Consider the following 137,752-nt stretch of genomic DNA (forward strand, 5'->3'; position numbering starts at 1 on the left):
AAGATCTGGGGGATGGAAGGGGTCATACGGGATGGAGCAGACATTGTCCTGATTTTCAGAAAGAAGGAGAAGGATCCATAGATGCATGGACTGGGGGTCCTGACCTGGGGAGAGGGTCTTGCCTAGATTCTGAAGAGAAGATGGTGAGCCCCAGGCCCCAGCCCAGCATCCCCTAAACAACTCAGGTCTAGACTTGTGCGGTTTCTTAGTTTTTAAATAGCAAAGCATGAGCAATCACACCTGACCAGGATCCAGGGAAGGCTGTGGAAATGGCATATCCTGATTTCATCTGCCAGTTGACATCTCCTAATGTGGAAAGTGGAATAAAAGTACTTTTAGGGAGATTTATAACCATTTAAACAGTTATGCCCAGAAATGACCAATTAAAGGAAAATTATCACTGAGAATATCCCAGAAACCTGTCAGCCCCCACCGGATAATAATATTAACCGTTAGCATGTATTGTGGATTTCTATTGTATTAATACTAGGAACCATTCTGAGCGCTTTCCATGGATTGTTTCATCTGATTCTCAAAACAATCCTATAAGATGAATACTTATTATCAGTTCTATTGAACAGATGGAGAATCTGAGGTCCAGGGAAATTAAGTCACTTGACAAAGTCACGCAGTTAGGATATCACAGAGTCGGGGCTGGCAACCCAGACTGCCTGCCTTCACCTTTATCACGGGGCCCTGTGGCCACAGAGAAGGCAATGCCCATGTTGTCATACCTGGGAAGAAGCATCTTGGCTCAGCTTGCATGAGAATGAAGCAGGCTTAGACATGGGCATGCATGCCTGCAACCCCTGTATGTGTCTGTCTGTGTTGTGTGAATCTGCATAATATTAACCTGATATTTGTGTGCCTGTGTGCTCTGAACCAGCAGGTTGTTGGGAAAAATCTGAGAGGAACGGGGCAGGGCACAGCAGTCCTGATCATACAGTGCCCAGGGTGCAGCGAAGCAGCAGGAAGTTGGTCAGTGGGTCAGGCAGCCGGTCACCCGAGCAGGAGGGTGACAGGTGGGCAGGGCTGTCGGGGGTGACTGGCCGGCTCCCACCTGCCAGGGCTGTCCATCAGCACCAATGCTGACAGTGCCCGAGGCCAGGACCCCCGCCAGGCCAGTCCCAGATGTGCACCCTTGCAGGGGACATCCCAAGGTGGCAGAGATCCCCTGCCCACAGCCAGTCCCAAGCCTTGGCCAAGCCCTAAGCACCCAGATTCCACCTTGTTCTCTCTTACTCATCCCCCATGCATTCATGCATCCTCAGTCGCTTAGTCGTGTCTGACTCTTTTGTGACCCCATGGACTGTAGCCCGCTAGGCTCCTCTGTCCATGGGATTTCCCAGGCAAGAATACTGGAGTGGGTTGTCATTTCCTCTTCCAGGGGATCATTCCCACCCAGGGATTGAACCCGTGACTCCTGTGTCTCCTGGCAGGCAGATTCTTTACCACTGAGCCACCTGGGAAGCCCACTCATCCCCATGCTTCTGCTGCTGCTGCTGCTAAGTCGCTTCAGTCGTGTCCGAGTCTGTGCGACCCCAGAGACGGCAGCCCACCAGGCTCCCCCATCCCTGGGATTCTCCAAGCAAGAACACTGGAGTGGGTTGCCATTTCCTTCTCCAATGCATGAAAGTGAAAAGTGAAAGTGAAGTCACTCAGTCGTGTCTGACTCTTAGCGACCCCATGGACTGCAACCTACCAGGCTCTTCCATCCATGGGATTTTCCAGGCAAGAGTACTGGAGAGGGGTGCCATTGCCTTCTCCGACTCATCCGCATACCAGAGGGTAAAAGTTGCCTTGGGCGACTCACACAGTGAAAGCTAAATAATGGGATGAGATGGGGTGGGAACACATGGCTAGTGGGTGCCCTTCCATATTCATCTGTCTTCAACATTCAGGTGACAGGAAGTACATGACCTTGCTAACATTATGGGATTGGAAAAGACAAAAGCTTCTCAGAGGTCATCTCAATCACACTTCTTTATTTTTCAGACAAGGAAAACTGAGATTCAAAGAGGCCACAGAATACCTCTGAAGGTCCTGGGATCCATCCCAAGGTCCAGCAAGAGTCAGAAATCTAGAACTGAAGTTCAGCTTCCCTGGGGGGAGATGACTTCTGCCTGGTAACAGGATGAGCAGTTGGAGGCTGGAAATATGTGTGGTGGGGGAAGAGCGGATCCTGGAACTTTACAAATCCAAGTAGGGGAGGGGGACCCCAGCTCTGGCCCGCACAAGGGGCAGGGCAGGTAAATGAGAGGGGTGAAGCGTGAGGAGGGTGGAGCCCAAGTCAAATCCGGTGGAGGAGTGGGCACGGAGCTGGCAGTGAGTGGCGCTGGGGCAGAGTAGGGCACCGCCGGTCTTGCAGTGGAGAGACTGGAATGGGGTCGGGGAGGTGCGGGGAGCTCTAACCAGCCGAGGACCCAGATGGAGGCTGTAGTGGGAGGAGCTGGGGGCGGGGCAGTGGGGCGCTAAGGGCTAGATGGGGTGGGAGCCCAAGGTCAGGGGCGGCGGAGGGAGCGCGAGGGTTGCCCGGGACTGGGGAGGTGAGAGTGGGGTGGAGGGTGGGGAAGGCCCCCGCGGTGGGCTGGGGCTGCGGTGATGGGCGGCGCGTGGCCGGCCGCCCCCAGCTGTGGCGTCGCTCAGGCCCGGCTTAGCGGGCCAGGGCCAGGGATTAGGGGCAGTGGCCGCACCTGGCGGGGCGGCCGCAGGGCTAATGCTGTGTGACCGCGCGGCCCCGCCCGACAACTGGCTCCCTCCCGCCGAGCAGGGCTGTGGGCTCGTTAGCCCGCGCCGGCGTGTGCGCGGGGGTGTGCGGCCGCGGCGGCGTGCGCACGTGTGCCACCGGGGCCCTGCGGCTGTCGCTGATGGCCGGAGGCTGCGCGGGTCTGAGAGGGTCTCGGCAGTGAGCTGCCGAGGGCACTGGCTTGAATGTGTGTCGGAACTTTGAGGGGCAAGTGGGGCATTGTGACAGCTGTCACCTTGTGATGGTGTCCCTCGGGTCCGATTCCCGGGGACTCTGACTGCGTGTGTCTCTCCGACATGACAGTTTCTATTATCACCCTATGCTGACTGTGTGCCACTGTCCAGGACCTTAAGGCTACTGTGAGACCCACAGACTCTACAGGGATGTCTCTGTGTCTTTAGTGTCAGGAAGAACGTCCACCTTCCCTGGGCCGGGGTGCCCACGTCCCCTGTGCAGAGGTAGCCTTTGCGGCAGTCACCTCCCTCAAGCTGTTTCCCCACAGCAGTGTCTCAACCATGTGTCTGCTGAGTGGGGCTCTCTAAATTCAGGCCTGCCCCCTCAAGCCCATCTGGAACCCAGCGCCTTAGCTCAGGGCCCCCAGACTTGCTTTCACATGGCCAAAATAACCAGATCTTGGCAAAGTCAGAATTGAAGATTCTTATCTAATGTCACAGATAAGCCTCTGAGCCCTTGCACCTGCGGTTCCCTAGGCTTCCCTGGTGGCTCAGACAGTAAAGCATCTGCCTGCAATGCAGGAGAGCCGGGTTCCATCCCTGGGTCAGGAAGATTCCCCTGGAGAAGGAAATGGCAATCCACTCCAGTATTCTTGCCTGGAGAATCCCATGGACAGAGGAGTCTGGTAGGCTACAGTCCACAGGGTTGCAGAGAGTCAGACGCAACAGAGCGACTTCACCTTCTTTCTTTTCTGCCTAGAAGAAGGCCCCTCCCTTTCCTAGAACGCAGGAGCCACCTCCACCAGGAAGCCCTTCCTGTAGCACCAGCCCAGCCCGCTCTTTTCTCTCCTTGAAGAACCTTGGATCACACCTGGCTTAGGCCACTCCAGTGTCATCTGCATCTCCTGGAGACAGTAGCTCCCTGAGAACAGAGGCAGGTCTAGACACATGATAACAGAGAATGCTCTCTGAGTGGAGACACTCGGCAGGCAGAGACATGGACCCTGCCCCTGTCCACCAACTAGACAGAGGCTGCTGGGGACTTCATTTCTAAGAGGCAGGAGAGTCTGGCTCACTCCTCCACATACACTCATGTCCTCTGTCCTTCCAGGGAGGCTCCAAGCTGCTGGAGCAGCCCTAGGCTCCCAGAAGTGAGGAGCTGGGCTGAGCTGTCCTCACCCGCCCTCCGGCCTCACCCTGGCCCTTCCCCGGTCCTGTCTGCAGAAGCCAGGCCCCACAGCAGGTGCCTGGACAGACTTGGGGCTGGAGAGCAGGGCTGGGTGCAGCGGGCCAGCCTCTAGCCAAGAACAAGACTCATAGAGAAACAAGTTCCCAAATCCTCCTCTTCCTCCTTCTTCCTGCCCCCTCCTTGAGTGCTAAGTTGCTTCAGTCGTGTCCAACTCTTGGCGACCCCATGAAGCCCACCAGGCTCCTCTGTCCATGGGATTTTCCAGACAAGAGTACAGGAGTGGGTTGTCAACATTGCAAGTAGCAGCCTTCAAGTTCCAGCTCTATCTTACCTGCTCTATGACCTTGGGACACTAATCCTCTGTCCCTGTTTCCTCATCTATAAAATGGAAGAGATAACCATCCACTAGTGTTAGGAGTGAAGTGAACTCAGAAGTAATTCCTGTCATACAGTAGGTAGTATATGTGTCAGATATTATTGTTGGTATTGTCTCCCACTAGCCTAGAAGTCACTTTACACTGGTAACCAACACAACATTTTAAATCTTTTCCAGATTCTTTTCTACTATGGGTTATTGCTGCTTAGTTGCTCAGTCACGTCCAACTCTCTGCAGCCACATGGACAGTAGCCCGCCAGGCTCCTCTGTCCATGGGATTCTCTAGGCAGGAATACTGTTGTGGGTTGCCATGTCCTCCTCTAGGGGATCTTCCTGACCCAGGGATTGAACCTGCATCTCTTGCGTCTCCTGCACTGGCAGATGAATTTTTTACCACTGGAGCCACCTGAGAAGCCCATAAGTTATTATATGCTATTGAATATAGTTTCCTGTGCTATACAACAGGACCTTGTTGTTTATTTTATATAAAGTAGTGTGGACACCCCATCTTTGGATCCAGGGTAGGGGCTACAACCAGCACAGTCCCCTGGCCCACATACCCTTCAGGTCCCAGGGCAGAGGGCAGACAGAGCCTCCTCCACTGTGTGGGAAACCCCCCAACACATCCTGGGACCAAGATGCCTCCTTCTCACCCTTCTCTGGGTCTTCCCTGGGTAACTGGCAGCTTAGGCTTTGGGAATGGTGTCAAGTGGATCAGAAGTCACCCAGGAGATATCCCAAGCCAAACTTCTTTAGAAACAGAATCCTACCTTCAGATCCATAAAGCAGATGTGGGCATGCCATTTTGTTGTTACAAGTTAATTTTCCCAGTTCAAATGTATAGTTCTTATTTCTTATAAGGAACACTGTTTTTCTCTATCAGCTACAACAGAGCCTGGCACAGGCTAGGCCCTCAATAAATAATTGTTGACTGAATGGATAGTCAATTGGTTGTGGGAAAATGAGATTATTTTGATAAATATGAATATGTGAGATGGGGGAAGGGGGTCACAAAGATAACTGAAGAATCCTACTGGGCTGAAATGCTCATCCAGCCTTTGTGGTAGCCCCGAGGCACTTCTGAATGGCCCAGGACTCCACTGAGCATAGTTTGAAAACAACTTGTCCAGCTCTCCTTTTAGTGAATGAGGACAGAGGGTCAGCAGCAAAGCTGGGCTGAACCCAGGCCTCCTGCTCCCTATCCCAGGGCTCCCTTTCATCCTCTCAAACCCTCACCATGATGCATTCTGGAGCCATGATGCAATGTAGTCCTTCCTGTTCATTTCGCCCTGGGTGCCAGCGGCCTACCATCCTGTTCCAGACATTTCCCACCAGCCTCTGACCCAGGCTGGAGCCAGGAGGGAGCCAGGCCCTTCCCAACTGACTCCAGTCCGGGCTCTGTTCCTAATGTGTGTCATCCGGTGAAGGAAGGCCCATGGCCCAAGACCCTTCTTGGAACCCTAAGTGGCAGGCATTCCCAGTGGGTTCCAGGTTAGGGTGGGTGAGGAGTGGGGGGATGGGTATAGCCACCGAGGGCCTCAGCAAGGGGGGGATCCAGAAGCGCCCCACATCATGGGCCCCACAGCAGTTGGGGGCATTTATGGGCCTTCCTATAAACTTCTGAGAGGGTAACTTTATCCTGCTTCTTTCGGCCAAGTATTCTCCTCCAGCAGCTGGTCACAAAGCTGGTTAATCTCCCAGAGTGCTCAGCCTAAAACCCGTGACTCACAGCACAGCCAGTGTGGGGGAGGGGGCAGCCGCCTCCAAAACGTGGCGCCCAGAGTCAGCTGTTCTGGGGGCCTTCTCAAGTTTCTCCAACTCAGGTCTGATATTCGGGGCCTTGCCTCCCCTCCCAGAGTCCTGCTCCTCACTGACCCCTAGATTCAAGCCATGAGATGTTGGGGCCCTGGGAGAAGGGCCAGCTCCATGCCTTGGCTTTGGCCAAGACCTCAGGCTGTCCCCAGGAATGACCAGCAGGCAGTGGCCTTCAAGGGAAGGGTAAGGTTTCAAGTGTAACTCTGGGAGTGAGCAGAGGAAGCCCTATAGTTGGGGGACCCTTACCTGTACAGACCTGGAAAAATTCCCTTCAACTATGACCCCCTCACTTCAGAGCTGCTGTCGCTTGTCAGGGTGTGACTTGAAGCCTATGGGTAATGGCTGAAGCAGGCTTGCAAAAAGTAACACAAATGTCAAGTAGCCTGACTTGGGCAGAATAAATACAAGAGCTTTAAGGGAGAAAAGTGAAGTAGTTAACAGTATTGGCCTTGGAGTTGTAGAGTCCCAACTCTGCCACTTGTTAGCTGAATGACTTCTCTGAGCCTCAGTTTCTTCATCTGTAAAATGGGCTGAGTAATAGTACTAACTTCAGTGAGTTAATGTGAGAATCAGATGGGACTCAGTTTTGCCTACTTAGTAGGTGGGAGCTATGAATTTTATTACCGATATCATCATCATCATCATTATTGCTCAGAAGGCAAAAGGCACATTTTTATTTGTCAGGGACTTGTGTCTGTGTCGTAGTAAGGAAGCTAATGGTTTGAAAGTCTTTCAGTGACTCCTCTCATTTGACAGGAATCTATGTAGACGAACAGGACACTGCAAATGATGAGTGAATGTCTGTCGACAAGTGACATTGTGCTCATCAAGGCTGAAGACCAAACTCGAGAAAGAGCCATGACGGGTACCTGAGGGAAGGCCTCTACCAAGTAAAGCATACATCTTGTGTCTCCCTTTGCTGCCGTATCTCTAGCAATTCTTGGTATCTTCTACTCTATCCCACTAGTCCTGGAAGCAGCCTAAGATTCCTGTGTGAGGAGGAACTAACCACTTTACAAGTTCCTTTCACGGGCCCCGCAGGCCTCTGTTAGATTCATATATCTGACCACATCTGATGTTCATGGGGAGGGCACACTATTGTCCCCACAGGTAAACTGATCACATTAGTGGACCTAGTTCCTCACGCCTAACGCTCATTGTCCCCATTGTCATGTGACTCTGCAGCTCTTCACATCAAGAGGCCTATTTCTTCATCCCTCTGTTCTCAGTTCAATCAGGTAACTCCCAAGGGGCTCCCAAGGGGCTTGAGCAGAGGTTTGAAAAAATGCTGTGTGCTTTGGCTTGCATTTTGCACCACTTCTCTCACCATGAAAATATGCCCAGACAGCCTGCTGGATGATGAGAGACCTGCAGACAAGAACTGAGTCACCCCAGTCAAGTCCAGCATGGAGCAGCCACAACAGGTGAGTGAGCCCAGCTGAGCCCACAACAGCCCTATCCACATAGCCCACCTGCAGATTCATAAACTAAATGCTTATTGTTTGAAGCCACTGAGTTGTGGAGTGGAAAGACATATAAGCATTATCATAGGAATAGATAATAGACACAGACCTTTTTCAAAAAATAGACTTTATTTTTTAGAGTAGTTTTCAGTTCAGTTCAGTCGCTCAGTCATGTTCAGCTCTTTGTGACCCCATGAATCGCAGCACACCAGGCCTCCCTGTCCATCACCAACTCCTGGAGTCCACTCAAACTAATGGCCATAGAGTCAGTGATGCCATCCAGCCATCTCATCCTCTGTCGTCCCCTTCTCCTCCTGCCCCCAATCCCTCCCAGCATCATGGTCTTTTCCAATGAGTCAACTCTTCGCATGAGGTGGCCAAAGTACTGGAGTTTCAGCTTTAGCATCAGTCCTTCCAAAGAATACCCAGGACTTCTCCTTTACAATGGACTGGTTGGATCTCCTTGCAGTCCAAGGGACTCTCAAGAGTCTTCTCCAACACCACACTTCAAAAGCATCAATTCTTCGGTGCTCAGCCTTCTTCACAGTCCAACTCTCCCATCCATACATGACCACTGGAAAAACCATAGCCTTGACTAGACGGACCTTTGTTGGCAAAGTAATGTCTCTGCTTTTCAATATGCTATCTAGGTTGGTCATAACTTTCCTTCCAAGGAGCAAGCGTCTTTTAATTTCATGGCTGCAATCACCATCTGCAGTGATTTTGGAGCTCCCCAAAATAAAGTCTGACACTGTTTCCACTGTTTCCCCATCTATTTGCCATGAAGTGATGGGGCCAGATGCCATGATCTTCGTTTCCTGAATGTTGAGCTTTAAGCCAACTTTTTCACTCTCCTCTTTCACTTTCATCAAGACACTTTTTATTTCCTCTTCACTTTCTGCTATAAGGGTTGTGTCATCTGCATATCTGAGGTTATTGATATTTCTCCCAGCAATCTTGATTCCAGCTTGTGCTTCTTCCAGCCCAGCATTTCTCATGATGTACTCTGCATATAAGTTAAATAAGCAGGGTGACAATATATGGCCTTGACGTACTCCTTTTCCTATTTGGAACCAGTCTGTTGTCCTATGTCCAGTTCTAACTGTTGCTTCCTGACCTATATAGAGGTTTCTCAAGAGGCAGGTCAGGTGGTCTGGTATTCCCATCTCTTTCAGAATTTTCCACAGTTTATTGTGATCCACACAGTCAAAGGCTTTGGCATAGTCAATAAAGCAGAAATAGATGTTTTTCTGGAACTCTTTTGCTTTTTCCATGATCCACCAGATGTTGGCAATTTGATCTCTGGTTCCTCTGCCTTTTCTAAAACCAGCTTGAACATCTGGAAGTTCACGGTTCACATATTGCTGAAGCCTGTCTTGGAGAATTTTGAGCATTACTTTACTAGCGTGTGAGATGGGTGCAATTGTGTGGTAGTTCGAGCATTCTTTGGCATTGCCTTTCTTTGGGATTGGAATGAAAACTGACCTTTTCCAGATTCACAGAAGAATTGAGTGGAAAGTAGAGAGGGTTGCCGTCTATCCCCCATCCCCCGAACACACACAATCTCCCCAGCTATCAGCATCCTGATACATTTGTCACCATCAATCAACCTTCATTGACACATCATAACCACCCAAAGGCCATAGTTTATATCAGGGTTCACTCTTGGTGTCTTACATCCCATGCTGTGCTGTGCTTAGTCTCTCAGTCGACTCTTTGCAACCCCCATGGACTGTAGCCCACCAGGCTTCTCTGTCCATGGGAATTCTCCAGGCAAGAATACTGGAGTGGGTTGCCATGCCCTTCTCCAGGAGATCTTCCCAACCCAGGGATTGAACACAGGTCTCGCGCATTTGCAGTGGATTCTTTATCATCTGAGCCATCAGGGAAGCCCCTTACACCCTATAAGTTTAGACAAATTTATTGTGACATGTATCTACCATTATAGTTTCAAAGAGAATAGTCTTACTGCCTTGAAACCCCTGTGCTCTGCCTATTCATGTATCCCTCCTGCCTGACCCTTGGCAATCATTGTTTTTTTGCCTTTTTTAGGATATCATATAGTTGGAATCATACAGTATGTAATGTTTTATTCCACTTAACAATATGCACTTACATTTTCTTCATGTCTTTTCATGGCTAGATAGCTCATTCCTTTCTAGTACTGAATAATAATTCACTGTTGGATGTACCACAGTTTATTTATCCATTGGCCTGCTGAAGGACATCTTGGTTGCTTTCTAGTTTTGATATGCCATTTTTAGGTGAGGAAACGGAAGCGCAAAGTGGTTAAGTAGCACATAGCCATAAGTGGCAGGTCTGGGATTCAAATTTAGGTTTCATTCCAGAAATCATAAACCGAGGTGGGTAGGATCTCTCTAACATTCAACAGGTGGACCCCCACCACTGAGTTGTGGACAGGTGCGACCTTAAACATAGCAGTTTATTGAGTCCTTACTACATTCCCAGCTCTGTGCTTTGGATCCACTTTTCATACCAGCTCTTATTTAATATCCACAACAGCACTTTGACAAATGTAAATTTACATCTCCACCTTTCATATGTGGAGAGTGAGGCTCAGAGAAATTAAAGAGCTTGCCAAAGTCACATAGTCAGTAGCAGAATCATCGTAGGCAGCTTGACTCCCAGAGCCCACAGTCTTAACCACACTATTGACATTACTTCCCTTCCTGTGGCTCTTATTTTTCATCTTCCTTAAAGGTTACTCCAGAATCTCTGCTTCCATCTCAGGGGCACACCATCTGTTAGCCTGGGGAACAGTCACCAACCTCTTGGCCATCTCTGCAAAATGAAGAAAACTATCTTTGCTTACCCAGCAGGAGTTTGCTGTTGCTGTTCAGTCCCTCAGTCGTGTCCAACTCTTTGCAACCCCATAGACTGCAGCACACCAACCTTCTCTGTCCTTCACCATCTCCTGGAGCTTGCTCAAACTCGTGTCCATTGAGTCAGTGATGCCATCCAACCATCTCATCCTCTGTTGTCCCCTTGTCCTCCTGCCTTCAGTCTTTCTCAGCATCAGGGTCTTTTCTAATGAGTTGACTCTTCCCATCAGGTGGACAGAGTATTGGAGCTTCAGCTTCAGCATCAGTCCCTCCAATGAATATTCAGGATTGATTTCCTTTAGGATTGATCAGCGTGATCTCCTTGCAGTCCAAGGGACTCTCAAGAGCCTTCTTCAATACCACAGTATTTCAAAAGCATCAGTCATTTGGTGCTCAGCCTTCTTTATATCCAACTCTCACATCTGTGCATGACTACTGGAAAAACCATAGATTTGACTTTATGGGCCTTTGTTGGCAAAGTGATGTCTCTGCTTTTTAGTATGCTGTCTAGGTTTGTCATAGATTTCTTCCAAGGAGCAGGCATCTTTTAATTTCATGGCTTCAGTCACCATCTGCAGTGATTTTGGAGACCCCCAAAATAAAGTCTGTCACTGTTTCCATTGTTTCCCCATCTATTTGCCATGAAGTGATGGGACCAGATGCCATGATCTTAGTTTTTTGAATGTTGAGTTTTAAGCCCACTTTTTCACTCTCCTCTTTCACCTTCATCAAGAGATTCTTTAATTCCTCTTCACTTTCTGCCATAAGGGTTGTGTCATCTGCATATCTGAGGTTATTGATATTTCTTCTGGCAATCCTGATTCCAGCTTGTGCTTCATCCAGCCCGGCATTTCACATGGCGTACTCTGCATATAAGTTAAATAATCAGGGTGACAATATACAGCCTTGACGTACTCCTTTCCCAATTTTGAACTAGTCCATTGTTCCATGTCTGGTTCTAATTGTTGCTTCTTGACCAGCATACAGGTTTCTCGGGAAGCAGATAAAATGGTCTGGTATTCCCATCTCTTTAAGAATTTTCCATGGTTTGTTGTGATCTACACAGTCAAAGGCTTTAGCATAGTCAATGAAGCAGAAGTACATATTTTTCTGGAAGTCTTTTGCTTCTATGATCCAACAGATGTTGGCAATTTGATTTCTGGTTCCTCTGCCTTTTCTCAATCCAGCTTGGACATCTGGAATTTCTCTGTTCACATACTGTTGAAGCCTATCTTGGAGAATTTTGAACTTTACTTTGCTAGTGTGTGAGATGAGTGCAATTGTGCAGTAGTTTGAACATTCTTTGGCATTGCCTTTCTTTGGGACTGAATGAAAACTGACCTTTTCCAGTCCTGTGAGTTTTCCAAATTTGCTGATATATTGAGTGCAGCACTTTCACAGCATCATCTTTTAGGATTTTAAATAACTCTGCTGAGTTTCCCCGGAGAAGGCAATGGCACCCCACTCCAGTACTCTTGCCTGGAAAATCCCATGGATGGAGGAGGCTGGTGGGCTGCAGTCCATGGGATCACGAAGAGTCAGACATGACTGAGCGACTTCACTTTCACTTTTCACTTTCATGCATTGGAGAAGGAAATGGCAACCCACTCCAGTGTTCTTGCCTGGAGAATCCCAGGGTCAGGGGAGCCTGATGGGCTGCCGTCTATGGGGTCACACAGAGTCGGACATGACTGAAGCAACCTAGCAGCAGCAGCAGCAGCTGAGTTTTCCAAATTTGCTGATATATTGAGTGCAGCACTTTCACAGCATCCTCTTTTAGGATTTTAAATAACTCAGCTGGAATTCCATCACCTCCACTAGCTCTGTTCATAGTGATGCTTCCTAAGGCCCACTTGACTTCACATTCCAAGATGTTTGGCTCTAGGTGAGTGATCACATCATTGTGGTTATCTAGGTCATTAAGATCTTTTAAAAAAGATATATAAATATAGTTCTTCTGTGTATTCTTGCCACGTCTTCTTAGTGTCATCTGCTTCTGTTAGGTCCATACCGTTTCTGTCCTTTATCGAGCCCATCTTTTCTTGAAACGTTCCCTTGGTATCTCTAATTTACTTGAAGAGATCTCTAGTCTTTCCCATTCTATTGTTTTCTTCTATTTCTTTGCATTGAACACTTAGGAAGGCTTTCTTTTCTCACCTTGCTGTTCTTTGGAACTCTGCATTCAGATGGGCCTATCTTTCCTTTTCTCCTTTGCTTTTCGCTTCTCTTCTTTTCTCAGCTATTTGTAAGGCCTCCTAAGACAACTATTTTGCCTTTCTGCATTTCTTTTTCTTGGAGAAAAAGCAGCAATTTAGTCCAGCAAAGATTTCTTGTCTCCTCTGTTTATGTCTGTGTAGTTTCCTGGATATGTCTCAGCCACCACACTTACCATGTGCATTATAGATTTTATTTCGTCAGGACCCATGTCATTTCCAGACAGGTAGTAGAGATGCATATAATTAGGATATAGGTTAAGCTGCTGTAACAACAAAGACGACTAAAAGTACAGTTTGTTTCTTTCTTACATAAAATTCCAAGGAGGGGCCAAAGATTTGTAGGGAAGCTTAACAATACTGGGGATCCAGGTTCTTTCTATCTTGTTGCTTTGTGATCTTTAGTAATTAACTTCCATCACATGATCTAAAATGGTTATATTAGTTTCCTATCACTGCTGAAACAAAGTGCCACAAACTTAGTCGTTTAAAATAACTAGAGGGGTGGGATGGCAGAGGACGGTGGGGTGAGAAGGTGGCTCAAGAGGGAGGGGATATATGTATACTTATGGCTGATTCACTTTGTCGTACAGTGAAACCAACACAACATTGTAAAGCAATTATCCTCCAATTAAAAAAAAAAAAACACGCACACCTAGAGCCAGACATCTTGGAGTGTGAAGTCAAGGGGGCCTTATAAAGCATTACTATGAACAAAGCTAGTAGAAGTGATAAAATTTCAGCTGAGCTATTTCAAATCCTGAAAGATGATGCTGTTAAAGTGCTGCACTCAGTATGTCAGCAAATTTGAAAAACTCAGCAGTGGCCACAGGACTGGAAAAGGTCAGTTTTCATTCCAATCCCAAAGAAAGGCAATGCCAAAGAATGTTCAAACTACCGCACAGTTGTGTTCATTTCACACGCTAGCAAAGTAAGGCTCAAAATTTTTCAAGCTAGACTTCAGCAGAACATGAACTGAGAACTTCCCAGTGTACAAACTGGATTTAGAAAAGGCAGAGGAACCAGACATCAAATTGCTAACATTTCTTGGATCATAGAATAAGCAAGAGAATTCCAGAAAGACATCTGCTTCATTGACTATGCTAAAGCCTTTGACTGTGTAGATCACAACAAACCATGGAAAATTCTTAGAGATGGGAATACCAGAACACCTGACCTGCCTATTGAGAAACCGGTATGCAGGTTGGAAAGTAAGTTAGAACTGGACATGGAACAATGGACTGGTTCAAAGTTAGGAAAGGAGTATGTCAAGGCTGTATATTGTCACCCTTATTATTTAACTTATATGCAGAGTACATCATACAAAATGCTGGGCTGGATGAAGCACAAGCTGGAATCAGGATTGCTGGCAGAAATACCAACAACCTCAGATATGCAGATGACACTACTCTAATGACAGAAAGTGACAAGGAACTAAAAAGGCTCTTGATGAAAGTAAAAGAGAAGAGTGAAAAATCTGGCTTAAAACTCAACATTTCAAAAAACTAAGATCATGGCACCCAGTCCTATCACTTTATGGCAAATAGATGGGAAAAAAGTGGAAACAGATTTTATTTTCTTGGGCTCCAAAATCAATGTGGATGGTGACGACAACCATGAAATTAAAAGACGCTTGCTCCTCAGAAGAAAAGTTATGACCAACCTTAGACAGCATATTAAAAAGCCGAGACATTACTTTGCCAACAAAGGTCCGTCTAGTCAAAGCTATGGTTTTTCCAGTAGTCATGCACAGATGTGAGAATTGGACCATAAAGAAGGCTGAGCACCGAATGACTGATGCTTTTGATCTGTGATGTTGGAGAAGACTCTTGAGAGTCCCTTGGACTGTAAGGAGATCAAGCCAGTCAATCCTAAAAGAAATCAACCCTGAATATTCATTGGAGGGACTGATGCTGAAGCTGAAGCTCCAATAGTTTGTCTACCTGATGTGAAGAACTGACTCATTGGAAAAGACCCTGATGCTGGGAAAGATTGAGGGTAGGAGGAGAAGGGGGGCAACAGAGGATGAGGTAGTTGGATAGCATCACCAGCTCAATGAACATGAGTTTTAGCAAACTTTGGAAGACAGTGAAGAACAAACAACACCACCATTATCTTACAAGTGGCCTTACAGAGCTAAGATTAAGGTGTTGGCAGAGCAGCATTCCTTTCCAAGGCTTTAGAGGGTAATTCTTTCCTTCCCTGTTCCAGCTTCTAGAAGCTATCTGTATTCTTTGGCTCATGGCCACATCACTCTGACTCGTGCTTCGGTAATCAGTTTTCTTCTCTGACTTTCCTGCATCTGCCTTTTTCTCTATGGACTCTTGTGATTACTTTGGGCTCACCTAGGTAATGCAGGATTATCTCCCTATCAAGATCTCTAAGTTAATCACACCTGCCAAGTCCTCTACACCATGTAATCCACAGGTTCTGGAGATTAGAAAATGGACATCTTTGGGGACCCATCAATCTAACACAGATGGCCACTCCAGCTCCTGTCATTCACCCCTATTCCAACCAATGGGGAGGAGGAAAGGAGAAGTCATAACCAAGAAGTTGCTTACAAATTCCTTCCATTCATACCCTATTGGTCAGAACTTACTTACATGGCCACAGATAGCTGCAAGAGAATCTGGAAAATGTAGTCTTCTGGTCATGTTTCAGTCTAAAAATTATATTAGTAAACAAAACAGTGACAAAACAAACAAACAAACATATGCCCTAGAAGTGCAATCAGGAAACTCCAGACTATAGGAGACTCTGCAGGACAAACAACCCAGCTTTTGTTTTGGCCACACCGAAAGGGTTGTGGGATCTTACTTCCCAATCAGGGATTGAACTGGGCCATGACAGTGAAATTGTCCAGTCCTAACCACTGGACCGCCAAAGAATTCCCTAAACAACCGAGTTTTTGTTTTTCAATTAATAAATTACAAAGGAAGAAAGACATTGAAGTTAGATTTACAGGGGCTTAAAAAGATGAGCCAATCACAATGTGTAAGCCCAATTTGGATCATGAGTCAAACAAACAAATGAACAAATAAAAACATATCTGAGATAATTGGAAACCTGATTATTGTTTGGATATTTGGTGGCAAAAGGAATTATTAACAATTTTTTAAGTAGCCTGATGGTATTGTGCTTATGACAATGAAAGTTCTGATCTTTTAGAAATACATAATCAAATATGCACAAGTGAAATGGTATAATGTCTGAAATTTGTTTCAAGACAACAGGAGGGGGAAAAGGGGACAATGCATAAACAGGTCAGCTTTGGATATGAGCTAATGGTTGTCAGAGCTGGTAGCCAGGCTCTTTATGCTGCTATGTCTCTTTCTATCTTTGAAGTTATTCATAATTTCAAAAAAACTGTAAAAAAAAAAAAAAAAGAAGAAGTTTTGGTTAGGGAGGGCGTAAGAGGCAGAGGAGGGGCTGAATGGACAGGGAGCATATTTGATGGGTCCAGCAAGACCCCAAGCCCAGACGTCTCTTTCTATGTTCTTCCCACCTCCCTGGCCTCTGGGACAAGCCACTGAGCCCCCAAGCCCAAACAGCTAGGGAGGGACAGTGAGACTAGAGACTTCTGAGCCTTGCGGATCAGAGGTCAGATGTCAGGGCAAAGGTGGCCACATCTTGACCACAGAGAAACTAAATCAGTGCCAGCCCCTGGTGACCTTACAATTGCCCATGCCCAGCATATGGGAGTGTCCCTGCTTGGAGGGCATGAAGTGGGGGCAAATTCATCCTTATCTATTCAGAGAATCCTGGGCATAAAGGGCCCTCAAGAAGCCATCAAATCCTTTCTCCCCGGTCTCTAAGATCTGGGCTTCCAAGAGCTTGCCAGATGTGTAGAGTCAAGAGACCAGAGTTCCCATCCCAGAGCCTCCATAGCTAAGCCTTCGTGAGCCCTGAACAAGTTGCCTAGAACCCTGGGCCTCAGATTTCTACACATTACAGCAGGGATGAATGTTGCTACTGGTGTTGGGGTGGGGCAGGGCCATGGCCACTGAGCTGGACACTCTGCTGGACCCCAGCCTTTTCCAGGGCTGCCTTCCACAGAGCTGCCTCCTCTGGCCTCTCCCAGCCCCTTCCCCCGGCCCTGCCCGCACCAGCCTTGCTGCATCTGTCATCAGCCTGCTCTGCTCCTCTCCCCGGGCCAGGCTTTGTTTGGGGGCGACTGGCAGGCTGCCCATGTGCACGGTGGAGGCGGCAACACCCACTGCGGCAGACAAGGCTTCAAGGCTATATGGTTCCCCACGTTTCCAGCAGCCTTGTGCCCGCCATGGCCCCTGGCTCCAAAAGGTTCAGAGCCCAGAATAACCAAGCCAGGCCCCACACTGCCCCATCCTCACCCCACCCACTGCTTAGTCAGAGTTTCCATCCAAAGGGAGAGCTCGCCAGGCAAAAATAATTCCCAAGCCCCTACTGAGCACTGTGAGATGGGCCTCACTCAAGGATACCACAAGCCTTGGCATATTGATCCCTTACAATCCTGAGAGATGGGCACTGGGAGTAGTCACGTTTTACAGCTAAGAAAGGTGAGACTCGGAGAAGGGAAGTGACTTCCCCCAAGGGAAGTGAGGGGCAGGGCCAGCATTTGACTCTGTCCGTTGGACCCTTAAGTCCAGTGGAGGTGCTAGGAGCACAGCCCCAGGCACCAGAGACCCAGTCTCTGTGTCAAGGAAGAGCAGCACCACATTCTCCAAGGCCACGTTCAGACAGGGCCTGAGAGAGGGTGTGCCACACCTTCAAGCAAAGTCGAAGATTGACATTCATGGCCCCCCAGTGCTCCTTGGAGTGGGGACCCTCACGTTAACTGCCTTTCCAGTCTGAGGAACAGACTTCCACAGCTATGCTGAGCATCCCCCTCACTCAGGGTTCCCTTTCACTCACCCCCGCCCCGCTGGGACAGGGAACAGATCAAAGAACAGGCCTCTGCTCTGCGTGCCAAGAAGGGAGGCCCAATAGGGAGGCAGGGAGACCAAGCAGTCAGGGACCCCTGGCCAGACCCCTCCCTGAATGGGAGTAGAGACAGGAGTCCAATGTCTCTCTCCTTGTCCAGAGAGTGAGCCCCAAGTAGGGGTGTGGAAGGATTCAGGGCCAGGCAACCCCAAGCACAGCAAACACTCTGGTTTGGGCTCCAGTCCAGCCTCTCTTTTCTGTACAAAGTCACTGTCCTCCTCCTGCAAGCCCTCCTTACACCACTCTCTGCCCATGACTGAACCCATTGTCCTACCTGGGAAACTAGTGGGCTTCACCTCAGAAGGGGGCCCAATTATCCTTCTGGGGGGGCTGAGACCACAAGTGTCAAATGACCAGAGGAACCCCAGGTAGTGTTGGCCACATGGGAACATCCTCTGGCCTGGCTTGGGCTGGTCTCTGAGCCTAGAATGCCTTTCCCTTCAGTAATCCTACTGGGCAACTCTGCTCACCCTCCAACACCTCAGGAAGAAGGACTTGGGGCAGTCCTTGCCCCTCCTTGGTGCAGTCTTCACAGCTATCCACAGGAGAGTTTCTCGCCCCTTTGAGGGATGTTTTGAGGATTCATTCATGAGTCTTCCTCTTCCCACTAGATGGAACTCCCAGAGACCCTGTCTGAATGAGCTTCAGATCTTGCTGCATCGCCCAGCTTGGAGCCTGCAACCAGAGTGGCTGCTTACGGAACACTTGAGGAATGGAGGGAGGGGTAGGCCGGTTGGGGCACCTGGGCCATAAATCTCTTGCCCAAACCAAAAGGAGACAGGAATCAAGGAGGCTTCACGGAGCAGGGCAGGATGTAGGGCGGAGGCAGATGACAGATGTCCAGGGCAGTCTGGGTACCAGTCATGAGGCTCTCTGCCGTCTGTCTCTCTGCCAGGAAACCCCTGTCCTGGGCGCCACTGGCCAAGGGTGGGCAGGTTTGGGGGAGAGAATCAGGCCTCCCCCAGGCGCCCGACCTCCCCTCAGATGCGTGTGGCTGGGGCAGCTGCTGGGGGCAGCAGCTGGTGTCTGTCCCCAGAGCCCAGCGGCTGTGTGTGCCTTAATCCTGGTTCCTTGGAGCCCCCAGGCTGGCAGGTGGGCTGATTAGGCAAAGAGGAGGCAACGGGAGGGGGTGGGGAGCTGAGGCCCCTTCCCAGACCCCACAGCTGCCCACTGGATCCTGCCACGTGTGTCAGCCCTATGGCAGGGCCCCCCATCACTAGCTCTCCCTTCGGCCCTGAGCTGCTCCTCCTTCAACCCTGACATGGAGGCCTGACCTTCTCTCAGCAGGAAGACTCAGTTTAAAAAGTTCAAAGTAGAAACTGCAAGAAAAAGATGGATACCACCTCCAATACGCCCACTTAGCATCTTTTTTTATGGGTGGAGCAGGGGACTTCCAGGCACATAGGCAGCTGCTGCTGCTGCTGCTGCTGCTAAGTCGCTTCAGTCGTGTCCGACTCTGTGCGACCCCAGAGACGGCAGCCCACCAGGCTCCCCAGTCCCTGGGATTCTCCAGGCAAGAACACTGGAGTGGGTTGCCATTTCCTTCTCCAAGGCATGAAAGTGAAAAGTGAAAGGGAAATCGCTCAGTCATGTCCGACTCTTCGCGACCCCATGGACTGCAGCCTACCAGGCTCCTCCGCCCATGGGATTTTCCAGGCAAGAGTACTGGAGTGGGGTGCCATTGCCTTAGACAAAGGCAACTCTTTGTGACCCTGTGGACTATGGCATGTCAGGCTTCTTTGGAGTCTTCTGGAGTTTGTTCAAGTTCATGTCCATTGAGTCAGTGATGCTATGCAACCTTAAGTCTGTGATGTATCTAAGGTATAGTTGTACCTGGCCTAGAATATAAGCCTGTGGGACACAGGAGTGTTCTGTAAGGTTGGTGTGCACAGTGTGTAAGGTATACATGTTTGCGAGGTATACACATTGAATGTGATGTGTAATGAGTGTGAGATGGACATGGTGTAAGAAGTATGCACAGTGTAGACGATACGTCCTCTATATAGGATACACAGATGTGTGAGGTGGGCATGGGGTGGAAAATACAGACAGAATATGAGTCGTACATGCTGTGTAAGATGTGCCCAGAGTGTGACTGAGATGTCCATGGAGTGTGAAGTACGCACAGTGTGACGGACGTCCTTGGTGTGTGTCCACAGACGCAGGGAGGGACGGCAGTGAGGCCAACGCCCCTTCCAGGGAAACGCTCCTGGCAGCTCTGTCCTGGGCCCACACGCCGGACCATTGGCACAGCCTCCTGTGGGTTGTCATAGGCAGAGGAGACAGACAGACATCTGGGTTTTCACAGATCCTATGTGCACAGAGTGGAGGGTGACTTGGAGAGGCCTCTTCCTCAACCTTCTGCAGCATCCACACCATCTTAGCTCAAGGACAATGCGCATACTTTGATAATATTATTTCTTGTGCCTGACTTAAATCTGTAATGCTTTAAGTTAAACTTGCATTTTAAAAACTATTTTTGAGAGTATATTCGGTGAGGATGGTGAACTCTCCTTTCATGAAGTTCTCCTCACCCCAGGAGCCTAAAGCACTCAGGCTGGAAGGCTAATTAGCACCTTCCAGAACCCTGCCTGCATTAGCACCTCTGGTCATTAAGCTCTTGTCACCTTATTTGTGCAGTTTAGTAAACTAGAGCAAGTTTGTACTTCAGACTTCAGGAACCTGGGTCCACGAAGACCTCTGTGCTCACCTCTGTGACTGAGAAAGGCTTTAATTACATAAAGGATAAGCTTGAAGGGCAAGAGGCTGTATGAGTGAAATCCTTAGGTCTTTCCAAAAGCCAAGCATCAGCAGTTCATAATCTGGGCCTCAGCTTTCCCTTCCTGGGAGGTATACCTAGAGACTGAGGTGTGCATGCAGCGAGGTGCGCTTGGCACCTGTGTGAGTTGGGGCAGGCAGGGTGAAAAGCTGTGCAGCCTGTGGGGGACTTGCCCTTCCCTTCCCTCAGTGCCAAGCTCTCTCCCAAGCCTTCCACCCACTCTGTCAACATGCAACGCCTGGTACATGTGTTTCTGTGTGAACAAAGCATCACATCCTCACCTCACCCTGTCATTATAAGTCACCCATCCAAGCCATCCCCAAGCCCCATCTCACGCCATCCTCTCACCCTTAGCCTGCCTACACGGCATCAGACATTCAGGCCAAGGGCTCCTAGAACAGTGGAAGCTACACCTGTCTCTTCCCCAATGAATCATCTTCTCCTGGCGGAGGCAGTTATCCTAGAGAAGATACTCAACGGTGATCTGTTCTCCCCACCCAGAACTTTCTTCCCCAGATGGGCATGAGGCTGGCTCCCAAGCCTCTTTTACCTCTTCGCTCAAATGTCACTGTGTCAACCTGACCCCTCTGTTTAATTCTGCCCTGGCGCCCCAAGTCCACTCACCCTGCTCTGCTTTTAATATCTCTGTGCCTCCTAACCTACTCCATGATTTATTTATTAGCATGTTTATTGTTTAGTCTACCTGTTAGATTGTCAGCTCCATAAGGGCAGGGAACATTGACTGTTTTGTTCTCTGCTTATACTTCCTGGCACAGAAGGTGCTGCATAAATATTTGCTGAATGAGTGAACGAATCACTGAGCGGATGGCCGGCACTGGGCGTACGCCCCACAGTGCACACACCACTCCATGAAGCCCCGCCCTGCACACGAGGGGGTGTGGGTTACACCTATCATTTGTGGTCTCCCTGCCCCCTTCCCTGTCCAGCTCCCAGTTGGACCCCTTTTCTCCAACTCCCAGTTCAGCTACTAGACTCCCAAGCCCTGTTTGTATGTGGGAGGCTGGGGAGTACTGTAAAGTGGGAAATACGGCCACCTGTGGAGGATCTCTGGGCCCCTGACCCTGAATCTAGGACCGCATCAATTACTGTCCTCATCAACCCAGACTGGCCTCAGTGCAGGACTAGGGGTCTCGTTGGCAGAGACAGAACAGGGTTATCGAGGTGGATCCAGGGGCAGGAAGGGGAAGCCGGGAGACAGAGAGGGGATCTGAGGCTGGCCGTCCCCAACCTGGCCCGTTCTGTGTTCACCGTCTGGCCCTGTGGCATGTCCCCTCCCCCAGCAGATACATGGCCTGTGCCAACCCCGGGGGAAGAGGCCACAGGTCCAGCCTGGGCAAGGGCAGGGTGCTTGAAGACCGGGGCAGGTGCAGGCTGGATTGGGTTTCCGGAGGCTATATATATATATAAAGGCTGCCGGGTGCCCTGGAGCTGGCCGCTCCCTGAGGGTGCAACTCTGGGGGGCCCAGCCAGGCATGCATTCCTGCCCAGAGGCTGGCTCTCCATTTATAGTCCCAGGCAGGCAGGCCAAGGGGAATTGAGGAGGGAGGGCTGGAAAGGGTGGAGAGAGAAGAGAGCCCTCCCTCCCTCCCTGCTGCCAAAGGAGCCCCTCATTGTAAAGGCCAGAAGCAAACTCGGGCAGGGTGAGGTGTGCCCTTGCTCCAGATCACACAGCCCACCACCCTGCTTAGCCTTGAGATGGAAGAAGAGGTGCTGGGGGAAGCCCCCTCCATAGGTCCCCCAGTCCATTGCTGTTGGCCTCTGCCAGGAGAAGTCCTTGACTAGACTCTACAATGTAAGAGCTTGGACTCTTTCTGCTTCCAAACTTGACATCTTTTCCCCTCTCTGCCCCCAAGCCAGCACTACAACTAAAGGGTCCCAGGTCCCTGGACAGACACACTTCTCCCTGATCTTTTGGCAACAGGGATGGGATGGTGGTGTTGGCAAACCTTTGCCAAAAGATGTGGTGGCATGTCCAAGAGAGTGACTCCAGGCAGGCATGGAGGTCAGCCCTGTAAAGGTCACCAAGTTCAGTATATCCCAAGCTCTTCAAGCAGCAGAAGACTTGCTGCAAACAAAATCCCACTTGGAAGTCTAATAGAAAAATGGCATCATACCCCCAGAATGCGTATGCATTTTAAAACCATGCTTTCTAATTTCCAGAGAAGACGAAGCTACAAATCAAGTTAAAAACTGTCGATGGAGTTTAGATTTCTAAGCCAAAAGAGATAAAATATTAAATGTGTTTGGTAAGTTTGAACATACAACATTTACTTATTGTAAAGGCACCTTGATGACAGCCCTGAGGTGGTTCTTATGAATGCAAAACACAAAAAGCAAAGTTGTGATCATTTAAGTTTCAGAATCCAATATATTTCTGTGTTTTCTTTGCTAGCTTGAGAAGAATCCAGATCTGCATGAATAAACGGCTTGAAGAGCTTTACCTGGAAATCTCAGGGCACCCTTCAATTAAAGAGTTTGATTCATTTATCCAAGAAACATTTATTGAGTGCCTACTGTGTGCCTGCCTTCCCAGGTGGTGCAGTGGTAAAGAATCTGCCTGCCAACGCAGGAGACGTGGGTTCAATCCTTGGGTTGGAAAGATCCCCTGGAGGAGGAAATGGCAACCCACCCTAGTATTCTTGCCTGGAAAATTCCGTGGACAAAGGGGCCTGGTGGGCTACAGTCTGTGGGGTTGCAAAGAGTCAGACACAACTGAGCACACACACATGTGTACACACACACACACACACACACACACACACACACACACACAATGTGCCAGGCATTCTGCGGAGGCTTGAACCAATGGGAAGAAATATTTATTTCAAACTAAATTACTAATATAACTATTCTCATTCCTCATTGTAAATGTAAGTCAAATTAAAAGACTCAAGTTTATTATAAGCACCAAATCTTCCTATAGGATTCTATGACAATATTGCAGCAGGCCATGCATATTTGATGAATTAAAAGATCATGCTTCAGGCAGATGGACCCGAGTCTTTCCTGGGAAGAGTGACCCAGCATGAACGTCTAATCATGTATGCAACTATCCTGTTCAGAAGAAATACAAGCAGCCTCATTAATGACACTTTTCAAGATGTTCAAATATATCCATAGAGAGTCAAGGCTAAGAGGCCACCCATTCAGTCATTTGACATTTATCAAGTTCCTGCTATGTGACAGCCACTCTGATGGTTTCAGAGAATACCATGGTGAACAAAGCATCCTTGACTTCTTGGGGCCACATCAATCAATGAATGAACCAACTAAGAAGTTAAGAGTGGCTGTGTTAGGAAGAAAATGAGCAGGGTGATGTGACTCAGCTACCATAGACAGGATGGTCAGAGACATCCCAAGGAGGCGAGTTTGAGCTGAGACCTGATGTATAAAAATCAGCCAGTCTGGGAAGGGCTTGGCAGAGAAGCAGCAAGTACGTAGCATCAAGGTAGGACTATGCTCAGAGTGTTGGCAGACAGGAAAGAAGGCCAGGCTAGCACTGAATGATCGAAGGGGATGATGGGTCCAGGCGCAACTGTAGAGATGGGCTAAGGCCAGTTCACATAGGGCCTGATAGCCCAGGTGAGGAGATGAGAGTTTATTTAAAATGCAATGGGAAGCTTTACAGAGTTTGAAGCAGGACAGAAATATAATCCCATGTACATGCTTAAAAGATTATTCAAGCTGCTGTGTAGTGAATGGAGCCTACTGAGACAAGAGTGGAAGTGAGAGGAGGAACCAGGAGGCTATGGTGGGCATCCAGGCCAGCAGTGTGGCAGTGTAGTCCAGGATGGTTACAGTGGAGATGCAGAGACTTGAGCTATGTCTTAGAGGTAGAGTGGTCAGGCTACCCATGGGCCTAGACCTCCCCTTTGACACTCCAACCTCATAAACCCCCTCCCTACTCAACCTTTCTAGCTGGATGTTGAAAATGCATTTCAAATTTTGTGCCATCCTGGACTCTGGGTCTGCCACTCACAGTCCTGCTCTTCTCCAATTCCATTCTTCCAGGAGCCATCCAAATTTCTCTTGCCTACATACAATTGCAAATAAATTGTGAAGATTCCATTCCAGTGATCAGCAACATGACCACCCAGATCTGAGCCACAATCACCACTCACTTGGATTTTTCAGTGGGCTCCTAGTTGGTCTCCTTGTTGTGCCTTTGCTCTCCATAGCCAGCTTGCTCCTGTTAATAAGTCAGATGGTAACATTCTTTGCTGCTCAACCTTTCCGTTGACTTTCTATCTCAGAATACAAATCCTTTGCTCCCTCTCTGACCCCATATCTTACCACTCTCACATTTGCTCATTCTGCTTCAGATATACCAGCCTCCTTCATGTACTTTAAAGCTGATAAACAGTCCTTTCCCAGGACCTTTGCACGTGCTCTTCCTTCTGATTCCAGATAGCTGCTTCTGCCCTCCCTTCATTCTGGTCTCTGCTCAAATGGAATCAAGCTAGAGAGGTCTTCCCTGACCACTCCACATAATGAAATAATTTCCATCACTTTTTCCCCAGTCTTGCTTTATTTTCCTTCATAGAACTTATAACCTCCTGACATCATACATTTCCTTGCTTATTTGTTTATTATCTGCCAACCAACCCTACAGTGTGAGCACCATGAGAGCAGAGCCTTGGTTTTGTTCATTGCTGTATCCTCAACACCTAGACCAGTATTTGGTACATAGTGGACACTCCATGAGGTGTGCTGAACGAATAAATGAAGATGGTGCTATGGAGTGAGAGGAGGTGAGCACTTCCTAAAGGGGGACCTTCGGCACTACTAGAGCCAGAGGTGTAGAAGTGGCAGAGAATTACAGAAGATAGGGCTCCAGAAGAGAAGGACTGACTTCTCAGAGCACAGAGGGCCAGTTTGGACAGCTTCCAGAAGTTAGTGGGAAAGGAACAAGGATCATTCTTGCTTATATCTTTGGGCTCCAGGAGGAGAGACCCAGTAGGGGTGTCTGGTCCAAGAGATCTCTAGCCCAGGTGTGGAGAGGAAGGTGTGGACTGAAGTTTCAGGAAGAGGCTGAGCCACCCTACAGGAGTGGAGAGCTTGTGAGAGAGCCAGAGTTCCACGAGTGGCTGCCTCCTCCTTCTATTACTAGTCTCTCCCGTGGTCCTGGCTGGGGAGAAATGCCCTGAGGCCTTCACAGGAGCCTAGCCCTAAGACTACCTTGGCCTCCGTCGTCGGAGCTCAGTGCCCCAGCTGACAGCAAAGAAGGCTATAAGAAGCACACCTTCCAGCTATCCAGCTGGTGTCAACGACAGAAGCAAGCCCTCTTGTTAGTATATCCTTGTACCTCGGACTGAGGGCTTCCACATCTTTGCTCTCTTTAGATTCTCACCACCACCACAATCACTCTGAGAGATCGCTATTAATGTCCTCAGATTTACAAAGTGGGGAAATTGAGGTTCAGAAGGAGATGTGATTTCCACAAAATCACACAGGGAACTGTGGGGTTCCGCTCATTGGTCTGCAAACTCCGCTCTCAAAGACTCCACCCTGAAGTCAGGTTCTCAGGTGGTCTCCTCATTCTAAGCCTTTGCACAATGAACTTTCCCTTTTTTCCCCAGCAGAAGAGACATTGCAACTGAGACCCACACTGGACATCTCCCTGTGGAAACGCGCAGATTGAATTGGGCAGAAGTTTGCCTCCTTCCCTCCAGACTGGGACAGGCCCTGAGTTTGGAGAGATTGGCACGAAGCTTTAGCAGCGATCATCAACTCCTGTGTAGATGCGGCTGGGTTTCCAAGCGAGCAGAGAAAATGGGCCCGCGACCCTCTGAGTGATTCCCTTGGCAGAAGCTGGCCAAGTGGCACGACCGCAACGTTCAGTCTCAGGTTCCCCCACTTGGACTGAGTCTCATCTCTCGTTGCTCATTTTCCTGCCTCTGACTCTAGCTTTCTGCTCTCTCAATGTCTCAGCCTCTTGGGTTTACCGCTCACCGTCTCACTAACTCAGCTTTGAGTGTACCTCTGCCTTATTGCCCTGTGTCTCTTTCCAAATCTCTCCCTGATTCGGTAGATCTGATTTCTACCCCTATCCTGCTCCTGGGTCCCCACAAATCAGTGGACTGAGGGGACCCCAAAGTCAGCCCAAAGGTAAGCGCGCGTTGCCAGCGTTTCCCGCGGAAACACGAGGAGTCCAGTGCTGGAGAAATTTGGAAAGAGTGTGCCCGGGAGCCAAGTGCAGTTGCGTTGGGCTGCCAGCCTCTGCCTTCCTCCCCGCCTGGGGAGGGGCCCGAGCGCTCGCGCGCGGGTGTCAAGGGGTAGGGGGCTGGCCAGTCTCGGGCCCCTGCTGCCACCCTGGGGATCCCAAGCTCCTCCCTGCTCTGTTCCTATTGGCCTCGGGCGCCCCCGCCTCTAGCCGCTAGCTCGGGCTCAGGGGCCCTTAGGCTACTACGGGATAAATAGCCCTGGGAGCCTGGTGTGAAGGTAGGGGTGGGGAGGCCCCAGGGCGCTGCCGCGGCTCTCCTCGCCGTCCGTCCCTCAGGCGGGACAGGACCGGGGAGGGTGGGGAACAGCTGGTTATACATTCAGACCCTCAGTGCTTTGCTATCTCACTGCTGGGGCTCCAGAACAGCAGCAAGTTTCTGGCAACCCCTGCCGCTGCCGCTGAGGCTGGGCAAAGCCAGGATCGCGCCGCCCCCCGCCGGGATATGGAGCTGCTGTCGCCGCCGCTCCGCGACGTAGACTTGACGGGCCCCGACGGCTCTCTCTGCAACTTTGCAACAGCGGACGACTTCTATGATGACCCGTGTTTCGACTCCCCGGACCTGCGCTTCTTCGAGGACCTGGATCCGCGCCTCGTGCACGTGGGCGCGCTCCTGAAGCCCGAGGAACACTCGCACTTCCCTGCAGCCGCGCACCCGGCCCCGGGCGCGCGCGAGGACGAGCATGTGCGCGCGCCCAGCGGGCACCACCAGGCGGGCCGCTGTTTATTGTGGGCCTGCAAGGCGTGCAAACGCAAGACGACTAACGCCGACCGCCGCAAGGCTGCTACCATGCGCGAGCGGCGCCGCCTGAGCAAAGTCAACGAGGCCTTCGAGACGCTCAAACGCTGCACGTCTAGCAACCCAAACCAGCGGCTGCCCAAGGTGGAGATCCTGCGCAACGCCATCCGCTATATCGAAGGCCTGCAGGCGCTGCTTCGCGACCAGGACGCCGCGCCTCCCGGCGCTGCCGCTGCCTTTTACGCGCCTGGCCCGTTGCCCCCCGGCCGCAGCGGCGAACACTATAGCGGCGACTCGGACGCTTCCAGTCCGCGCTCCAACTGTTCCGACGGCATGGTAAGGCCAGGACCCCGGGCTAGAGAAGTGCGGGCAGCTCTTGATATATCAGGAATGTGTTTACGAGAGGGCAAGGAGCTGGCCCTCTGGTTGGGAGGGTTGGGCGGGGAACCTTCCAAGGAGTGGACCCCCGGTGGAGTCCACTGCCACCCCCAGGCAGCTGTCACTGGGGTGGCCTAGGGCTTTGGGGATGCACAGGAAGGATTCGATCCATCCGATTGGGGGCACTGTTAGAACACTGCTGCGCCGACACGAAGATCTGCTTTTTCTCCTCTTATCCCTGTTGCCGAAATGCAGATTTGTGCTCCTGGGTGACTGTCTGCCCTCTCTTTGGCTCGGCATGCTGCAGACAGCTCCTGCCCACCCTTGCTCCCCATACCAGACAGATCCGGGCCCGGAACTCTCGTGGCTGAGATTTGGGGAGTTGGGGACTCGGGGAGGGGGCGGCTGCAGGGAACAGAGCTCCTGCCCTGCGCAGTTCCCAGGCCTGACTCGGTCGTCCTTTCCATTTGCAGATGGACTACAGCGGCCCCCCGAGTGGTGCCCGGCGGCGGAACTGCTACGACCGCACTTACTACAGCGAGGCGCCCAACGGTGCGTATTCGCGCCTCCTTCCCACATGCCCTTTTGAGTTTCCCTGGCTTCTCTTTATCTAGGACCTCCTTGCCCCCATCCTGGAAGACGGTACCGGGAATGAAATACTAAGCATGTAGTTCCCTCCTTTTTCATCCTGAAATTTCGTGGGATCCTCACGAATTCTGGCTGGCCCTCAGTTCCCCGTCTGCCCCAAAGCACTGAACTCGGAGGTGGGAGACTTGTGCACCCCTGCATACTAACCTACCCCTCCCCGCGCAGAACCCCGGCCCGGGAAGAGCGCTGCGGTGTCGAGCCTCGACTGCCTGTCCAGCATCGTGGAGCGCATCTCCACCGAGAGCCCCGCCGCGCCCGCGCTTCTGCTAGCCGACGCGCCGCCGGAGTCGTCTCCCGGCCCGCAGGAGGCGGCCGCCGGGAGCGAGGTGGAGCGCGGCACCCCCGCTCCTTCCCCCGACACTGTCCCTCAGGGCCTCGCGGGCGCGAACCCCAACCCGATTTACCAGGTGCTCTGAGGGGTTGTGCGGCCTCATCGGGGGGCGCCGCTGCCCACGGGCCCAAGGGATGGCGCCCTCAGGGTCCCTCGCGCCCAAAAGATTGCGCTTAAGTGCCAACCACTCTCCTCCCAACAGCGCTTTAAAAGCGACCCTCCCGAGGTAGGAGAGGCGAAGGAACTGCTGTGTTTCCGCCTCCCGCACCCCAGGGCAAGGACATGGTCCTTTTTTTCCCCCCTACTCAGCGCTCTTCCCTGAGACCCGCTGTGGTGGCCGTTTGATGTTACTCCGTGGGCCGGAGCTGACCCTTGAGGAGCCAGGCCCTTCCTCTTCCTCGCCCCCTCCCCCATGGGGGTGTGTGACCCACGCAGGCCTAAGCCCCGCCCCCAAGACCCCCGACCGCTTAAAGGGGCGTGCCCCTTCTTTCCGGAGCCCCCTGGGGACTTCAGCTGTTTCCCGCCGCTCCCTTCCCAAGTGTAACAGGTGTAATGGTAACCACTCCCACCCCCCAACCCCCACCCCCGGTTCAGGACCACTTTTTGTAATACTTTTGTAATCTATTCCTGTAAATAAGAGTTGCTTTGCCAGAGCAGGAGCCCCTCGGGCTGTATTTATCTCTGAGGCATGGTGTGCGGTGCGACAGGGACTTTGTATGTTTATACGGCAGGCAGGCGAGCCGCGGGCGCTCGCTCAGGTGTTCGAAATAAAGACGCTAATTTATACCGCGGTGGCTCCGGCTTTCGCTAGGGTTGGGGACTGGATTTTGACAGCGAGGGAAATCCGCAAACTGGGCCAGCTGTACCGCAGCGACCCCTGTAGGCGGCAGACGGACTACAAGAAGGAAGCTTGGGGCCTTTGGGAGGGAGGGGTGTGTATGTTTCCATTACGTGAGGAGGTTCTTCTGACCATAACAGCACGTCACAGCACACAGATCAGAAGTTTTCTTGTCAGGATGGATATTAGAGCGATCTGAGTAGTTAATAAAAGGTCCATGCGATTCTGATTTAAAGTATCTGCCACCTAGATACCACAGCCAGGTACTGGTATTTTTCAAAACTACTCCTCAGTTGATGCTGAAGTGCATACGGTTGAGAATCACGCCCCTCCAGACACAGAGTGAAGCCAGGTATGGTGTCCCGAAGGATCCGTGGAAAATTATGTCCTCCAGATGCCACTCGAAATCCTCATAGGTATCATAAGGGGCTTAGAGCATTATGAGGAAAAACTAAATGAGTGTGAAGGGTACTTCCAGGCTCTCGGTGATAGGTGTGATCACAAAGGGCCAGCATGGACGGCCAGGCAGGCACAGACACATCTGCTGTAAGTAGCCCAGCACTTAGAGCATCTTGGCACTGTCGGATCTCGTAAGAAGACACAGGTCCAGAGCCTGCAGGGAGAGGGGAGCATGCACAGCTGCATCGTCACAGGTGGCATCGGTGCTGGTCTCAAGCTATAAACACCCTGAGAGCTGAGAAGGGGCTACTGATGTAGTCAGGGTGCTGGGGAGGGCTTCCTGGAAGAGGCGCCACTTGAACTGTGTCTTGGGAAACGAAAGAAGACAACACATGCACAATGCCACAGACCTCCCCTCACACACACATACACATAGGGGACACACACACATACTCAGGGAACACACACACAGGGGACACACACACATAGAGGAACCTCTGGGAGGGCACCCCGGATGGATGGCTTGGCAAAAGTTCAGCCCAATTCCAACCCCTAATTCACATACTCTTGTCACCAGGACCTCAATGGCTCCTATAATCCCACTCCTACAAATATTTCTTTCCCTGAAAACCTTACAGGCCCCCTTTCAAGGGCTCTTCTCACCCAGGAGGGGCAGGTGTGGAGAGTGCCTGGAGAATGCAGGCAAGACATAATGGCAGAAGGAAGAGCCGGGGTTCTGCTCTCTGCTCTAGGAGAGCCTCAGCTCTCCCCAGTGTAGGGCCCCTGGGGAGCCACCCAGGGCTCTTTGCTGCTACTAATGATTCTCCACTATTCATCTGGCTGCCACCCCAGATGTGCCTTGGGGTTCTTTATACTCCCTTGGGACCCCTTAGGGCTCATTCATGAATTCATTCATTCAGAAGATGTCAGGTCCCAGGCTGGGTGAAGACAGAGACTTGTGGACACAGTTCTGACATTGGGATGCACCCAGACATTTTGGGAGGCACCCAGACATTTTGGGAGGCTGGATCTTTTAGCAACTGGTTACATGGCGATGAATTAAGTGCTCGAATGGGGACGTACATGGAGAGGAGTGCAGTAGGAACAGAAGGTATAGACAGCAAGCAGACCCTAATAAGAATCTTGAAGGAGTTGGCCAGAAAAGAGCTGCCAAAGAAGGATGCTCCAAGCTGAGGATATAGCAAAGGCCAAAGACCCAGAGGTGACAGAAAGTAAATTATGCCTTCACACAAGGGGCCAAAGGTGAGATGGGGAAAAGGCAGAGGTGGGGCCACAACGGACCTCAATTAGGCTTTATCCTGAAGGCCGTAGAGAGCCATAGAGGAATCTAACCAGGGGAAGGATACAAAGAAATCTGTATTTTAGAAAGACCAGTCTGAGCTGGCAGAACGGATAAGAGGGAACGAGACACGAGACTTGAGACTTGTCAGGAGGCCACCAGGGTTGCTCAGAGGAGATATGGTATGGCCTGAACTGGGGTAGTGATTGGGGATGGGAGAGAAAGAGGAATAGAGACAGTGGTGCTAGATAAAGTGTAGGGGTTGACAGGACAACGGAAAACCTTGAGGGCAGAGTTCCTACCTTCACACAGCTTAAAGAGGGAAACAGCCACTAGACAGAGACTCAAGTGATGTTAGAAATGGTGGGTAATACCATAAGGATAAATAAAGGGAGGGTGCAGTGGGAGATGATGATGGAGTACGAAAGAGTAATCAGGCAAAGGGAGGAGGAGACAGAGCTTCTGCACTAAGGAACCAGTAGCCTAGAGGGTTATGGGCTCCTGTAGATAAGAAGGCTCCCGTAGCTTATAGGGTTACTATAGACTATAGAGAGCTAGTGTGCAATTTGAAAAGGGGGTCTCTTCTTTCCTAAGGATGCTGTCCTGCACCAGGGCCCATGGCTAGAGAGCAGGCTGGCCTTCAGCCCTCTCTCACCTCCGCGGCCAGGTCTTCACAGAGCCTTGTGTCTGGAGGCCCCGAGGAAGGCTGGAGAAGGAGGAGCCAAGGGTGACCCTGGGCTCTGGTTTGCTTCAGGGTGGAACGTGGTGCTATTATAGAGACCTCTGGAGAAGAAGAAACAGGGATGGGGGCAGATTTAGTCAAGGACACTTTGGTTACAAGTGACAGAAACCCAATTCAAACAAGGTTAAACCCTACAGGGTATGTGTTGGAAGGACGAAGGGCCGTTCACATAAGGGAGCAGGGCTGCAAGCACCACAGCACCTGTGGGCCTTGAGAGCTGGGACTGGAGCCCCTCTTGCTCTTTGACACACCTCCTTCTTGCCTTCTCTCTCTCCTGGTCCATATTGGTTTTCTACAGCAACTCAGGGGTTTACCTCACCATTTAACTCCAGTCTGAAAATTCCCAGAAAAAAAACTTCAACTAGATCAGCTTAAATCATGAGGCAAGATTTGAACCCAGGCAAAGAGGTTCCAGAGACTGCATGCTGAGTGGCCCAGCCCTAGAGCCTCTGCAGAGGAAGTAAGGAGAGAGGAAGAGAGCATGTCAGGATGCAGGGGAGTAGCTAGAGAGCAGCCACCAGAGTGGCTCAGATGGTAAAGAATCCACCTGCCAATGCAGAAGACCTGAGTTTGACCCCCGGACTGGGAAGATCCACTGCAGGAGCCCATGGAAATCCACTCCAGTATTCTTGCTTGGAAAATCCCACGCACAGAGGAGCCTGGTAGGCTACATTCCATGGGGTTGTAAAGTCAGACACGACTGAGTGACTAACACTTTCAGCTAGAGATCGAATCACCCCATGAATGATGGGGTTTGAGGTCCCCTCCTGACCTGTTTTTCATCTCAGTTCCCTGGGCAGGGCCAGAGGTGGGGGACATCTAGCTGAATCCCATTTGCAGTGTAGACGAAACATCCCTGTTCTTGGGGCCATTTTCACCTGGGCTGGATCTGAGGAGATACTGGGCCATGCTCTCCATAGAGACACGTGCGTATCTCTACACACGTGTGCTCAAGCACACAAGAACTCAGAACATACCGTCAAGGCTGGTGTACCTGGAAGCTAAGGACGTTTAAGCTTTAGGTCCTGTCCCTGGCATGAAAAGCCCTAGAAATAGGTTCACACGGTTTAGTTTTTTCTTTTTTCTCACATATTTCAAAGTAAAATATTTTAGGAAACTGGTTATGACCATTGTTTCTATTCTGACTTCCTCCCTCATGTTGGGTAGCATTTATGGGCATGTTGAGGTCCTCTCGAGAGGTGTACATCTTATTTGGGTGTAGTGGAATATCTTTTAAATAAATGAAATATAAAACAGAAGCAATAATGATGAACAATGAAATAAATTACAGTGATTCTGACATTGAGAAAACAACTATACCCCCAACATCTATTTAGATCATACCAAATGGAGCTGTTACTCTTATAAGTTCAAGGCATTTTTCTTAATTTTGAGCAAGCTGCATTCTTCATATTTAAACCTTTCTTATCAAAGTCCATCTGAGAACTCTTTTAGAATGAATAAGCCCTTTTACGTGTGAAAATACTGTATATTTTGTTAGTGCAATTTAATTCCTTAAAATTTGAAATATATCTATAATCTATTGAATAATGATTAAATACAAATTTTTGTTTTCAGGTTCTTTGTTAGTATGCTTAAAGGTATAATTTTATTCTATCTTCATTAGAGGAATGATGATAAATTGAAATTCCATCGTTAAAAATTATTTTTAAAAAGGATGCTACTCCTGTAGCATTAAATTTCATTATCTTTGTTTAGCATAAAGAGAAAATGATTATTTTCCTGTGGAGCTAGAGTGATACAGGCAGTGCTATAAACATTATTCTCTAAAGAGTTATGCAGAGCCATGACTTGCCGTATATATATATATATATATATAGTTTTAAATATTTTTGATGTAGTATCCTAGGACAGATTATAAATGGAATTGTCTCTGACTAGCATTCATTTAATTCGTAATTATGTAAAATAATACCAGTATAAAAAATGTACTGGCAGGTTTCCCTGGTGGCTCAGTGGTAAAGAACTCACCTGCCAATGCAGAAGATGCAGGTTCCATCTCTGAGTCAGGAGGATCCCCTGGAGAAGGAAATGGCAACCCACTCCAGTGCTCTTGCCCAGGAAATCCCAAGGACAGAGGAACCTGGCAGGTGATAGTCCACAGGGTTGCAAAAAGAGTTGAACACAACTTAGAAAATAAACAACAACAACAAAAAGCAATTTATTAAAAGAGATAACTTTCTAACAGAATTATTGATAAGACTCTTGCATTGTTTGGTAATCTATTCAACAAAGAAGAGTGAATTACCTGAGCATATTGGAAAACGATTTAAGTTTTTGCTGGTCTAACACAAAATAGTTACATTAACAAAGATAGAATAAAATTCATAATATGCCACTATAACAAGACCTTAGCATCAACAAATTTGTAAATGAACATTACCAATTTAAAAGCATTTAATTAATCACCACACAAGAAAACTGAAAATACCTTGAACTCCTATAGTCCACAGATGAGAGAAATCTGATGGCGCTTCTGCCAAATTTGACAATTTTAAAAGTGTACATTTTAGTTACACTTTCCAATAGATGTTTCCAATAGAGTGGTAAACCTGAAAGAAACTTTCCTAAATTATCAATGATATCAAAACAAGTTTTGATCAACTGTGTTGAGGGAGAGACTGAATTAGCTCTCAATTCTCTGTATAGAAAATGATATTATAGAACCACATGAAGAGGCAATTAAAGAATATACAGCCTGATATGGGTGGAAAGGGGTGGGCAAGACTGAAAAAGGCAAAAAAAAAAAAAAAAAGAAAAAAAGATCCAGAAGAGAAAGGCAAAGGAGATGAGAAGGAAGAGAAAGACCAAAATGGTGATGGTGATAATGATGGAAAAAAATAAATTGGTTCTAACTCAAGTTTTTTCTCTCCTATAAAACACTTAAATCCTTGGCACACAGCTCACTAGTATTAAGAGGGACAGTGTGAGGCTGTGTAGTATTTGTTTTTATACCATACAGCGTCACTTTTGTATAGTTAACTCTTTTTCCCCAGATAACATTTAACTGTGGATATTAATTCACAAAGAACTTTCCTGGTAGAAGTGAGGCGCAAGTCCCAGCTGATATCAATGGCCACATGTTTTCCAGGATGTGGGCCTGGCTGTGCCTCTGACCAGCTCTGAGACCTTGGGTATGTGGCTTCACCTTTTTAGACTTGGGCTCTCTCTCCGTGTAATGAATTAGTGAATTTAAAAGGTATGTTCCAGTTCTGAAACTAACTTAAAGCATTTCGGAGAAAGAAAAAGATAACTAAACAGGTCCTCTACAGATAAGGGAGCTGGCACCATGACAGATTCTTCTTAGCATAAGCAAATTATTTATAGCCTCCTGGTTTACTAATCCTTCTTTTACTTTTCACAATAAAAAAAAGGGGGGGGGATACAATTTACATATCACAAAATTCAAACTGGCAAAGTGCCGAATTCGATGGTTTGTACTATAGCCACAGCTTTGTGCAACCATCATCATTATCAAATTCCAAAACATTACTCCCCAAAGAAACCCATACCCCTTAGCTGTCACTGTCTCTCCTCGCCCCAGCCTGTCCCTACAAATCTGCCTATTCTGGACATTTGATGTGAATGGACCCACACACTAGGTGGCCTTTTGTGCATGGCTTCCTTCACTTAGCATGTTTTCAAGGTTCATCCATAGTGTAGCAGCTTAAAAGTACTTCATTCCTTTTTATATCTGAATAATATTCTACTGTGTGAATACATCCTATTTTGTTTATCCATTCCTCAAGTGATAGATATTTGGATTGTCTCCATTTTTTTAGCTCTTATGAATAATGCTGTTATAAACAGTTATGTACAACTTATTGTGTAAACATACGATTTTAATTCTCTTGGGTGTATACTTAAAAGTGAAATTGTTGGATATATCATAATTCTGTTTAAGTTTTTGAGAAACTATCAAAGTCTTCCCCACTCAGCTGCACCATTTCACATTCCCATCAGCAAGGTATGAGTGTTCCAATTTCTCTGCTTCCTCAACAAGCGTTGTTATGGTCTTTTTATTCCAGTTGTCCTAGTGGGTGTGAACTGTATTTCATTGTGGTTTGATTTGCATTTCCTTAATGACTAACAATGTTAGCATTTTTTATGTTCTTCTTGGCTATTTGTATATCTTCTTTGGAGAATGTCTATTCAAATCTTACGTCCATTTTAAAATGAGGTCATTTGTTTTTTTATTATTGAGTTATGAGGGTTTTTATATATTCTAGATACTAGACCCTTATCAGATATATAGTCTGAAAATATTTTCTCTCACTTTATGGATTGTCTTTTCACTTTGTTGATATTGTTCTCTGAAGCACTAACGTCTTTTTGGTTTTGGAGTCCAATTTATCTATATTTTCCTTTTGCTGCTTGTATTTAAGGCATCATATCTAAGAAACCATGACCTAATCCAGGGAAGAATTTTATAGTTTTAGCTCTCACATTTTAGGTATTCATTTAGTTTTAGTTGATTTTTCTAGATGATCTGAAGAGGGGATCCAACTTCACTCTTTTGCATGCGGGTAGCCAATTGTTCCAGTGCTTTTCATTGAAAAGACTCTTCTTTCTTCCATTGAATTGTCTTGGCACCATTGGCAAAAATTAAGTGACTATAAAATGTATGGGCTTATTTCTGGTCTCTCAATTCTATTCCATTGATCTGTGTATCTACTCTTATGCCAATACCACACAGTCTGATTACTGTAGCTTCATAGTAAGTTTTGAAATGAGTAAGTGTGAATCCTCCAACTTTGTTCTTCTTCAAGATTATTTTGGCTACTCTGGGTCCCATCCATTTCATGAATGTGTCTGAATAACCCAGTCCTGGTAGTATTTTCAGTAGCCACAAACCTTGCCCGATACCCTATGGGAGGCCATAAAGTGGCATGTAAATTTAAAGCAGATTCATGTTGATGCACAGAAAAAAATAGTTATAAGGGAGGATGATGATTTTTTTTTCATTTTCAGCCATATTTGATGAAGCTTTAATACAACAAATGTGGTTTTGTTAACTGAACATCATTTGGTAACTGCAAAAAAAGTTGCAACTGTTTTCATTGGCATTATGAATGCTTCCAAGTAAATACAGCATATTTAAAAGTATTATGTGGGTGTGTTAGAAAGTTAATAACAATATTAAGCTATTGTTTTTCTGGATTTTTAAAAATGTTTTTAGTATTTGTTGGTTTTCTAAATTTTACATTTGGTCTTGATTTCTTCTCTAAGTCTCAATAAATATTCACTTTTGTACACAACTTTCTATTCTTTTTTTTTTTAATGTGACCCCACCCGCACTCCCCACCCTCACCTCCAACCCCCACCAAATGTCTAAACTTCAGGCCTCCATGGTAAGTCAGCTTGTAAAGAATCCACCTGCAATGCAGGAGACCCTGGTTCAATTTCTGGGTTGGGAAGATCTGCTGGAGAAGGGGAAGGCCACCCACTCCAGTATTCTGGCCTGGAGAATTCCACTGATGGAGGAGCCTGGTGGGCTACAGTCCATGGGGTTGCAAAGAGTCGGACACAACTGAGCTAGTTTCACATTCACTTTCACTTTCATGCCTCACAGAACCTGGACCCAGCCCTGCACACTGCAGGCTGACTCAGACATGAGGGCCCAGAGAACACACAAGGTTCCTATAGGGAGTCGCAGCCATGCATCTCCAGCTACTTCTGGGAGAACTCGGTGGCTGCTGACTGGTCCTGTGGGGACACTCTTGCTGTAGTGCCCGCATCTACCCATTTTTCCCACACATGTGCACACCTGACCATCCTATGCATCCTTCACCCCAGCCATCATCATTTCCCACTCTTCACCTTCCTCCTACATTCAAGAACAAGAGGTCAGGTATTGAGGCCCTTCTTCCTCAAAGTCAAGCCCAGGGAGGGCTGACGCTCTGCCCCTGAGGCCATACTGCCACTGAGCGACGGGCCTGGCTGTGAATGGCAGGAGCCCAGGAGAGAGACACGGGATAAGGCTGGTCACAGAGGGTTTGGAGGAGATGGGCAATCCGAGGGAAGGGGGATGAGGGAAGGAGAGGAAGTTAATGAGAGAGGCTAGCTCACTGAATCCTCACAAAATCCTCCCTTTACACAGCTGAGGAAACAGAAGTGTGGAGAGAGAATGTGGCTGGTTTACACAGCTAGTAAGTAGCAAAATGAGCTTTGGAACCAAATCCCTCTCCATCAGTGGTCCCTGCAACCAGAGGAAGTTTTGCCCTCCTCCAAGGAATTTTGACAGTATCCACAGACCTTTCTGATTTGTTCTGAATGGGGAAGGGGTTCTACTGACATCTGGGCTTCCCTGGTGGCTTGGTGGTAAAGAATCCGCCTGCAATGCAGGAGGCCTGGGTTCAATCCCTGGGTTGGGAAGATCCCCTGGAGAAGGGAAAGGCTACCCACTCCAGTATTCTGGCCTGGAGAATTCGATGGACTGTATAGTCCATGGGGTCGCAAAGAGTAGGACACGACTGAGGGACTTTCACTTTCTACTGACATCTAGTGGGTAGAGGCCAGGAATGCTACTAAACCTCCTAGGAGAGCCCCACTACAAAGGATAATCTGGTCCAAAATGTCAATAGTGCAGAGACTGACAAGCCCTGCTCTCGCACTTCCCTGGAAGATTCTTTACCTTGGCCCTTTTAGAGACTTTCGCTGGACTAAGAGATCTGAGATCCACTCGCCCAGGGATCACAAGAAAAAAACAACTGTACACCCCACCCCATTCCCAGCTTAGGCACCAGGCTCAGTGCTCACGCTACAGATCTGACAGCTACCATCACCAGTTTCCAACTATGGCACCTCTAGTTTCACCCTCCCCTGTCCATTGGAGGGAGGAGTTCTGATCTGCAGAAGAGATAGGCCTGTGTGGTGCACTGCTTATTATCTCCCCAAAGCCTGCTCTGTGCCCTGGTTAGGTTAGTTCTCAGATTTGGCCACAAGATGGCACCCCAACCCACCAGGAATATGAAGGCTCCTGGCCTGGGAGAGAGCATATGGGATGGGCCAACCTGTATCAAGGCCTGCGAGGGGTGGACTTGGGCCAGTTCCAGAGCCTAGCAGGACCAGATCTAAGGCCTGCAAGTGCCAGGTGTGAGAACACAGGCCAAACTTGGCTTCAGGACTCTCTTCACCTCTTTCTAGCCCATATCCTACCTTAGCTCATTCTTCATCACTCCCATCAACCCCCTCCTCCAGCCTCAACAAGAGAAATGACAGAGCTGAGGTGTTAGGATATAGGGCTTAGTATCATTCATCAATAAAGAAACTGACACAGAGAAGTTGAGTGATTTGCCCAAGGTCATAGCTAGTCAATGGTGGAGCTAGGATTTGAACACAAGTAATTTGGCTCCAAAGTTTATGCTCTTGACCACTGAATAACATCACCCCACTGTTAATTCACTGTACCCTGAGCCCTGCCTGTATACTCTTTAGTATCAGCCACTGATACCAAAAAGACACTCTGCATAGTACCATTGCTTTCCTCTGCAAGGAAGGGAGCAAATGTCTATGAGTAAGAGGAACAGCTCAAAAGTGGTGAGGTTCTCATCTGGGCTGAGGGTCTGTGGTTAGCCTTGTGGGTAAAAGGCTAAGGCTCTGTTCAGTGGTTCCTCCTCCCAACCCCCATTTCTCTGGGGTTATTTCCCTTCCCCATCCCACACCCCTCCCACCCCCACCCCCACCATGATGCCCTCTTGGTTTCTCTGGGCTTTATGCAAATGCCAGCCTTCTCACAGTGTGAAGAGGAAGTGAGAGAAAGAACTTTTATGTCCCTGCTTAGGATAGAGAAGGGGGGCATCCTTTGGGGCCTCAGAATGTCATCAAGGATGAAGGTGGGACAGTATGGGGCATCTCATGGGCAGCTACCCTCTCCCACCTGGGAGGCTTCTCTCTCTGAGCCTGCTCTGCTTACCTTGTAGGGGATTTTAGGTGTGATGGATACACTTTCACACTCCCCCTACTTCTAGCCCTGTCCTGCCTCTTTCTCTAGCCCTACATGGCCAGGGCTGACCAGGGCTTCTTCCAGCTTCCCTCTTCTAAGCACCCTTTGCCTCTCTCTGCCTCTCCCTCTGCTTCTGTCCACCCCCTGGGGCATGCTTCAGTTCCCCATTATGGTTCCCCATGGGGTAGAAGCCTGAGTGGGGTATGCACTGACTCCCCAAGAAAACCTGGGTGGGTTTCCCCTTGACTCAGCCCTGGTTTAGGGCTCCAGACTCCTATGGCCTCTCACACGAGGATTCTAGGATCCCAGCCCCTCTCCTGGCCTTTCTCAAATCATCCAGCCCTTAATGAGGAGCTACTGTGGCTCTGTGCAGTGTAGGGAGAAGCAAGCAAGAAGGAGCCCTGGTGGAGCTGAGAGTTCTTTTTCTGAGGAAATGAAGTAGGCTACAGTGAAGGTTAAGGAGCCATACTCTGATTCATGTGGTCCTGCAGGAGAGGGAAGTGGTGGAGCCCTGTGCCCCTCTGGTTGGCAGAATCACAAGAAGCTTCCACAGGGAGAAGAGGAACTGGATATCTGGCTGGAAGGAAGGGAAGGTTTGGAAAGGCTTCGGTCTTGTGTCTCCCCATCTTAATTTCTCCCAGCTCTGTGTGTGTGTGAGAGAGAGAGACCATCTCTCTGTGTCCATCTTTTTCTGTTCTTTCTGGGGACTCTGTTTCTCCATTTTATCACCTCCTTGGATTGAGGAAGAACTTCCTGAAAGAACTATGTCCTGGGAATCTGAATTTGGGCCAACCTGGGCTACACCAGGCCAGGCCTCCTCTTGGGTAGGGGGTGGGATTCACACTGACCAGGGTGAGAGGAGGACACTGAAAAGCACTCTTACCTTTGTATTACTCTGAAGGCATTGTATTGAAGGCGAAACATCTCCCCTTTAGAAGAAGAATACAGATCAATCTCTGGAGGGGGGAAGTGCCATCTGGCCCCGGACTCCAGCTCTCTCTGTGCCTCTGCCCATCTCTGCCCTTGTTTCTGCCATAACTCCGCCTCTCTCTGTCTCTCAGTTGTCCTTCCATGACCCTTCATCTCTTGCACTGCCCCTTGCCCCTCTCCAAACCTCTCCACTCCTCCAGACCTTTGCCCCAGCACACACAGCTTTCACTGGCACTGGGCTGGGATTCCCCTGGCAAGTGAGGACAGAGATGCCTGCAGCACAGCTTCGTCTCCAGGCCCACAAGCAGGTCTGTGGGTCAGTGTCGAGGGACAGCTGTCTGCACAGTGAGTGGGTGCCCACAGGTAAATAAGAGCCTCGTGTCTTCTTAATTAAATCGCCCTTTGCCCAGGCAGCCTTGTGTTCGATTGGGCTGGGCTAGATCAATAAGTTTCTTTTCCCAGCACAGCCACCCCCGGAGCTGGGCCTGACCTCCCCAGCCCTGTCCTGGCCCACCTGCCCACTTCCCTGACTGCCTGGGGCCCCTACAAGGGCTTGTGCCTCTCTGCCTGGGACCAAGCCTGGAACAAGTAAGGAGTGAAGGGGTAATGGCTTCATTGAGAAAACTGAGGGACTGCCAGCAAACATGGGCTGAGAAGGCTTGGGGGCCCAAACTACAGCTCCCACCCCATCATCAACGGTGAAGCCCAGAATCACCGCGGGGTTGGGGGGGGGTGCTGCTCCTATATAGCCCCCAGATATCGCATCAGCGGCCCCTCCAGTGTAGCTGAAACCCTAGGAGAAAGGCGGCCTGTTAATGTTCAGGACCATTAGAAGGAGTTGCTTCTTCTCACCTCTAAGGACAGAATCCTCACTAAGGATCCTGGACTAGTTTGGGAGGATCAGTGAGCTGGGATCAGTATGCACAGCATGAGGCACTCACGGGGAGACTAGGGTCAGCCTGCAGTTAAGAAGGGCCCAGGGTCAGAAAAGGGTCGAAAGGGGTTAACAGGGGTCCAGGATTATTAGGTTGTTCGTAGATGGCTTAGAGGACAACACAACCCAGTGGAGGTGTGTGTAGTGTATAGGGGAGCGTGGAGAGTGCTATTTTGGAATCTATGCAATAGGGTACCTATGAAAGCGACATGGGGACTCCAGGTTCCCTGGAAAGGTCGATATTAAAGAACTGCTTGGAGCGATCCGGATCGAGGTGTCTCTGATAGCGGTCAAGGGTGTCTCATTTCACTAGGGAATCAGACAGTCCCCAGTTGGGAAAGGTAGGGGCGGGTACCAAACCGCCTTCTCACCTCAATCTGACCCAGGGGCGCGGATCGAGACGTCTCCCAGAGCCCCCACCCATTGAGTGGCGCTCCCCAGGGCGGAGCGTTGGCGGGTTCCTCTCCCCCACCCCTCCCCGGGAGCCGCAGGATGGGTGCCCGGCTGGCGCCCCCAGCGCTGGGGTTGAAGGAGGCCGGGCTCCGCGCGGGGCTGGGAGAGGGGCGCGGAATCAGGGCTTTTTAGGACCCAGCGCGGCGCCTCCCTCCGGGGGCGAGTGCGGCTGCGCGCGCCGTGTGCCCGTGTCCGGAGAGCGGCGGGCTGGACGCGGACCGCGCGAGCGAGCGAGCGAGCCAGCTAAGCCCAGCAGCAGCCCCAGCAGCAGCAGCGTCGCGGGCGGCGGCGGCGGCCGCTCCGCGCCTCGCCTCCCCGGCCTCACCAGCCTTGCCTCGCCGCGCCCAGACCCGCCACCCTCGCCTCCCCGGCCCGATCGCCGCAGCCCCCTCGCCTCGGTCGACAGCGCCAACCGCCTGCCCGAAGCAGGGCGCAGAGCGCAGGGCGCAGAGGCACCGGAGTCAGTGCCCGCCGGCCCCGCAGACGGAGCCCAGTCGGGAGAACCCTAGCCCGGCCCCGCGCAGCTCCGCAACAGTCCGGGAGCTGTCCCTTCAGCACCGCCGCCGGAGCCGGAGCCCGAGTCGGAGCGCAATCCAGCGGAGAGCCCCAGATCCAGCCGGAGCGCACGGAGCGCAGCGCTCCGCGGCAGCAGCACAGAACAGCACCCTTGGTGCCCCTGCCCGGGGGGCCCGCCATCTCTTCCGAGAGGCGGGGAGAAGGAGAGAGGAGGGCGGGCGAGCGGACAGGCGCGCCTGCCGCCGGGGGGAGCAGGCAGCCAGGCAAGGAGAGGGAGGGGGCCGGAGTCCGCCCTGCGCCCCGAGCTGCAGCCGGGCCACGCAGGGAGGAAGGCAGCGGGTATCCATCTCCCCTGCGCCGAGAGCGCGCTGCGACGACACCTCACAGCAGAGCGCGAGTTTCCCGGCTCCCTCTCCTCCTTTCCCCTCCCCCTTCCAGGAGCTGATCCATGTCCGGCCCTGGAAGCAGCTGACCTTCCCCCCGATAGCTTTGTGTCGATTTCTCTATCTTCCCGCTGAGATGGGGACGGGAGCCCGGCCCCCCCACCCTCTTTTTTCTCCTCCCGGGGCTCGCCGCTGAGCGCCACCTCCCCCCCAACCCCCCGCAACCCCTTCCCTCTCTCCCTCCCTCCCTTCTTTCCTCCTCTGCCTCCTCCGCAGCCGGACTAGCTCCCTCCCACATCTGGCGTCCGGAGACCCTGGGGATCCCGCGCACACTCCCTTGAACCAGCACCCGACAGAAAGCGCCCTGAAGGGCTTGGGTTGCTCTCGGAGTAGCCGGAGCCGCGGTCCTCTGTCCCCCCGACGGCTGGGGGGAGGGGGGAGGAGGCCGCGCGCCCCCCTCCCCGGCGCCAACTCCCCCTGGCGGCCGCTCCCATGGGTGTCGCTGGGCCGCGCCATGCCTAAGGAGGCGCCGCGATGGGCCAAGGGGACGAAAGCGAGCGCATCGTGATCAACGTGGGCGGCACGCGCCACCAGACGTACCGCTCGACGCTGCGCACGCTGCCCGGCACGCGGCTCGCCTGGCTGGCTGAGCCCGACGCCCACAGCCACTTCGACTATGACCCGCGCGCAGACGAGTTCTTTTTCGACCGCCACCCCGGCGTCTTCGCGCACATCCTGAACTACTACCGCACGGGCAAGCTGCACTGCCCGGCCGACGTGTGCGGGCCACTCTACGAGGAGGAGCTGGCCTTCTGGGGCATCGACGAGACCGACGTGGAGCCCTGCTGCTGGATGACTTACCGCCAGCACCGCGACGCCGAGGAGGCGCTGGACAGCTTCGGCGGCGCGCCCCTGGACAACAGCGCGGACGACGCGGACGCCGACGGCCCCGGCGACTCAGGCGACGGCGAGGACGAGTTGGAGATGACCAAGCGCCTGGCGCTCAGCGACTCCCCAGACGGACGGCCTGGCGGCTTCTGGCGCCGCTGGCAGCCGCGCATCTGGGCCCTCTTCGAGGACCCCTACTCATCCCGCTACGCGAGGGTAAGTGACAACTTAGCCATGAGAAGAGTGGGGCGGGGAAGGCAGCGTCCTCTGCCTCCCGCGGGCAGGGTTGGATCCGAGAACTGGTGCCGGGAAGTCAAAGCAGAAAGGAGGATGTTTGTGCACGTGTGGCAGAGACAGTGACTCTCCTCAAGGGTGACTAGCTTTGTACGTATGTAAAGGTCTGTGTATTTCTGAATTTCGTATGTATAAGTGAGTATGAATGGGTGTGTTTGTGTGCATGAGTTGATAGTGTGCGCATATTTATGTAAGTGTGGTGGTGTATATTTGGGTGGGTAAGGTATATGGTGAGAACGAGCGAGCATGTGTGTATGTTTGAGTGTGCAGGCGTGCCTGTGCATGCACATCACCATCTCTGCAGGTGTACAGGGTGAAGCTCTGAACTGTCCTTTAGATTTTGGTGTGGGGAGGGAAGTAGGAGTCCTTCCTCTCTCCCAGGTAAGGGGCATGTGGGACCAGCCAGGGCCCACAGAAGAGGGCTTGAGACCTGATCTGCTGTGTGAGATAGACCACCCCACCCCGCGGAGCAGCCTCAGAGCATCCCAGGGAGATGGTCAAGGGGCAGTCTTTATGGCTAATTAACTGATAGATGGTGGAGCTGGGGGAGGGTGTGATTCCTCTGAGACCTGCTCCTGGAAACAGAGCCTGCCCTTCTTTCTTGTCAAAAGGAGAGAGGGCTGGAGAGGGCCTCTGGGCTTCTGCCTGTGCTTCCTCTAGGACCTGTCTGGACAGGGAGGGCATCTACAGGGGTGTGAGAGGGAGGTATGTCTTCATCAACCACTCCCCTTTAGTGACAGCAGCTTGTTGCCAGGGAGAAAGGGCACCCTGCTGCCCACCCTGGCCCATCAAATGGCTCCTCCGATCAGTTTCCTCAAATGTAAAGAGAGAGGGGGGGCCTGGTGAATTCTAAGGGTCTTTGCTGCTTCACTGAGCCCAAAAGGGAGACAGGGGTAGCAGCCACCTATCCTGGAAGAAACCCCTCTTGCCTTTGCTAGGCTCTGCCCTCAGAGATCTGAACAGAGGGGAAGGGTCAGAGTTGGGAATTTAAAGCAGAGTCCCTCCCCAGTGTGTGAGCCACCCCCTAATCCCCTCCCAGTCAAGACATTACCTTCATTGCCCTATCTCCTTTACTGCTCCACACCCCTTCCCTCCTGCCCTCAAACTGGGGATGGAGGTTCAGGCAGGGGAGGGAGCAGGAGTGCCTCCCCGGCTGACTTCAGTGGGGAGAAGGGACCAGGGGGCACTGAAGCTTCCACAGCAGGAAAAGGCTGTGTTTAGGCACAGGCCTGATGGACGTGTTACTGAGATCAAACACTCAGTGTTTTAGCATCTGAGGGAGAGGGCAACAGGTCTTATATATTAAATCCTAGATCAGATATGTGTGTGTGTTTGGGGCGGGGAGGGGGTGTGTGGAGGTGCAGTAATAGGGAGATAGTTAAACCCTCCGTTTTGAAAAGCCTGCCCAAGGTCACCCAGGGAGTTAGAGGCCATGGTGTACTGGGACCCAAGTCCCCTGGGACCCCGTCCTCCACTCAGCTGGCCACCAGCTCCCTGCCATCTCCAGAGGAGACTGGGATCCTCAGAGGTCTCCCTCCTCCCCTCTCCTGACAGAGGCCACCATAGCCAGGGGATTATGTAACTGGAAGCTGTAGCTGAGCTGTGAGGAGGGGCAGGAGAAAGGGGACTGGGAGGTTGAACTGGGGCATGTGGGGGCAGGGGGCAAGGGGAGCAGAGGCCTAGGTTAGAGCAGCTGCCCATTAACCTGCATTTGACCTTGGGAAGCATCTTGCTACCACCACCACCACCCCCTTGGCCCCAGAAGCAAAGGGTAGGCCCAACTTCCATATGGTCCTCTCCACCTCCTGGTGCTCTAGCAAGAGGCTGAGTCCCCGACTCCTGGGGTCAGCTTCCGGCTCTGACCCTAGCCCCTGAGTTTCAGGATAGGCAGGGGTCACGTGGGACATATTTAGCCCCTTGCCCTGTCCATCTCCTCCCACTGGCCATTCCCCCATGCAGATACATGAGTTGGCTAAAGGGGGTCATGTTGGTGTACAGAATCTTACAGAAAAGTCCTGGTTCTCTCCAGCGTCCACTGAAGAGCAGATTGAGGGAAAAGTTGAGCAGTGGTTGGGGGTGGGGTGGGGTGCTTAGAAGGTGCCCCCCTCAGCCTATCTGTGCAACATTCTTTCCCCAGTGGCCACATAGAGTTGTTCCAGCTCCCTCGGGTGACAGCTGAGGACACTGGGGCCTGCCCAAGGGCACACAGGAAGTGAGGGCAGAGCCTGGATTAGAACCCAGGCTTCCCGCTGCACGCCCGGCCGGCCTAGCTGCATTGCGCTGCCTCTCTGCGGCTCATCTGCGCAGAGCCCAGCCGGCCGCCGGCCCGCTCTCCCTCCTGCATCTCGGCTCCTCCGCCGCCGTCACCTTTGTTTACCCCTCCCCCTCGCGGGCCCCAGGCCGCCTCAGATTGCTGTGTCGGGATTCAAATGTTTATTCAGAATTCCAGGCCACAATCCTGTGTGTGACATAGTAGATGTGTGTGAAAGACAAGCTGTATGTGTGAGAATCTGTGTAAGAGAGATTCTGTGTGGGTGTGAGAGGTTCTTCATGTGTGTGTGTGTGTGTGTGTGTGTGTGTAAGGCCACATGAGAATAAAAGCATGTGTGAGTGAGACTCTGGGGGCGGGTGTGTGTGTTGAGATTGACTACGTGAGAGAGATTCTGTGTGTTTCTGTATCAGAGTAATCTCATGTGAGTGTGAAAAAGACAGATTCTGTGGGTTCTGAGAGATGGACTTTGTGTGTGAGAATGAGACTGTGTGGGAGAGAGTGCGTATATAAGAGAGAGAGGGGACTGTATGTGTCCGAGAGATGCTCTGTGCATGTGTGAGAGAGAAGGATTCTTGGGGAGGGCGTGAGAGACTTGAGGTGAGTGTATTTCTGTGTGTGGCGGGTGGGACACTGGGAAGCTCTGCATGTAAGGTTGCGTGCACGAGACCATCTGTGTGAGAGGCTGTGTGGGGTGGGAGCTCTATGTGTGTGACAGAGACCCTGTGTGTATGTGAGGTGCGTGTGAGGCAGGAACTGTGTGCGGGAACCTAGTGTCAGTGTGGCTGTGTGGACTTGTATGTGAGAGGGGCTTTGGGTTACCTGTGTGTGTGTGCCTTGAGGGAGGTGAAACTCAGACCCGCTTCCTGCCTGCTGCCTTCATCTCCTGGGACTTCTGGGCTGCCTTAGTGAGTGGTTTTGCCCCCTATTTTCCATCCTTAGTGGAAACACTGCTCTAGCCCAGGCCAGTTGGTTGTTGGTACACAGTGAGGCCACCCCACTGCAGGCCTTAGTGGTGGCCCTGGGAGATACGGGCTAACTAGATGGGTGGGAGGTTCCATCTGAGCTCTTTGGAGGTGACAGCGCTAGCCAGAGCTGCTGGTTTGCTGGCCCCTCTCTCCTGCTGGTTCCTGGGCTCCCAGGCTGAGGGAGTGAGGGGTAGGGAGGTGAGCTGGCGCAGGATGAGCCCAGCTTGTCTTTTGGCATGAGGGGTCATGCCCCAGACACACACAAGCAAAAGATGACGACGACGCTTTGTGGTAAGTGCTGTGAAGGGGCTTCCTGGGACTGTGAGAGTAAGAACTATCCCGGAGGAGGTAACTCAGGGATGGACTTTGAGGGGCAAGTAGGAATTACCCAGGCAGATGGCAGGGAACAGCAGTGCTAGCATGCAAAACTGTGGAGGTGTGGGAGCAGGCAGGGTCACGTGGGAGCAGCCTGGGGCAGCCCAGCCTTGAAAACTGCCCTCCTCTCTCCCCTGGGGGCCAGCACAGGTCAGAGGCTCTTGGCTTTTATCTTTGATGTTCATGTTGTCATCAGGAACATTGCTCGGTGTCAGGTCACACATCACCAGTGGTGTGCCCTGTGCTACAGATCAGAGAGTGTCCTGTGCGTGTGTGTGTGTATGTGTGGACATCTCTCCCCCAAAGTCACTTGACTTTGCAGTGACAAAGAAGTGCCAGTGACCCCAAGCTTGGGAAGCCCCACCTCCACCCACCCCACTGCCCAGCTCTCCTCTGATGCCAGGTCTCCATCTCTCTTTCTTGTCCCCACCTGTTTGGAACCTGATGTAGTCCTCCTCTCCCCCAACTCCCCCAGGCGGATCCTCACCTGGCAGCTGGGATGAATTGCCCAGCCAGAGACTTCGGCCCTCCCTTGGGTCCCAGCTGACACTGGGATCTTGGCTTGGCATGTGGAGGGACTGGGGACAGGGGTGCTAATAGGGACTTCCTGGGCAGCTCGCCCCCACTTCAGAGCACACTGCCCCAGGTCAGGGCCCCACTTTGAGTCATGGGAACACGTGAAGGAGACCCATGAGCAGGGCAGAAGGGCTTGGTGCCTTCCCCTCTGGCCACCCTAAGCACTCCTCACCATACTGTGTCCCCCATCTGGTGTTCCTCACCTTCTCACAATGCTTTGACAGGTGTCCGCGTGTCTTTGAATGGTAGACAGCCTCCCCTGTGCCAGCTCCCCAACCAGTAATGAAAGTCACCAAGCGAGTGTCTTCTGGTCAGCTTCTCAGCCTCTTCACCTCTAAAATGGGCATAATGATAGAACCTGTCCCAGAGGGTTGATGGAAAGATGAACTGAGTTATCTACATGTTGGTGGAAAGCCCCAAGTCACGGGGCCTGGCATGTAGTCAGTGCTCAATGAATGTTGGCTTCTGTTATTAAACTCCTGTTGGTTGGATTAGCATTTCACTCCATGACTTTCTCTAGACTCCACCCTTTGCCCTCCGTCCTAAGCCCACTATCCTGGTTTCCAGCCATCTTTGTGTCCCCCCGGCCCACCTTCCTGCAGCTTCCTGACTCCTGTCCTGCCTCCAGCCCCTGGCCCTTCCATATCACCCTCCACTTGTAAGCCACAGAGATCTCTTCAACTCACAAATCTGTCAGCTTACAGCCTTGCCTGCTTAAAACCCTTCGGTGCTTCCCCAGCCTGTTCTGTGGTCCCTTGGGCCTGGCCTGTCTCTCTAGGCTCCTCCGGCCTGGCTCTCTCTATTACATCAGATGAGCTTCAGTCATCCTGGCCACAATTCATTTTCTTGCACGTGACAGGTCCCCCTGCCTCATGGCCTTTGCATATGCTGTTCCCTCTGGAGCACTCTTTCCTCCTGAGTTGCCCCTCTTTATCCCTGACACCCCTCCTCAAACCTCAGTTCCCTGGAAATGCCTTTCTGGACCCCACAGGCTGGGTCTAGGACCAGAGTCCTTCCCTTTAAAGTAGCAATCTAGTGTGTAATAAAATGCTCATTAGCAGTCTTGCTTGATTCCAATCTGTCTCCCACTCCAGAATCTAAGCTTCTTATATACTCAGTTTAATAGGAGCCATTATTGAAATAGATGAGGAAGGCAAGGCCCAGAGAGGTGTGCTTTGTCCAAGGTCCCAGTGAACAAGTTAGGGGCCTGGTTTAGGAACTCAGGTCTTCGACTCCTGGTTCCGTAGCTGGGAGCCCCGTCCACCTTACAACACTTCAGCGAGTGCCGGGGTCTGGCACTCCAGGGGCAGGAATCTGTGCTCCCTAACTCTGGGCAGTGTAGAATGTGCCAGAGCTTTAGAGGAGACTGGCCTGAACCTCCAAGAGAGAGAAGTATGTTGTTTCAGAGGCGGTGAAGGGAGCTGGTGGGGGCTCGTTCCAGGGCCCACCGCCTGGACCAAGGATCTAGGGCCTCCCAAGACAGCTGAATATAGTGCTATGACTATTCTGAGCAGTCCCATGACCAGTATATTCACTCTGGACCGAAAGGTCAGGGCCTCAAGCTGCGGCCTCCCGTGGGCCCTGGGCCAGCCTGGCCACACCATGGGTGCAGGCTCCAGGGAAAGGGGAATCTAGGAGGCTCCAGGGACGGTTAGATGCCCAACCCTATTGCTGGAGAACCACCTGGGGGGAGGGACTGCCTTTCATATGCACAGGACTGTTGGGTGCTGCCAGGCCACCTCTAGCTACTGCCCTCATCCGGCAGAGGAAAATCAGGCTCAGAGCAGGGAAGACACTTGCCTAAGACCACACAGCCCATCAACGAGGCTCAAACTCCACCCCAAGCCTCTTGGCCTAGGGGCTGGCCATTTGTATTTATTTGCTCTCTCAGTTTTAAGAGAATATTAAATTCCACCTGGGCAGCAGTTAGCTGCCCTCCTTCCTCCCTTCCTCACTCCCCTCCCAGGGCCCAGTACAGCTGGTAGAGACCTCTCTTAACCAGTCAACCCAGACTTGGCCCAGATCCTGTATTCATCCCCTAGGCCAAATTTTCCAGAAGCCTCTTCCTTGAGTCAACGTACTAATGGCTACTGTTTACTACCCAGGTGGTGTTAGTGGTAAAGAACTCTCCTGCCAATGCAGGAAATTTAAGAAACTCAAGTTCAATCCCTGGGTCGGGAAGATCTCCTGAAGCAGGAAAGGGCAACCCACTCCTGTATTCTTGCCTGGAGAATGCCACACACAGAGGAGCCTGGCAGGCTACAGTCCATAGCGTCACACAGAGTCAGACACAACTGAAGCGACTTAGCACACATGCACTTTATTTACTAAAGCACTTACTATGTATCAGACAGCCTTAAGGATTTGATTTACGTATTCTCATTCAATTGTCATACGAACACCCGTGGAGCTGTACCATTATTATCACACCAATGTCCCAGATGAGGCTGTTGCAGCTCAGAGAGGTTAAGTAGCCTTTCCAAGGTCATTGTAGACCCTGAGTAGTGGACCAGCATTTAGCTGTGGGACCACCTGACCCCAGAGCTCCATCCATAACCACTATTCAGTACCGCCTCTTGTTGTTATTCCAGGGTACTGGGGGCTGTGGCTGAACGTGGCCCAGGCTTGGGTTTCCTTCTGTTTTCTTTCCTCCTTCAGCAAACTCTCTTTCCCAGAAACCTGTTTGGGAATCCTGCTCTGCAGTTCTGGCCCCTGAACCATGGCAGGTGAAGGCCCAGCCTGGTGGGGTAAGATGATGCACTGGCAGCCCCCAGAAAGAGACTTTTCAGAAGGTGCCTCTCCTGCCCCTGCCAGCCGTGCAGGCCCCGGGAAATGACTTGGGGGCTTGGGAGGATCGGAAGTTATCCTGCGAGAGGTGACACCTGGTGAGCATGCTGGCTCCTCCTCAGCTCCGCATTCGAGGCCTTCTGCTCTGGAAGCCGGCCACGGGTCCTGCTGCTCCCTTCTGCCAGGCTCCTCCCTTCTGCTAGGCTCCTCCCTTTTGCCAGGCTCCTCCCTTCCACCAGGCTCCTCCCTGACCTCATCATCTGAACCTCAGTCCAGCCTCCAGGTTTTTGCTCATCTATTCCCTCTCCCAGTAGCCTTTCTAGTTTTTGCTGAACCAAAAATCCATTCCCCCAGGTCCCTAATGCTTAGCCTGACTGCTCCTGCCCTCACTGACTCCTTTGGGAGTGCAGGGTCTGGGTTGGGCAAGAAGTCACAGGCTTGCCTGATTTGAGCTGACAGTCAGTGGGTCACTCCTGGGGGCCTGGGGCTTAGCACCAGCTCAGGGACGAGGAGAGAAGAGGCCACAGACAGGACCCCCATTGTGGGCATGAGGCAGCTACCCCAGAGCAAGATCTGTAGCCAGGCCACTAAGCCAACCAGGCTCCCATAGGCAGGTCCCATTGTCCCTTCAGGCTATAGTTCCCCTTTGGAAGATAGTTCAGTTCAGTTCATTTCAGTCGCTCAGTCGTGTCCAACTCTTTGTGACCCCATGAATTGCAGCACGCCAGGCCTCCCTGTCCATCACCAACTCCCGGAGTTTACTCAAACTCATGTCCATCAAGTGGGTCATGCCATCCAGCCATCTCATCCTCTGTCGTCCCCTTCTCCTCCTGCCCCCAATCCCTCCCAGCATCAGGGTCTTTTCCAGTGAGTCAGCTCCTTGCATGAGGTGGCCAAAGTACTGGAGTTTCAGCTTTAGCATCAGTCCTTCCAGTGAACACCCAGGACTGATCTCCTTTAGAATGGACTGGTAGAGGACCTTCTAAATCAGCAGTCCCCAACCTTTTTGACCACAGGGACCAGTTTCGTGGAAGGCAGGTTTTCCATGAACCAGGGTGGAGGATGACTTCAGGATGGTTCAAGCATAATACATTTATTATACACTTTATTTCTATTATTATTATATCGGCTCCACTTCAGGTCACAGGGCATTAGATCTCAGAGACTGTGGACCCCTGTTCTAAATGACCACCAAGTCCCTTCGCCACTCTGACACGCCAGGAGTCCAGAGTTCCAAGCTTCAGCTTCCCGGAGGCACCGTGGGAGCCAGGGTGTACATGCATGCTGAGTTGTTTCGGTTGTCTCTGACTTTTTGTGACCCTGTGGACCATAGCTCGCTGGGCTCCTCCATCCATGGGATTCTCCAGGCATGAATACTGGAGTGGGTTGCCATGCCCTCCTCCAGGGGATCTTCCCAACCCAGGGATTGAAACTGCATCTCTTGTGTATCTTGCATTGACAGACGGGTTCTTGACCACTGGTGCCACCTGAGAAGCCCTGGGAGCCGGGTTAGTCCTTTCCTATTTCTCCTTCCACATTCTGCGCCCAGCTCCTCTCTAGGGCACATGTGAGCTCTCCTGGTATCAAGCGGGCAGGAGCCCAGGGGAGGGGGTCTGAGAAGCTTTCCCCTACATTCATTCAGGCTCCCGTGGTAATCCCATCCTACCTGGCGTCGCCACAGGCGCTAGGCCCCTGGGAGTCACCGGGTGTGTAGACTCCCCCAGTCCTCTCATGGCACAAATTGGGGGGTACCACCTCTCTATGGTGTGCTTGCTCTGGCCCAGTGGGTGGCACCTCCAGCTCTCTTCTCCAGGCCCTTCTCTTAGCTGTCTGCCCTTCACGAGTTGCAGAAAGGTGTACTGAGAGACAAGATGCTATGCCAGACTCTAGGGGCTGGAGCAGGGCAGGCTGGGGCTATCTTCGATGGTGCCGAGGCACTGCAGAGAAGGGAGGCAGTGGGCTTCTGCTGTGCTGGATGGGCCAGGGGTGTTTGCAATCGTTGTAATGGGGCTAGAGGGGTGTTTCTGGGGACCCCCATCCATGGGTAACTTTCAGTTTACTTAGGATCCTTCAAAAATGTCAGGCTTGAACTTCCCTGGCAATCCACTGGTTACGATTCCACACTCCCAACACAGAGCACAGGTTCAGCCCTTGGTCAGGGAAGATCCCACATGCTGAGCAGCCAAAAGCAGAAGACAGGTAAAACTCCTGGGCTCTGTCCCTGGAGAACTTGACTCCTGGGTCTGGAAGGAGATGGTCAGGCTGCCTATGCTCCAGAGTCTGTTCTCTGGCGATGCTGATACTCAGAGAAGGAGGATTTGCCATGGGGTCTGGGACACAGGGGTTCTTGCTCCTCAGTGTGGTCCTCTGACCAAGAGAATCAACATCACCTGGGCACTTGGTAGAAGGAAAGCGTTTCAGGTCCCAGCCCTGCCCCCAGCCCTACTGATTCAGAATCTGTGTTTTAACAAGATCCTCAGATGAATCATACGCACACCAGATTCTGAGAAGTGCTGAGGCAGGAAACCGTTCCCAGTGGAGGGGAAGTATCAGGACACAAAGAGGCCTGGACGGGTGTGTGCTGGTTGGCAGAGCTTCGTGGGTGATTCTGATCTTTCCTTGTGCCCAAGACGCTGACATTGGGGTGGTGTGCCTGGAGGGTGAGTCCCCAGCTGGATAAATGACAGCCGCTTCCTTCTAGGTGCTGAGACCAAAAACCTCGGCACCCATCCTTGATTCCTCACTTTTTCTCACACATCAGCAAATCCTGTTGTCTCTGTGCTGAAAATACAGCCAGAACCTGACCTCGTCACATTGCCTCCACTGCTACCTCCCTGGCTGAAGCCACCATCGTCTCTCCCCCGGATTCCTGTGAACTGTCCGCTTGCTTCTGCCCTTTGCAGCACCTTCTGCGCACAGCAGCCAGGGCCCTCCTGGTCAAATGCTTGCCAGGTTGAGCCACCCCTGTACTCTGCTCACTCAGGGAGCAGCCCAGGCCCCTGCAAGGGTTATAAGGCTCCTCAGGAGCTGCCCGCACCCAGCCTCCCCCTCCGCTCTCTTTCCTCCCCTCTCATTCTGGCTCCTTGGTTTTCCACCAGCACAGCGCTTGTGCTTCTGCCTCAGGACCTGTCCTCTCACCCTACCTTCTACCTGGAGTGCTTTCCCCTCGCTGTTTACTCCCTCACTCTCACCTCCTTTAGGCCTGTACTCAGAGGTCATCCCCTCAGGTTGCACCCTTGCGTTCCCTTCCCCCATTTTATGCTTTCCCGTTTTCTTCTTGGCATTTAACAGCATCCAACTGTATTTTATTATTGACCTTGTTTATTGTCCGCTTCCCCCACTAGAATATGTTGTTTTTCAGTTGCCCAGCCGTATCCGACTCTTTGCAACCCCATGAACTGCAGCACACCAGGCTTCCCCGTCCTTCACTATCTCCCGGAGTTTTCTCAAACTCATGTCCATCACGTCGGTGACGCCATCCAACCATCTCATCCTCTGTCGTTCCCTTCTCCTCCTGCCTTCAATCTTTCCCAGCATCGAGGTCTTTTCCAATGAAATAGTAAAGAACGTTCTACTAGAATATAAACTCTATATTCTTATATAAGAATAAAAGCTTCACTAGAATTTAAGCTCCAGGAAGACAGGGGTTTTTGTCTTTTACCCATCATTCTGTGCTTGGTATCTGGAATAGGGCCTGGCACATAGCGGGTTCTAAATACATAGTCATTGGGAGAATAGATAAGGAGACCAGAGTTCAAGACCTAGGCCAGACATCGGCACCACACCTCAGAGCCTATTACTGGCTGACCCCGTCTTTCTTTGCCTCACCTGGGAATACAAGCCCTCTATCCCAACTCACTGCCCACAACCAGAGCTCAGAGACTGAAAAAGTATTTTTGAAAACCAGGATGTGTGAGCTCTTGGGATGATGACATTGTGCATTGCAAGGACTCTGAGTTCCCACGTCCACTTGGTCCAGCCGAATGCCCACATCTGACTTCCTTTGGGACTCTGTTTCTCCTAAAGACTAGCCAGGTTCTTTTTCTCCCTCTCCCTCCCCACGTCCTTCCCCGTTCACCTCCTTCACTCGCTTTACCCCTCCCATCGTCCCCTTTCCTCTGTCAGCTGTGTTTGTGTGAAGTTCTAGGCATTAGTTACTGGCTTTCAATACAGACTCATCCCCTGGAAGTCCTCGGATGCCTTTTGTCCCAAATTCCCCTGCTTAAAGCCAAGTCCTGTGTTCAGTAGAAAGTGCATGGGCTTCGGGGCAGCCCCCACTTCCTAGTGACCGATCTTAGTGATATGCCCTGGAGCCCCGTTCTCTCCTTAAGAGTGTGGCCTCTTGAGCCAGGAGCCCTGCATTCGAATCCCAGCCCCACTTCCTCTTTTCAGCTGTGTGACCTTGGACAAGTTCCCTAACCTGTCTGTGCCTCAAGAGAGGGTTATTAATAGCACCTGACTCATAGGGAAGTCGGGAGGATTGAATGTGTTAAGCACTTAGCCCAGAACCCGAAACATAATAAGTGCTTAATTATCGTGGGTTCCATTATTGTCTTTTTAACAGTGCTTGGCTCTAGAAGAACCAGATCCTGGCCTGTTCACTACCCGCTTCCTTTTTCAGCAACTGACCCTCCCTTCAATACCTCACCTACTTGGCCCCAGGGGCCCCTTCTTCCAGAATCACCTCTCTCCCAGGAACCACATCTCAGTGGTGTCATCCGTGGAGGCAGGCCTGGATTCGTCTTGGTCCTGCCGTAAACCTGCCGTGTGTCATGGACAGGTCATAGCCCTCTTCAGAGGGCTCGGTCACCCCCTCTGTTGTCACGGGCAGCTCACCCCTGCTCTGCCTCCCTCCCCAGGTGTAGGGGGGTGAGAGAGCTGGATGATGGAACTCCTGCCCGTGGGCAGAGAGGGGGGGAGGCCACTGACATCAGGCTGTGGTTGGGAGCCAAGCCCAGGGACCTAAGATGCTGACAAGTGTGCCAGCGTGGTGGGGGTGGTGGGCCAGGGCCAGGCGTCACAGCACAGGGTGTTGAGACATCTTTACAGGGGATGCGCAGGCACAGGGAGCAGTGGCAGCAGGGCCCAGGCCGACCCCAGGAGCTGCTGGGGCCTCGGGGCTAAGGACTGGGGCTCCTGTTGGTGCCAGTGGGCAGTACCTGTCCTCAGGCTGGACTGCCCCACCAGGCTGAGTGGGGACAGGCTAATTTTAGCTGGAGTAGCCCCAGACAACTGAGCTCAGGGGGCCAGAGCCAGCCTTGCTGGGCCCAGAGTCTAATACTCTATCAGCCGGGCCCACGGCAGCCAGAGGAAGCTCACTCAAGCCTCAGGGCCTCAGATGCATGCCCCTTCTACACTGGCTTAACTTGGCCCTTCCCCTGCCAGCCTGGCACCCCTAATCCTGCTTTACTTTGCCCCTGACCCTCCGCCCATGGTGCACCCCATCTCACCTTCTACCTCCCCCATCCACAGTGCATGAAGGGACTGCTGTTCCTGTGCCCCGAGTGTCCACATGAGGACAGTCTGTGTGGTTCCCCTGCCAGGGGGCTGCTCTTAGCACCTGGTCATTCATTCCACAAATATTTATTGAGCACCTACTTACTAGGCTGCAGACACTGTTCTAGAAGCTGAGAGTAGAGCAAAGAATAAAGCAGTCACGAATCCCTGCCCTCAAGAAGCTTACATTCTCAAGCAGGGAGAATAAAAAGAAAGAAATACATGTACTATTTAGTGTGTCAGATGGTAAGACGTGCTAGGGGGATATACAATGGAGGGAAGACCAGGGGAAGGCTGGAGGTGGTGACTTAGCTCCTGTGGCAGGGAAGGCCTCCCTGGGCAGGTGATGTTTCAGCAAAGACTTGCAGGAGGAGAGGGAGGAAGACATGCGGCATCTGCAGAGCAGAGTGAATAGGACAGGCAAAATCCCCAAGCAGCTGTGTGCCTGGGGTTCAAGGCGCAGAGAGAGACCAGGGTCCAGGGCTGAACCGGGGGACAGTGGGAGGAGAGCAGAGCTGCGCACAGCCCCCCGGGGTCCCTGACAGTGGGATCTTAGCCAAAGTGCGTGTCCTCCCAGCACTTGGCTGCACTCACATCTGCACTGCCATCTCCTCCCCTCTCCTGGCCGAAGGCGCTGCCCAGTCTGGACCTCCAGGAAGCTGGGCCTCAGGGAAGGGCTCTTGCTTCACCATCCTGGGGGACCTCTGTCCTCTCCTCAAAGGCAGCTGCGCCCAGGAGGAGACACGGGGGCCACATGGGACTGCCACCAGGGTAGGGGTGGAGGGGTGAGCTGCTCTCTGAGGGGTTGTTGGGCTGGGTGTTGGTGAGGGAGTCAGAGGTGAGGGGCCCGTTCAGGCAAAGGTCCTGTCGCAGTTTCCTGTGGCAGAACCCTCACTCCAAGTGTGCTGAGAGAGATGGTTAGCATGGTGGTGATGGGCCAGACTGGAGCCAGGCTGCCGGGGTCCAAATGTAGCTCTGTTGGCTGTGAGCCGTATGACCTCGTCAGCCTTGGCTGCCTCAGCTGTAAAGGGTGTTCTGCAGACGCTGGCCTCACCTGCTGTGGGGGGTTCTGAGAACATGAACCTGATGTCTGTGAAGAGGGGTGCTGTAACGGGGGGCTTCAGTGGTTCGCCAGGGCCCTTCTCTGCCTGTGCAGGTGGTAGAATGGGAGAGTGGGACTCCCCTGGACCTTGTCAGCAGGACAGGACTGAACATACTTTGGAGCACAGCCTCCTGCCGGGGCCACCGTCTTAGCACTTAGAGATGAATGTTTTATGCTCAACCTCAGGGGCTCTCTGAGCAGCTGGGAAGAACATGGCCACCCACTGGGTCACCTGGAGACAGCCTGAGCCCTGGGCTGAGGGCTGCCCTCTTGGAAGCCCACAGGGCTGTCATCTGCTAAGGGTCAGCCCTGGACAGCGTGCTTCTCCTCGTGGTGCCGTGGGCACTGGTCACATGTGTCCTGAGCGGCCCGCACCCTGGAACACAGCCCTTGTCCTTTGGGCCTTAGCTGCCTCACCTATAAAGTGTACATGATGGTGTCACCTGCTTCTCAGGGATGCCAGGAGAATCCACTTAGACCAGAGGCAGAAAAGTAGTTTCTGAGGGAGAAAATATAGTTCAGAACAGGGCTGTGGTTGGGTGTGGGGTCGGGGGGCGGTGGTGAGGGGAGACCAGATCCTAAAGGTGGAGGGAATGTGAGGAGCGGACAGGGTAGAGATGAGAGGACAAGACTTGGACCTGACTGGGCCTGGCTTTTGGTGCCCCCCGCCTCAGTGTGGGCTTGGGCAGGTGGCTTGAGCCCATTTCCTCCTGTGTGAGATGGGGAAGAGTCCCAGAGGGGTGGAGCCCTCGGCACGGAGCCCGGCACACAGGAGGTGCTCACCAGGGGTTGGAGCTGGCTGTCTAGGGCACATTGAACCTAGTCCTGGGTTCAGATTCCCCGGGGATGCTGGTATAAGGAGGCCTGGCTGAGCCACAGCCAGGGAGGCAGCCGTAGAAGCCTCGTCCGGTAGCCCCATAACCTCAGGGTCACAAACCACTGTCACCAATGATATATTTAGTGGTACAAAGGTCAGAAATGCCAGACGCTGGCTTCCCTTCTGGGCGTCAGGAATCATGTCTCCCGAGGCCTGGCTGTCACCAAGAAGATATTTTTTCCTTGACTGGCAGTCTGGGGATCTGAGTAAAGGCCTCGGTGTAAGAAGTCACCGTGGTTTATGCTGACTTGCTGAGGCTTTCCACGTCCAGGGCTCGTCCCAGACCTTGTTGTGCTACCCCAGGAAATGTCACCCATCCTGTCTTTCCAGACTGCCCACCCTCAGCATCCTGGCACACCAACCATTCCTCCAGGATCCCCTGTTCCCCTGCCTCCTGCCTTTGCTTATTCTGTTCCCTCCACCAAGAATGCCCTTCCTTCCACCTTTGCATATCTGAGACAGATCCAGCTTCAAAGTCAGCTTGGAGAAGGCATCCTGCCTGGAGTCTTTCCTGATCCCCCTCCTAAGAGCCTGCTCTCCCAGAGAACTTTTCCCACCCTCAATGCAGCTGCCCTATTGGAGTGACAGGTCTCCCCAACTCAGCTGCAGCTTCTAGAGGACAAGGACCAGCTTAAGAAATGATAGCACCTGTTATATAATATAGAGTCAGTAAGTCTTGGCTAAAACAATGTAACTCGCAACAGCCCTATGAAGTAGAAGGTTTAGATCTTATCCCTGTTTTACTGATAAAGGAAAACATGGCCAGGTCCCCTTGGGGAAATTAAGAAGGTAAACTAGAGCAGTGGTAGTGTTCCTTCCTATACTATTACGTTTTGGTTCCATGGTCAAGAGTGAGGTAGTTGAGTGGACAGATGGGTGATGGACATATAGATGAAAGAATGGATAAAAAGATGGGTATGTGGATGGATGTGGATAAGTGGATGGGAGGAAGGGTGTACAGAGGGTGAACCAGCTGGGAGGGTAGCTTGGTGGATGGGTGAATACATGGATGGATGTGAAGGTAGATGGATAAATTTCTAGTCCCTTGACTTCAAGGCAGCAGAAGAAGTCCTATCTCTCATGAAATGAAAACATTCTAGAGGATGGGATTTGGATGCTGAGGACTTCAGGGTAGAAGGCAGGGTGGAGTCACCCAGCCCATCTGTGGGTTTGCTGATACAAGGAATGGATGGTTTGTGGAGTGAAGGAGCTGGAAGCTAGGGGCAGGGACTGGCCTGGGGAACTGGCTCAATCTCAAAGGTGAAAGGCTCCGACGGAGCAGACCCAGGACGGGGTAGAAAGAAGTTGCAGGAAGAGCCATGTGACAGGGAGGTCCTCAGGGCTTGGGGGTTTTCCAGGCTCTCTGCAGCCACTGGAGGGCAGGCCATGAGAGGAGGATCGGCCTTCAATCCCTGAGGATTGACCCCAGACTGCACTGAGCATACCTGTGGTTTCAATCTGCTCTGGGGTGGGGAGGCCACTCTTTCTCCTTAGGTCCCCAGCCTTGGCAAGCAGGCTTCCTTAATACCTCTGATGTGCTGGCTGAGGAGGGGCTCTCCTGAGACCCTGGATGAGCCTGGCTCAGGTATGCTGAGGTCCATCCACACCCAACTGCTTTTCTCCATCAATCCCCAAGCTCTAGACACAAGCTCCAAGGCTTTTAATTGCCTAGCAAGGGCCAGTCAAGGGACCATGGACATGGGGGGTCAAGAATTGAGGGTTTGACAGCTTAGATGCAACTAGTCTGGAGCTGAGGCTCTCCCTTTGCATAAGGCATAGTGCTGAGCCTACCAGGCCCCCTCCCCAAGCCCTGCTTCAACGATCCCCAGCACCAGGCTGCACCCGCTGCATACACACGCATACACACACACACACACACTGGTCCCGGCGATCTCCCTGGGAAACCAGGTCCCAGTGAGAGTGCCTGGTGTGCTGCTAACTGCTCATTACAGTCACGGCTACAGCTAAGTATAGCTCTAGCACACACAAGACCAAGACAACAGGGAGAGTCTTTCCATAAAACAGCTCCACATGCAAACACATAAACATCCGCACACGCATGCTCCCCACGCTCATGGGCTCGGACACTCATGAACCCATACTTGCCCCAATACAAAGTTTTATTCATTCACCCAGGCAGTCATTCAGTCAGTGTTTATCCAGGGATGAGGCGTGTGGTTAAGAGCATGTGTTCTGGAGTCATGGAAAGCTGGGTTTCAAATCCTAACTCCATCACCTTCCAGGTGTCTGATCACGGGCAACTTCTTTAACCTCCCTGAGCCTCAGTTTCCTTCTTTGTGAAATTGGGGTGGTAACTGCAGCGTGGACCTCTGAAATGGCGCAGGGGTCAATGAGATGGGGCAGTGGGAGTGCTGGTGATGAATCCAGCTCAGGATGTAGCACATAGAGGATGTTTTTACCCGCTGTTGAATCCCTACTATGCGCCTTCCCCAGTGCCGGAAGCTTTATTTAAAGCTGTGATTTCTGGAGGTTCCTGTGCAAAGTAAAATAGGCACTCAGTGAATGTACGAAGCTTGAATGAATGACCGTGTGAGTGAAAGCTGCATCCGTGGCTCGCCGGATGGAAGACTCCACGCTCACTTGTCTCTCGTCCACGCTGTGTCTCTGGTAGGACTGGGGTGTTCTTACGGGTAACGTGGGGATCCTACAAGAAGAACTGGAGCGGGTCTGAGCCCCCTCTCATTTTGCAGATGGGGAAATGGCAGCACAATGGTACCAGGCAGAGGGCATCGTCCAGGCCGAACATTTGGCCCTGAGTCTAGAGCTACCGCCGTGAGCCAGCCTAGCACAGCAGCCCAGCACAGCGGATGGTATCTGGTTCAGCCGCAGCCTCTGAGTCTCTGAGCCTGCTCAGGCCACAGGCCTGGCCCTGGCTTGGGCAAACACAGGAGTCATACAGCCGCAGCAGAGCCTTGGCTGGGGCTGCCGGGCAGGCTGGGGCCTCTGGGCTGGCCCTAGACAGTGCTCCATCCACTAAAGCAGGGGCTGGCATTTCATCCAACTTGGGTAGGAAACAAGATTCAGGATTTGAGGGCAGTGTCACTGTTCCCTACCTTTGAATAGGCCAGCAGCTGAATTGCCTGGCCTTTCTCCTCCCATTGCCCCTCCTCAAAAAGAAAGTGACATTTCCTGGTGCTTTTTTAAGTCCAGGCTGGCTGGGCCAGGCCCGGGTGTGGGGTGGGGAGGGGGCGGGCGGCACTGGGAGTCACACAGCCCGAGTCTCTCCTCACCTTGAGTGATCTCGAGGTGCTGGGAATAGACGTGGTCTCATCTCCTCGCCATGTGTCCCAGATTCCAGCATCGTCACCCCAGGGCCTGCACTCGGGTTTTGAATTTCATGTTCCCATGACAGTTCTGCCCCCTAGGCAGGACTCAGGCTGTTGAATTCCACAGCAAGCGCCTTCAGCTGGCAGCCTGCTGGGAGGGGAGACTCTGTCTGGCTTCTGAAAAGGAACTTTGGTGCCCTTGTGCCCATTCCCGTCATTCATGTTCTCAGCCGGTATCTGTCTTTGTGCCCCTGGACAAGAGATGAGTGTGATTGGGCCTGCCACCTGTGTAGACAGGAGTTGCTGTCAACAAGTATACCCACTGCCAGTGTAGACCTGGATCTGCTCTTGGTCACAGTGCCCCTCACCAGTGTAACACACCACCTCTGTGGGAATGAAGCTGATGACAACACAGCGAAATGATTAGTGACTGCATCCGAGGCCAGGTTCGTCACGGATTCCTGGAGAGAGATTATGCTTTTACCAGCGTGGATGTCAATCTGCTGTGAGTGTGGCCAGTGCTGGTGTAAACACAAGTTCGAAGCCAACGACTGTGCGTGTTGCAGGGTAGAGGCAGATGCTGTGTTAGTGAGCCTGTGACTGCATGCACTGCCCGTGCAGGCAAGGGAAAGTGGGCATCAGAGGAGGTGGTCACCTCCTGAGGAAGCTAAGGGAGTTGTTGTGCCCACCATGTAGACAGATGGGTTGAGACAAGCAGATGCATAGGATGGGAAGCTGTGCTCTTGCTTAGCTGTGCCCCTGGTTCCCAAGGAAGGGACCCTTCTTCCCCCACTAGTGTGGAGCGTGTGACTTGAGTCTAATGGCAGGACCAGCCCTGCCCTGGCCGCCACATGGGCCTTACATGCTAAGGGGGAGAGAGGCAAACAATAGACATGAAAATGAGCGAATTGGATGGTGTGAAGTGCCAGCGTTGTCCAGTTGGATGCTTAGAATGGGTGAATGTTACTGTACATACCTCGTACCTCAGTAAAGCTGGGGGAAAGTTAGTGTTTGACAAAGGGGGACATGCTCCATGGGGCGAGCAGAAGAAGGAGAATCAGATCTGCACGGGGTGCTGGCTGACATTTTAGAGTGGTCAGTGGGCTGCCTGCGATGGCAGGAGAATGAGCCACAAGGACGCTGGGGAAGGGCACCTTAGGGCCCTAAAGCAGGTGTGTGTCTGGCAGGTTTAAGGATTGTGTTTGAGGAGGCGGTGTGGCTGGAACAAGCCAGGGAGGACAGCGATAGGAGATGAGCTTGGAGGCAAATGGAGGACCCAATCCTGTGGGGACCTCGGGGTGTTGTGAGGCTCTTCCTCCAAGAGAAACGGGGAGCTGAAGCAGGGTTTTGAGCAGAGAAATGACACAATCAGATTTACATTTTAAAAGGATCATGTGGCTGCTGTGTTGAAAACACTCCTAGAGCTCCAGGAATATTGGAAGCCGAGGGACCAGTTAAGAGGCTCTTACCGTAAATCTACGGATGGGGTGGTAATTGTGGTGGTGGGAAGTGGTCAGATTCTGGATTTATTTAGATCTGAGCCAACAGGATTTCCTTACAATTAAATGTGAGGTGTGACAGAAAGAGAGGTGTCAAGGATGACTCCAGGGTTTTTTGGCAAGAATGTCCTGGGAGAATAGAGTTGCCATCTCTTGCAATGCAGAAGGCTGCCGGCAGTGGGGGTGGTATATAAGAGCTCATTTGACGTGCTGAGCTGCAGAGACAACTAGTAGACCTCCACCACAGAGCCGCGAGGGAGCTGGATGCTGGAGTCCTGACGCAGATAAGCGTTTGGGAGTGTGCAGTTAGTGGTATTTGAATAGGTGATGGTATTTAAGCTTTCAAACTGGATGGGTCGCTAAGGGAATGAGTGTCAATGGAGAAGAGGACCAAGGACTGCACTCTGGAGCACCCCACAAGTTAGAGGCTGGGGACGAGATTGCCAGGGATGTCAAGAAGGAGCAGCCAGTGAGGTGGGAGGAAAATCAAGAGACTGTGGGGACCTGGAAAGTGTGACAGAAAAGAGGGAGTGGTGAGCTGTCTTAGAGGCTGCTGATGGTCAAGGAAGGCAAGGACGGGGAATTGTTCCTGTTCTTTCTGCTTAGAATGCTCGTCCTCGCACCTTGCATTTCCTTAGTGATTTTTACCCACCTTTCCAACCCCTGTACCTTCGTCATTTCCTCCTAGGGCCCCTCCAACCCCCAGGATTGTTGTTAAAAGCCCATCGACTGCTGTGTGCATTCCCCCCAAGTCCTCATCTCCTCATACAAATATGTATTTGCCTGCCTGGTTATTTGATAAATGTCAGTCTCCCCCAGCAAGACCTATGGCTTGTTTTTGCTCACCTTGTACCCAGTGCCTGGCACAGGCCTGAGGTAAAGCTTAAACATTTTTTGGAGGAAACACAGGTGGGCAGTCATCTGTGGTCCCACCTGGATTGTGTCCACTGCCCTCCCTGACCTGTCCCTCTTGGGGTCATCTTTTTGTGTCCCTCAACACACACACATGCACACACATGCACACACATGTACACACACATGCGTACCCTATGGGGAGTCAGGACCCTTGACTCAGTGCAAAAACATAAGTGGGCCCTAGGGGAAAATTTCACTGTGGATTCCTAGTGGACACTTCATAGAACTTGGAGCCTCAGTTTTCTCATCTGTCAAATGGGGGCAATAAAGGCTGTCCTGCTGATGGCCTAGCTAGTGTGTGTGTGTGTGTGTGTGTGTGTGTGAGAGAGAGAGAGAGAGAGCGTGCACACACACACACGCACGCGCATGCACGGTGCTTATATGGGATTCAAAATGTGAAGATACTGTAAACTTTAGCCAGCTGTTCCTATGACATTATAATGGGTAGACAAATGTCTTCGTCCAAGGGTTGCCTGGATGGATATGAAAGAGATTTATAAATGGAAGCCCTGGAGTATGGTGGTTTTAGCATCAGAGAGACCTGGTTTCAAATTCTGCCTATCGCTTCCCAGCTGTGTGGGGTTTTATTTATTAATTTTTTTGCACACATCTTAACCACTCTGAACCTCAATTTTCTCATCTGCTAAGTGGAGTTAATGACACCTGCCCTCGGGAGGTTTTTAAAAATCAATGAGATCATGTTTGCAAGAGTAGTCATTATTCCTTTACAGCAGAGGTCAGTGAGGCTCAACAGAGCTCAGTACTTTCACCACTGAGGCGGCTGTGAGCACTGAAAAAGCGTGCCATCCATGTGGCCACCTGCAAGCGGGTGCCTAACACAACCAGGCTCTGAAACAGGTCGGGAGCTGGCCCAAGACAGGAAGCATGAATGGAGCCAGAGGAAGCCTGGCACACGGAGGGGACAGCTCAGGGTGGGCCCTGTGGCCTATCTGCAGGTGTGGGCAGGGCTGTCAGAGGGAGGAAGTGTCCTGGTGACCCCACAGGGCAAAACTGGGATCCCTGGCAGAAAAAGGCAGGGAGGCTGGCTTAAGTAAGAAATGCCTGTCTGGATAGCTGTCCAAAGACAGAATGTAGTCTCAGGAGCACCTGTCACTGGTGGTCACCAGCAGAGACATCTGCTCTGGGTTATTGACCCAGCCCCAAAGGGAGTGCCTTCCAGCTCACTTCCTCATCTGGGAGTCTCATCAGGTGTTTCTTATTCTGGTCTGTGGCACAAGAAGGTTTGAGGCCCATGAGACACACATACAACAGAATCCTTAGAAATAAGGAAGGAAAGAAAAGAAAATGAGTTGTATAATGAAAACAAGAAATAGCAACTCTCTATACTTCCCTGATGGCTCAGATGGTAAAGCATCTGCCTATGATGTGGGAGACCTGGGTTCGATCCCTGGGCTGGGAAGATCTCCTGGAGAAGGAAATGGCAACCCACTCCAGTATCCTTGCCTGGAAAAATCCCATGGACAGAGGAGCCTGGTAGCCTACAGTCCATGGGGTCGCAAAGCGTCGGAAAAGACTGAGTGACTTTACTTTCACTTTCATACCCAGGTAAATGATGGGTTCAGCATTGAGCATCAAATTTAACTGAGCTCCCTGGCAGTCAGAGCAAAAGAGGAAATATGAAGGGTTCCGTAAGTCATCATTTGCTAATAGGAAAGTAGACAAGCTCATCCGGAAACAGACATAGTTCTATATCCTAAACTAGAAGAGGAATTTCCTTTGTGGGAGGCTGGTATTCCTCCAGGTTTAAGATACTAATGGGAGGGCTTCCACCTTGCAGTGCAGGGGATGCAGCTTTGATCCCTGGTCCAGGAAGATCCGCACATGCCAAGGGGAAACTAAGCCCAAACGCCACATCTACTGAGCTCTGGAGCCCGAGAGCCGCAACTACCGAGCCCGTGTGCTGCATGTGCTGCAGCTCCTGAAGCCCGCTCTGCCTAGAGCCCGTGCTCCACAGCAAGAGGGGCCACCTCAATGAGGAGCCCATGTACCGCAACTAGAGAAAGCCCGCGTGCAGCAACGAAGACCCAGCACAGCCAAAAATAAAAAACAAAAAAATTTAAAAGATGCTAATGGAAGATGTTTACTGCCCATTTTCCAGCAGGAACCCTCAGGTCACAGGAGCGGGTGGGAAGGGCACCTTCTCTGGGGCCCTGACACCTGGTCTTCTTGGCCTGAGGCATGGCAGGGGAGCTCTGCGACCACACAGCCCTGCTCCTCTGAGGCTCCAGGGCTTGTGGCTGACTGAGGTCGAAACCAAGCTGGAGCAGCCTCATTCATCTCATAGGTGCAGCCAGGCCAACCTGCACTGTGGACGTTTCCCATGGATGTCTAAGGCGCCTTTGGAGGGTCTGAAATGCAGGGCTTTGAAGCAAAACCAGTCCTGCCACTGAGAACCTCTGAGATCTGGAGCAAGAATCTTCTCTTCCCTAAACCCCATACTCATCGTCAGAAAAGCAGCAATAACAGCAGAACTTACCTCCCTGGGCTGGCGTGAGGTTTACATGAGACACGATGCTAGGAGAGCCCCAGGAAGCCTGCTCGACACCAGGAAGCTCCATCATCATTTTGTCTCCCGAGTTAGGGCCGGGAAGCCCGGAGCTCACTGTGTGACCTTGGGTGTCCTTTCCCGTCAAGCCTCATTTCCTCACAGCCCTCAGGCTGGGGCTCACATGGAAGACCCCACGGAAGTGGGCCTGTTAATCACCCTCACTCTGAGCAGCGTGAGCCCGCAGTGCTGGGTCTGGGACATGGCCCCATCTTGGGCTGCAACCCATGGAAACAGGCTCTGAGGGGCCAGGCGTTGGCTCTCCACAAGGCTGTCATTTTCTTCTGGTTTGTTGTTTGCAGGCAAGTAGTTGCAACAGGAGCAAAAAAAATTAGAGGGAAAAAACCTAAAGTTAGACACATTTCTCCCTTTAGCTGTTGCTGCTGTTCCTTGCAATCACTCCCCCACCCCCAACAATTTGGGTGGAAAAAACCCAAAATGCTGTGTTTGGATTTTTGTGGAGGGAAGCCTTGGCCCAGCTCCTGGAATACCAGTGTGCAAGGGAACTGGCAGTCTTGGGGTTTCTCCCTGCCCTGGAATTCCACCCTGGATCTGGGAAAGCCCTAGACACTTGGCCTTTCCCCCCGGGGCCTCCTTGTGCCTTGCTTCCTGGGGCGTGTTATTGTTCTTATGATTGTCCCCATTTGAAGAAGGATGGGATTGAGCCTCTGCAAAGTGACTTGCCTGCCCTCACACAGCCAGTGGCAGAGCTGGGATTTGAACTCGGGTCTCAGAAGTCAAGCCTGGGACTCTCTCCCTTCTGCCATGCCGCCTGCTTCCCAGCCCCCAGTGTGATCTCAGGCTGAAGAGGCCCCTTGTGCATCAGAGCTGCCTGGCACTTAGGTCTCACTGGCCTCGTGGATCCCAAAGGCCAAGACGGGGCTGGCAGCATCAGAGCCACGGAGGACATAGACTAAAGATAAATGTCTGGACCCACCCACTGCTGTGTGTGCAGCCCAGGACTCTGCATTTGAGTCTCTGCTCAGTCCTGCTTCCCCAGTACAGCGGCCTCTACCCACCCCTGCCTCCTTTGTGCCATACCAAATGCCCCAGAGAGGGCCTATTACTCCCTGCCTTCCCTTCCATGATTCTGGGGGCTCTGGGTTAGCCCTCCCACCTAGTTCGCCTTGTTGCTAAATCCAGAAACTTTTCCCTGACCCTGTCCCACTGGTCTCTCAGGACACACGGCTCCCTTGTCCTCAGGGGCCAGGGCTGGCCTCTGACGGGCAGGCTCAGGCAGGAGTGTGGACTCGGCCTCACTTGTGTTGTATGGCTGAGCGCGGGCATGGGGTGACTCTCTGAAGGACCAGGGTGCCGTTTTGTGATGGCAGTGGGGATGGGGGGCAGGTCCGCCTGAGTCTCCCAGGTGCCTCCAGCTCAGCAATTCCCTGACCATAAGATTCTCAGCTTCTACATCTAACGTGCTCTGATGCTGTGGGTGCTGTTGTGATGGGAGAGGGCCAGAGCTGGGAGAGGTCCACCTCTGGTTCATGGGGACTGAAGCAACGTGCTCAGACACCTCCTTCTTTCTTTCTGTGTGCTGTTTCATCTTAATCACAGCCACCCAGAGGCAGGGGATATTATCTACCCCATCCCTGTCCAGGAATGAAGGCTCAGAAAGGGGTGCTGTCCAAGGTCACCAGCCGGGCCAGGCTCCAAACTCAGGCTGGTCTCACCTCGAGGTCCAGCCGTTTCTGCTCTAGCGGCTGCCTCCTTTGACAAAACAAATGTGTGCTGCTTTTGACCTGGGAGTTAGAAGGCAGGCAGGACCCTGAGAGCAGAGGCCTGAGAGGGGGCGTTAAATAAGCAAAGGCTCAGAGGCTGCGATGACGGAGGCCCAGAACTGACGCTTCAGGAGAACCCGGCTCATACCCCTGCTCCACCCTGAGAGCTCCGTGACCTCGGGCAGGTCCCTTCCCTCGCACTGCCTCCATCTCCAGGTTCCTGCCATACAAGCTGCTTTGGGGCCAAAAACCTGTGAGGGCCCCCTCTGTCTTGTTCTTCTGGTTTCTAGTGTTTTCCCAAGTCAGGGTACCATATTCAACATGCCATGAGCTAAATAACAGCATGTTGGGAAGAAATACTCTTTTAAGGGTGTCTGTATTTTGTGACATAGTTTCATTTCCAAAATGTGCATCTTGGAGTGAAAACAACACAGAACCTCTGCCTCCCCAGAGGTTGAGGCAGCCCTTTCAGCCCTGGGTCTGGGGTTTGGAGGATGAATTCCTTGAAGTGGGTTGCTGTCCCACTGGAAGAGTCTGGGTTCCCCAAAGTCTGCACAAGACCTTTTCTGGCCTCCGTTCTCCCAGCAGCCCAGCCTGGCTCCCAAGACTGAGTGGCGCAGTGAAGGGGGCTGAGGGGATTCCCATCTGGGCACAGCCCTCCCCCGTGGTCTTCTCTGGGCTGGTGCAGTGGCCTCTGGCTACCTCCACCCTGTCTACCCGCTTTTTCTCAGTCAGAGACCGTCCCAGGGAAGAGATACCACCGCCCTTGACTAGTGTGAGGGACTGTCTCTGGCATGGACAAGGGTCATGGTCTCAACTCAGAACATGTGTCCAGAGTGCCCAGCAGACCCTGATTCTCCTAGGAGATGTGCACACACATACACACACACCACCACATACATGTCCCTACACACACACACATCACACCCATGCATGTCCTTATACACACACAAATGCTTTTCTACCACCTATATGAATCACACACAGTGACCATTTACACGAGCCTCTGACACGCACCTAGAGTCAGGTCACATAAGCAGGTGACACACCTTCACCACGCACACACCCACTCCACATTTACACACCACCTCTCACCCTCCCCTGCACGCCTCCCCCAGCACACAGACCTTCCATGCGGCATGTTCTCTGCACACACTTTTACACACTCCCGTCCACACTCTCCAGGTAGTACAATGGGAAGCATCTCCTGCCTGCTGCTCCCTAAACTGGATGCCAAGAGGGCAGTATTGGTGAGAAGGACCAGGGCTGGAATGCGGATGCTGGACAGAGCACTCAGGATGCAGCCAGGCCTCTGACTGGGCAGTCATAGTGGAGGCATTTATTAATGGACCAAAAAGGAGATGGACCCCAAAGAGCCTCCTGTCCCCCTCAGAGCCCTCAGCTAGGCCAGCACAGTGTGGGCATGTCCAGCCCAAGGAAGTCCAGGCAAGCCTAATTCAGTTTCCAAACTCAACTCGACTGACAATTTATTTAGGCCAATTGGCCATCCCGCCTGCTCTGCATCACTGACTCCGCATGGATTAACTCAAACGCTGTACACCCCTGCTGGGCAGATTTAATTAGGCAGAAAAACTGACCTGATGCCTCTAGGGGCTTGGGGCCTGGACACCAGCCAGGGCTCCCCTGATTAGTCCCACTGGCCGCATCCTTGCCCAGTGTCAGAATCCTCAGAAGTGACCAAGTCCAGCCCTACTGTACCAAGATGAAACTGAGGCTCAGAGAGGGGAGGTGATCTGCCAAGGTCACACAGCAAGGGAACAGCCAGATCAGCATGTTGGCCCCTGCACCACATCACAACCATGGCCTTGCTTCTGGAATGCCAAACTGCAAGAACACAGATTCCCCGCGGTGAACCCCTGAACAGTTCTGAAAGACAAGCACAATTTTCTAAAGATGACTGTGATATAAATAATTTATAATGAAAGTCACAGCACATCTTGGTCATTTTAATAGATAGTAAATTGCCTTTCTGATTTATAGTTTTAGGGGTGGGGTTACGATAAAAATAACTTGGTGATTTATAAAACATCTTCTTAAGTCAACAGATCGTTAGTAGGTTTGTCTGACTTTACAGCCAACAGTCTCACCACCCTGGTTACCATAGCAACAGGATGCCTCTCTCTGTTGCCATGGCTACCTCTTTCTAGAACACAATTGGTGGGTCTCTCACAGTTTGTGATTCTGAAAAAAAGAAAGAAGAAAAGCCAGAACTACCAGTTTGGGTTTATGCTGCCTTATCAGGCAATATTGCCTGCACTGTCTTGAAATTTCACAGAGTGGCCTCTGAGGTTGGCCAGACTGGGTGATGGCTGGCCCTGGGCTGCCAGGCAAAGCTCCCTTTGTGGCCGCCTGTTAGACTAGAATCTCAGGAGGTTTGGCCCTCCAGCTGGTCTGGGTCCTGGGAGTGGGGGCATATAGCTACTGCTGCTGGAGTGGGCTGGGGAGAAAGGACAGGGTCTGGCAAATGGCAGGAAATCAGGAATTGGTGGGTGACAGGCAGGTCTAGGGATGGGAAATCCAGGAGTCTGGGCAGGGAGGCAGGCTGAGGGCATCAGGGAAGGCTGGGGAGGCTGAGGCGGGCTGGGACTGCCATCCTGTGGGAGAGTCAGACATTGAGTCAGTCACACCCAGCAGGGGTGAAGCGGGCAGAGGAGGGGCCAGCTGTGCAGCTACGCCTGGCATTCGGGGTGTTTGTAGGAGGTATGCTGTGTGGTGACCATCCATGTGCTCTGAGTGTATACGCACAGGGAGTGTGTGGGCTGTGTGGGTGTGTGCCTCATGGTATGGCGCCTGGGTGTTCGTGCCCGATGGGCAGTGATGTGTTCCAGTACTATCCGCCTGCCCTGTGTTTCCTGTGTGTGTGGTCAGGACCCTGGGCTGTAGTTTGTGTGGTCACTTGTCACAGGTGTGTGCTTAGGTAACGGGTCAGATGCCTACTCTGGGCAGCAGTGTGTGTCTGGGGGTGACCGTCCTCAGGTGCCCAGCCCTTGACGGCAGCTCCTATATTCCAGCCAGCTTTGGGGCTAAAAACACAGCTCTGTGCACCAGGGAGCTGGCCTGAACTGTGTCTGGATGACTCGATCTTGGAGCTTGACACCCATAGCTTGGACTCCATGTGCCAGCCCAGGGTGCTGCAGAGATGGCTCCTAAGGCTCACTGCCTGGGCCTGCCAGGCAGAGGTTCCCTCCCTGCCAGGGGTCAGCTGATTCTGGGAACTCCCCATCCTTGGGCATCCACCCTGTCCCTCTGGCTGAGCTCCCTGAACAAGTTGTGGTCATCTCTCAGCCTGCCCTCTCTGGGTCTGCCAGGACACGGTGGGCCAGAAAGAGATGCAGGCTGGGCCATCTGAGGCTGCTGTCGGCATTGATTCCCCGAGCAAGATGGGGCAGCCTCCCCGCCCCAGGCACTAGCAAGTGCTGGGCACTGAGGCCCAAGACCATTTCAGGCATTCTGGGCTCCAGCCTGTGCATTCAGGTATCCTGGTTCTCTCTCACTGGGGACAGACATAACCTGACCTCAGGGAGTCCAAGCTATGGATGTCAAGCCCCAAGATTGAGCCATCCAGACACAATCAAGGCCAGCTCCCTAGAGCACAGAGCTGTGTTTTTAGCCCCCAAAGCTTTGGCATCTCTGGTGGTGGACAGAGCTTAGACAATGGAGCCAGATCAACTTGGGTCCAAGCCTCAGCTTCATCACTAGCCTTAAACCTTGGTGTAGTCCCTGAACCTGTTTCCTTTTTGGCACAATAAGGTACAACCACCTGTCTCACCAGGTCTGTGGGAAGGTTAAAGGTGCACAGTAGGCCTTTTAGCTTATTTTTTTTTAATGGATGTACTGGGTCCATCCCAGTACAGGCTTTATCTAGTTGTGGCGAGTCGGGGCTGCTCTTCATTGGGTGCTCGGGCTTCTCATTACGGCGGCTTTTCTTGTTGCAGAGCACAGGCTGTGGGGCATGCGGGCTTCAGTAGTTGCAGCTCGTGGGCTCTAGGGCACAGGCTTAATAGCTGTGGTGAACAGTCTTAGTTGTCCACGGTATGTGGGGCCTCCCCAAACCAGGGATCAAACCCGTGTCCCTGCATTGGCAGGCAGATTCTTAATGGCTAGACCACCAGGGAGCTCTAGGCCTTTAGCTTTGGAAGCTTCTCCTCTCTCCTTTCTGGCTCAGCTTCCCTGAGGATGGGTGGGAGGGCACTAGGAACTCGCTTGGCCATGGGCTCTTGCTTTGGCTTTGATGCGCTGGGGCTGACTTGCTAGTCGCTAGGCTTAGGAGATTGTGGCAGTCTGAGCAAGCTGGGGCGCTCTCCTCCACAGTGATCCAAAGGGCCCACTTGGACCCAGATGTTGCTGGGGCCCTGCCTGTGACAAGGGACTAGGTGCCTGCAGCAGAGTCTAGGAAGCCTGACTTACAACCTCCCCAGCTCCTCTGGGGAAGAAGTCCTAGTATCTGACTCTAAGGCTGATCGCTGCTGCCCACCCCGGCACCCCCACTCCTTGGTCTCTGGGGCCCAAAGAGGAAAGACTCTGAAAGGGATGGCCATTGATCCCTGAGAACCCAGGATTTGTCTATCCTAATTTTAGAAGACCTGACCGCTTCCTGGGCCTCAGTTTTCCTGTCAGGACCTGTTGTTCAAGAAGAGCCAATGGGTGTAGAGCTCTGAGGGCTTTGAGGGCACCTGGGAGGAAGTGAGAAGCCCCCGGGGACATCAGTGCCCTCTCTGGGCTGTTCCTGTGAGGCTCCCCAAGCACTAATGAACACAAGTTGGAGACCGCCTCGCTGCCTCCCTGGGGGAAATTTAGAGGCTCCTTGGGTGGTGGGGTGGGGGGACTTCATTTGCTGCCTCCTAAGGGCCTCAGGGCCAAGAAGAAGTCTCCCTGGGAGAGGTGTCCCAAGAGAAGGGCTACTTAGTGGGGCACTGATAGGTGGATGGGTTTTTCCACGTGGAGATCAGCAGGAACACCCTGGAGGAAAGGGCAGCAGGTGCAGAGACACAGAGATGGAAGGTCAGAAATGGCAGAGGGTAAGCGACTGATCTGATCTGATCTGATCTGATCTGCATGTGGCAAGAATGTTGGGTGCTTGCAGGGAGAGGTTCCTGGGAAGTCAGTGCGGTCAGGGCACAGGGAGCCTCACAGGCTAGGCTGAGAAGTCGGGGCTTTTCTCTGTGGCCAGATGGCCAAGCAGAGAGCTGGGATTCCAGTGGTTGCCCCCTCTGATAACTGGGTGGATGCTGCACTCGTGGCTGAGATTGAAGCCTATGATATGCTGGCTTTTATGAGACCCCATTGAAAGAGAGTCCCATGTGCGTGGAGGGGACAGAGGAGGACAGCTGGGGGACAATTTAAGAAGGGGATGCCATGGCTGATGGAGCAGAGAGGAGAGGCAGCACCTGCTGCCTTCCACCACTGGCCGGGATCAGGAGCCCGGAGATGCAGCAGGCCCAGCCTCTCGGCATCCTTTAGATACTCACAGTGTCCATGTTCCTCTCCTCTCTCAAAAAGACCAGGGCAGGAACGTGACCTGGCCCTGGGAGTCTGGGCTGTGAATTCCAAGCTCTAAGACGGGGCCCTTCAGAGGGAATCTGAGGCCAAATACCCAGAATTTGGCGATATGTTCTTGGCTCCAAGAGCTTTGACAACTGCTAAAGGAAAAAGTGCTGGAGCTGGATGAACCTGGATTGGAGTTGGTGACCTTTTCCAATTGCTTCCAGTTTGCTTTCCTGGCCTGCCCCTGTGGTGTCCCAGGTCAGCACTATCTGGACCCTTAAAGTGCTATTTCTGGAGTTGGAAAACCTGGCTTAAGTCCCTGCACTGCCCTCATCTTGTCCAAACTCCATGTACTTCACAGAGCTGATGGGGGCTCACCTTTTCAGTCCCCTGCGTTTTACTTGTCTCTGTGTGTGTCCTTTATCTTCAGCTGTGCGGGGGGCTCCCTGGGGGCAGGGCTGAGGTCTTATTGCACTCCGTGCTGGGCATAGCCTGGTGCTTGGTGAGGAATGGAAGGAAGAAAGTATGGATGGGTGGGTGGATGGACAGGTAGATAGATGGGTAGGTGGAAGGAAGGAAGGGAGGGAGGAAGGAAAAAGAGAGAAGGAAGAGACGAATGAATAAATGCATGTCGGATGGAAAAGAGGGAGAGAAGGGAGGGGGAACAAAGGAAGGAATAGAAGAAGGGAGAAAAGAAGGATGAATGGATATGTGGATAAAAAGGAGGGAGAGAGGGTAGAAGGAAGGAAGAATGAGTGGGTGAAAGGGAGAAAGAAAGGAAGAAACAAAGAAAGGGAAGAAGGAATGATGGATGGAAGGAAGAAGGCAGAGGGGTCACACTCAATAGTAGCCTAGGATCAAGTTTTTGAAAATTGCATGACTCTCTAAAGCCAGCAGGAGCCAGCATGCCATGATGAGTGGCTTGGGTAGATCATTTCCTGTTTCTTTGCTCCAGACTTCCCATTTATAGCATGCAGTGTCTTGGACCAGATAATCTCTAAAGGCTGCTCTTACTCTGATATTCTAAAATGCTGACTTTGCCCCTTCCCCTCTCCTCTCCCTTTCTCTCAACCTGGAATGTCTTTGCAGGTCCACACAGTTCTTCATTTCTAGATCTGTGCTAGGTTGGGTGTCAGGTCTCATGGCCATGGTCAACCCAGACAGGGTCACCACCAAGTGGGGAGGTACGTCAATACAAGCCAAAGAAATTACTAGAAGCAGCACGGCTGCCTCTTGTGGCAAATAAAGAGTGGCACCTTGGCACTCCTTGAAGTTTTCTGTGAAGGCAGCTCTGGAGAATGAACTTGCCACCCATTCTAGTTTGTAGCCCAGAACTGCCTCCAGGGAGATGGCCTTGCACAGTTCATGGTCTGTCTTGACAGGCTGGGAGAAGGGGAGTCCAGAGGTGGGGAAGCAGCAGGAACATGAATGCTGGGTTCCTGGAGGAGAACCCCCTGGCCAGGATTCCTCTACCAAGGGCAGTGTTAAAGTTCCATGATCCCAGACTGGAGGCTGTAAGACGAGCCCTTGTCTGGAATTCAGTCTGAGCTGGAAGGTTTGAAACTCTGACAGCTGCTTGATTTTCTTTCCTAGGGCACCCGTGTTTGCTTGTGCTTAGAGAAGCCCAGTGGTCATCAGATGGGGATAAGGGTGACCAAACCAGACCACAAAGTCTCCTGAACCTCTCCCAGGGGGTGGGGCCAGAGCAGGCCATTCTGGACAGACTGGGTTATCCTGGCCATTTCGTCTCACCCAGGTGGGGGATCTGAGAGGACCAGGCACCCACATATGTTTGGAAAACCTTAGTTCCCCAGCAGCTTCTTCCTTCCTCCCACCCACCTCCTTCCCCTGGGGCCAGCCGGCTGTAGCAGGAGCAAAGCCATCTCTATGGTTTATGGTGTGTTTGAGGACCCCTGGTCCAATTCTCCTTCTTATGCCTGAATCTACAACCCAGTATCTCTGACAAATGACCATTTAGTCTTTATTTCCGTATCTCCAGGATGGGTAACTCACTTCCATGATGTGAGTTCCTGGGACAATAGAGAGAAGTGGGTAAAGGAGTTGTGTAAGGCCTTGGGGAAGATACATCTTTTGCAATTCAACATAGGATAGAATATGAAGAGACTGCCTGCATGAGGTACAGATCCATGAAAAAGAGAGTGAACAGCCTAGCGCAGGGATGGAAGAAAGATGGGAGATGTGGCCTTTGAGGGGCCTGGCTCCACCATAGCTTCCCTACTCTCCTTTCTTTGCCAACCTCAGCCTCAGCCACCTAGGTCACTTTTATCAGTGGTGGGGTGGGGTGCTAAATGCTTTAATAAATCACATGTAGAGTGCAACATCTCAACAAAGTAGAAGTTTATTTCCCACCCGTGTATTTAGTAGGTGTCTTTCTTTCCAGGGACCCAGCTACTTTCTTATGGTGGCCCTGCTGGCTTCCTTGGGCTTCAGCATTCAGAGAAAGAGAGGGCATGAAAGGTTGAGCAGGAAGGTTTTGTGAGCCAGGCCGGGCCTTCACGCACACCTTTTTGTGCACTGTCGGATGGCCTGAGACCAGTCATATGACCCCACCCAGCCTGGAGGGCAGGCTGGGAAATTATGGTCTAGCCACTCATCCAGGAAGAAAGGAAAGGCATTTGTGAAGACAGAAATCTCCACCACAGCCTCTTAACCCTTCAGGTCTCTTAACCCCATACTCCACGCTCTGAAGAGGGAACGGTGGCCTGCCTGCCTGGCCCATGTCAGAAGGGGCGTCCTGCAGGCATCTTGCCCAGCCTGGCCCCAGACTGGACCTGGCCCAGAGGTACCCAGTCTCTCTGCTTTGGGGGAAGGGCCTCCCCTCTGACACTGTGTGTTTCTCCTCCACAGTATGTGGCCTTTGCCTCCCTGTTCTTCATCCTCGTCTCCATCACTACCTTCTGCCTGGAGACCCACGAGCGCTTCAATCCCATCGTGAACAAGACGGAGATCGAGAACGTGCGCAACGGCACGCAAGTGCGCTACTACCGGGAGGCGGAGACGGAGGCCTTCCTCACCTACATCGAGGGCGTCTGCGTGGTCTGGTTCACCTTCGAGTTCCTCATGCGTGTGGTCTTCTGCCCCAACAAGGTGGAGTTCATCAAGAACTCGCTCAACATCATCGACTTTGTGGCCATCCTCCCGTTCTACCTGGAGGTGGGCCTGAGTGGCCTGTCCTCTAAGGCCGCCAAGGATGTGCTGGGCTTCCTGCGTGTCGTCCGCTTCGTGCGTATCCTGCGCATCTTCAAGCTGACCCGCCACTTCGTGGGCCTACGGGTCTTGGGCCACACTCTGCGAGCCAGCACCAATGAGTTCTTACTGCTCATCATCTTCCTGGCTCTGGGCGTCCTGATCTTCGCCACCATGATCTACTATGCCGAGAGGATAGGGGCTCAGCCCAATGACCCCAGCGCCAGTGAGCACACCCACTTTAAGAACATCCCCATCGGCTTCTGGTGGGCTGTGGTCACCATGACGACGCTGGGCTACGGAGACATGTACCCACAGACGTGGTCCGGCATGTTGGTGGGAGCACTGTGTGCGCTGGCGGGCGTGCTGACCATTGCCATGCCCGTGCCCGTCATCGTGAACAATTTCGGGATGTATTACTCCTTAGCCATGGCTAAGCAGAAACTACCAAAGAAAAAAAAGAAGCATATTCCGCGGCCACCGCAGCTGGGATCTCCCAATTATTGTAAATCTGTCGTAAACTCTCCACATCACAGTACTCAGAGTGACACATGCCCGCTGGCCCAGGAAGAAATTTTAGAAATTAACAGAGCAGGTAGGAAACCTCTTAGAGGCATGTCGATCTGACCTTTCACCTCTGCCCCCTGTAGCGATGATTCCAGATTCAGTCAGACTGCTTCCTTAGTTCCGTGGGTAACTCTGGACCCCACGCTCAGTCTCGAGGTGTGGCGTCTGGGCGCCCAGGGAGATGCTGGGCAGCCAAATTCACGAGGCGAGAGCCTGCTAGAACCTCACTGGTGGCCCCCGGTAAGGAGGTTGCCACACTGGTCTCGTGGGGTTCTGAAGAGATGCCACGGCCCGTGAGATTGCTGAGGACTCTCTTAGCAGGAGCCCGGGGGCTCCGCTGCTCAATGGGCAGGAGTTGGGCATGAGTCGCTGACTCAGGCCACTGACCCGGAGTCACGGCGGGGCGGGGTGGGTGTGATTGGGAAATGCCAGACGGCTGCCCATTTGGTCTTTACACGGCTCCCTTCGGGCAGCGCACGTGGCACGGATGGTGCCTGGGCTCTGGCAGGAGGTCCCTGCAGAGACAGCAGCAAGGATTCTCACCCCCCAGCAGAGCCTGTCTCCATAGCTGAGTAGCATTCCTGCTCCGATGCCGGCTGCCTAGCTCCAGGCGCGTCCTCGGAGACGCCTCTTGCCCTCCGTAACAAGCTTACTCACCCCACAGCATGCGGAACCAGCTCATCTTCTACCACCACTCTAGAGTTTAGCGTTTATCTTTAGGAACCTGTTGGAGTGACTCTAGCTTTCACGTTGTCTGTTTGGGTTGATGGTCCAGTGGGAGTTTCCGGTGGCCTTCTTTCTGATGGAAGCGGCTGGTGAGCGAAGGACTAGAGGGGGCCACCACCCGGGCAGCTTAGATGAAAGCGCTTCAGACCAGCAACAACCTCCCACTGAGAGTGTTCCCTGTTTCCGGCGGTAGGGACTGCAGCAGCAATACACGACATCCCAGCCAGTGTACGCCCACTTTCCCGTGAATTCAGTGGGGGTCGGGGGGGGGGGGCCATGAAACAATACTAGTCACCGTGGGATATATTCTCATATTCCATGGCTAGTGGTTCGTTATGGGACTATCTCAGTTTTATGAGAACCTGCACATAGCACATAAAGTTGATCATGGGGCTCTGGTCCGAAGATAAAAAGCCCATAGTCTACCTCTACCCATGGAATACCATCGACTTATTCTGTGGACACAGGGATTTGAAGGGAATGAATGACCCAGAAAAGCATGACAACACTGAACTCAGAAGAGGTGCCGGGGCGAGGGAGGCTGAGTGAGTGACAGGTAGTGTTTAGTCTGCAGAAGACACCCCTGTGCCCAGGGCAGGAGGTAGGGCTGCAGGCTCCCTCAGCCCCAGAGGAGCAAGTTGTCCCCTGGTTTGAATGGCCTCCCCAGTGGCTGACTGATTCTTTCTTCCCTGATGCCCCACCCTCTGGCCCACCACCCCATCCTACTCCTCATCCAGCTTCATCACATAGCTATACTGCCCAGAGTGGTACCCCGAAAGTCCACCTCTCTGTCTGAGGTCTTTCTAGCCCCTTCACCTGGTCCCATACCCCTCCCCACTCCCTGGGATCCCTGTAGACACCTGAGAGGAGTGTGGCTAGTGTTCTGGGCTGGGCCAGGAGCAGGGCAGGGGTCTCAGAGGCTGGAATGGGAGGGCCTGGGGTGGGGCTGGACTCCTCGGCCAATGCGTGGCTTCTGCTTAGCCAGCCAGGCATGGGCTGTGGAAAGCCCCTGCCCCGCCTCTCTGCTTTGGATCATCTCGCCCTTCTGTTCGACCTCAGGAGCACCATCACGGCGAGGAAAATTCCTGGGGCTCTGGGAAAGGGTCTGGGTGGGCCTCGCCCCTAGCTTCACTCCAGGCCTCAGCAGGAAGAGTTGAGCCTGAGTGGCATCACCATAGCACTCCTTGGCCCCCTGTCCCATCCTCCCCAGTGATTCACTCCCGCCAGGCACAAATCCTTCAGTCCCAGACAATGCTAGTATTCTCCATGTGCTGAGGGCATGTGTGCATGCACACATATACACACACATGCACACACACGTGTACACATGCATGCATGTGCACACACAGAGTGCAGATGTGTGTTCTGATATGTACACCAGCTAGCCCCAGGACACAGGCCCTTTTCCCGGAAAGCCTGTGCACTCCTCCTAGAGCCCCTGCACCCCACCACCACAACAGCCCTGGCCCTGGGACCCTCTTTGCCCTGGCCCCAGGTCTCAGGGATCCAGATTGTCCTGGCTTAAGCCAGGTACTTAGAGCCCTTCTCTCTGGGGCCCAGCTGCCTCACTCCCTCCCGTCCCCCACACGCTGCCTCCTCCCCTTTCCCAAGTTCTTATTGCTCCTAAGGGTGCTGTCTTGACATCCCAGACCTGCTCTGAGCCTGGTCCCTCACCAGAACCTTCCTCCCTCTGAAAGCTGGTGTGTGAGACCCAAATTATCACCCAAGTGATAAGGATAAGTGTGTGATCCTTAGGGGGTGTCACCCTATCTCTGCATCCCCAAGTCTCTTCCCGTTGGCCTCCTCTTCTGCTTGCAGCTATGCTCCTTGGTGGGCATGGGGTTCGGGTGTGTTGGTGAGTGAGTGCGGGGGAGGCCAGAAGCGAGGAAGGCAAATGTGATGGGAGGCTGGACCCCATAGGAACTGAGAGCTGAGATGCAGTCCCCAAGACCTTGACAACCGCCCTCCACCCCAAGGGCAGTCAGTTGGCCCAGTGAGACTCCAGTTCTACCTTTAGAACCTGGGTTGGGGCAAAGTGCAACATGCTGGGCTCTGAGGGCACCCCCTGCCCAGGGCCAGACTCCAGGACTCAGGCAAGCCATCCCAGTCATGCCAGCAGCACCCTCCCCTCCCCGTCTTGGTCTCCCCTGCAGCCTCAGGTCAAGTGTCTGGTCTCCTCGGTATCACGGCTGACGTGGCTCCAGTGTCTGGGGGATTCGTCCCGGCAGGGGTTGTAGGGTCTCATGGGAGGATGCCAGGATGGCACCCCCATGGTCAGGGGCTGGGGTTGATAGTCCAGGAGAAGCTGCTTCTCTTGCAGAAAGGGGGTCCCTACCCGACCTGCAGTCGGGGGCCCAGACCACCTGCTCTGGGCAGTTCAGAGTGCTCCCTCTGTCCTGCCATGTGCCTTCACGTGTGTCTCGTCCATCTCTGCTCCTGTGATGTGGGTTGCTCCTCTGTGGTGCTGCGTCTGGGGCTGTGGGGTCCCACCATAGGTGAGCAAGGGGCTGGCACAGGGGATGGGTGGTGGCCAGACCTCCCCCTTCCTGTCCATCAGCACCTAGGGCAGCAGCGAGGTCCTGAAAAGCACCCCCGTCTGGGTCTGCCCCAAGCTGGGACAGAGCTGCCCCTGCAGCCTCCAGGGTCTGCCCTGAGCAGCTGAGTCCAAAGCGGCCCCCGCCCTGGCCCTCCACGTCTCCCCTGCTGGCTGCAGTGGGTGCGGGAAGTGGTGTACCCCCTGGGGCAGGGGAGGTAGTGGGATTGGGACAGGGGTGACCAGGCAAGGTGTGGGCAGGGCCCCTCTGCAGGGGCTAACCAAGTTTCTGCTCAGATGCAGGGCCAGGGTGGGCAGCGGGGGGCCCTGAGTGGGGTCAGCGAGGCCCCCAGGTGGCTCAGGGGGAAGGAGCGGAGAAATAAGGGGCTCTGAGGGCCAGGACTGGGTGTTCTTTTCTGTGTTGTTCACATGCTCTCTCTTTCTCTCTCTCCACTAATCATGTTTCTCTCTCTCTCTCCTCGTTCTGTTGCATGACTTGTGCCGGTTCTTGTGATTGTACTCAGCTCGTATCTCTCACAGACCGTCCCCAGTTAACCTGGGGCTTTTTCCCTGAGCCCCAGGCTGGGCAGCCCCCATCTGGGGGGCTAAACCCAAGGAAATTCCCAGCCACCCCACCTGCCCCACCCTAGCCCTGCGTGCGCCCCCGGCGCCCGCTGCTGGTGTGAACAGTAAGTACCTTGGTGGTGCCCGGAGACCAGGGCACACAAGCCAGCCTGCTGGCTCAGGGCCGGACATCGGGTTCTCCTTGCTCCAAAGTTTAAAAAAAAATGACCCTCTCGCGGACGCTCATCTCTCTCAGCCCATTTCAAAGCCTGGAAACCATCTTTGTGAGACGCTGCCCATGCTGCCATTTCATCATCGCAGGCCCTCGGGTCTAGTGGGGGCCAAGGGGCCCTGGGCCAGGGAGGGCAGGGCTCACAGCCTTCTGGGGAGCAGATGGGAACTGAGGGACCTGGTGACCATCTCATCTAAAGGACAAGGTCAGGGTATGAGGGGGCAGTCTTGGGTGAGCTGGCGCCTCTGGCTTTTTTCATGAGTTCCCCAGGTTTGGTGAGCTGGCCACTTCTTGGCCAGTCTCTTTTCCGGCCCTTCTCTGGAACTGGGGAGGGACAGTATGGTTCCCAGTTTCTTAGAGCACCCCACATCACAGATAAGCCCACATCCCAGGGAGGCTGGCTCCTTCAAAGAGCAGGACCCAAACACTCCCACCCAGGCTCGGCCTCTTCTCAGAGGACATGTTTGAGAGAAGAAGCAGGCTCTGAGAAGGGAAGGGGGTCTGATTCACACCCACCCAGGCAGCCCACTCAGCTGCCCCCTGGCCCGACCCCTGCAGGGAAACCAGCCTCAACTTCAGGTCCTCTAAAGGCTGTGGGAGCTGGCTGCCCCAGGGGCACGGCACTAGGGGGCAGAGTCACACGGAGGGTCTCAGGCTCGGCTACCCAACCCTGGGTGAGCCCTGCAGGCGGTAGATACCTCCGCTGGCAGGCAATGGCCAGTGGAGAGATCGCAAGTTCTGGCTCTCCCCCCAGATGGAGATGCTGCCTGGTAGGACTCACTGTTTTCCCCTAGAAGGAAATGTGTACAGGGTACTATGGGCTCCAACTTCCATTCCCCTATCCACTGTCTTCTCCCTTGAACTCCGTTCCCCTCTCCCCAGAGACCCTTGGGAGGTCCAGCCAGACTGGGAGGAAGGGCCGGGCTGGTCTGTGTGCACACCTGTGTGCCCTCAGACACACCCCCAGTGTTAGGCAGTGCCCAGTTCCCCAGAGAGGCCCCAACCCCAGTCCCGTGGTATCAGAGTTACCCTGGTAACTAGCCTTTCTGGTTCAGAGTGAATTGGGGAGTGAAGCCCCTGGGATCTGTCAAGAAACACACTGTACATGAAATGCTTTGCCATCTTGTACGACAGACTTTTTTTAAGTTCCAAAATTATGATGGGATTTTTTTTTTTTTTTTTTTGGATTTGCTTTACGAATAAACCTGATTGGTCCATTTCTCTTTTGACTGACTGCCTCTTTGTAGTGACATGATGTGTACACGGGTGGTGGTCCCGCCCGCGGGCACGCCGAGTGTGTGCACACGGAGAAGGATCACTTCTGCGTGTAGTTACATAATGTGAACAGGGTCACGGAAGAGGGTCAAATCGGGTGGAGACTCTCTCCAGCTTTTTGCCCCTCTTTAGCCTTTCAGAGGGCCTCCCCCTGTGGTCACACCCACGTTGGGTCTGTCTTCCCTTGAGGCTCTCACCCTGAAGGAAGTCTCTGAGGAAACCTCAGGCTTCCCTCGTAACTCAGTTGGTGAAGAATCTGCCTGCAATGCAGGAGATACAGGTTTGATTCTTGGGTTGAGAAGATCCCCTGGAGAAGGAAATGGCAACCCACTCCAGTATTCTTGCCTGGAAAATCCCATGGACAGAGGAGCCTGGTGGGCTACACAGTCCATGAGGTCACAAGAGTTGGACACGACTTAGCGACTAAACCACCACTACCACCACCAGGGCCCACCCTGGGGACTGAGTCGGTGCCACCCTAACCAGGAAGAGTCTGCTTGGAGGGCAGAAAGCAGGGGAGGGGTCCCCAAGAGTGATGGGTGGGTGCAGAGGCCAACAGAGCCCTCTCTGCCAGCTCCGGAGGCATCCATGATGCTGCTCTTGGATGTGGGGGAGCGCCCTGCTCTGGCTACAGCTGCGCCCTCACCAAATGTGCCCCCAAACTTCTTCCCAGGTTCCTTCTCAGGCTACCGCAGAGGCCAAGACTCGTCTTTCCCACCCGAGTCCATCAGCCGCTGTTGTCTTTACACATCCATTTGCTCTGCTTTGCGGGGGACGCTGCCGAAAGGAGATGGAGGAATGGGAGCCCCTCCCAAACCCTGGCCGCTGTCACTGCCTCATGCCTGCATTCTTGTTGCGCCTGTGCAAGCTGACGAGGCCTGCTTGAGGCAGAGCGAGGTGGAAGACCCTGGCTTGGTCTGGGTGGTGATCGGAGTGGACTGAGTGACCAGCTTAAGTCTGTACGGAGAGGGAGCAGACTGAGTGGTCAACTGCATGGGGGACCAGGAGACTGCGTGACCAGGCCTAGTCTGTATGGGTGATGGAGCATAGAGAGTGACTGGATTAGGTCTATATGGGGGTGGGATAGAGTGATCAGATAGGGTGTGATGGGGGAACAGCGTAAAGCAAATGACCAGAGAGGATCCACAGGGGGCCTGGAGTGGAGTTGACCCTTGGGGTTTGGGTGGGGCCAAGGGATGCCTGAGCAGACAGCTGGATGTAGAGGGGGCAGCCGGGCTCTGGTCAGCAACAGAGGGATCAGAAAAGGCTGCCGCTCTGGACAGGAGTGTTTCTGCGTGTCTGTCTGTCTTCTCCCTGAGCTCTGTGTCTGGCCCTCTACCCATGACCGCATCCACACCATCCTGTCTCATCGGCCCCGCCTTGGACGTTGGGCCCCGCCCCCCAGCACCACGCTTGCTGGGCCCATCACCAAACTCATCTTTTTGCAAACTTTGAGCAAACCCAGGAACCCTCCTCCCCAGCACTGTGGGCAGCCCAAAGGCTGCCCGAACGAGCTGGGGACCCCCAGTCTCGTGCCTCTCCCGCTCACTTTTCTGTCCTCAGTCATGCACTACCCTTTGCTGATGTCCCACTCTGGCCTGTCCCCTCCCGCACTAAACAGTTTTCAGTGTCTCAATAGCTTCTGCTTATATGTTTGAAGATTCCAAACTGAATGGGGAGGTGGCGAAGGCCGCGCTGGCGAACGAAGACTGCCCCCACATAGACCAGGCCCTCACTCCCGATGAGGGCCTGCCTTTTACGCGCTCGGGCACCCGCGAGAGATACGGACCCTGCTTCCTCTTATCAACTGGGGAGTACGCGTGCCCACCTGGTGGAGGAGTGAGAAAGGGTATGTAGAGGAGGCCGGGGTGCTCTGCATCAGTGGGCCTGCCTCGTGCTCCTGCACAGGGGTGGATGGGGCGGCGGGCGAGGGGCGCTGAGGGGCAGGCCGGCACACTGAGGGGGGCAAGGAGCAGGAGGAGCCCCAGGGTTGGCCCCCAGAGGTCTGAGTCCCACCCTCCCCAAGTGGGATGGCAGGCTGGCAGAGAGAACCTGAGGTCCAGGCAGCTGTGGGTTGGAATTGAGCTCGGGGGTAGGAAGGGACTTGGGGACAGGCTGGCCGACTACGTTCCCCCAAGGCAGAGGGGTACCCAGAGATGTGGGAAGATCTTCGACTTCCCCCAGGCTACTCTGGCAGATGGCAGGTCAGACCCCAAAGGCAAAGTGATCTCCCCTGTTCCTTGGCTGGGGAGAGCAACAGGGTAGGCCTGGGCTGGCCGGGACCCTGTGGGCCTAGCCACCCAAGATCCATGTTCTGGAAGAGGCATCCTTTAAAGAGAATCCATATAGACCAGTTGGGGTCGGGGGCGGTCATGACGAGAGAGATAGCTTAAAGGCTCGGCAGTGAGGTCAGCGTCCTTGCAGAGGTAAGGTATGTGCCAGTCAAAACACTGCGAGTGGCAGATAGGAAACTAGCCAAGAGGAGGTGGTTATGTACGACTCCATGCAACCCCTTCCAACCCCAGAACCCATTAGCCGCAGCCCCAGGTGTGGTCAGCGCCCCCTTGTGGTTGGTGAAGGCGGAGCTCCGTGGTGGTCAGGGTTGGATCAGACCCTTGTCTTGTAAACCGACCTCCTGGGGACAAGGCTTCCACTAGAGCTTGAGCATGGACGGGGGAGAAGTTTGGGGCGGGGGCCCAGCGCACCCTAGATCCAGGCTCCGGACACCGGGCAGGGCCTGGAAGGCGGAGGAAGCCATCCTCGGCACAGCGGGCTGGCTGGGCGGCTCATGCATGTTGGGGAGCGGCTCACAGACTCACACAGGATGGTTGCATGCTGACTGGGGTGAGCAGGTTGGGCTAGATAGTTGGCTTTTTAGAGCAACAGTTGGCGTAGCTGGTAGCCATTCACAACTGCTCCAGTATTTGAAATGGTTCAATAATATGCGAGGAGAAACTAGAGAATTCAAAATAAAGGACAAACCCAGAAGAGGAGAGGCAGCTCACACGGAGACAGGGGAAGTCCTTCTGGTGCTTGGCGTGCTCTCCTGATCCAGGCTGGCCTCTGCTTCCTTGCCCTGCCTGGAGGTCCCGTGGACCCCAGAGCGGCATATCACACCCCGCATGGTGCTGCATGGAAGGGGGGCTGCTGGCCTGGGGGCTGCCTGCCCCATCCTCGGCACCTTCCATGGATAGGCCTGAAGCTCCCCTTCACAACCGGCTTTCTCCCAAGTGGAAGCTCTAGAAAACCAGGATCAGGGGCAAGCCCAGGGGATGGGAGAGGAAGGCACGTAGACCTTTCCCCATGGCTGTGCTCTGCTGGTAAGGTCTTATGGGGCTGCCTGTCTCCCTCATCTTGAATGTTGGATCAATCTGTGTGGCCTGAAAGAGCAGACAGGAGAGTTTCTTGACTGGGCTTCCGGAAGCCCAGGGTGTGTGGGACAGAAGCAGCCTGTAGGGAGCAAGGAGTCCGATGGCAACCACTGTCTGCAGGTGGTACCCACTCTGCAGTCCCTCAGAGGCACTGAGGGTGGGGAGCCCCCACCCACATCCACATGGTCCTGCTGTCATGGAGTCATGACAGCCGCTGAGGACTTGCTTTTCTCAGGATAATGCCAGGCCATGAGCTATGTGCAGGGTAGAGAACAGTTAGGGGCTCAACCCATTCCCCCAGGAGGGAGAGAAAGAGGCGTGCTGGGCTGGCTCACTGCATGGGAGAACCAAGCCAGCTGGAGAAGATCCTGCCTGCCTCTGCATGCGGCTATTCGGTCTTTCCTCCTCCTTCCTTAAAAACTAAGTACCAAGCGGGATGGGAAAGCCAAGAAGAGAAGCTCAAGTGTTAATTGTATTCTTTACATACAGATCTTTGCAAAGAAAGCCCTGTCATTGCTAAGTATATGCCGACAGAGGCTGTGAGAGTGACTTGACCAGGCGACTTGGCCCAGGACACTGGTGGCTATTAAGCATCTGGGTGGACCTGCAGCCCCTCCTCGCCCTCGGACAGAGTAAATTCACGCCATGCAGGTTTGCCGGACGAGTCCGAGTGGCCCAGGCCTTGTACTAGGACGGACGTAGCTTTTCTACGGCCAAATGGTAACTGACCGTAGAGGATTTCTTTTCCTTCTTTTCCTTTTTTTTTTTTTTTTTAAGAAAAAGCTTTTAATTTATTCGGGGAGGGGGTGGGATGGAGGGGTTCCTTAGCATGACTTGCATGAAGTTCAACAGAAAACCCAGCAATCCAAACCCACGAACCCCACCTCCCCTGCAACTGTATGATTACCCTAAACCATGACAACAATGAAGAAAAACAAGCAAGAGTCCTCTATTTTCTTTCAAAGCTCTTTCCTTTTATACATGTTGTTGGAGCCAAACTGTAAAGGCGTTCGGTAGAAACCTGTACGGTTTTTTTGGGTGGGGAGGGGAATGAGCGGGCTGGGGGATGGAGTGGGGATGAGTAATGGATTGCTTCCCTTTTGTACATGGAGATTCGAGAGTAAAGGTTCCCAAAAGGGCAGTCGGTCAGTCATTGGTCATATTGACCTCACCTTCATAGTTCATCACATGGAAACTGAAAACTTTGCTCCAAATAGAATTGTGGAAACGCACTGCCGCCTTCTTCCCTCTGTTTGGCATGCTTGCGACCCAGCGGACGTCTCCCCAAGATCCCTGACAGCGGCTAGTCTAGGTTGATTCAATCATCTTAGCAGTGTGTAGATTCAGTGTGACCAACTTTCATAACAAATTGTTCATAGTAGATAATCAACACCGTATGGATTTTTCAAGTGTTCTTTCAGAGCACCAAAAAAGATCAGGACTGTGGGAGGGCCAGTCCTCCTCCACCTTTATCAAGGCACAACCCGGCATTGTATGCAATTTAGTACTTCAGAGTTTAACAAAAACAAAAAAAAACTGCATGCCCAATGTTATGCAAAGCGATTCTAGCATGAAATAAATTTTGTATCATGGTTTCTGTATAGTCTAAAGCAGATTTGTTTTCCTGAAGCAATCGGAGGTTTGCAGAGACGTACTTCTGCATCTCGAATAAATATAGTATTTTCCCAACAGAAACAGAGGACAGTAGCTTGGCTTTGGTCTGATTCTAAAATTAGTGGTGGGGTGGGGGGTGGGGAAGGATGATATTTTTGAAAAACACATGCTTGAGTTGAAAAAAAAAAATGCAACATCTCAAGCTCTCACTGCAGCTCGCAACATTCCTGGAAAGAGAGCAATGCTGCTTTAGTTCAGCACCCTCCCCTCCCTGGGCCCTGGCTCTCGATAATAAAAAGCTGACTTTGGACATAAAGCATGAATTTGGGTTTTTATTGCCTCCAGCAGTGTCGCAATTTGGTTCTGGGCCTCTGGTCGGGCCTTCTGCAGCTGGGCTGGGGTGGGGTGAGCCTGAGCCCTGGCTCTTCTGGTCTCAGGGACCCATCCAAGGTGCAGGCTGTCAAATCACTGGGAGAAAGCCAGGACCGCTCTGCCCACCTCACCCTGCCCCTCCCCAGATCCTGTTGGTTGGGGGTGGGGGGAGAGCTCAGGAGGAATCAACAAAAAAGGCCTTGACCTAAGACGGGCCCATCCTCTGGGGGTTCACCAACATGGAAACGTCTCTATGGATCCTGCCGTATTCATGACCCTTGAATCTGGTTATGTGGAGTTCCTAACCCCTGCCCCCGCCACTGCCCTTCATGCAGACCGTGGTCACCTCCCTCCTAGGGCCATTCTTGAATCTGATGGAGCCAGAGGCAGGGGTCTGATGGGTCTGGGTGCCCCACCTAGCTGTACACTTGCTGGGCGCTGTCCGGCAGCCACCCCATTGCATACCCCTCACTCAGCCGGTGGCATCTTGGAAGGGGTGCAGGCCTCTCCTAGGATCTTGATTTGCTTGAGTTGCTCACTTGGTCTTGATTTGCTTGGGTATTTCATTTGGTTTTGGTCGGGGGTGGGGTGGGGATTGGCGTTCCAATTCTTTTCCTATCCATTAGAGAATCTCAGGTGGTAAAGTCGCTAATGGACATGGCAGGCCACCTCTGAACACTTTACAGATGAGGAACTGAGGCCCAGAGGGGAGTGCTCTGACCTGGGCCACACACAAGTGGAGGTCAGTTCCTCCCAGATTTCCATTCCCTCCATCCCTGCCAGTATGGCCAAGTCAACGATCATATGGGTGGGTAGAAGTCTGAAGGTGGGTGTTGAATTCTCACCCAACAGTTTCTCATCCCCTCTGAGCACTTACCTCAACTTCTGAGCTCCCTGTGCAGTCCAGGAACCAATGAATAGGGGGTGATGCGTGCAGCAGTGAGTGGCAAGAACTCTGCCCAGGGGTCACATGGCCACAGAGCTGCCTGATCCGCACCACCTGAGTAACGGCCATTCATAAGCATCAGGACAGAGAAGCCAAGCAGTGTCAGCGACTGCAGGGAGACCACAGTTCCCTCGACCTGGGGTCCATCCTTGGAGAAGTGCCTCTCGTGGACTCAGGTGGGACTTGACACGAGGCCATTTGGAATAGGGGTTTTCAGGGACACGGGAGCTGATGGGGAACAGGGATTAACATACACTGAGCATCTGTCATGTGCAGGACACCTGAGACAAGCTGTCTGATGATGACCCACAATAATTCAACATGCCCATTATAGAGGCAAGAGAAGAGGCACAGAGAGAGAAAGTCACTGGTTCAAAGGCACACAGCTGATTAATGATGAAGCTGTTTTTAACCCAGGTGGTCTGACTCCAGAGCTTAGGTGAAGCCATCTCAAGTCCTCATTGAGGACTTCCTGGGGCTGGAGGTGGAATTGATTGGAACACCGGAGTTATTGGTCCTGAATACCAGGGTCCTCAGGCCATGGGTGTGACAGAGGGGCCATTTACCTGCTGCCCTGAGCTTTCCATGCACATAAAAATATTTGACTATCTCGATTTCCTGCTTAAAAACCTGTTGTCCTGAGAATGAAGCCAGAGTTCCTTAAATTGGCTGGCAAGACCCTCTGGATCTCCTCTCCCAACTCTCACCTCTCTGTGCTCTGGTCGCTGGGGAATTCGGACACTGCCCCTTAGGACCTGGAACCCCCATTCCACTTTCTGACTCAACTACCCTCCAATTTCAATTTATCACTAAGTCACTTCACTCAGAAGTGGTGGATGCAGGTGGAGGCTTTACTCTGAGCCCCTGGCCTGGGTTCACCATTCTCAAGCACAGCCTCATCAAATTTTGACCTGATAACCCACTGGGACTGAAGGTGGTGGGGTGTCAAGGGGAGCTGGAGTGCCTGTGAGGGGAGCCTGTGTGGCAGGTTAGGTTGTAAACATCCCCCGAAAACCTGGTGTGTGGCTGCCCTTCAACAGTCGTTCCAGGAGCCTCAGACCTAAGACCTATGAACACACAGGGGATCTCACTCCCCTCTCTTTCTTCCTTCCCTCATTCCCATAGGGCAGCATGGTGGGGGGAGGGGGGAAGGCCAATCAGCTTAGTCTAGCAGAAAAAAAATCATTCTTAGAGATAAGTGGCCATTTTCTCAAGCTGGCTCCTATGGCTCATTAGCTAATCACTGTCAAATGATTGGCTATCCACAGCATAGTTAACAAATATTTGTTAGAGATAAAAGCAGAGGGTGGGTGGGGGTGAGGGGATCTTAGAGCTCACGCGTTCAGCCTCTCCACCCTGTGGTAACCCTAAGTGTGTACTGACCAGCTCGTTCATTATTACCCATTGGGCACGTCCTCTGTCCCAGGGCCCGTCCTTGGTGAAGGGTTCCGGAATCAACCAAGACCTGGTCCCTTGCTCATGAAGAGCTCGAGATCTAGTAGGAATGAAGGGCTTGGGCATCTACAAGTCTGTGAATAACCAACAGGGTTCAGAGGATGCAGAAAAAAAGTCTGGGAGACACTGCCAACAGCCCCTCACCCCACTGAAAGCCCTGGGGCTTTCCGGCGCTGCGCTGATCCGGCCAGTGAGCTGACGTGGAGAGGCCTGTCCACCACTGTCACTAGAGGGGACTGAAGGGTCCGAGGTGTCGTCTACTGCCAAGAGCCATTCATTCTGGCATGAGTGGATCAGCTGGGCTCCACAGGCTTCTAAGAAGAGTCTGGCTCAGGTTCTGAGGCTTAAGGCCAATCCACCACCTTACCCTGAGCCAATCCACCACCTTACCCTGACTCAAGCTGGGAAGGAGCCCCACGATCTTGTGCCCACAAGGAAGCCTTGGCAGGAGCATGAGGGCTCAGAAGCAGAGGCTTCGGGGTTCATATTTCTTCCAGCAGGTGCCAGAAGAGGTAGGGGGAGCTCCACACGGCTGTGCTGCAAGACAGACCGCATGTGGGCTCCTCAGACATGGAAACCCTGTCTAGAAGGTACGGGCCTGAGGACTCACCCGTGTGGGGCTGCCCTCTGATGCAGACCATTCAGCCTGTAGGACAGCAGGTGGCGGCCAGTAATGGTGGACTTGCTCCAGTTTGGGTCATCTCTGGGCCATCTGATCGCTCCATCTCAGAAGGCTTGGTCACCTTGGCAAGACCAGCTCAGAGTGTCCAGACAAGTCCTTCCTTCCACTCTGGAAGTGCTCAGAGGTTGTACTGGCCTCTACTGGTCCTGGGATGTGGGAGGACCAAAGGCTTTGCTGGCTAGTGCAGTGATGTGGACTCCATGCACTGGTGTTCAAGGTCAGCCACTGGCCATGGGTGGTCTCTAGGTGCAGGCCTGAGGAGCTCAGGATTGCCCTCATCCCCACTCTCCTGAATCAAACTCCCTGATGATCTCAGGGCCACTCCTTGTCTGTACCCCTTGTCTGGCTCAAAGCACTGGATGGGTCACCTCCCAATTAGGACCCTGGGCCAGGAGTGAGCTGTGTGACCTTAAGATGGTCCCTTCCCCTTTTGGGGTCTCTCTTTTCCCACAGGAACAACAAAAATGCTGCATAAGATCAGTGGTTTTAAAACTTTTTCAAGGACCCCTTGTCAAGTGAATCTTATGTGAAGCCAGGTTAAAATGATGCTGCTGTGAATAAGGTTGGCGGGGGGCAGGGGCAGACCTCTGTGTAGTTGGCTTTCCTTTACCCACAGCCCACCCAGTGGCCACTGTCAGGAGGTTGCTCTCAGTCTCAGGAGACTGCCAGGGTCTGGAATACAAGTTTAGAGGCCACTAGGTTACAGGTCCTCCAGTCATGATGTTCTGGGCTTTTGTAATAGTCTCAAGCCTTTGGAGCCTAGCAATTCGTGGATTCAAATGCTCTCCTGAGTCGGAAGGAGGCGCTGTGCAATGCGCCACAGCCCTGGCTGGCTGGTTGGTGATACTGCCCCCCAGGGAAAGCCACTTTCTGAGGCCTCTGGCCAAGGGCCTGCCGGCAGTCACGGCAGAGGAAAAGGTGCCATGGCCCCCAGAGCCATAGCTGCCACCAGGGGAGCCTGAGGCCTGCGGCCCGGCCTGGTCCCTACTTCACCTGAAGGCCCCCTTCCTGCAGAAGCCGAGGGCCTGGGGGGCAGAGCTCAGGGCTTAGGGTTCTTGATGCTGCTTTCCCTTAAGTTCCCCCCCACCCCACCTCCCACGGGGTGCCGGTCCCTCACCCAGAAATACAGCTTGGCAACTACAGTCACACAGACCGGCTGCAGAGTCCTGCCTGGTTCAGAGGAAGACACTGACCTTGGGAGTTTCATTGGTTCTGAAGATTCCCTTGTCTGTCCCAGGGGTCTCTTTGGCCTGGTCTTTCCAGAAGTCTTGTCTCTTCCTCCACTTACTCATCTACACTTCCTCCACTCCCACTCCAGAGCCCTCTCCCTTGGTCCCAGTCACCAAGGGAAGAACTCCATCCTGTCCAAGTATTCAGTCAGCGGATCAGAGTACATGGAACCAGGGTACCTTGAACCAGCAGACTGCATGCTCTGGATGCCGAGAATGAAACCCCAGAGCTGGACTTTCTGTCCCCACCAGTCAGGGACAGGCTGGAGACTTCCTGCTGCTTCCTGTGTCCTTGGGTAAAGACTTCTCATGCACTGGGTAGAAATGATGTCTGTTTCTAGAGCCCAGACACCAGGCAGGCAGCCACCCATCAATCTTGGTCTTGTAGATCCACCCACAGTGCCTCCTGAATCCCTCTCAGGATTGCTGCAACCTGGCAAAGCAATTCTCCAGGGACACGTTAGGTGGGTAAGGTCACTTTATTCAAGGGTCTCTGCCACAAGCCCCCCATTTCTGAACCTGTCAGATTGGGCTTGGGGAGAAGTTTCTGCATGCCTTTCCTTCTGGTTTCTTTCTTGCTCCATAGCTTCTTGAGATCTGGCTTCCTCGGCGGCATCTGGGGAAGGACTGGTGACCCTGGGGTGCTGGCCCAAGGCAGGGAGGGCTGGCAGCTGGCAAAGGGCCAGGGAGTGGCCAGCCCCGCAGCCCACATGGAGTCCCAAGGAGGAACGCAGGCCCGGCACGGGCTTCGGGGCCCAGACATCAGCTTCGGTGCCGTCCCCGCACATGCCATGCTCGTTCCAGCCCCAGGAGTGACACACACCACCTGAGACAGGGAGAGAGAGAAACGACTGTTGTAGCTGTGGTCCTGGGGAACAGGCCCAAAACACTCCCCCTGGGGGTGCGGTACCCCCGAGGACCCCAGGCTACACCTGAGGAAACCAAAGCTCAGCCACGCCTGGAGGCCTGCCCGCCCTCCCGGCTTCCTCCCCTGCTCCCCGAGGCTGCTTTACTTCACTCCCACCCACCCTCCACCTTCCTGCCTCAAACCTGGCTCTCCCCCGTGGCCCCTCCCTTTCCCTCCCCCTACAGGCACCTCTTTCTCACACACACACACACACACACTCCTAGACCTGCCAATTCTGCCTCTGAAAGTCTCTCCAATCCTTCCCCATCCCTCCATCTCTCCTGATCCCAACCCCATTTTCCCTCATCTGGGTCACTTCAACAGCCAACTAACCAGGCTGCTCACCGTCCACTCTGATCTTCAAGGAGCATCAGGATAATCTCTGACAACGGCAGATCTAACCAGGTCACTCCCCCGCTTCAACCCTTCACTGACTTACCACCTCCCTTAAAGCCCTTTTCTGGCCAGTGAGGCAGAGTGGTCTGGCTCTGGACCAGCCTGCGGGGCTCCCCTTTCACACTCTCCCCCACCCCATTGCATGCCAGAACCCCTGCTTCCTTCAGCTCCTAAAACATGCCCTGTGGGGCTGACCTTTCTCTCCAAGTCCCGGCTTTGCTGGGCTTTACATCCCCCTCATCCTTCAGATTCTGTTTAGATCATGCTCAGAGGCCGGATTCCCCAGCACCCAGTCACCCTGGATTCCTGTCATTGCCCTTGTACTTTTCCCTGTGGGGAAAGATGGTCTGGGTGGTGATGGGTTTATTCTCCACTCCTCACAAGACTGTCTGCCCTACAGTGAGGGAGGAACACGAATGTTCTGTTCACGGCCCTATCTCAGTTGTGGCTCAACAAGGTTCACTGAATTGATCAACAATTAAAGAACTCAGACTCCTACAGCCAATCTCTGAGCCAGCATTTGAGCGCATGTCTCTCTGACAGCCCATGAGGCTCCCACCCCATCACAGCACCTCTTCCTAGGTTTTGGACCCTTTCCTGGAGTCTAACTAAACTCGCTCACATTTTTCTGTGGTTGTTAAAAAAAAATTTTTTTTTTCTGGATATAAAAGTAATACATCTTCGTGGTAAAAGCGAGGGGGGTGTGTAAAGAAAAATATGGATAGGTGTAAAGAAAAGCAGACTCCTAGAATCTTGCCCACTACAATGAATATTTTAACTATTTTATTTTACTTTTTTTGGCTCCACAACACAGCATGTGGGATCTTAACTCCCCGACCAGGAATTGACCCATGCCTCCTGCATCTTAACCACTGGACCGCCAGTGAATAGTCCCGCTACGAATATTTTTAATCTCTCTTTCAAATCTTCAATTTGTGAAACCTGTAAATATTTGTGTACATATCATCTTGCTTTCCTGCCTTAATAACATAAACATTTCTCCATAGAATTACAGATTATTCAAAAAGTAAATTAAAATAAATTGTTTGAAATTTTGAAAACACTCTATGCAGAAAAGTACAAATAATTTAACAGAAAGACATGTTCCCCTATCAGATTTAGAACATAAGTTAACATTTTACCATATTTGTTTCAACCTTTAAAAAAAATAAATCAATTATAAAGATACCATTTAAGACCCACCTCTCATCCTTGGCCCTCCTTCCAGGAAGTAACCACTATTTGAAGTTGGTGTACATTGCCTGCATGCTTGTTTTATATTTTTCTGCATATATGTGTCCTTAAATACTATGTAATATTTTTAGTTTGTTTTAAAGATTTACACAAGTAGTGTCACTCAAATATATCTTTTGTTGTAACTTGCTCTTTATACCATTGTTTTTGAAATCTATCTGAGCTGATAGTTACAGATTTAATTCATTTATTTCAACTGTGCATAGTATTTTATTACGCATAAATCATATTTTACTCACCCATTTCCCTTCTGATGGACAGTTCTTTAATGATGATCATTGCTGCTATTTTATTACACAAGATATAATTTACAACAATCCTATTACTGTTGTTGCTACTATAAACAGCACTGCAGTGTGGAACACGTGTCCTTATACAAATTGGTGTTTGTGCACACTGATCCCTAGAAGTGTGAGTGTGGTGGAATCACACGTTTACATTTACCAGGTATGGCCAAGGGCTTCCCAGGTGGCTCAGTGGTAAAGTATCCACCTGCCAATGCAGGAGCCACTGGAGACATGGGCTTGATCCTTGGGTCGGGAAGATCCCCTGGAGGAGGAAATGGCAACCCACTACAGTGTTCTTGTCAGGATAATCCCATAGACAGAGGAGCCTGGTGGGCTACAGTCCGTGGGGGTGACAAAGAGTCAGACAGGACTGAACACACACGCAGGTACGGCCAGACCGCTCTTCACCGCGGCTGCAGCCTCGTCATTTACAGTCCCATCAGCAGTGGGTATGAACTTGTTTCCTTCTATCTTTGCCGTTACATTCTTTCGATTCTTATGAAATACATGTAATTATTTTGCAATTTTGACTACTAGTGAGATGAAGCATCTCTGTATACTACCCCTAAATTGCTTCTCCTATGTATTGTGTGTTTACATTCTTTCATTCTTTGCCTGTTATTGGTTGCTTGCTTTTTCTTTCTTCCTAATTTGTAAGTGTTCTTTGTGTATTCTTTTGTTTACATAATCCTTTGTTATAAGCATCGTGTCTTCTCCCAGAAGCCTGTGGTGTCTCTTCACTTTGTTTATGGTGTCTTTTGTTATAAAGATTATTTAAAATGACTGCCTAGTTATGCCCATTACGGAGATTAAATAGTTTCCTTAACCTGCATTTTATTATCAGGTTGTTTCTAATTTTTCATTATTTTGTATAACATGTCTATGAACATGTTTTGTGCATGAATCTTTGCCTACATTTCTAATTATTTTCTCAAATTAAGATTCTTAGAATGGGAATTTCTGGTCAAATGGCGTGGACATTTTTGAGATTCCTGAGTATCGCTTTGAGTACTGCCAGAATACTTTTCACAAAGGCCACTCGAATATAACTACAGCAATCTGTGCGAATCTCTATAGCACTCCAGTATTGTCAGTGGTTATTCATTATTATAATATTTAAAAATCCTTTCTAATTTGAAGGCAAAGATTATTATTTTTTTTATTATCATTATTTTTATTGTACTTTTCTCATTCCCACTGAAACTGAAAAATAATTCTTATTTTTCTCAGATATCTGTATTTCCTCTTTTGTGTACTGTCTGCTTTACAGGTTTTCCCTGTTTTGCACAGAAAAGTTTAAGTGTTCAGACCCAAAAGCCAGATGGCCTAGGTTCAAAATCCCAACTCCTCCATTTATTACCTGTGACCCTGGGCAAGTTACTTAGCTTCTCTGAGCCTCAGTCTCCTCATCTGTTAAATGGGGATAATAATAGTATCTTTTTAATAAAGTTTATACATACTTATTCATTTACACTGTTTCCACTGTTTACCCATCTATTTGCCATGAAGTGATGGGACCAGATGCCATGATCTTAGTTTTCTGAATGTTGAGCTTTAAGCCAACCTTTTTACTCTCTTCTTTCACTTTCATCAGGAGGCTTTTTAGTTCCTCTTCACTTTCTGCCAGGGCTTCCCTGGTGGCTCAGACAGTAAAGCATCTGCCTGCAATGTGAGAGATCCAGGTTTGATTGCTGGGTCACAAAGATCCCCTGGAGAAGGAAATAGCAATCCAATCCAGCACTCTTGCCTGGAAAATCCCATGGGTGGAGGAGCCTGATTGATAGGCTACAGTCCATGGGGTCGCAAAGAGTTGGACATGACTGAGCGAATGCACTTCACTTCACTTTCTGCCATAAGCGTGGTGTCATCTGCATATCTGAGGTTATTGATATTTCTCCCAGCAGTCTTGATTCCAGCTTGTGCTTCTTCCAGCCCAGTGTTTCTCATGATGTACTCTGCATATAAGTTAAATAAGCAGGGTGACAATATACAGCCTTGACGTACTCCTTTTCCTATTTGGAACCAGTCTGTTGTTCCATGTCCAGTTCTTACTGTTGCTTCCTGACCTGCATACAGGTTTCTCAAAAGACAGGTCAGATGGTCTGGTATTCCCATCTCTTTCAGAATTTTCCACAGTTTATAGTGATCCATACAGTCAAAGGCTTTGGCATAGTCAATAAAGCAGAAATAGATGTTTTTCTGGAACTCTTGTCAGACTTTATTTTTTGGGGCTCCGAAATCACTGCAGATGGTGATTGCACCCATGAAATTAAAAGACGCTTATTCCTTGGAAGGAAAGTTATGACCACCCTAGATAGCATATTAAAAAGCAGAGACATTACTTTACCAACAAAGGTCTGTCTAGTCAAGGCTATGGTTTTTCCTTTGGTCATGTATGGATGTGAGAGTTGGACTGTGAAGAAAGCTGAGCGCCGAAGAATTGATGCTTTTGAACTGTGGTGTTGGAGAAGACTCTTGAGAGTCCCTTGGACTGCAAGGAGATCCAACCAGTCCATTCTGAAGGAGATCAGCCCTGGGATTTCTTTGGAAGGAATGATGCTGAAGCTGAAACTCCAGTACTTTGGCCACCTCATGTGAAGAGTTGACTCATTGGAAAAGACCCTGATGCTGGGAGGGATTGGGGGCAGGAGGAGAAGGGGACGACAGAGGATGAGATGGCTGGATGGCATCACTGACTCAATGGACGTGAGTCTGAGTAAACTCCGGGAGTTGGTGATGGACAGGGAGGCCTGGTGTGCTGTGGTTCACGGGGTTGCAAAGAGTCAGACACGACTGAGCAACTGAACTGAACTGATTCATTTACAAGGATTAAACGAATAAGTATATATATAAAATACATAGTATCGCAGTCCACCCTTATGTGCAGGGGACACTTTTCAAGACCCTCAGTGAATGCCTGAAACCATGGATGGTACCAAATCCTGTACTGGTTCTTCCTATAATAATGGGCATGTAGCATGTACTGCATGGATGGGCTGGATAAAGGGCTGATTTACATCCTGGGCAGGATGGAGCAGGACAGAGCAAGTTTTCATTACACTACTCGGAATGGCATGTAATTCAAAATTTGGGAGTTGTTTACTGCTGGAATTTTCCATTTAATATTGACTGACCATGGTTGACAGTGGGTAACTGAAACCACAGAAAGCAAAATTGTGGCTGAGGGGCACTACTGCACTAAATAAATGCTTGCCATTATTGTTCTCAAGAGCCTTACTAAGATTATTTTAAGAGTATTAATTCTGTGCATATGTGGCATAAATAATTTTTCCTCAGTTTTATTTAAAATTTTGCTTTGGGTGTTTTGATGTAAAACATAAATTTTGTGGTTCTACATAGCACAATTTCTTGCTCTTTTATCTAATCATTTCTTCCATTGCTGTAAGAATTGGAAGCCCATCCCCGTCCAGATCAGAAAACACTTTTTTTTTTTTTTCAATGATCTGAGTTTGTAATTATCTTTACATTTCACTCATTAGCCACTGAAAAATCTGTTTTGTGGATCACTCTTTCACAGAGGGAGCCTGGCTGGCCTGGGATTACCCTTCTCCTTCCTTTTCCCTGGGAGGGAGGTAGTCATTAGCCAAAAGCCTGGGCTTGGGGAAACACAGATGTCTGCCTGTTTGGCCCGTGAGTGAGGAAATGCACACAGAGAGGATGAGCCCCAGGCCACAAGTCCTGCAGTTCAGCAGGCGCTTCAGCCAGGCCGATCTGAGGCACAAGGTGGACAGTGGGACAGGCTTGGGACCTGCGGGCTTCATTCGGCACCTGCTGCGGGCTTCGCGCCCGGCCCTGGTGAGCGGCACCAGCTGACGGTCAGCAGGAATGGGGGTGGGAGGAAGGCAGCGCTGACCTAGCAGCAGGACATGGCACAATGGGCAGCTGGCAGGCCCCTCTCCTCCTGCCAAAGGAAACGCTCTGAGGAAGCCACGCGCAGGGCTGGGGTAGCCCACTGGGTTGAGAAGCCTGGCACAGGCTCAGATATAGCTTCTTCCAGCCCTCCCAAAGAGGCTGGTGTGAGGGTAGGTGCTTTATATTCTTTATCTCACTTTATTCCAACAATCCTGTAGGGCAGTCATGCTTCAAAGATTATTCTCATTTTAGAGATTATGAAACTGAGGCTCTAAAACCCAGGAGGTGTGGCTCCAGAATCTATGCCAAACTCTCCACATTCTATATCAGAGCTTGCCGAATTTATTCCGTAAAGACAGACAGGAAATACTTCAGGTTCAACAGTCTCATACGGTCTCTGTTGCATATTCTTATTCTTTATTACAAGACTTTAAAAATCATTCTTAGCTTGCGAGGCCATACAAAACAGGCCATGAATTAGATCTGGCCCGTGGCTTGGAACCCAGCAGCCCCTGGTAAATATATAACACATACTATGGATGACTGTGGACTATGCTACGCTTGCCCTGGTTCTCACACCACCACACAGCCGTGTGACAACGGCATGTCTGTCCCCACCTCCCTCACGGGGCTCCTAGGAGGAGGCCCACATGTGCTGATGCACATTAATGCCCTGGTACCCTGCCTGACACATGCTGACAGCTCACGCCCACATGAGAAGGAGGAAAGGCAAGGAAGGCCATGCGGGTGGGAAATCCTCCCCACAGATGGGGCGCTGAGGGTGGAATGACAAGTCAGGGGTTCCCCAACACTGCAAAGAAACCTCCTGTAGAAAAAGAGCAGGCTGCTGAACTTGGAGAGTGAAAGATGGGCTGCCCTGTAATAGAAGGGCTCACCCAAGACGTGTTTAAGTTCTGAGCTCCTCCAGCATTTTAGAAGATGTTTCACACACACATCCACCTCCCACCCTCACCGACGGCCACCTATTCAGGGGCACAGTGAAGATGGGAGGGCCCTCTGGACTCAGCAAGGTGCTACTGTTCTCATGTAGAGGTGGGAGCCCATGACAAGTCTCCTCCTAAGCTAACTGGCATACAGGACACCCAGTTTTCAAAACAAGTGCATTCACAATGACTCCTGGAGTTACACAGGGATCTCTGCATTGTGTCTGGCACTCGCCAGGCTCTCGAAGACACTGAGATCCCACCTGATTGACCCAGAGCTGCTCCACTGGACCTGGGACACCTGTCTGAGCCTTAGGTCTCAATTGCTTCAGTCGTGTCCAACTCTTTGTGACCCTATGGACCAACCATAGCCTGTCAGGCTCCTCTGTCCATGGGATTCTCCAGGCAAGAATACTGGAGTGGGTTGCCATGCCCTCCTCCTGGGGATCTTCCCAACCCAGGGATCGAACCCCTGCAACTCCTGCATTCCAGGTGGATTCTTTACCACTGAGTCACTGGGGAAGCTCCGAGCCTTGGGTAGAGAGCTCATAGATACAGAAGGATTTCTCAACCTCTAGAGTTCAGTGCCCTGCCTGCAGGGCTCAGTGGAGCTGATTCAGGCTGTGACAAGTGACAAAGCTTAGGGCTCACCACACTTGCATTAGCCTAAAAGCCCTGCAGGCAGCAGAATCTTGGGGTGGGACGGTCCCTGGCACAGGTTGGACACAGCACCTCAATCTGTTCAGGTCTGTGGCACCTGCCTGAGCTCCTTGGCAACCTGGGTCCTCACAGGGCCTTATGGTGCTGGGACTGCAGCCCAGCGCTAGGAAGGGGGCAGCTTTTCTGTGGGAGCGTACTTGACTAGAAGAGGCAAGCACCTGAGCATGTGTGGCAGAAACCCTTGGTTGTCCCTGAACCACAGAATGGAGGCTACATTTCCCAACTTCTTGTACAGCGGAGCGTGGCCAATGAGTTGTTCATTGTTCAGTTGCTAAGTCGTGTCCGACTCTTTGCTACCCCATGGCTTCCCTGTCCTTCACTGTCTCCTGGAGTTTGCTCAACTCATGTCCATTGAGTCAGTGATGCCATCCAACCATCTCACCCTCTGTTGTCCCCTTCTCCTCCTTCCCTCAATCTTTCCCAGCATCAGGGTCTTTTCTAAGGAGTCAGTTCTTCACATCAGGTGACCAAAGTATTGTAGCTCTGGCTTCAGCATCAGTATTGGAGCTTCAGCTTCCAATGAATATTCAGGGTTGATTTCCTTTAGGATTGACTGGCTTGAACTCCTTACTGTCCAAGGGACTCTCAAGAGTCTTCTCCAGCGCCACAGTTCAAAAGCATCAATTTGTTGGTGCTCAGCCTTCTTGATGGTCCAACTCTCACATCATACATGACTACTGGAAAAACCATAGCATTGTTGATATAGGCCTTTGTCAGCAAAGTGATGCCTCTGCTTTCTAAAATGCTGTCTAGGTTGGTCATAGCTTTCCTCTCAAGGAGCAAGTATCTTTTAATTTTATTTGCAGTCACTGTTTAATTCGAAGTTACCGTTCACAGTGATTTGGGAGCCCAAGAAAATAAAATCTGCCACTGTTTCCACTTTTTCCCATCTATTTGCCATGAATTGATGGGACTGGATGCCATGATCTTAGTTTTTTGAAGCAAGCTGAAATGTTCTATATTAAAGAACTCTTCTTCAAAGACAGGTGGCATGTGCCCCTTGCCCCTTTCTTCTTTGTCCCTTCCTCCATCCTGTCACTGGAAATGTGGATATGATGGCTGGAGCTCTAGCTGCCTCCTCTGACCATGAAGATGAGGGCTACAACCTAGGGATGGTGTTTCTCAGTTTCATATAAATGTTACCTTAATTCTCACAGCAACCCTCTGACATGTTCTTGCCTCCATTTTATAGATGAGGTAACTAAGCTCAGAGAGGTAAAAGAACTTGCCCATGGTCACGTGGCCATTCTAGCCAGGACTAGAATCCAGGACTCCTGAGTCTCAGGGTCCTTCAGTAGGTCTGAAATGATAATAAAGTCACTGAATACTTAGTGTACGCCAGGCCCTGTGATAAACACTTTATGTGTATTAATTCACTGAATCCCCACAGCAAGCCTGTGAGATACAACCTAACACACCTGGTGAGAAGTGGACCTGAATTCCAACCCAGGCAGCAGGACTCCAGAATCTCTTCTGTCAATATGTCATCCTCTCTAGCAACAGCCCTGCTCCTCAGGCAATGAAGAAAGGTTCAAAGTCATGGCCCAACTGGACAGGGACAAGGTCAGTGATGGGAGGCAAGAGCTGTAGCAGGTGAGAGGAGGAGCACCCTATAGAAGAGCAGGATCCTCCCCGAGCCCTCATGAGCACTGGGGATGAGGCCGCGGCAGCTGCAGAAGACCCTGCTTCCTTCCGCCACCGCCCACCCCGCCACATCTTGGGGATGGGGGAAGAGGAGGGAGAGACGGTGCCACCAATGGTGCACCTTGTCTGCTGACTCTCAGAGGCCACACGTGGACCTTGGGCCTCAGGCAGAGCTGCTCTTCTGCAACACCAGGCAGAGACAGAGACAGAGAGAGAGAGAGAGACAGGAGGGGTGAGGTCTGAGCACCTCACAGAGAGGAAAGCTCTGGATTCAGGAAGGTGGTAGATGTCAGTGTGCATGGAGCTGGCCTCAGGGCCGGGCAAGTTTCAGAGAAATGTCTGAGTGTCCAGTCGCCCAAGTTCATGGGTATCTCACCATTTGGGCCGTAACTGATGGTCCCTAGGTCCTGCTGTGAGCAAGGAATTCAGGCTTCCTGATGTGTTTGGGGTCCAGGTGGCAACCTCAGGACAGAAAGATGAGATTCAGGGCCAGAGTCTCTCTTGCCTGGACAATTACAACAGCTGGTTTCTGGGTGGGGGAAGTCAGGCTGAAACACAGTGTGGACTAGGTCCTCTTGTGGACAATTTCCTGTCTCCCCACCATCTACAAGGGACCTCTTAACTGACTCTGACGGCAGCCTGTCCCTCCTGGCTGCATCAGCGCTCTTTCCTCTGTTCCAGCCCCACAGGCTTGCCACTACTCCCTGAGTTCACCCAGATCTTTCACACAGTCATGATTCTGCTCAGATGAGTCCATTTATTTCATTGTGTGGACACCTGTACTGGACACAAGACCTTGAAGAGGAAAATTCAGTTTCTGCCCTGGAGCTCCCAGGCCATTAGGGTATACAACCATGTGCGTGCATGCTCAGCCGCTTCCGTCACATCTGACTGTGTGTGACTCCGTGGACTATAGCCTTTGAGGATCCCCTGTCCATGGAATTCTCCAGGCAAGAATACTGCAGAGGGTTGCCATTTCCTTCTCCAGGGAATCTTTCTGGCTCAGGATTGAACCTGAGTCTCTTACGTCTCCTGCATTGACAGGCAGGTTCTTTACCGCTAGTACCACCATGCTGCTGCTGCTAAGTCACGTCAGTCATGTCCGGCTCTGTGCGACCCCATGGGTAGCAGCCCAGCAGGCTCCTCTGGCCACAGGATTCTCTAGGCAAGAATCCTGGAGTGGGATGCCATTTCCTCCTCTGGTGCCGCCATGGGGAAAGACAATTATAGGGACCAATGGCATGTACAAGGGGGCTGGCACGACAGTGTCTACTGTGGTATTGTTCGTAATTGTGAAAGATTTTAAGGGAAACCTCAAAATACCCATCAACAAAGGAATATGCAAAGAAACTATGATTTGACCCTACCATTTGAACCATATATGGGTCAAGTATATTGAGTAATATTGAATAATATTATGAATTATTTTAATAATTGAATAATATTAATATCAAGTAATATTGATAATATTATGAATTATTTATAATTGAATAATATTATGAATAATATCAAGTAATATTGAATAATATTATGAATAATATTGAATAATTGTATGTCTTGAATAATACACAGCTATTTAAAATAATGAGGTAGCACTCTGTGGCATGACATGGGACAATATCTCGGATATTTTTAAGAGAAGATAGGATACAGAACAATATAGAGGGATTATGACTTAATTTATGCAAAGCCACTATATATTTCTGTATGTATAGATTCTGAAGAATGCATCCCAAACTGAGAACACACAGTCTCTGAGGAAGAGAGGGAGACACGGGGGAAGGATGACTGATATTTTCTCTGTTGTGTGTTCATATATTTTAAAAACCAATAATATAGGATGATGATAAAAAAAAGCAACAGTATTTCTAAGGGACAGAGGTAGCATAGAGGGGAGAATTATATGCTCTGTTGTGGACACGAGGCAGGTGTCACTGAAAGTTCCAGGAATTAATTTTGAGCTGGGTTTTGAAGGATGAATAAGAGTTCACCCATCTTAAGTAGAAGGTACTCACTGAGATTTGCCTACTTGGAGCGACCTTCACTGATCTTGCTGGCATCTTTTTGGCTGCAGGAGTATATTTTGGCCCAGTGTAGGGCTGGGTCCTCCTGCGCTGTTGGAAGGCTGTTAATCTCACTTCCGCTGAGTTCTTAAGGTGCCCAGAGCTCTCTAAGCACACACACCACACTCCTCCTGGATCTAGAGGTGTTTCTATTTGGAACTGTCTCACTGGTCTGTGAGCTGGGGTGAGAGCCAGGCCTGGGGAGCGGGTCACACTTGTCAACCAGCCCTCAGGCAGTATGGGCAACTCAGGATGGAGCTACTGAGTGAAAGTGGATACATCTGGGCCATTCCCCTGCCCACAGTCTTTCTGGGCCCCCTGCTCTGTCTGGAGAGCAGCAGAGCTGGAGCACACACCTAACACTGAGATCTAGTGCCATCAACGCCAGTCCTGTGCCTGGATCCTTATCTTCATCTCCCTATCTGTGGCCAGAGCCACCTCCTGGCCACTGGCCTCAAGAACAGAGAGCCATGGCCACAGTGCCCAGAGAGGGGCTGCTCCTCCACCAGAACAGCCTAGAGAGTGGCTGCAAGGACAACGGTCCCACCAGGCCAGTCTGAGGGAAGAGGCACGCTCAGTGCAGGACATGTCTGATAATGAGTCCACCTGTCCCTCTCTGGGGCCACTGATGCCCTCCAGGCAGGATCTGAGGCAGCAGGAGGAAGCAGGCTTCCAAAATCAGGAGGGGGGAGGGCCTGCTGGCCCACAGAGTTACTCTGGAGATGCTTTTGTGACTGCAGCCCAAGTTGCTAAGTAGAAGCTGACTGGTCTGGGGTCCTTTCCAGACAAGGATCCATGACAGCACTGAGAACGGGGTGAGAGGAAGAGATGGGGTTTGGGACTGAAGGCGAGGGGGCCAGAGAGGAGGTTGTGGCTGTCCACCAGGTAGGAACGATGAAGGATTTAGGAAGGTAATGTTTAAAGGACATCCGGGATCTCACCAGCCAATCACTCTGCATGGGTGCTCCTGCAAGGGTGTCCTAACTGCTCTCTCTGCTGCCCCTATTGTATTCTCTACACAAAAACTGAGTGAGGCTGTTCAAACCTGGCAGGAAGTCAGCATGGCACTGCTCTGCTCAGATCCTCCATTGCCTCTTCATTGACTCAGATAAATAACAGCTGGTGTCCAGCTTCTTCCTGGACCTCAGCTTCTATCAAGTTCCACCTTGCTGACATCACCACAGCTACAATGACTGACTCCCTTCTTGTTCCTCAAACAGCACTGGCCTCTGGGCCTTTGCTATCCTCGCTGTCTGGAACGCTCTTGCCCTGATGTCCACAGGTTCACTCCCTCACTGTCAAGTATTTGTTCAAATGTCACCTTATCTGGGCTTCCCAGGTGGTGCTAGTGATAAAGAACCTGCCTACCAATGCAGGAGATATAAGAGATGTGGGTTTGATCCCAGGATTGGGAAGATTCCCTGGAGTGGGGCATGGCAACCCACTCCAGTATTCTTGCCTGGAGAATCTCAGGGACAGAGGAGCCTGGTGGGCTACGGTCCATAGAGTCACAAAGAATCAGACATGACTGAGTGACTGAGCACACATGCACACACATTATCTGAGAGGCCTTCCCTGACAACTCTGTATGGAATAGCCATCTACACCCCTCCCCATCTCCTGTCTCCTCACTTGCTTTATTTTCCTTTGTGTTTTTAACTTGCTGTTTACAGTCTCTCTCCTGGCCAGAATACAAGCCCTCCGAGAGCAGGACTCTCTGTTTGCTGCCATTTCCGCACCTGAAATAACACTCACAGGACACTAGCACTCATACCTGTTGTTTGAATGAACGGACACTCGAATGGATGAATGGCTGGCAAGAGCAAGGAGCTGTCGGATCTTTCCCAGAGGCTAAAAGAGCCCACAGACGTGGGGAGGAGACGCCGCACGCAGGTCGATTTCCGCTTACCATCAGGAAGAACACTGTAAGGACTGCCCTGGAGAGGGCAGGTCGCCTGTGCCAGAGGTTCTGAGCCTCCAGCTGGTGACGGCATTCCTATGGTGGGCAGAGTCTGAGATGAGACAGAGCAGAAGTCCTTCTAAGTCTGGAGAACTTGCGTGGTGGTGTGGGTGGGTTTGGATGTGAATGAGAGAAAGAAAGGGAGAGGAGGAAGGTGGAAGTAGAAGAGCCGAGGAGGGGGACACATGCCCTGGGCCTGAGGCTGGCTTCCTCGGACCTGACAGAGGAATGGCCTTGGTTCAGATGATAAATAAAAATGGGTTGAATGGATGGGGTTTGCCCTCAGTGGTTTCAATCTGAGGCTGCAAGGCTGAGGCTGTTCTAGCACCTCTGTTAGAATCTGATCGCTTAAAATGTTGTCCAGTTTTCCCTGTTGATCTGTCTCCCTTTACATAAGAGGAAGCAGGCCCAGAGTAGGGCAGTATCACGCCAAAGGTCCCCACCTGCATGCCTTCTACTGCTATGTCCCCCTCTGCATCTCTGCAGGCGCCACATTTGATGGTGACAACAGCCCAGTGAGGAAGGGGTGGGAAGGGAGGGAAAGCCGACTCTGAGAAGGTTCAGAAACAGCCAGGCTGAGAGAGACGGAGGCCAGCTGTATGCACCCTACCTCCCAACACACACCCAGGGGTAAGGAGGTGCTGCGGCTGCCGTGGCGGCCTGGGTCACCTGCAGAGAGAGCGTGCTGCGGCACGTTGGCCCCACTGGGTGACTATTCTTAGATCTAGGGAGCTAGGAGCGATGGATTTAGAACTTACGAGGTGGAAACGTGTTAGCCTGTTTTATAAACAACCGAACTCCTCCCCACAGACTGCCTTTCTGAATTCTGTGTTCTCCGTCAGAACTGCAGGCTTTCTGGGCTTCTTGGCTGCACTGGGAGAAGGAACAGAAAAGACAGCTTGCCCTCTCGAGGGCCTGCCAGGACCCCGAGTGCAGCCAAGGGCTCTGCGCGACCCACTCACTAAATAGAGCCAGCCTGGGAAGGAGGTATTTTGATTACACTCTATGGAAGAAGAAACAGAGGCTGGGAGAGGTCCCAGAGCAGCACACCCTGGGAGGGCGAGGCTGTGAGTGAGGAGGCCCAGAGTGGAGTCTGGTGCTGCCAGCAGGGGTCTGCCCTGGAGATGGAGTGGTAAGGCCACAGCATGGTGCCTGTGGGGTTTAATCCCTTTCAGTGTTTGCACATCCTGTCCTCCAGACTTCTCCACTGCAGGTAATAGGGAAAGACTGAATGCGGGAGAAGGGGATGACAGAGGATGAGATGGTTGAATGGCATCACCGACTCAATGGACATGAGTTTGAGTCAACTCTGGGAGTTGGTGATGGACACGGAGGCCTGGCGTGCTGTAGTCCATGGGGTCGCAAAGAGTCAGACACGACTGAGCAACTGAACTGAACTGAATTCAGATAACCTAGTGGCCTGTTCCACAGCCCCTCCTCTTGGTAGGTCCCAAGTTGTCATCATCCCTCCTAGAAGTTTGGTCCCCAGAGCTGGCCGAGGGCTCTATCTAGATGCACACTTGGTTCCCAGGGGCTGCCTGCATCCGTGCAGCCTGAGGCCACAATAGCTGTGCTGGAGTCCAAGTCGGCTGACTCTCCCCACAGCCCACTTCCACCCCAAAACTGTTTCTGCAGGAGCTGCTGTACTGTGATGTCCAAACACTGGCCTCGGTGCTGGTGTTCAGACCTGACTGGGAATTTCAATATGTCTCCATCAAATATCACTTTCCTAAGTGAACACAGCCACTTCTGAGGGGCACCAGCAGAGGGGCACGGTGCAGCACTGAGGCCCGGAGCCTGGCCACAGCAGAGCCTCCTGACACTGTGCTCCCCACGCCTGTTTGGGAACCCCAGGGTTCAGAAGAGGAGCCAGGGCACTAGTGCATTAGCGGGGGTGGGAGGAAGAAGGTCTGTTCTTGAATCCAGCAGCAGGTCCAGAAGGAACCACACGCAGGTTCGGAGGTTCGGGCACTAGAGTCCATTGAGAAGCCACTGGAGGACACAAACCTGACCAGGAATTCTCCTTATGCTTTCCAGTCACTTCATAAATACCTACTGAGTGTCCACTCTGGGTGGGGAGCTGTGCCCGGTTCAGCCTGATCTGTTTGGTCCACAACGACCAGGCTCCCACACGGGTGGGGTGCTCCTCCCACGCTGACAGCGCCGGGAGCTGGGTGCCCTGGAGAGGGTACACCCAGAAAGGCAGCGGTCAGTTCTTCAAAGGGACCACACTCCCTTGGGAATAGGGTCTGTCTCTTATCGATCTCTTTTTATTCCAGATGGTACAATTTTCTTGAATTTCATAACATTAAAAAAAATTGTAGTACAATATAGGAAACAACTAAGGGATTAATACTTTCAATTTACATTAGTAAACTTTTTTCCTTTTTTAAAAAATATTATTTTTTAGAGCAGTTTTAGGTTCACAGAAAAATTGGAAGAAAGTATACGGTTCCCTGCCCCCACACTCACAGCCTCCCCACTGTCTACATTCCCTACTTGAGCAATACATTCGTCACAGTCAACAAAGCTACACGGACACATCATTATGACCCAAAGCCCACCGTGTACATTTAGGGGTCACTCTTGCTGCTGTACATTCTATGTGTGCTAAAGTTGCTTCAGTCATGTCCAACTCTTTGTGACCCTATGGACTGTAGCCCACCAGGCTCTTTTATCTATGGGATTCTCCAGGCAGGAATACTGGAGTGGGTTGCCATGTATATTCTATGGGTTTGAACAAATGTATAGACAGCTATCCACCATTATTATTTAATTGTCCTAAAATCCTGAGCTCCACTTATTTCCCTCTGGTTTTATCTACCAGAGATGAATGAATGGGTGAGTGGATGAAGAGTTATAGAGTGTCCATAAGGTTCAAGCTCAGGTCTAGCGGGAGGGGCATTGCAGAGAACAAGGCCCAAGGTTCTGGAACTCAAAGGGCTTACGTTCCAACAGGGGCCCAACAGGCAAGCAGACAGGCAACTCTTCAGCACGTGGCAGGTGACATGAGTTATGTAGAAACCAAAATAGAGTGATAGAATTAGAAGGACAGGTTGTAAGAAGTCTTTCCAATAAGGTGGCCTCTGAGCTATGGCCTGAAAGATGAGGAGGAGCCAGCCATACAATCACCTGGAGGAAGGGGTTTCCAGGAAAGGCCCAAAGCCAGAGGGAGTTTTGCTGGTTCCAGGAACAGGCAGGAGGCCGATGGGGTCCAGGGAGGAGAGCCAGGGGAGAGGCAGGCCTCTGAGTGACGGGGAGGCAGGGCCATGTGGAGGCGGGGGAGAGGGCTGGAGTGTGTGGCAGGTGGGCTGAGAAGCCACTGGAGGGTTTAAGAAGGGGGTGATCAGCTCTGACTCACATCTGAAAGGGCCGCTTGGTGACGGGCAAACAAGGAGGGAGACGGGTCAGGAGGCTGCTGCAGCGCTGGGGATCAAGCTGGGCAGGACCAGTGGTGCTCAGAGAGGGCCGGCAGCAGTGGGGACGGAGGAGCAGACGGACTCACAATCTATTTCGGAAGCAGGGTGTGTAGGACCTGCTGATGGAATTTCACAGGGGAAGAGTGAAAGAAGGGATCAAGAACGACTCCCTGAACGACGGGCAAAGAGCAGCTTATTAAGGTGAGGCAGCCTGTGGGGAGTGGTCAGCGTGGGGAGCATGTCCGGAGTTCTGCTTTGGACATTTTAAGATGGAAGGACTTTAAAGAAATGAATGAGTGACCTGAGTGAGAAGTGGGAAACCATGGGAATAACAAAAGGCAGGGGCTATGAGATGTGGGAATAACTAAAGGCAGGAGCTACCAGGTAAGTTTATGATGCGATGGGGCCCAGATGGTGCCTTTATCACTCTAAATTCCAGCTTTCTGAATGAAGCGCACGACTGAGATACATGCATGCTACATGGGCTAATATATAGATTTCTTCTGTGAACGTCCCTACTTCATAAAAAACACATTACATTGGAAACAAAATTACCACTTTGGATAATTATAACCCACCAGCCCAAGTTCTCCCACTGGTCCCATGGGAAGTGGCATTCTTCGCTCAAGTCTGTGAGCGGCCAGGCTGCTGGGCTGGGGTGCACAGGCCTGGGGTTCTCCCAGGGCCAGGAGTCAGCAGAAGCAGCATTCCCAGAGGATGCAGGGCTGGCACGGGAATGCTGCAGCCCTGCTGCCAAACTCTCCTTGGGATGCCTTCTGACTCCCAGGGAGCGTGGGGCCACCCAGAAGTGAAGGCCTCGGGGCAGGCAGCTCCCTGGCCCTGAGAAGAAACACAACGGCATCCAGGGAGGACCGGCAAGTCCCAGGCTGTGTTCACGTCCCCAGAAGGGGCTACTCAGCCTCCTGTGGACTCAGTCCCAGGTGACAGACTCCCCTCTCAGATAACAGGAGTGGAGGCTCTAAGGCTGAAGCCAGGCGCAGAGTGCTAGTGCCCCACAGGCGCCCTGCTGCTGCTGCTGCTAAGTCGCTGCAGTCGTGTCCGACTCTGTGCGACCCCATGGACGGCAGCCCACGAGGCTCCCCCGTCCCTGGGATTCTCCAGGCAAGAACACTGGAGTGGGTTGCTATTTCCTTCTCCAATGCATGAAAGTGAAAAGTGAAAATGAAGTGGCTGAGTCTTGTCTGACTCTTAGCGACCCCATGGACTGCAGCCCACCAGGCTCCTCTGTCCATGGGATTTTCCAGGCAAGAGTATTGGAGTAGGGTGCCATTGCCTTCTCCCCACAGGCGCCCTGGCTCAGAAGAAAACCAGAAGTCTGGCTCTTGGCCTCTAAGGTTGCACACCGTCTGGTCCGCAGGTCCCTCCCTCGTGCCCACTGCCACCACTCTGGTCCTCACTCCTCTCCAGCCTCATTGGCCTCCTTGTTATTCCTCCAACTGCACAGGCATGCTTCCTGCATTAGCGTTCACACTGGCGGTTCCTGTGTCTGGAACATTCCTTCTTAGATATCCACAAGGTTCTTCCTCTCCCTCCTCTCACTTGGCTCTTAGTTCAAATGTCACCTTCTCGGAGGGCATTCTCTGACCATTCAACAACCCTTCCACCCCTCACACTGCCATTTTCCTTCCTATTACGTCATGTGTGCGTGTGTGCTAAGTCGCTTCAGTTATGTCCAACCCTTTGCGACCCTATGGACCAACCATAGCCTGCCAGGCTCCTCTGTCCATGGGATTCTTCAGGCAAGAGTACTGGAGTGGGTTGCCATTTCCTCCTCCAGGGGATCTTTCTGACCCAGGAATTGAACCCACATCTCTTACACCTTCTGCATTGGCAGGCCTACAGCATTATGAGGAAAAACTAAATGAGCCCCCTAGTATGTCACCGCCCCCTCATCCCCACCATATACCTGTCTTCCCACTGGAATGGACAACTTCAAGAGAGCAAAAATTTCATTTTGTTCAACTGCAGCATCCCCAGCACTTAGAACAGTGACAGGTACATAAAAGATGCTCAGTGAACATCTAGGAATTCATTCTAGGAATGAATGGGTGTCACTTGCCCCAGGAGGAACTCATTTCCTTGAGGAGAAGCCAACTCTGAGAGCTGGGCAGGCCATCCACAGGGACCATCAATCCAAAGGATCTGCAGTGGGTGTGTATAGAGGGGCAGTTGGGGAAGCCCATGTCGAAGGCACCTGCAGTTTGAAGGGCACTGGGGCCCCCACTGTGGGGGCAGGGAAACACTACAGCTAAAGACTGGGCAGACTCCATCTCCAGCTCTAGGAGCACCACAGCCTGGCACAGTCCATCTCAGCTCTTTGCAGGAGCACCAGGACTCACCCAGCTGCCTGCAGGCCGACCCTCCCCTTCCTGAGACAAGGAGAGGCCAGCTGCGGAGTAGACATCCAAGTCCTCCCTCACTGACCAGAGACTCTGAAAGCAATTGTTGCTCACTGGCTCTGGAGCCTGCCAGACTTGGACTTGGTCTTGCCTCTGTCACCTACTATGTGTGTCTGAGCTTCAGTTTCTTCGTCTGTAAATAAGGACAATCATCTTTCTTTTACTTTTTTTTTTTGAATGAACAGGTAACATGCCCAGCAGAGAGTCCATCACAGGATATGTGCCTAGATGGCGCTCGCTCCCATCCACATCTCTCCATCCACTGATGGGAAAGCCCCATGCCTCTTGCCCAGAATTCATCCTACCCCTCCCTGGTCTGCTCTATCTTGCTGCCAGCCGTGGGTAAGCTTGGAAGAATCCCCCAGGACGGGGGCACATGACAGAAGCACACCATCCATCCTTCCTCCTTCCTCCTTTCTGCCAGACTCCCTGCGTGGAACAAGTAGATTAGATCTCACACAAGTTCTCCCCGAGGGTTCAGATGGGTGTTTGTCTGAGGTGTCCTGATGGGCACAAACCGTGAAGCGTTGCCACGGAAACCATTCTGTTACTCTCTGCTGTGTCATTTATTTTCTGGCTGAGCTGCACTGGGGTGCGGGGGGAAGGGCAGCGGATGCCGAACCGGGGGTTACAGTCCCCACAGGGGCCTCTGCTCCCACGGGGCTGTACGGCCCAAGGGAACACCCCGCTTCTCCTTGGATCTGACTTTCCTCAACTCCAAGAAGCAGGCCACTGTTTCTCAAAGCATGGCCTGATGACCATCTGCACTTGTAAACAGTCAGAGTCCTGGCACCCACCTCAGACCAACTGTCAGAGGCTCCCGTGGAGGCTGTGATACACACCAGAGTTTGAGAGCCACTGGTGGAGAAGTCAGATTAGTTAAGATGTTTTCAGCCTCCCAGTGGGTAAAAGATAACACTGAAGCTACTCTGGCTGGAGCAGGGGTGAGTGGCTCAGAGCCAACACAGCCTCCCGGTACCCTCAACTGGCTCCAAGGAAGCCTAGGTTTTCCCAGAGCACAGTTTGAAAATCACTGGACCAGATGATTTCCAGTGCCTTCCCTAGAAGGGGAGTCAAATATTCAATCATTCATTTACCAATATTTATTAGATGCCTTTTGCTTTCTTTATCCCAAGTCTTAGTTTGAAGTCATAGCTCTGCTACTTACTAGCTGTGTGATCTTGAGCAAATTACTTTCTCTCCCTGGGGCTCAAATTTCTCATTTGCATTGGGAAAATAATACTTGTTTTCCCTACCTCACAGGACTCTTATAATGATCAAATAATCAAATGAGAACACCTATGAACGAGTGGTTTGTTACTTGGAAGAGACTCTACAGATGCCAGCAACTAGTGTTAGTAGCCTACCTGAAATCTGCAGAACTAAATTAAGTCCTTCCAGGCCCCTCAGGACTGTTACTTTCCTACTCTTTGCAGCTAAACTTGCAGAAAATGTTACAGGGTATAGGGGACCATTGGTCTAAAAGCTTCCATTAAAAAAAAAACCAGCAACAAATATGGCTCAGTTTGTTACCTTCTAAATAGAACATTTCTATATTACCCAAATTTTCTTCAATGATCATATAAACAATTTGAAAAACTAACATTGTTGAAAATATTGTCTGAAATACACAGTTCTTTCCAAAAAACTCTTTTTAAAAATCTGATTCTTTAAAATGATTTCAAATGAGGCACCTCAGAGCAAGGGCAAATGCCAGTCCGGGCAGGGCTGCAGCATGGCCCTATAGGAGGAGCGCGGGGCAGCCCTGCCACCAACTCAGCTCACGATCTTGGGTGAGTCACCACCTCTCAAAGGGCCTCTGTTTCCCCACCTATAAACCAAAGGCAGCAGCTTTACTGATCTCCAAGGGCCCTGCCAGCTCTGATGGTTAGTGTTCTAGGACAATGGTGTGTAGCTTCCAGCACCCCCAGGCAGTCCTCCACAGCACGGCAGCACCTGCAGTTTTGCTGAGCTCGACGTGGCTCAGGGAAACTGCCTTTGCTGAAAACAATGTCTCTCTCCCCAGTCACTAAATCGGAATCTCAGACTTTCCAAAGCACCCTCAGCCCTACTACAAACCCAAAGAAGGAAGACGAGGGAGTGAGCGTGTAGAGGAAAGAGGTGGCTCACCTAAGAGCTGCACCTTTGGAGATGATGGGGTCCCAGGAAGAACTACAGACCCAGAGAGGCTTCATCCGGTGGGAAGACCACCAGAGTTGGCGTCAGAGGATAGGACTGCGCCTGTCCTCCAGCGCTCCCTGGTGTGTGCTTTGGGACCAGCCACTCCCTGCTACCAAGCTTCAGGATCTCCGCCACAACCTATTACAGAGGACAAACCCAGTGCTATGATGAGGCTCGTGTGAGAGTGAATGGAAACTTCTTGTATATTGTAAAGCTATACATTAGTTACCAGCAACACCATATATTGTGCCCAAAGATTGAGAGGGAACGACTCTACTGGTCCTTTAAGAAACCCATAGCCCTGGGGAGTATAAGTCCTGGGCCTCAGGACAGGTGGGTATGGGTCCCGAATGGCAAATTACTTCACTGTGTGAGCTGAGCTACACAGGAAAGACTCTTGGCCTGGCCTGGTTCCAGTTCGATGGAGACCAGGCAGTACTAAAACTGAAAACAGTCAATAGGAGCACAGAGCCCATCAATGTGGACAGTTCTCTATTCCGAGCATTCATGTGTTCACCCAGTTAACATCCCTCTTATATCAACTTCATAGAGAGTATTACTTGGGTGCCTTGGGTGTGCAAGAAAGGAAGAGGAGGGAATGAGCAAAGATGAATAAGATAGTCCCCATTTTTAAGGAATTTCCAGTCTCTTAATTAATAACATTTCCTGAGCTCTTACTATATATCAGGAACCCTGCTGTACAACTTCCATGATCTCATTTCACACCCATAATACCCCAACAGGGTGGGAATGTTCAGGATTCCTATTTTACCTCTAAAGAAGCTGAGGCTTAGTCTTGCTGGAAAACTAAGTGATGCAGCCAGGACTCTAACCAAAGTCAGTCCATCTCCAGATCCTCAGTTCTAACCACTATGGTCCATGGCCTCTGTGTTGCTGGGGACCTTAAACAACCTACCTTCCTCTGTGGGTCTCAACTCCCTCTATGAACGTAGAGGATCAGTGATTCCAGTGGGCACACACCATACTGCAAATGACTACAAACCAGGACAGAAAGCAAGATATATCCACCTGACATGAGGTGTGGAGATTAGTTCCCCAAACTCAGGAGAGGAAGGGGTACGACATAATATGGGTGAAATGAGGCCAAAGGCTGGGCTTTTGTCAAATAGGGCTCAAACCAGCAGGTTTCAGAGAGGCACCTCCACCAACCTCAATTTTCCCATCACACTGAACTGCCTACCCCATCCCCTACTCCAACCACCTGCCCAGGGAGGCCTCTGTCACCCAGTCCCCCTACGTTCCCCTAGCTCCCCTTATTTTTCTCCTCCAGGAGTTCTCTTCTGATCCTGCAGCTTTCCCCAGGAGACTATAACAGACATTCAAATTCTATTGCATCAAGAAAACATCACATCAATGGAACAGCCTTTTCCTTTAAGACCCTGGTCCTTGGTGCAAGGCTCCCTGTCTTCCCAATTTGCTTTGTCTCTAACAGAGAAAGAGCAGTGGCCCTTCTCCATCTGAATCGTTCACAGCAGCAGATGCCGGTAAGGTTGCCTGGAGAGTCTGGAAATGCCATGTTGCCATGGTAACAGTAGACCAAGGTTTGGGATGCTTTATCCCCAGTGAGCTGCCCTGGCAGTGCTACTCCAGGCTGCTGGTGGAATCTTCCTTGAGGGACGACAATAACAACAAAATCCCATTAATGGACCAAACACTGCTCTGCTGGTGCCGAGTTTCAGCTCTTGCAAACACACTTGCGGGCTACTTCCCCAGTCCTCGACTGTAAAAAGAGGCCAGGCCCTGGCTGTCTGCACTGTGGCTTGCTCAAACGGTAATATGGTTTTCAACTGGCTCAGCCAACAAAGCAGGCCCTTCCCCATTCCAGCCCCCAAATTACCACTTCTCTTGTTTGATGCCACCAGCCAAAGTTCTGCCGGCGTGGACCCTGGCAATTAGCACAGCATCCACATTTGTTGGGGAATTAAGAGCCACTGATTAGCCTAATTCCATGCCATTTACAGGCAGCCAGTGTCAGCCTGAGATTGGCTTTTCCAAATGGCAGCCCAGAGGGAGGCATGATCATGGCTTGGGTTTGAAATGGAAGCAAGGGCCTGGTGGGCCAGTCGGTGACCCAGGAGGAAGGCAGGATTCACCTTTGAGCCCAAGAATGTATCAGCCATTGCCAACCCTAGAGCTACCCACTGAAAAGGAACTGAAGCCCAGAAGCTATTTCCAAACTGAGGTCATGCCTATTTCCAAGCCAATCTTGTCCAGAAAGGGAGTCCATTTCCCTTGAATAGCATCCCTGCTGACTCCTGCTGGGAACGCCCAGCCATAGGACCAGTGAGTCCTAAATTAGGGGCTCCTGAAGCTAGAGGCCTAACTCTAGCCATCTAGGCAGGACCCTGACACCCTGCCTAGACTCTCCTGCCATCCCACCACCTGAGCCTTTTATCTGAACCTTTTATGTATCCCGAGGTTGCTCTCTGACTGGAGCCTCTTAGAATTTGAATGCCTGGTGGTGATTACCTTAAGATGCCCCTGTCGGACCCATTGCACTCCTATTGGAGGACCTCTCAATGGGCCCTCCAGCATACTGACATTCCCAGACTCACACAGGCCCCTACACCTAGACTGAGCCCGATCCCCACCTAGCAGGAGCTAACTCCACAGCTGATATGAGTCCCCTGGGTTTCTACCCTCTTCTGCCAGTTTGCTCATACACTGAATAAAGGGGTCATAACCACATGGAACTAGCTAACTGAACACATGCCCACAGACCCTGGGGAACTTCCAAAATCTTCAAGACAATATACAAGCATCAAGGCCTTGGCCACTGAACTTCCAATGCAAACTCTAGCTGCTTAAAAACAGGGACTTAACCAGGTCTTTCTAGTCATTCATAAAACACTTATTGAGTTTTATTTGGTAGATGCCACCAGGAATATAGAACAAACTGTTTGTGGCATCTGCCATCAAACCTAGGGGATCAGCACAGATTTCCAAGAAGAAAAAGAAAGTTAGGGGAGAGGAGAGGAAGGGCATTCCTAGAAGGAAGCAGAGGGAAACAAAGGCCAAGCTGAGAAGGCAGATGGAGCCTGTAGATCTAATGGTGGTAGTTAAGCTTGGAAGAAGTGTAAAAAGAAGTAGAAGGAAGTAAATTTGGGGTAATAGGTAGGGGGGAAATTCAATCCTCAAAATGCTTGACTAAAGATATGGACCTCAGGAACTTCCCTGGTGGTCCAGTGGTTAAGACTCCCTGCTCCAAATGCAGGGGGCATGGATTCACTCCCTGGTAGGAAGATTCCACATGCTGCATAGTCAAAAGAAGAAAGAAGATGTGGACTTTATTCAGGAGCTTTCAAGCAAGAGAGTATCAGAATCAGAACCTGCTGACTGGATGAGAAGGTAAAGACCTGGAGAGGGTTGGCCTCTCCTGGCTCTGATCCTGTGTCTTCCTGGTGGAGGGCCTTCTGCCACAGTGTACATCAGACTGGGGCCCCTAGGTAGGGAGGAAACCCTGGTTTCCACCTGTCTCATTTTCTTCTCTGTCTGGTGGCTCAGATGGCAAAGAATCCACCTGCAATGCAGGAGAGACAGATTCAATTCCTGGGTCGGAAAGATCCTCTGGAGAAGGGAACGGCAACCCACTCCAGTAATTTTGCCTGGAGAATTCCATGGACAGAGGAGCCTGGCGGGCTACCATCCATGGGGTTACAAAGAGTCGGACACGACTGAGCAACTAACGCTTTCCTGCAGGTACCACCAGTGCCCCAAGCTCTTGGGGACAAGTGTCCTCGGGTGGAAGGCAAGAGCCATCTCTTCAGAGACTGCTCCGGTGAGTAGGCCTCCCACCTCGCTCCACCCTCAGCCTGCGCTCTCTGGTCTCTGCCTGTGTTCCTGCACCCTCCTTCCCTCTCTCTCTCCTAGGCCAGGCCAAATGCTAGCCTAGCCTTCAAGGTTCAGCTCAAGTCTCCTTCCTCAAGAAAGTCTACAACAACCATTCCTTCTCCGAGCACTTAGAATGGAAGTTTCAAAGCAGGAAGGGAATGAAGTGATCATAGGCCCAGACGTCTCAACTACACAGAAGAGGAAACCTGGGTCTGGAGAAGGGAAGAACTTGCCCAAGACAGAAGAAGAGCTATTAATAGATTCTCTGGACAGCTTCCTGCGACCTTCACAGTTCTGCTTTGTGTCTCCCATCCACGTCACAGATTGTGAGACTGTCTGTGGAGACGATGACTTCCACATCTTTGCAGCCTTCTCAGTGCTGAGCACAGAGTCCTCGATTGCAGGGAGCTTGGGAAATAGAATTCTCAGTAGCTGAAGGCTCCCAAAGACAACAGGTCTGTGGAAAAGCAAGACACGGGTGAAGAAGGAAAAAACCCTCCTTCCAGCAACTCTCCACTGCTTCTGGGATACAAGCCAAGCTCAGCCACTGGATTGGGGGAGGGAACAGAGATGATGCATTCAAAGGGATTTTTATATCCGAAAGAGATTTCTGCATCCAGTGCCAGGGTTCTAGCCCAGAGCTTCCCGGGAAAGCAGCTTCCAGAGGCTGGCAGAAGGATTCATGCTGAGGTCAGCATCCAGCCTGGGGCACTGGGGATGTTGGTAGCAACAGCTGAGGGAAGACTTCTCTTTTAAAGCTGAGTCTTCAGATTTTTAGAGAAAAAGAACCCTTCAAGATGACGCACTCCAATTCCTGAATTTTTTGAACAGGGTAACTGAGGTCTTGGTAAGGAAAGGGATTTGATCAGGTCATACAACTCATCAAGGGTCACAGCGAGGACACGGTCCAGGGCTCTCTGCAAAGCACCTTTTTTCAGTGGGGCCCCACATGGATGTAGAAGGAGGGCACCTGATAGAATTAATGGCCACCAGTAAGTTCTACATTGTTTTTTTAAATGTCAAAACTCAGTTACTGAATCACTGACAGGTGATGCGGATGTAAAGAAAAGTACTGGGTTTGACTAAGCCTCCAACTGAAGAAGCCTCCTGCTTGAGATTACAGAGCTAGGAAATGTGGAAACAAAGTCAAAGACACCCTGGTCCTGAAATCCTTCCTTTTTCCACTGGCTCACACTGCCACACATGCTGTCTCTGCGCTCAGAAGTGAGGGAGAAAGACAGGATAGACGGACACATGAGAGGTCCGACGAAGTGTTCCATTAGACACACGCTTCCAGGTGAGCCCCGTGCTGGGCGCAGGGGACACAGAGAAGAAACGAGACCCAGGAGTGCAGAGACTAGGAGGTGACTTCCAGGAAGACTCTAAATGAGCAGCCATCGTGATTGAAAGAGAAACAAACCCTGTCCTTTAAATTCTGAAGCAAGAATAAGGCTGACGCACAAGGATGGTGTGACGGCATGCTGGCGGGTCCTGCCTGGGGATGCATGTCCCCTGGCCACGGTTGTCACCCTCCTCGCAGAGCCCAGCATGGGGTGAGCCCCGCACGGGGACACCACAGGAAGGCACGCGGGGCAGAGCTGCTGGGCTGACGCGTGGGTGAGGGAGGTCCCTCCCCCAGAGGGAGTCCAGACGCAGCTCCAGGCCTCGCAGAGGAAGGGTCTGCCCCCCCACCCCGAGGTGGGGAGTGCTCTCTCCATCTGTAGAAGGAGCAGGAGGCAGCTGGCAGGTCCAGAAATGCTGACACAGAGAGGGACAGAGCTTTCAGCCGCAACCAACTTCTCCATGGCAACGAGCTGACAGAAAACTGCATAGGAGACTGGGAAGGCCATTTTATTTTAAAATAAAGACACTCTCAGTCTAAAATCACACATGCAGAGCAATAGCTCCCGCCTCCCAGCCCCTTAGGAAGGGTGGGCATAACCCCTAGGAAAGGTAGCTCCTTCCGACCTGCCATCCCCTGCCCAGGGCCCCGGGTGCCTCTGCTCCTGCTGTGAACCTTCCCAGAGCTGTCAGGCAGAATTGCTCTCGCTCTGCAGTCCACGCTTCAGGGCACCGCACCAACTCAGACAAGCGAGGGTAGGGGGCTCCGTCAGGGTCAGGGCTGGCCAGGACCTGCAGCAAGCAGGCCGTGGCAGCCGGCATCCTGGCGCACCAGGGCAGCGGTAGCTGCAGCGGGGTAGGGGGTTGGCAGGGAGGACGAGCAGGGCAGAGACACCTCTCCTCCTCTGTCTCCCGATGGTCACATCCTGCTTCAGCCTTCGGGGCTCAGCTGTGTTTGCCTTCATCTCCCTGGGATGGCTTAATCATACACACCTTCCACTGTAAATCCAAAGCCTTCTGTTTACATTTCAAATATAAAACTTTTCGTTATATATGTCTGCTTACAGAAGCAGACAGACAATCCGCTTTGCATTACACTTCTACTCACTTATTCTGCCCCCCAGTAGAGAACCTGGTCTGTGATAAAGCCTCAATAAATGTTTTCTGAATGGAATCTACAGCATGAAAAAACATTTTAATTTGAGTTGCTAAACCAGCCCTCTGTCAGTGTAAGGGCGTTCACTCGTTTCCCTCCAAAGCCTTGGTGCTCTGGGGGCATGAAGGCAGTGTCATCCCTTCTTCTATGCTGCTGTCTTCCCTGCTGGGTCCCCCCACTAGCTTTCTGCCAACTCCAATGTGTTCCTTCCCTTATAGTTTCATAGACATCACTGTATTCAAAAGGGGACCCAAGAACGAGCTGGACTACAGATCCTGGGTTTAGTGCTAGCTTATCACCTTCCGTCTGTGTGAACGAAGGCAAGTCATTTAATCTCACTGGACCTTCTCTGCAAAATGGGAACAATTCATCTCCTTACCTATATCCTACCTACCTCCTGAGTCTGGTATAAGGATGATGAATCGTGAAGATGCTCTGGAAGCCATAAAGTGGTCTCTGGGCAAAGGTAAGGAGGAGTGTGGCTTCCAGCCTCTTATGAGGGAGGCATCTGAGGCCTGCATTGGGCAAGTGACTTACTCGTGACCACACAAGGAGACTGTGATGAAGCAGAGTCCAGGTCTTCTAATTCTTGGTCCAGAGCTCTTTCCCAACCTCATGCTGCCTTAGAGGTTCCATCCAGGCCTTCTTCAACTTTGGCAAAACCAACTCCACATTCCATTAAAACAAGAAGCATTCTAGATCACCTGGGGAGGATAAGTTTCTGACCAGGAACAGCTCTCTATACTTCCAGGCTGAATGACACTTGAAACATTGTAAGCAGGAAGTTAACTCTTGAGCCCCCATCAAGGCTTTCCTTCCAATTTCTCAGTCCTGCTAACTTACCCATGCCAGAAAGGTCATTCTGGCAGTAACACAGTTTTGCTGCAGCAAAGCCCAGGTCTTCTGATTTGACCCTAGAAATGGCAACACTGCACATGTCAGAGAAGCAGATCGGAATAATCTGGACTGGATATAGAGGAAACCTGATATGGCTTGGAGCACAGACTCCAATGGAAAACCACCAAGGCTACTCTAGGCTTGACTCGGGAAGTAGGGACACTGATTCCCTGGAGCGTGAGGTCAGCAGAAACAGATCTGAGGGTCATAAGAGGGACACACGCTCAATCTGACAGCTTCCAGGCCCTCATGTCAAAGATGTCACTGAGTGAAGCTTCTTCAGACCTCTGTATGATTTTGAAAAGGAGAAAGGGTGGAAGAGAGGAAAGGATATGTCCTTGTCTAGAAACCTAACCCATTCATGGTGTGATGGTTAATTTTGTGTCACCTTGACTAGCCCATGGCGACCAGTTGTTTGGCTAAACACTAGTCTAGATGTTGCAGTAAAGGTATTTTTAAAAACATTAGTTTGGCTGCACTGGGTCTCAGTTGCAGCATGTGGGATCTTCATTACATCATGTAGGATCTTTTGTTGCAGTGCACAGAGTCTTTAGTTGTGGTGGAGGCTCAGTAGTTGTGGCGCATGGGTTTAGTTGCTCTGTGGCATGTGGGATCTTAGTTCCCTGACCAGGGATCAAAGCTGGGTTCCCTACATTGCAAGGTATTGAATTCTTAACCACTGGACCACCAGGGAAGTCCTTGGTAAAGGTATTTTTTAAGATGTGATTAACATTTATGATCGATTACAGTGGGCCTTGTCCAATCAGTTGAAGGCCTTAAAAACAAAGACAGAAATTCCCTGAAGAAGAAAGAATTCTGCCCCAAGGCTGCAACATAGGAAATCCTGCCTGTGTTTCCAGCCTTTGGACTCAAGACTGAAACATCAACTCTTACCTGAATCTCCTACCTGCTGGCTTGCCCCAAGGATTTCAGACTTGCCAACCTCTACCACAGTGGGAGACAATTGTTTAAAATAAACCTAGATAAATAGGTATAGTATATCTTATTGGTTCTGTTCCTTTAGAGAACCCTAACACAGGTAGGGCTGAGTGTTTTCATCTAATTTACCTTACCGAATCCTCCAAATGAACGGAGAGGTAGGTTTTGCTATTCTGATGTTTGTTCACCGATGAGGAAACCGAGCCATTTGGTAAAGAAGACTTCAAAGCCCTTACTTTATCAGTTTTACCAAAGGGCCATGAAGAAGCAGAATTTCTCTAAAGAATACTGGGACAAGAATTCCTGGCCAAATAGTGCTGCTGATTCCTCTGAGTTCTCTTTCTTGGAGTGGGGTAGCCTTTCCCTTTTCCAGGGGATCTTCCCAACCAAGGGATTGAACCCAGGTCTCCTGCATTGCAGGCGGATTCTTTACCAGCTGAGCCACCAGGGAAGCCCTTCTTGGTGGAGGGGCAATTAATGCCAACAGAAATTAGGGGTATGAATAGGCCTGAGTCCTGCTCACTCAAGCAGGAAGACTTGATTTGCAGAACGCTGTCTATAGGATCTCCATCCTTTCCGGGACCTGTATCTGGACCCAAGACTTGGGTCTGTATGAACACTGCGGGGTCGCATCACTTCTCCACCTGAGCCCTCACCGTTAGCATTTGAGGGAGTGGGCTGTGCTTGTCTCAGTCAGCTCCTGCCGGGAAGCAGGAAGGCCGTGCTCAAGCGATGAGCCCTCACTGGGTGCTTCCTCTATCTGGGCCGCAGCCTTCCTCCACCTCTCAGCTGTCCTTTCTCCCATCCCCAGAGGTTTCTCACCACCACAGTGTCCCCTGGGGGAGCGGAAGCATTCTTCTCCTGAACAACTTTTACCGGAGGATCGAAGAGCCCTCTTGCTTCCATTCCCGTTAAAGCAGCTGAGACGGGGTGGGATTTGCAGGAGGAAGTTTATTAAATGCTAGGGGGGGGCCCTGAAAAGGAAACCATTACAGCAATTCAAACACATCCATTGGCAGGCAGGGCTGCCAAGATGGGCCTCTCACTCTTTAATAGCTCTCTCCTCTCTCCAAAGGGCCGGGACATACATCTGCAGCAGCCTCCGCTCAGCTTCCAGTCATTTGAACCGGCAGCAGTTTCTCTTGATTGCTATTTGGCTTACTGCCTCAAAGGCATGGCCTCCCAGGTAAGAACCTCCCAACATGTTTTCAGGCCCACATCAAAAATGTTTGGGACGTCCCTGGTGGTCCAGCGGTTAAGAATCTGCGCTTCCATTGCAGGGGGCACAGCTCCATCCCTGGTCAGGGAACTAAGATCCTGCATGCCACATGGTGTGGCCAAAAAAGAAAGAAATGATACTGTTTGGGTAAATGTGGAGGTGGATGTGCAGTCCGAGGACTGGTTTCTGCTAGCCCAGGCCTGGCCACCACCCTTAAGTGCTGAGACCATCGCTCTCTTGACACCCTGGCTGGGAAATCTGTCCTGCGGAGTCTTGTTCCACTCGGGCCCAAGTCAAGAGATCCGGAACCAACTCAGCCTCCTGCCTGGGCCAACCCCTTCATTCCTGGGACTGGTCAGAGGGTCATGCTTGCTCCACAGGTAATGGGCTGGGACGTGGTGATAGGTAAAAGACATCATCTTTCAGATGAAATCTTATCTCCCCCTCAACAGATGAGTAACCTTGCACATTATAGACCAAAGAGTCCTCAGAGGACCAGGAAAAGCGCTACTCCCCCCAGGAAGCCTGCCTGGCAGACACTCTCTCTTCTGTGTCAACTGAGACACCAAGAATCCATCCTCTCCTCTGCTGCTGTGTCAACACAAACAAAGAGTTGTCTGCATGTTCACACAGCTGCTAGAGCTTGGGATCACCACCAACCAGCACTCCCGTGAGATAGACACAGAAGCTAGTGATGATAACAACAATAATAACTAAATGTACTGACAGTATGCAAGGCATTGTGCTTCCCTGGTGGCTCAGACCAGACAGTAAAGGATCCAACTGCGATACAGGAGACCCAGGTTCAATCCCTGGGTTGGGAAGATCCCTTGGAGAAGAACATGGCAACCCATTCCAGTATTCTTGCCTGGAGAATCCCATGGACAGAGGAGCCTGGCAGGCTACAGTCCATGGGGTCACAAAGAGTCAGACATGACTGGGTGACTAACACTTGAACTTTTTTGCTTTTACCTCATACAAGGTACCAAGCACTACTCTGAGCACTTTACACGCTTTAATGTTTACTCATTTATCTTCATCATAACCCTTAAAGTTAGGTACCATCATCACACTCATTTTATAGTCAAGAAAACCAAGGCACAGAGAGATTAAATCATTTGCCCATATTACACATCCAATAACTGGCAGAGCAGGGATTCAAACTGAGGCATTCTAGCTCCAAATCATTTAATCCCGAACAACAACTTTGCCAAGTTGGTTTTATTAATTCTGCTTTAGAGGTTAAGGAAACTGAGGCATGAGCATTGTCAGCTAAGACCACATAGCTAAAAAGAAGCCAATCGAGTACTCAACCCAAGGGCTGCATCCTTTCCCAAGCTCTTCCTTGTAAGGATTGTGTTACAAACACTCCAGGCTGAATTCAGGGAGGCCAGCTGACCTCATCTGTCCTCTGGGATGAGAACCAGCAATGGATGCCCACTGTTCTTCCAGCAGGTCATTTTGAATGGGTCTTCACAGTACTTTTTATAGATGATTATGTACACAGCCCATTTCCCCTTAGAGAAACAGAAGACTGAGATGAGCCAGCCTCCTGGGACAGTGGGCACACTTTTCTATTACACCGCATGGACTCTATGTGGTTGCAGGTTTCTGCCCAGGTGCTCTTCTAGAAGTAGTCTAGTCATATATGAACATTCTTGTTCCCAGTTCTGAGTGAGACACAGGAAGCAGCGTCTCCCAGCGGAAGGGCATAGGCTTAGAGAGTCTTAGAGCTACTGTTCCCTTCTGGTGGGAATTTAGGCAAGTTTCTTAATCTCTAAGAGTTCCAGTTTCCTTCTCTGAAGCAAAAAAAAAAGGAAACAAAATTCTTCCTTTTGGGGTGGTTAAGAAAAAAAAAGTATGAAATTTTATAGCAGAGAGAGAAAACATGTTTACTAAGCATCTATAATGTGCTAGGCTCTCTGTGTATGCATCTCATTTATGTTTCATAAAAATCACACAAGAGAGATATCTCCATTTCATAGACAAAACCGGAACTCAGGGAAGTGAATGCTGTTCAAAGCCACATCACTAGTAAGTGCCATAGCCGAGCAGTGAACCCAGATTGTCTGGAATGCGCCTGGAAACTTTACCACCTCACCAAATTCCTCCTGAAAAAGGCACAATAGGCTCTCCAACTCCACTGGGGTGGGGGGCCTCAGGCTTTTGCCTGCCAACTTGGCCCTCTTCTGCAGGGCCAAGGCTGCACAAACCTCCCCAGAATTTGTTTCTGTGAGGTTTCAATAAAATACGTGAATGGGAATTTCATGCTTGGACTTAAGTGATCGAACAGAAGGTGAAAGACCCTCCTGTGTCTTCTCTCAGGTTTCCGGTGGGACTCCTCTCTAGCTCTCAGATCTCAGGGGAAGAAGGAGAGGCTGTGATGGTAAGGTCCAACAGCTTGACTCTGGGGACATGGAGGCGTTCCCTTGCAGAGCCTTGAGCCACCAGGATCTGGGATGCAGCAGGTGCTCTCATCTGCAAGATGTGTACAGAGCCTGGCCTGGGCAGCTCCAGGCCCAGTGGGTGATTCAGCACCAGCTGGCCCTGGCCCTCTGCCATGGCAGGACATCCTTCAGAAATTCATGGGTCTGAGAAGTCAAAGCTGGGTCTTCAGAGTGACTCTGATGGAGGTCTGTGATGGGGGCCGGGCTCTGCGGAGCCCCAGTAAAATTGCTGTGGTTCTGCCTTGTATCCTTGGCTCACTGTCACCCAGCCCCAGGGGCTCTGCCTAAAAAGAGCCAGGTAATGCGTCCTCCTCCCCGCCTTCATTCTTCCTGTCCTAGTTTAGGCCTGCATCCTCGTTTACCTGGCACAATAATATTAACTAACAATACTCCTTAATTTCTTCCTGTGTGCAGATACTCGAAATACATTTTTTAAATTCTTATTCTTTTTTAAAAAACTGTCATAAAACATACATGACATGAAGTTTACTCACTTAACCATTTTTAAGTGTTCTATTCAGGGATATTACGTATATTCACACTATTGGGTAACCATCACCACCATCCATCTTCAGAGTGCTTCCTATCTTTTCATAATGAAACCCTATTAAACAATAACTTCCCATTCCTTTTCCTTCTAAGTCCCTGCCCACCACCATTGTACCTCCTGTCTCCCATGAGTTTGACGACTCTCAGAACCTCATAAAGGTGGAATCGTTCAGCACTTGTCCTTCTATAGCCGGCTACTTTCACTCAGCATAATGTTTTCAAGGTTAACCCATGGTGCAGTGTGTATCAGAATCCCCTTCCTTTTTTAAGGCTGAGTTAATATTCCATGAAATACATTTTCTTATTTAATCCTCCTAATAGTTCCTATGAGGTAGATACATTATTATGTCCATTTTACAGAAAAGAAACTGAAGAACAGAGTCTAATTAAATGGGTCATTCATCCGGTAGGAAGCAGAGCTGGGGTTTGGGCCCAGGCTGTGTCACTCCTGAAACCTTATGCTTTCCCACTCTGCTATGTGTCCCACACCTGCTCCCCACTCACAGGACTCCCAAGTTCCATCCTTCAAGCCATGATCTTTCTAAAGGCCAATTTCATATTGTCGCTCCTCTACTTCACACCTTTGCTTGCTTCCCTCTGCTTACAGTCATCTTAAACTCTGGCATGGCATTCAGGCCTGGCCCTGACCCAGCTCCTATCTGCTTTTTCTGGCCTTTCCCCTCTCCTAGCACCCACTAAAACCAAGTCTTCACCAGCTAGACTCTGTGCCTTTCACTTTACTACTCTCCATAACTGTAATGCCCACACGCCAAATGAGGTGAACTCCTATTCATCTTTGAAGGCGTAGCCTAAATGCCACCTCCGCCTTCCCAGACTTCTCCAGGAAGTGTGTCTAGCTTTTCCTCTCTCCTTCTCTAGAACCTGAATGTAGCTCTGTAAAACCACTGATTGCACATAATCTGATTTGTCAATTTACAAATCTGTCTCCCACACTATACCTGTGGTTGCCAACATATTTGAGCATGAAGACTCCTTTTCAACATCAGAGAATTTCAGGGTTTTTCCATACACACCGATCTAAGCAACATTCAATGACAAGTCACCATGAATTCAGTAAAGCTTTTAAATTAGAGTCACCACGATACCATCTATATATAGTTGGAAACAATGCTTCCTGCAGGTGTACAGAGGAATCTGGGGGCCTTGTGGTAGACTCTGGATTCTAAGGCACGAGAGCCTACAGTTTGGGAACCACTGCTCTGGCCTGGAGAGTTTTCTGATGAAAAGGAAGTAACGTCCATCAATCCTATTATATTCTAAGGCTGTGACAGTTACTTTTCATCTTTATCTCCATTAAATCTCAAAAATGTCCACATTTTCCAAGTAAGAAAACAGAGCTTGGAAAGGTTTAATACCTTGTGGGAGGTCATACAGTGAGAGGGGCAGAGCAGAATCTGGTTCTGGATCTTTCTCTACTCTTGTCATGCTGCCTCGGGGCAAGGACCACAGGTGTTCATCTCTGAGTGTTCGGCACCTCACTTCTGGCTTTGCTTGGAAATGTCAGGGAACAAATGACTCAAACCAAGAGCCCTTCCCTACGCGTTCTCAGGCCCTCCAGCTTGTAGCAGGGAGTCTTTGGTCAGAGACCACCCCCAGCTGCGGGCAAGCAGAGAAGTCCTTCTGACATCAAGGAACCAGAGAAGGCACTGGGCAAAGCTCTAAGCACAGCATGGCTGCATCTCATTTAGCTGCTGTTTCCCTTATTTAGTAGGTATTCCTGCCCCAACTCTGGGCTCTGAGCCCCCTCTTCACAACCAGCCCTCTGCTCCCACTCCCTTCCTTCCCACAAACTTCCTGTCTGGCTGCAGAGCAGTTGCTCTCAGCTAACAGTTCCCTCAGGCTAGTTCATATTTGATCCCAATGCCTGGTAAAGTTAGGTGTGGTCTGCCTAACAGTCACTTGTGTTGGAAACCAAAGGAGAGATTTCTCAGAAATTCTGGTTGGACAGGAGGCCAGGGGAGGACAGGAATGGGCTTCAGTGTCAGATACCTCCAGGTGTCCATCCCAGGTTCTGCTACTTCCTTTCTGAGTGACCCTGGGTTAATCATGTAATTTCTCTGAGCCGTAGTGTCCTCCCATGGAAAATGAGAATAAAATCGACCTCCTAGGGTGAATATGCACAGGTCTTACACTCTCATGTTGCATGGTAGGATGAACAGTGGCCCTCCAAAAGACACCTCCACATCTTAGCCCCCAGAACCTCTGAATGGGGCCTTATTTGGAAAAAAGAGTCTTTACAGATAAGATCTTAAGTTAAGGATTTTGCGATGAAATGATTGTCCTAAATCATGGGCGTGGATCCTAAGTGCCACCACAAGTGTCCTTGAAGAGAAAGGCAAAGGGAAGTTCGACACACAGAGAGAAGAGGAGGAGGCAAGGTGACCACGAAACAGAGACAAGAGTGAGGTCAGGGAACGCCAAGAAACACCAGAAGCTGGGGGAAGCCAGGAATAGTTTCTTCCCTAGAGACTCTGCAGATGTACCTAAATTAAGGACCCCAAAGTGAGATCATCCTGGATTACCCAAGTGGACCCTAAACCAAAGACACATATCCTTGAAGGGACAGATGAAGAGAAAGACACAGAGAGAAGGCTGTGTGGAGAAGAAGGCAGAGACTGGCATTTGTATTCACAAGACAAGGGATGCCTAGAGCCAGCAGAAGACAGAGGAGGCAACGGAAGATTTGCTCCTAAAGTCTCCAAAAGGAGTCTGACCCTGTCAAAGCCTTGTTTTCAGACTTCTGGCCTCCAGACCTGTGGTGAATATATTTCTGCTGTTGTGAGCCACTCAGACTATGGTACTTAATTACTGCAGCCCTGGGAAATGAACACACACTGCCTATCTCCCTAATACCACATACCATCCCTCATCTCCTGCATTATGTCAGAGCCATACAAACCACGTGCACAAGAGCCATGCAAACCATACAAACCATGTGCACAAGAGCCATACACACCATGCAAACCATGTGCATAAGAGCCATGCAAACCATGAGCACAAGAGTCATACAAATCATGTGCACAACAGCCATACACACTATGCAAGCCACGTGCACAAGAGCCATGCAAACCATGTGCACAACAGCCATAGAAACCATACAAACCATGTGTACAAGAGCCATACAAACCACGCGCACAAGAGCCATAGAAACCATACAAACCATGCGCACAAGAGCCATACAAACCATACAAACCACGCGCACAAGAGCCATAGAAACCATACAAACCACGCGCACAAGAGCCATACAAACCATACAAACCACGCGCACAAGAGCCATAGAAACCATACAAACCACGTGCACAAGAGCCATAGAAACCATACAAACCACGCGCACAAGAAAGCATGATTCGGGGAATGAAACTTCGTTTGATTTGGTCACTGCTGCAACCCTAACGATTAGCATGGTGTTGGGTCCATGGTAGATGCCTGAGGCATTTTTTAAAATAAATGAATGAATTATAGTTCTCAGAGAGCAGGAGCTGTCTATGATTTACTTCTATATCCTCAGCATGTCGAGGACACATGCTCCATATATGCGGAACTTCCTCCTCTCCCCTATATTTCAGCACTAAAGGGGCAACAATGAAAAAAGGGGCAAATCTTCTTGGCCTGGAGCCCAGAGATAAGCTTCCAGGCTCCAAAGAATAGACCTGTTTCCAAACTACCTCTAAACAGAAGGCTTGGAGAGAACCCAGGACTGCAGAATCCTGGGGATGATGTTTAATTAAACCGAGACTCAAGTCACCAGCGTCTGGCCCGGGCTGGGCCTCTGGGACCTGAGCCGGCAACATTTCATCATTAGGAGGAAAGGAGATGACAAATTCTTTCCTGAAAGAACCCAGCAGGCAGTCAGAATTACTGGATGTGGTAAATAAAACCATTATTTCCAAATACATATCCTAGGCAGCACTAAATGCATTCTCCCTATCACAGGCAATACTAAATTTAGAACTGGCAGTTTGAGTCATATGCTGATTCCTGAAGAGAAAAACTAAATTCAAGGAGGGGAGAAATGAAGTGAAATATGAAAATAAAAATGCAATCTTAGTCCCTCAGAGCAACCTGTAAAGAGAAGTTCCTGCAGGGAATTCTGGCTATAAAGGAACTCCCGTGGGGTGGGGCTGGGCCCTGCTGGGTGCCACAGCGGCAATGGCCTCTGAGGAAATTTCTGGAAGGCCCTTGTGTGGAACTGCAGAGGCAGGAGGGAATGCTGCATGCAAAGCCACACTGAGGGGATACTGTCTCAAGGCCGTGTCACACCGTCTCACTGAAGCCGTTTCTCAATCCTGCAGTGAAGGTTCTATCGCCCCATCGCACAGCTGAGGTACTGAGCCTAATGGGGCAAAGTGACTTGCCCAAGTCATTCAGTGAGTAAGCAGGAGGGCAGGGATTTATTTCAATAAACTGCTAATTTTAGAAGAGTGCTATTTTACAGAAAAGTTGAAGAGACACAGTAGTTCCCAAATACCGCTCCCCTAGTTGCCCCTATGTTAACATCTTAGGTCACTATGTATATTTGTCATGCCTAAGGGAGCAGCACTGGAACATTACTATTGACTAAATGCTATACTTTATTTAGATTTTGACTTTTTTTCTCTAATGTCCTTTTCTGCCCCAGGGTATGGATACCACATTATATTTGGTTGTCATGTTTCTTTAAGATCTTCTGGTCTGTTAGAGTTCCTCTCACTTTCCTTGTTTTTTGATGATCTTGACAGTTTCAAAAAATACTAGTCAGCTATTTTGTAGGATGCCTTCAAATTGGGTTTTTCTGATGTTTTACTCATGGTTAGACTGAGATTACGGGTTTTGGAGAGAAAGACCACAGAGAAGTACCCTTCTCATCAGGTCATATCAAAGGTTCAAAACGATTTATTATTAATGATGTTATTATAACTTCGATCACCTGGCCAAGGTAATATTTACCAGGTTTCTTCGCCGTAGAGTTGCCCTCCCTTCCACCACTCCCCCTTCCATGGTCTACTCTTCGGAAGCATATTAACAAGCAGAGCCCATACTCAAGGAATGGGAAGTTAAGTTCCAGCTCCTAAAGTAGGGAGCCTCTACATAAATTATTTGGAATTCTTCTGTGTGGGAGAGCAGGGATTTAAAGACTGGTGGTAGCTCACAGGCTCTGAGAAGTGGAACTGTTCTTGTGAGTGAGAGGCTCACTTCCAGCTTCCTCGTTTCCAAAATGCTCATGTTTCTTAGGCATAGACTACTGGTGATCTACTCAACTCTCATTCTCTCCAAATTTTATTCAGAGCAGTCAAGTGCCCAGCTAAAAGACTAATTTCCCAGCCTTCTTTATGGTTAGGTGTGGCTATGTAACTAGGTTCTGGACAAAAAGTTGCAAGTGGACACGGCAGGGTCCCGCCTCAGGGAAAGTGTCTTCGTGCTGTGTGCTCGGTTGCTAAGTTGTGCCTGACTCTTTGCAACCCCATGGACTATAGCCCGCCAGGTTCCTCTGTCCATGGGATTTCCCAAGCAAGAATACTAGAGTAGGTTGCCATTTCCTTCTCCAGGGGATCTTCCCGACCCAGGGATCGAAGTGCATCTCCTGCACTGGTAGGTGAATTCTTTACCACTGAGCCACCGGGGGAGCCCAAAGGGTCTTTGTAGGTCCTCTTTTTGCCTTTTTTCCTTCTGTGTGCTTCCTGCCTGAATGTGGATGTGGCAGCTAGAACTCTAGTGGCCATCTTGGGCCATGAAGAAACCATGAAAACCTTGCTAAGGATAGTAAAACCATGAAAACCTATGCTAAGGATAGTAAAATAGAAAGATGGAGATTACTGGAAACATTTTTTGCTATCCACAGGGCTACTACACCAGCCCTGAGCTGAGTATCACTAGACCTCTCATACATGAGTGTATTAGACTCCTTGGGCTGCCATACAAAATACCACAGACTGGGTGGCTTAAAGGACAGAAGATTTTCTCACAGTTGTGGAGGACAGAAGTCCAAGATCAAAAGTTCCCTGGTAGCCGAGTGGTTAGGATTCTGGGCTTTCACTCCCATGGCCCAGTTTCAGTCCCTGGTCAGGGAACTGAGATCCCACAAGCTAGATGGCAGAGTCAAGAAAAAAATACCAGGGTTGGTTTCTGGTGAGGCCTGTCTTCCTGGCTTACAGATGGCCTTTCCTCTGGCTTACAAGAAGGGAGAGTGATCTCTAGTGTCTCTTCCTCTTCTATAAGGACACCAGCCCTGTCAGATTAAGACTCAAGCTTTATGATTCAATCTAGCTTTATGACTCAATCTCTGTTATCTCCTTCGAGGCCCTCACTCTAAGTACAGTCAGACTGGGGGCAAGGGCTTTGACCTACAAATCTTGGGCAGACACAATTTAGCGCATCATAGTCACAGAAAACTGACTTATCCTTTTTTTAGTCATTATTATTTCTGGTGTCTGTTGTGAGCATGTACACACAAATCCTTAATGACAGACCATCAAAGTCTAAGGAACGCTTTCTAAAGCTTCCAGTTTGGTGACCCTATGAGCTGAGAGTCCAAAGGAAAGTACCAAAGATGCCACCCTTTAAGTCACTTTGAACGCTGATTCATTAACATATTTGATTCATTGAACTGACAGACATGTATTCAGCACCTACCGCATGCCAGATCCTGGGCTATGGACTGAGGACACTACCATAACCAAATATGGTCCTTGACTTCAACACATTTATAGTCTTTACTGATTGACTTACCTAAACTTATCTCTTTCCAAAGGGAATTTCTATAACCCAGTGAGTAAAACAGAAATGGAGATGCAAAACCAGGAAAAGGAGGAGGATCAAACATGTTTGCCCTGGGAATTGATGTACATGCTATGTGTGACTCAAGCATTCAAGCTGGCTTTGAGCTTCCTAGGAGTCGTGACAAAGTACAGAGTGATTTGGTCCTGCTTTCTGAAAGGAGAATGAATCTTGGTCACTCATGGAAACCAGGTGTAAGTGTTTTCTTTTCTGAACAAATTCCAGCCAAGTGACTTGAATGTCCTGCAAAGTACTATTTCCTGACCCAAACCCCAATGATTGCTCTAAATTCCATGAACAATGCATTAGCTCTTAGGTGCTCATAGAATAAAGCCAGAAAGCTCCATGGTTTACATGCATGGCTTCAGTTTCCTATTCTGGAGCAGAGGACTTACTGAAGACCATGAGTGATCCCTCTCAGATGGTGCACAGAATGGGGGCTGGTAAATTCGCAAAGCTCTGAGGCTTGGACATTAGGTGAATGATTTAAGAAGAATAAACAGCAAAAAGACAGGGCCTCAGAAAAAGGGCAGGGTAGATGGAAAGATGTAATACTGAGAATGAAGTCAATATGATTCACTCACCCATAGAGTTCCCTTCTTGGTATATATCACATCAGGTGGCATCTTACTGAGTATGGGTTTGAAGGGCAGCTCTGTTACTCTGTTACTAGCTCTGTAATTTCAGGTGTGTTAACAGCCCATAGACCTGGTTTCCTCATGTTAAATGAAGCTGATATCTACCTACTGTGGGGATTAAATAACAGAACATACATAACAACTTTGCCACAGTGCAATCATAGCAACAACAGTGTACATATAAAGACGCTATCCATGCCAGGCACTGTATTACACACTTAACACGAATTAGCTCATTTAATCTTCACCATGAGATACATGCTATTGAAGAATTCAAAAGCTGTTGGTTTCTCCCCAAGGCTATGCCAAGCCACATCCTTGGATATCTTTGGAAGGAATGTACCAGTCCTTGGAAGGCTCTTTGTGGATCCATTCCATGCAAAGCAGCTTTGCTTTACATCCATTTTGTAACTATCTGTAATTCCCAAAGTTTGCTGCAATTGACATAGAGCTTTAAACTCTTGGGCTTGCTGGTGGGAGTTTGTAGAACTCAGAGAAAACCCTAGCAGGAAGCTCTTTCCAAGCTCCATTTACGGTAGGAAGAAAGACACTGAAGAACTTGGAGTGTGCTATTCCAAGACAGTGACCAGGCTGGGAGGCTGGTGGGAATGGGGAGTTACTGTTTAACAGGTACAGAGTCTCAAAGTGGGTGGATGAAAACGTTCTGGAGATGGATGGGGGTGATGGCTGCACAACAAGGTGAATCTACTTAATGCCACTGACTTGTACACATAAAATGGTGAATTTTATTATGTATATTTTACCACAATAAAAATAGTAATAGTAATAACACTACTACTAAAATAATCAGAGTGGTAAGGGGTCTAAAAAACATATATGACGGAAAGCACCCAAAAGAACTCACATATTCTACAGGCTAAAGTTTTTGAAAACCCCTGGTTTTCAGGATAATGATAATATTAGTCCCTATTTATCAAGCACATCATATACACAGGCACTTTATCTGGATCATCCTTTATTCTCCATTATGGCTCTATCAGGCATTTCTTGTCTAGAGGGATCCAGTGATGAGCCCAGGATCACACATTTTGTGGAAAGTGGAAATGATGAGATTTGAACTGAACCAGTTCAATATACCACATCCTCCTATACCACACTGCCTCATTCAAATGTGAAATAGCTACCTAGATCTTAAAATGCTGAGATTTCTTTTAGTCTTCAGAGTTTATTATTCTGAATTGGGGTGGGGCAGGTGGTAGGAAGGGCAGATGTCCATCTTCTTGAAGGCTCCCTGGATTGCCAGGGCATGTGGGTAAACCTGAGCCTATTGACCGGTACCCTACACTCCAGGGATAACCATTCTGATGACAGGAACCTGGAAGACCTTTGCAATTAGAACTGGAGACAATACAAGTTGATGCTGCCATGGCTGCAGCAGCACCATGGACCACAGTGAGCTCCCATGGCTGGGGAGGAGGCCGTCAGCCAACAGAGAACACAAAGCAAGTTCCAAATACAGCGAGCGCGACTGAAAGCATTACTCCCCCACAGCGCCGGCACTGCAGCCCGAAGAGAGATTTTGAAGAGTAAGAGGATGGAAGAGGGTGAAGCAGAGGAAGGATCAGAGACACATGAGAGGGTTCTGAAGCCTCTGTTCAAATCCCAGCCTACTGTTCTGCTGGTAAAAGCAGACTTGTAATCACTCTGAAGCTGGAGCACAATCTCATGACTGCCTGGGGTGTCTTCTGAAGTCTCTTGGCACACCTTCTATTTCTCAGTAACCTCCCTCCTGTCACTGAGTCATGGCTTCTATAGACAAATGGACTTGGGAAATAGTCCTCAGGTCTAAGTCAGTGCCACAAGCCCCCAGATAACAACGGTATTATGGCAGAGTCAAGGGACGAGTGCCAGGGAAATGGGTTTTCTGTAATGCTGGCTGTTGATATGAGAACCCTGGACACTGACTGCCTCTTCCCCACTGGGCAAAATGCAGACTTGCTAAGTCTGAGGTTCTTTCAGAAAGCAGGAGAGCCTTTTGTAGGAGAGATGTTTGTAAACATTCTCCTAAAGGAAAACAGAGAAATTGTTTTAAGTTCTTCAAGAATAATGAGCCAAGCCTTGAGTAAAAAAAAAAAAACACACCTGTAACGTAGCAAGAAGTGGCTGTTACCCAGATGTGGCAGGACCTACTCTGCATGGCCAGAGTCATCAGCAGATGCATGCTCTGTTATGGAACCAGGAGCCATTATCAAAGACAAGGTCCAGAGACCCTGTATCTACTCCTGTCCTCATACCCAACACATACCTGTATCCTTGACTCATTAAGTCAGGAACTCAAAATAATCTTACAAATGGTGTGTGCGTGTATGTGTATATGTGTGCACATATGTGTATGTCTGTGTGTTCCCACCAATCCACAGGCTCTTGCTCATTTCCTTCATTCTCCTTCAAGAATTACCTTCTTGCTACAGCACAGAGAACTCTGCTCAATGTTAAGTGGCAGCCTGGATGGGAGGGGAGTTTGGGGGAGAATGGGTGTGTGTATATATATGGCTGAGTTCCTTTGCTGTCCACCTGAAACTATCACAACACTGTTAATTGGCTATATTCCAATATGAAATAAAAAGTTTTCTTAAAAATGAATTACTTTGTT

The 137,752-nt window shown here is 51.1% G+C and overlaps 3 protein-coding genes across 4 annotated transcripts in view; 2 read left to right on the forward strand and 1 right to left on the reverse strand.

Moving 5' to 3' along the window:
* Nucleotides 1–27,143: 27,143 nt before the first annotated feature.
* Nucleotides 27,144–29,116, forward strand: MYOD1 (myogenic differentiation 1). Its single transcript, NM_001290955.1, is given in 3 exon segments — nt 27,144–27,875; nt 28,391–28,469; nt 28,731–29,116. Coding segments are annotated over 3 exon segments (960 nt in total). The 5' UTR covers nt 27,144–27,245; the 3' UTR covers nt 28,982–29,116.
* A 14,775-nt stretch (nt 29,117–43,891) lies between these two features.
* Nucleotides 43,892–88,557, forward strand: KCNC1 (potassium voltage-gated channel subfamily C member 1). The gene is made up of 4 exons (XM_006042877.4): nt 43,892–44,461; nt 77,354–78,287; nt 85,250–85,438; nt 87,450–88,557. Exons 1-4 carry the CDS (start codon nt 43,892–43,894, stop codon nt 87,512–87,514), a joined length of 1,758 nt encoding a protein of 585 aa, XP_006042939.1. The 3' UTR covers nt 87,515–88,557.
* Nucleotides 88,558–93,718: 5,161 nt separating this feature from the next.
* The window catches only part of SERGEF (secretion regulating guanine nucleotide exchange factor), a 219,467-nt gene continuing 175,433 nt past the window's right edge, over nt 93,719–137,752 (reverse strand). For both annotated transcript variants that reach the window (XM_025266726.3, XM_025266725.3), the window contains one exon: nt 93,719–94,084. In XM_025266726.3, the coding sequence (XP_025122511.3) occupies nt 93,738–94,084 (347 nt within the window). In that variant the 3' untranslated portion in view covers nt 93,719–93,737. The remainder of the gene's footprint in view (nt 94,085–137,752) is intronic.

Source organism: Bubalus bubalis, chromosome 16, assembly GCF_019923935.1.
Source record: "Bubalus bubalis isolate 160015118507 breed Murrah chromosome 16, NDDB_SH_1, whole genome shotgun sequence".
Lineage (NCBI taxonomy): Eukaryota > Metazoa > Chordata > Mammalia > Artiodactyla > Bovidae > Bubalus > Bubalus bubalis.

Bases quoted from the DNA above. Each gene is read 5' to 3' on its own strand.
- KCNC1 (XM_006042877.4), top strand. From the start codon at position 43,892: ATGGGCCAAGGGGACGAAAGCGAGCGCATCGTGATCAACGTGGGCGGC. The intron at 44,462-77,353 runs GTAAGTGACAAC...TCTCCTCCACAG, and splicing joins ACTCATCCCGCTACGCGAGG to TATGTGGCCTTTGCCTCCCT. The intron at 78,288-85,249 runs GTAGGAAACCTC...ATATGTTTGAAG, and splicing joins TTTAGAAATTAACAGAGCAG to ATTCCAAACTGAATGGGGAG.